Source organism: Bos indicus x Bos taurus, chromosome 9, assembly GCF_003369695.1.
Source record: "Bos indicus x Bos taurus breed Angus x Brahman F1 hybrid chromosome 9, Bos_hybrid_MaternalHap_v2.0, whole genome shotgun sequence".
Lineage (NCBI taxonomy): Eukaryota > Metazoa > Chordata > Mammalia > Artiodactyla > Bovidae > Bos > Bos indicus x Bos taurus.
This window is the reverse complement of record NC_040084.1, coordinates 54,369,168-54,513,346: the sequence shown is the minus strand read 5'-3', so window position 1 is coordinate 54,513,346 and position 144,179 is coordinate 54,369,168. Positions and strand designations below refer to the sequence as shown.

At 37.6% G+C, this 144,179-nt stretch overlaps 1 protein-coding gene across 1 annotated transcript; it reads left to right on the top strand.

The window, feature by feature from the left end:
• Window positions 1-50,607: 50,607 nt before the first annotated feature.
• On the top strand, window positions 50,608-131,916 carry MANEA (mannosidase endo-alpha). Its single transcript, XM_027551377.1, has 5 exons — window positions 50,608-50,764; window positions 59,132-59,710; window positions 96,799-96,908; window positions 125,695-125,771; window positions 126,619-131,916. The coding sequence occupies exons 2-5, from the start codon at window positions 59,170-59,172 to the stop codon at window positions 127,286-127,288; spliced, it is 1,398 nt and encodes a 465-aa protein (XP_027407178.1). The 5' UTR covers window positions 50,608-50,764; window positions 59,132-59,169; the 3' UTR covers window positions 127,289-131,916.
• Window positions 131,917-144,179: the final 12,263 nt, after the last annotated feature.

The following is a 144,179-nucleotide window of genomic DNA, read 5'->3' as shown; positions in this document are numbered from 1 at the left end:
TCAAACTCATGTCCATTGAGTCAGTGATGCTATCCAACCATCTCATTCTCTGTTGCCCCCTTCTCTTCCTGCCTTCAATCTTTTCCAGCATCAAGGTGGCCCTTCACATCAGGTGGCCCTTCACATCAGGTGGCCAAAGTACTGGAGCTTCAGCTTCAGCATCAATCTTTCCAATAAATATTCAGGGTTGATTTCCTTTAGGACTGATTGGTTTGATCTCCTTGCAGTCCAAGGGATGCTCAAGAGTCTTCTCCAACACCACAGTTCAAATAGACTATGATTCATATTATTAAATCATGAAATATATTTTAGAATGTACCACACTTTAAAGTTTATTTCATGATTTAAATATGTTAAGCATAGTCTATAGTTTTTTGAGACTCTGAGTGTTCAAATCCACTTAATAGACAGAGTAGGCAGAAAATATGCTGAACTAAGATAAGTATTTTGCTTAAGGGACAATTTGACTTCTCTAAATCTGTCACTGCATATCCTAAATTTTATGAAATTACTACATAAAATTCTGGATTTAATAGTAATTAAATCAATCAATCAACTCTTTGTCAAAAATAAGTCAGTCTTTATTAATAACTTGGCTCCCAAACTTAGCTGCACTTTACAACTTTCAAGATCAAATCAATCATAGGGCAAAACTAATATACGAATGTATATTTTCCAAAGATTTTATGATGTAACTCTCTTTTCTTAGACATATTCTGAATCTTTGCTAAAACATATATATAATTATTTGTGATCTGACCTAGAGTTTTAAAATTAACAGAGATGACTGCTTTGCTGATAGTAAAATGATTTTAGAGTCAGGAGAATATACAGCTAGCTGTCTTAATAATGAGAGTTCTCACCAAACAAAACTTTCAGTTCAGTTCAGTCCAGTTGCTCAGTTATGTCCAACTCTTTGTGACCCCATGGACTGCAGCATGCCAGGCCTCCCTGTCCATCACCAGCTCCCAGAGTTTACTCAAACTCATGTCCATTGAGTCAGTGATGCCATCCAACCATCTTATCCTCTGTCATCCCCTTCTCCTCCCACCTTTAATCTTTCCCAGAATCATGGTCTTTTCCAATGAGCCAGTTCTTCACATCAGGTGGCCAAAGTATTAGAGTTTCAGCTTCAGCATCAGTCCTTCCAATGAATAGTCAGGACTGATTTCCTTTAGGATTGACTGGTTTTATCTCCTTGCAAACCAAGGGACTCTCGAGAGTCTTCTCCAACACCACAGTTCAAAAGCATCAAGAAAACTTTGGGCTTCATAAATCTTAAGGAGTCATGATCAGTCTATTTCATGGATCTTCAAATGATGAAAAATTCAGCTTATTAAGATGAGCATTCTAGATCCACTCTATCCAGGACTCACCCTTTCTTTCTGTGTCTACATTCTTTTTTTTTTTTTTTTGAAAAGAAAAATATAATATTTATTATTTTTTCCAAGTTATAAAAGTTATAGATGCAAAATGGGACATTGAGATGTTACAGAAAAGTATAAAAAAAAATGAAAAGCTTTTCATTCCTAAGAAGTAATGGCTAATAAAGTACACTATATGTGTGTCTATATATACATTTTTCCTTTAATTGTATCTTAGTTCCATAAACATCAATATTAATGACATCCAGGTTTTTAGAAGAACAGCTCTGAGCAGGTTTCCATATATGAATCAGGATTGTGTGGTTGTTCTTTGCTTGACCTTGGTGACTACTCAGAATTTCATGCACACTCAGAAGAAATCCATTCTTTCAGCAAAATATACAACTACCTGTGATAGTTAATTTTATGCATCAACTGGGTTAAGTGATGCCCAGACAGCTGGTAAAATGTTATATCTGGGTATTTCTGTGAAGGTATTTCTGGAAGAGATCAGTATTTGAATAAGTAGACTAAGGAAGAAAGTTCAGTGTCACCAATGAGATTTGGCATCACCAATTTGTTGAGAGCCTCTGTTGAACAAAAAGAGAAGGATGGGTGAATTTTTTGTCTTTGATTGAATTGGGACAACCATTTTCTTATGCCCTCAGATGTCAATATTCATGGTTTCTGTGCTTTCAGACTCAGACTGAGACTTATACTGTTAGCTTTTTATTCTTAGATTTTCAAGTTGGACTGGGATACACCTCCAGTTTTCCTGGGCCTCCAGTTTGCAGATGGTAGATTATGGGTTTGCTCAGCCCATGTAATCTCAGCCTTCCATAACTGTATAAGCCAATCCCTCATAATAAATCTACATATACTCTAACTCTATCTCTCCTATTGATTCTGTTTCTCTGGGGAACTTTGATTAGTATAGCACCTAATAAATACAAGGCATGCTAGCAGTAAACATGACCAGTAGAGCATCATGAATCTTACATTCTAAGATGATGAAGTGAAGCAAGGTGGATAAATAAGTAATCCAACACATATACAACGGAATCAGGTAGTATAAGTGCTGTGAAGAAAACTCGAAATTATGTGTAATGAAAGAGTTTGTGTTTAGGTGAAGGTTGCTTCACTTCGGATGTCAAAGAAGACATTTCTGAATGAAATAAAAGTGTTAAGTTGGCTGACTTTGGGAGAATAGCATTCCAAACAAGAGGAGAAACATCAAAAGCCTTGAGGTAGCATTTTTCAAGAACAAGAACTGCAATCCAGGCAGAGGGTAGTCAGCTAGACAGAAAGAGTTTAGGGAATCGAGGGGGTTATAGGCTCTAAAATCCATATGTTGCAATCCTAACTCCTAGTACCACAAAATGTAATTGTTGTTGGCAGTAGAGTCTAGAGAAGATAAAGTTATTTAAAAGGAAGAAAACAATGAATTAAGGAAATGATGAATGAAAGAAGAAAGAAAAGAAGAAAGAAAAGCAGGGGAAGGAAGGTAAAGAAAGAATAAAAAGAAAGAAAAGGTATATAGGTTAAGGCCTTAAGATCATTCCTTTAATACATATTTTGTAAGTATATTTTTAAGACATTTCAGTTTAATTTTAAATAACTCTAAACTGGGAAATCATCTTCTACTCAGGGTTTGAAATTAATACTAGAGAAATATGAACAATCTTTCTTAAGAAATATTTTATTCAAACATTTTGAATTCCATTTTCATGGAAATAGATGTTTACAAATGCTTAATAGGCATAAAAAAGCAAATTATGATTTTATGTTACTTAATATGAGCTTTCATTAACACACAGATTTCTCAAAATTGCATAGAATTGGAAGTATTCAATTAAAGAAAATAAAATGACACCAAACAAGAAATTAAAACAGAAACTGATTTTATTCTGATACATTGACAGCAATAGGACAGAAAGCACAGAACAGGTTTGGATAGCCAGTTTTGCCTTGAAATAAAGGACTTGGAGAGTTTTTGAGTTCTGAGGTGGGCTCGTAGGAGTATTGGAGAACAAAGGTTGTTAGATGGGAATTAATGAACAGGATATGTTGAGTACATTGAGTTATTCTTTTTATTGATTTTTAAAAATTTTATTTTAATTGAAAGAGAATTGCTTTACAATGTTGTGCTGGTTTCTGCCATACAACAATGCAAATTATCCATAATTATACATATATACCCCTTCTGTCTTGAACCTCCCTCTGTTTCCCCAATTCCACCCCTCTAGGTCATCCCAGAGCACCAGGCTCAGCTCCCTGTTTTATATAGCAACTTCCCACCAGCTATCTACTTTACACGTGATAGTGTATATATGTTGATGCTGCTTTCTCAATTCATCCCACTCTCCCCTTCCCTCACTGTGTCCACGAGTCCATTCTCTACACCTGCATCTCCATTCCTTCCCTGCAGATAGGTTTATCAATACCATTTTCCTAGATTTCATACATATGCATTAATATACGATTCTGCTTTTCTCTGTCTTACTTCACTCTGTATAACAGGCTCCAGGTTCATCTATCTCATGAAAACTGACTCAAATTTTTCTGGTTCTTTTAATGGCTGAGTAATATTCCGTAGCATATGTCTATATATACCATGACTTTTCTATGCATTCCTCTGTTGATGGGCATTTAGGTTGATTCCATGTCCTGGCTATTGTAAATAGTGATGCAATGAACATTGGACTCATGTGTCTTTTAGAATTGTGTATTTAGAATTTTTTCCTCAGGGTATTATACCCAGTAGTGGGATTGCTGGATCATACGACTTATTTCTTTTTTTTGTTTTTTAGGAATTTCTATACTGTTAATGGCTGTATCAGTTTACAGTCCCACCAACAGTATAGGTAGGTTCCCTTTGCTCCACATCCTCTCCAGCATTTATTACTTTGAGATTTTTTATGATGGTCATTCTGATGGTGTGAGGTGATGCTTCATTGTATTTTTATTTACATTTCTCTAATAATTAGTGATGGTGAGCATCTTTTCATGTGTTTTTTGGTACATCTGTATGTCTTCTTTAGAGAAATGTCTGTTTGAGTCTTCTGCCCATTTTTTAATTGGGCTGTTTGTTTTTCTGAATTGAGCTGTATGAGCTGCTTTTATATTTTTGGAGACTAATCCTTTGTCAGTTGTTTCTGTCCACAATTACTTTCTCCCATTCTGAGGGTTGTCTTTCAATCTTGTTGTTTCTTTTGCTGTGCAAAAGGTGTTAAGTTAATTAGGTCCCATTTGTTTATTTTTGTTTTTATTTCCATTACTCTAGCAGGTGAGTCAGAGTGGATCTTGCTGTGATTTATGTCAAAGAATTTATTACCTATGTTTTACTTTAAGAGCTTTATAGTTTCTTGCCTTACATTTAAGTCTTTAATCAATTTTGAGTTCATTTTTGTGTATAGTGTTTGGAAATATTCGAATTTCATTCTCTTACATGTAGCTGTCCATGTAACATCTTTTAAAAGATACCGTTTTTTCTCCACTGTATATTCTTGCCTCTTTTGTCAAAATAAGGCACCCATAGGTACATGGGTGTACCTTTCTATCTTGTCCCATTGGTCTGTATTTCTGTTTGTGTGCCAGTACCATATTGTCTAGGCAACTGTAGCTTTGTAGCGTGGTCTGAAGTCAGGAAGGTTGATTCCTTCAGCCCCATTTTTCTCTCTTAAGATTGCTTTGGCTAGTCAGGATCTTTTGTGTTTCCATACAGATTGTGAAATTTGTACAGAAGAATTTTTTGTTCTAATTCTATGAAAAATACCATTGTTGATAGGGATTCCACTGAATCTATAGATTGCTTTTGGTATTGTAGTCATTTTCACAATATTCAATCTTCCAATCCAAAAATATGGTATATGTCTATATCTGTTTGTGTCATCTTTGATTTCTTTCATCAGTGTCTTATAGTTTTCTGCATACATGTCTTTTGTCTCTTTAGGTAGGTTAATTCCTAGGTATTTTATTCTTTTTGTTGCAATGGTGAATGGAATTGTTTCTTTAATTTCTCTTTCTGATTTTTCATTGTTAATATATAGGAATGCAAGGGATTTCTGTGTATTAATTTTATATCCTGCAATTTCACTATATTCATTGATTAGCTTTATGAATTATTGTTAAGTTTGCAAATATTTAGTGGTTGGGGGCTGATTAGGCTATTTGTGCTTGCTAATTAGTGTTCATGGATGTCAGGCTCCTCCCTTCTTATAGAGACTGGGAGATAGGGGTTCTGTCTTCCCTGATGATTACATTTCAAAGGAATGGCTCCTAGGTCCTTGAGAAAGAAGTCTCTGTGTTATAAAACAGGCAAGAGTCTGGGAGAAGATTTAATATACATTTCTAAAAGGGGAGAAAGTTTACAATTCCAAGTTTTCTAAAGTCACTATTCTAAGGGAAAGGAAGTCAAGGACATGCATTCAGTTAGAAACCTATCTAAATCTAAATGAAACTGAGGGGAACATTGCAGCTGTCTTGGTCAACTATAATGTGGGTTAGATTAAGTGTCCTAATTAAATTTATTGTTTAAAAATAATTCTATATGTAATACTCTATAGCTGTGTAATTTTAGGTAATGATATGCAATTTTTCTCAAAATTAAGTATATCAGAAAACTTTTTACACTTTTCAATTCTTATATTTAGAAGGGAGTATTTTCACAAAAGGGTCTTCAGGTAAGAGATTCATGACTTTGAAGATCAGGCTACTTGTGACCCAAATCTGACATTTAAGAGCTGTGTGACCTTATGTGAATGACTTAGTTCTTTCTTGTAAAATGGAGATAAAAATAGCCATTTTCCATAGCCTTTAACTAGATCTGACAAGATACTACTGAAAAATACGTAACTGACTAGCACACAGAAGACTGCCACCACATTCAAGTCACCTCCACTTAGTGTCTATGGAACTGCTTGAAAGAAAGACTAGAATAGAAAATATAACAGTTTTTTACAAGGGTAAAAGAGCTGTGTTGTCCCCTATCTCTTTTTCCCTCCAAACACATGTAATTATATGCTGTACAATTGAATGTTTAGAGCAAGGGCCTGAAGTCATCAGTTTGGGAATTCCACAGTGACTTTTGTGACCTTAATTGAACCTCTAGGCCAAAGTTTTTCCATTTGTCAATTAGACATAATATTGGAAAATATCTCTCCTTCACAAGGGTGCTTTTAGCATTACTGAAAAAAAGAATCTTTTCAAAGCACACAAAATGAAAGTACTCTATTGCTATTAAATAGGTGCTGAATTGTTTATCATTCAGTGTCAGTTATAAAAGTCTATAGCTTTAGGAAGCAAAGACTCTCTTGAGAATCTTAGCCAAAAAAAACCCAAAACTGTTTAAATGGCAGTTGAATTACTTGTAAAATTGGTTGGGGGGGGGGGGGAGATCATTGAGAAAAGTCAGTATTCCTATGGAGAAAGAAAGAGCTATTACACCTTGCTGTTGATGTTGTTCTTCAGTTGCTAAGTCATGTCCCACTCTTAGTGACCCCATGAACTGTAACCCACCAGGCTTCTTTGTCCATAAGCTTTCCCAGGCAAGAAGACTGGACTGGGTTGCCATTTCCTTCTCCAAGGGAACCTGTTGACCCAGGGATTGAACCTGCCTCTCCTACACTGTAGGCAAATTCTTTACAACTAAGACACCTGGGAAGCCCGTTATATTATTCCTTAGTAGAATATATATAACACTGGAAGCAAATGTAGATAGTCTCATTTCTTGACCATATCTATATGAGGCAAGCACTACACAGGGACATAGCCAAGACATTTCCTTTTTTGTGCAATACACTGTCAAAATGTATATCTTAAAAAGCATCTAATTTTGTATTTGGAAAGTCAGAGTCTTTAACCACATTAAGAAACTAATACTTACTAATTAATTTGTGGCATATATATTTAATACATTGATAACTTATGCAACCTATAAATGTTTTAAAATATACAAGAGATCAACTGAATATTGAACAAAACCTCTCCCACACTTACAAGATTTGCTTGGTAAGCTATAAAATTTCAGCTTAAGAAAAGATGAACTTTTTGTCTAGGATACACATTTTGTTATGAAAATTCATGTTTTAAATAAGATCAGTACTTACTGAAAAGAGAATGCAGTTTATCATCTTTCTAGCAGGTTATCCTTGAAATACTAAATGCATTAATTATAAATGATTCTTAAAAATTCTTCATGGTGTCATAAGTTTTAAAAAGCTAGCCACTTTCACTTAAAAGTAATGACAGATCTTAATGAGTAATAACTGTTTAAATAGAGAAAAGAGTACAAAAGGAACTGAACTCAGCTTCTCTTTGTGTGGAAATGACTGGGTATCCTACAGGAAGAATGGAGAAATAGGGAAGAGGTTGAACATAAACACAGTAGAGCTACATAAGTGAAAAATTAAGAATAGATCAGCCCATGTGAAACTACCTGGGTTTGCTAACTGACATTTATTGAAAGTTAGGCTCCTAACTTTCCACAGAAACTGGGACATAGGGGCCATATTTTCAGATGTTGGCTGAAACAGTTAAATTATGTTGCTAGCCTTGACTTGTCTCAGGCAGGCACTTTAAGAAAAATTAAGGTCATCCTGGGGATGCAGCCTTGAGCTTTTAGATGTGGTTCTACCTCTTGATCACAGGGCCTATAGTCTAAAGGAAAGTAAAAGCGGTAAAGAAAGAGTTAAACTATTATACCTGCTATGATGAAAGTCTGTATAATGTGAATTGCAAACATCAATAGAAGTCAACTCTACCTGGGCAATGAATATTAAAAAAAGAGATAGTGTTAGAGGTGAACCTTGATGATGAAGTAGATATTCTTCATGTAGACAGTGACAGGAAAAGTAATGTGTATGAGGGAATCAGAATGAGAAAAACTGCATATATATTAAATTCTCCAGCATATCTGAGAAATGAATGTGGAAGAATAGATTCCATGAGTGGGATGGAGACTCAGAAGGAGGGAGACAGTTTTTAAGTTAAGCAAATAGAATTAAATGATGAAGAAAAAAACTATGTCACTGTATCACAGTACCCACACTGTACTCCAATGCACCCCAGCATAGCACAGAAAACTCCTAGGAGTGCTATGGGACACTTTAAATTTCAGGAGGAAACACTGAAATATCTGCGCCATACCATAGAGATTACCACTATTAAGTTGTCAGAATTAACTATTTAATAAATTTTCCTGTTGGATATTTATTTCACCTGAAGGGTGCTTTGAAGAAAATAACTACAATGTGACAGGTTACAAGAGCCAAGAAAGTTTAGGCACTAGCCACACCCTTATGGCAAAAAGTGAAGTGGAACTAAAACGCCTGTTGATGAAAGTGAAAGAGGAGAGTGAAAAAGTTGGCTTGAAGCTCAACATTCAGAAAACTAAGATCATGGCATCTGGTCCCATCACTTCATGGCAAATAGATGGGGAAACAGTGGAAACAGTGTCAGACTTTATTTTGGGGGGCTCCAAAATCACTACAGATGGTGATTGCAGCCATGAAATTAAAAGACGCTTACTCCTAGGAAGGAAAGTTATGACCAACCTAGATAGCATATTTGAAAGCAGAGATATTACTTTGCCAACAAAGGTCCATCTAGTCAAGGCTATGGTTTTTCCAGTAGTCATGTATGGATGTGACAGTTGGACTAGGAAGAAAGCTGAGCGCCGAAGAATCGATGCTTTTGAACTGTGGTGTTGGAGAAGACTCTTGAGAGTCCCTTGAACTGCAAGGAGATCCAACAAGTCCATTCTGAAGGAGATCAGCCCTGGGATTTCTTTGGAAGGAATGATGCTAAAGCTGAAACTCCAGTATTTTGGCCACCTCATGCGGAGTTGACTCATTGGAAAAGACTCTGATGCTGGGAGGGATTGGGGGCAGGAGGAGAAGGGGACGACAGAGGATGAGATGGCTGGATGGCATCACCGACTTGATGGACGTGAGTCTGAGTGAACCCCAGAAGATGGTGATGGACAGGGAGGCCTGGCGTGCTGCAATTCATGGGGTCACAAAGAGTTGGACATGACTTAGCGACTGAACTGAACTGTCTTTTCGTTTTATTTTATAAGAAACAGAAAAAGCCAGAAGAGTTTGAAGAAGGGGGACCAAATGGACAAACGGGCTTTGGAAATATTGTTCTGATAACACTGGCAAGCAAACACTAGAGGATTGCCATTTTGGAGATGTAGAAACAATTTTAATATTATTCTAAGTAGACAAGAAAGAGACAGTGAGATGTCCAGTGAATGAAGATCTATAAAGAAGTGACTGCTATTACTTAGGCAAGTGGCTCTTAGCTTCCTTGTTCCTTTCAACTGCTAGTAGTCTTTGGCAACATTTTTTTCTTTCTTTCTTTCTTTTTTTTTTGGCTGCACTGGGTCTTCATTGCTTTGTGCGTGGGCTCTCCCTAGTCGCAGCGAGCAGAGGCTACTCTTCATTGCGTTGCAGGAGCCTCTCTTGTGATGCATTTTGCTGCTTCTCTTGTTGCGGAGCATAGGCTCTAGGCACACAGAATTCAGTAGTTGTGGCACATGGGCTTAGTTGCTCCACATATGGAATCTTCCTGAACCAAGGATGAAACCTGTGTCCCCTGCATTGGCAGGCAGACTCCTATTCAATGCTCCACAAAGGAAGTCCAGCAACACTCTTGTAATTATTATATTAACTATTGCTTAGCTGTTCTTTTAGTAGCATTTCCTCTTTATGTTTCTTTTTAGATTTGTACTTCATTGTCTTATAGATATTTGAATAAAGTCATTTATAGTATTAGACAAAGCATTAGTCTGACACAGAGCAACATTCTTGTTTGCGTGTCCCAGTAAATACGATATATTTAAAATGCTCGGTTGACAGCATACTACACATTTAACTTACTTTGCAAGGAAAGCTAATATTCTACTAATTAAGAACCAGTGACCTTGACTGATCAGCCTAATGGAAGCCAGTACCAGAAGTATTTCCTTAGTACATATGATTCATAAAATGTTTTCATTTCTAAGCACAATTCCTAGTTTCCCATGCACTGAATCTTCACTTCCTGATGAAAACATTGTTTTATAAGATCATTTTATGCCCTTAGTAACCTGAAGCCTATATTAAGAGAGAGTTCAAAATATGTTACGGCTACTATTTATTGGGTGCTTTCCATGATTCAGGCACATTTTAACATTTAATGTGCATTATTTTACTTAATTCCTACACCGATTCTGTGATGAAAGTGCCTCATTCTAATCCCGAATTTACACATGAGGAAACTGAAACACATCCGAGTGTGCAGGTCACACAGGTATGAAGGTGGATCTAAGATACACACTTAGGCTTTGTGACTCCACAGTCTGTAGATTTAACAACTACACTATAACTCTTTCATGTGAGAACATTAATTAAAGTTTGTGTTTGATTATTTTTAAAGAATATTTAGCTGTAGGCTCACGGAATAATTGAGGGGAAGGTACAATTTTACCACATACCCCTGCCTTCGCCTATGCATATATTCCTTCATTATCAACATCCCCCACAAAAGTGGTACATTTGTTATAATTGATGACCCCACACTGACCTGTTCTAATTATCCAAAGTTCATAGTTTACCTGAGAGTTCGCTCTTGGTGTTGAACATTCTATAAGTTTAGACAAACATGATGTGTATTCCCCATTAGTATCATATATATTTTCACAACTCTGAAAATTTTCTGTCATCCTTCCCTCCCCCTAGGCCCTGGCTTATTTCCATGATTTTGCCTTTTTCAGACTGTCATATAGTTGGAGTCATGCAGTATGTAGTTTTCTCAAATGGGCTTTCTTTCACTTAATAATATATGTTTAAGGTTTACCCATGTCTTTTCTTGACTGATAACACAGTTTTTTTTTTTAGTTCTGAATGATGCTTTATTGTCTGGGTATATCATGATTCATTTATTCATTCACCTATTGAATAGGGCTTCCCTGGTGGCTCAAACAGTAAAGAATCTGCCTGCAATGCAGGAGACCAGGGTTTGATCCCTGGGTTGGGAAGATACCCTGGAGAAGGAAATGGCAACTCACTTCAGTATTCTTGCCTGAGAACCCCTGCACAGAGGAGGCTGGTGGGTTACAGTCCACATGATCACAAAGAGCTGGACACCACTGAGCGACTAACACTTTCACTTTCACATTGAAGGATATCTTGGTTGCCTCTAAATTTTGGCAATTACTAATAAAGTGGCTATAAAAATCCTTCCTTTTTTTGTGGTCATACGTTTTCAACCCCTTTGGCTAAATACCAAGGAGCAGGATTGATGGGTGGTATGGTTTGAATATGTTCAGTTCAGTTCAGTTCAGTCACTCAGTCGTGTCCGACTCTTTGCGACCCCATGAATCGCAGCACACCAGGCCTCCCTGTCCATCACCAACTCCTGGAGTTCACTCAGACTCACGTCCATCAAGTCGGTGATGCCATTCGGCCATCTCATCCTCTGGTGTCCCCTTCTCCTCCTGCCCCCAATCCCTCTCAGCATCAGAGTCTTTTCCAATGAGTCAACTCTTCACATGAGGTGGCCAAAGTACTGGAGTTTCAGCTTTAGCATCAGTCCTTCCAAAGAAATCCCAGGGCTGATCTCTTTTAGAATGGACTGGTTGGATCTCCTTGCAGTTCAAGGGACTCTCAGGAGTCTTCTCTAACACCACAGTTCAAAAGCATCAATTCTTCGGTGCTCAGCCTTCTTCACAGTCCAACTCTCACATCCATACATGACCACTGGAAAAACCATAGCCTTGACTAGACAAACCTTTGTTGGCAAAGTAATGTCTCTGCTTTTGAATATGCTATCTAGGTTGGTCATAACTTTCCTTCCAAGGAGTAAGCGTCTTTTAATTTCATGGCTGCAATCACCATCTGCAGTGATTTTGGAGCCCCCCAAAATAAAGTCTGACACTGTTTCCACTGTTTCCCCATCTATTTTCCATGAATATGTTCAGTTTCATTAAAAAAAAAAAAAAAAAAACTATCTTTCAAATTGGTTGTACCACTTTGAAATCCCAACAATGTGTGGGAATTCTTGTTGCTCCACGTCCTCAGCAAAATTTAGTGTCATCAGCGTTCTGGACTTTGACCACCATTCTAATCGATGTGTAGTGGTATCTCATTATTTTAATTTATATTTCTCTGATGATATGACATGGATCATCTTTTCATATGCATGTTAGCCATCTGTATATCTTCTTTGATGAGGTGTCTGTTAAGGTCCTTGGGCCTTTGGTTTTTTTGTTGTTGTTGAGAGTTATATTTTATATGGTAGGAATTTTTAGAACTTCAAGCCCAGGAGATAGTATCTCGAATGACCCCTGATCTCTGAGCCCACTTTTTAAATATTGCCATTTGTTTTTTCATTCTTGAGTTTTAGAGATCGTTGCATATTTTGGACCTTCATGAAACTAAACATATTCAAACCATACAACCCATCAATTCTGCTCCTTGGTATTTACCTAAAGGGGTTGAAAGTGTATAACCACAAAAAAAGGAAGGATTTTATAGCCACTTTATTAGTAATTGCCAAAATTTGGAAGCAATCAAGATGTCCTTCAAAGGACCTTTGGTCCTTTATCGGATGTCTGTGGCATATGTTTTCTCCTCATCTGGTGACTTACCTTTCTCATTCCCTTGAGTAATTATGTATTTTAACATCAAGTTATATATACCAATTTACAAAGCTCTTTGACCTAGGTTTATTAGATAAAATATTGTTGATCTTGTTTTTAGAGAAAATATTATTGTGACTATGGAAAGATACATTAATAAAAACAGCTGGACGAGTGCAGTTAGAGGGAGATTGCCTTAGACAGGTGGCCTCATTTGTTGTAATACTTTGGTGTCACTTGCCTAGTCCTTAGGTTAATGGATTAAAAAAAAAAAAAAAACTTGACTATCTCAGTTCTTTCATATATATAAGGTCCTCTGGTGTTGGAATATTACTAAAGCACTCTTGCCTGGAGAATCCCGTGGATGGAGGAGCCTGGTAGGCTGCAATCCATGGGGTCACGCAGAGTCGGACACGACTGAGTGACTGCTCTTTCACTTTTCACTTTCATGCATTAGAGAAGGAAATGGCAACCCACTCCAGGGTTCTTGCCTGGAGAATCCCAGGGACGGTGGAGCCTGGTGGGCTGCCATATATGGGGTCACACAGAGTTGCACACGACTAAAGCAACTTACCAGCAGCAGCAGCATGAAACACTTATGTTAACTTGGAATATTACTATTAATACATAGACACAGATATACTAGCCAGGTCACCAGAATTCTAAAGATGTCTGGATGGCATCACCAACTCAATGGACATGAGTTTGAGTAAACTCTGGGAGCTGGCAATGGACAGGGGAGGTCTGGTGTGCTACAGTCCATGGGGTCACAGAGTTGGACACGACTGAGCAACTGAACTGAGCTGAACCTGGGTTCTTCCTTTATTGCATCAGGGTGCTCAGGACAAAGATTTGAAAAATAAAAAATAATTAGAAGATTACATGATGACCATATAATAAGATTAGAGAGAAAAAGAGTGTCCTGGGATGTAATTCATTCATGTCATGATATGGCCTGAATAGGGCTTACCTCGTAGCTCAGTTGGTAAAGAATTCATCTGCAATGCAGGAGACCCTGGTTAGATTCCTGGGTCAGGAAATCCCCGGGGGAAGGGATAGACTACCCACTCCAGTCTTCTTGGGCTGCCCTAGTGCCTCAGATGGTAAAGAATCTGCCTGCAATGTGAGAGACCTGGGTTCAATCCCTTGGTTGGGAAGATCCCCTGGAGGAGGGCATGGCAACCCACTCCAGTATTCTTGCCTGGAGAATCCCCATGGCCAGAGGAGCCTGGTGGGCTACAGTCCATGGGGTCGCAAAGAGTCAGACATGACTGAGCGACTAAGCACAGCAGAGCACATGGACTGGATATTTGTCACTGTTTTTATAACAAAGATGTCCTCAAGACTGAGATGAGTAGGGGTGGGGTGAGGTTCATAGAGCAAGTGGGTAATTGCAAAGGGAGAAATATGGCAAATATTCAGGGATAAGAGAAAATTATTTCTCAAAAATACAAGTATTTTGAAATATCTATCTATGGGTAGTAAGTATACACAGATTAGGAATGAGAATTATAAGAAAGGATGAAGCAGGATTATATAATGAATGGACATCTCACTAAAGATTCTGGATGTTTTCCTGAAAATATCAATAGGTTTCATGTTTATTTAGCTTTATGACAGGATACAGGCCAGGAAAACACAGGGCTGTAATGTCTTCAGCTTATCTTCTTCTCTCTCAGCAATGACATGTGCATAGGTATTTTTGTTTATCTCACCACAAGGATTTTTGGGTCCAACTAATGAGAGCCAACGTATATAGGGGTCACCTTGTCACATAGAAGCTACAAGCTATATCTTCTATCAATTCTTTATACCGTTTCATTCTTCAATCCCAAACCTGCTCATCAGCATGTAGTTCTCCCACCCCAGAGCTGACTTCACAAAACAAACAGAAATACCATTTCTCATTTTTCTCAGCTGCACTCCTTCCAAGGAAAGAGTGCTGTGGAAAACTGAGATTGTTCTCTGAGAGGCTGCCTCAGATCAGCTGACATTAATTTCTTTCTCTCAGCTTCAACCCTATGACCTCAAATCAATATTTTCACAAAATATATTCCTTAAGTGTTCTGTGATATTTTTTCTGACTGACACATCTAATGTTTTACATGCAGAAAAAAGCAAGCTAGCACAGCTATAACCATCAAGATTTGTGCTATCCAATAAAGTGCAGGTAACATTTCCCTAAAATATGTTAATTTGAGCAATGTGCTTCCTAAATCTTTAGACACTTTAATCAGTTGCATGTTGCCCTCTCATTCACTAGTACTCGCATCTTTCAAAAATTATTAGAGACATTTATATGTGTGTTTTATTTCTCTAAAGCCAAACTTACCATTTTGTCAGGACAGTTTCCTAAGGGGTAATGTCAATTGGGGGTTTTAAATTGGTTTCCCAAAATATCTTTTCATCCTGGGGGTCATCATTAGTATCCATTTCATTTTCTTTAATTTCCATATGTAAGCCTATAAAATACTTTATTATGCCATATAGCAGTAGATGAGACACTAAAGCAATGCTTAGCACACAAACCACTTGTTAATATTACACCAAATGGCAGTCGATAAGATAGTACAATAATACTTAGCACACTAAACATTTGTTTGTATTGCAGTGTAACTTCCCAATCCTTCCCAGCAGAATCATCTCTTGCCCATAGACTATATATTTTCAGTGACAGGGATGGTCACTAGAGCACTCAATAAATTCAGGATTCCTTCTGGCCTGGAGGCCCAGTCATTCTCATCTGTGAAGGAACAGGTTTTTATTGACACTGGTTCCCACATATTAATGTAGAGTACAATTCATTTACCCTGTAAAGAGAACACAGTGTTGTTCTTTTATCTGCTCCATATCCACTAACTGTACAGCATGAAATGCTTCCTCCTTTCAAATTCATGGCACACATGCAATAAGGAAATGATAAAGAGTGTGCATTCCCGCAGTACCCTACTATAATTTAGGTGGCCCTTAGCATTTCAATAGCTGGTGTGGGTTCTAAAACACCCCAGCATTGCTCTTTAAACACAATAGCCATCAAACACAGTAGAGAGCCCTTCTGGGTGAAAATACAGCCCCTTCCCAGAGTTGTTGCTGGGCAGAATGTCCCAAGTGGCTTTTTCTTCCCTCCAGGTAGCAACAGAGCCTCATTAGGTCCTTCTTTCCCCATTCCTGGAAGTAGATGGTAGGTCCGCAGAGATAAAAGATAACAGGTCAGTCTCTACCACTGGGCAATAAAGCTACATTTAAGGTGAGTCTTAGCTTATTCACTTTAGGCAAAGTGACCATCTAATCTAGGATTGCCTTAGGAATAAATACAATTAAATTGAAAGGAATACAGTATCTTAAGGAGTAATGCTCCATTCAACTGGAAGAGTAAATGCAATCCTGGTCTACACCACTAGATCATGGCCATGTCTGACTCTGTGTGACCCTGTGGACTGTAGCCCGCCAGGCTCCTCTATCCATGGGATTCTCCAGGCAAGAATACTGGAGTGGATTGCCATGCCCTCCTCCAGGGGATCTTCCTGACCCAGGGATAGAGCCTATGTCTCTTACATCTCCTACATTAGCATGCAAGTTCGTTACCACTAACACCACTTGGGAAGCCCAAACCACTAGATCAGATAACTCAAAAGAAAGGAAAATTTTGTGAGGTGTGAAAGATAAAGATTAGTGCTACAGCTTCATTTCCCACCCATTTACTCCTATCACGTAGAAACCGTCACGTAGAAACCTTCCCTAAAGGGTTTTCATATTCCAATGAAGCACATACTCACTGAGCCAGACTTTCTTATCCTTCCAAACATTTGCACACACTGTCATTCAAATCCAAATGTTTTAATTGCCAATTCTAATTTTCAATTAAGCCACTCCTGTGTAACTGATAGGAATCCATGTCCATTATACATTGTGATTTTTGTCCCGTTTTGATAAACAGGCTATGGTGAATGTATTCCCTATGAAATATGAACATAGGACCCCAAACACTTGTCTATTCCAGAAAAGACCCAATGAAATACCCTAAGAGCCATGAGCAGTGTTCTGTGTAATTTGTCATTGATGCCCTTGATCCCGTGGAATTCTCCCAGTGCCATTTTTAGACTTTTTTTTTTCCTCTTGATAGCATTGAGGACAGTCTGTCACCATACTAGTGACACTGAATGACACTGATATATGCCATTGTTTCATCCACTATGGCACTGCTTGAGCACTACTGTGCCAGGTCATCTCATATACCCAAATATTTTCCCCCAGGGGCAGACCAGGGCACCTGCCTTGGCTTTCCAGTGCCACAAACAGGTTCTCTTGGTGCACATCCACAAATGCAGTTCTTCCTAGGTGCTTCTGTAGGGTTATCCACAAATACACCCTTTCACACCAAGCTTCTCTTATGTATGTATTCATCAAGGAACCATTTACCTGCACATTTATGCGATACAGCCCTGGGCTCTGTATGCATCTCTATAGTCAAATATTTCCCTGAGGCCAAGAACCCAGTTTTTCCTGCTGTGTCACATATGCTACTCTCAATTCAGCCCACTGTGTATACTTACCCTGTATCTAGGACTTTAACAAATGACTCTCAGGTAGCAGTGGCCTTCTATACCAAGTTCCACCATTCAGTAGAACTCCCACCAATGAATTCAGCAGGTGTTATGCCTCAGTAGGTTTCAGACCCTATGACACTAAGAGTGGGTAAAATCTTCAGAAGCTCCACTGTAGAGGCAGAGATGCTACCTACTCTTAGATATTATGGCTCCCTTAGAGCTAATCTCTCTAACATGTTCCTAAATGCACTATTTGTATTTTATCAGGAAACTTGTGCAGCTCCTTCCTGTTGAGATCTCTTTGTAATACAATCCATGACTTTAGAGGTAACTCAAACCTCAGTGGGAGAAGGCAATGGGACCTCACTCCAGTACTGTTGCCCGGAAAATCCCATGGATGGAGGAGCCTGGTAGGCTGCAGTCCATGGGGTCCCTAAGAGTCGGACACGACTGAGCGACTTCACTTTCACTTTCCACTTTCATGCATTGGAGAAGGAAATGGCAACCCACTCCAGTGTTCTTGCCTGGAGAATCCCATGGATGGAGAAGCCTGGTAGGCTGCAGTCCATGGGGTCGCACAGAGTTGGACACGACTGAAACGACTTAGTAGTAGTAGTAGTAGCAAACTTCAGTATCATCTGATGCTGCTCAGGTATGAGGGCCGTTTCTACAAGACCAAATGGTGTGCTAATACCTGACTCTCACATGAGCTCTTTTTAGACACAATATCAGGGAGTATATTGGTCTGGAAATCTAGCAATCACCTTCAAGTAGCATTCTAAGGCTTTTGCCAGGGACACATCCATGTGAGTTTTAGTAGTGGCCTTATCTAAAATTCCTGGCTGTTATGTCAAGATTATAAGTCCAAGATGGGCAACTTGGGCTACCCTCTGCTCTGGACCACATTCAAGCCCATTTCTTTCACTAGTCTCTTTGTAGATCAGGGCCAACAGGATTCCCAAATATGCCATATGTGTCCTCCAGAATTCAAACAGCCCTTTGAGGCTTTGTGTCTATCTCTTACTAATAAAGACCCAGAAAGGATAGCAATTTGCTCTTCACTGTTTGTGAAATGCCTCTGGTAGTCCTAGCCCAGATCATTTCTAAAAAAATGGCTGACAGAGCTGGGCCCTGAGGCTTAGCCAAATTATTCAGGGATCCTCAGCTAGTCTCATCTCGACTATAGTTTTTAAATTACCCCTCCTCCTGTCTCAACTGCCTTTCTGAGAAGTAAAGTATATTATCAACTTCATGAATCAATAGATAGGGCAGTAACTGAATCCTGCAGAAAGTGAGTTACCTTAAAGGAAGATGGTAAAGTATATGTAACGCAATCTCTGTAGTGTGGATACACACAGTGATTCATATACTGGGGAGATTCTGAGTCTATGACCAAATGCCATCAACACTGGCCTGCTTAACTTCCTGATAATTTTTACCCTCTCTGGAACATAGAAACTTTAGGCAGAGTTGTTTTATTTCTGGGTTTTCTTACAGGCCAGACAAGACAAAGATGGACACTAGATCCCAAGACTTCTTTAATCAGGACCAAGACTTCCTGTTGCCTTCCTAGAAGGTGGTACAGTTTAGTCTTTGCTAAAAAAAAAATGTTTAGGGGAATTATAAGGACTGCCATTAAGCTGATCCAAACCTGACAATGGGCAGGTGTCTCCAACATTCAGCTACAGACCAGTAAGGGCAAGACCTTTGTTCATGTATCATATCCTTTCCATTTATAGATTCAAGCAAAGGGAATGGCACTACTGGGTAGCTCTTCCTTTATCACGTTTCTTTCAGGAGTCTTACTCGGACCATGGCGCCTCCTATCAAAACATCTCCATCTCTCCTTAGCTTCCTTTTTTGACCTCTTAGTGTTGTCCTCTTGCTCCCTGGAGATGTATAGTACATTATATACTTACTGTACTTATTACACTTATTTCAAAAAGTTTTTACCAACTCTAGGATATTCTGCTTTAACGAAAGCACATGGCTTTGGAATTTCCACTGGGATAGGGCAAAATGTCCTAGCCTTCATGTTAATCCTCTATGATTTCTACTGCCTTAGTCACAGGGTACATTTAGCAGCCTGAATCAACAACTTTTGTTATTGTTCCCTAACAGCATCACTGGACTTAAATTCATCCAGGATGGGTTAAAGGGAGCATATCTCAAGGAATTTACTAAGGAAAGCAGCTGCCCTGATATGGAGCAGATTTTCCTCTTTACACCTATTGTTAGTGAGCTAGTAAATCTTTTGAAAGAACACCTTAAATTTCTTCTTTTTTTATCCCTTGTCCTAACTGCCACCTAATAATAAGTATATCTAATTTACCCTTTCCTTAATTCTTTAGCTGCCTCTCTCCCAACCTGTCCCGCTTTGCCTCTCTTTGACTTTTGTTTACCAGTAATCCAAGAGAGAAATCTATGTAATGCAGCTACCCTGGCATCAAATTCTCAGCAGAATCCCTTCTGTTTCTTGCATCACTATATTTTGACTCAAGGATCCAAAAGCCAAACCTATTTCTAACACCATTCTCTAGCACCACAGTTGTAGTTGTGGGTATGAGTTGGCAAGCAGACTTAAGAGGCACAGAGAGGATTTAACATAGTACTGTATGCTTGAAAGTGAAAGTGAAGTCTCTCAGTCGTGTCCGACTCTTTGCGACCCCATGGACTGTAGCCTATCAGGTTCCTCCGTCCATGGGATTTTCCAGGCAAGAGTGCTGGAGTGGATTGCCATTTCCTTCTCCAGGGGACCATCCCAATCCAGGAATCGAACTTGGGTCTCCTGCATTGCAGGCAGAAGCTTTACCATCTGAGCCACCAGGGAAGCCCTGGTGGCTTCCCTGTATGCTTACTTGGCATTATACAAGGGCATAATGCAGAACATGCAGTAAGTTCAGCATCTCTATCTCATTTTCATCTCATTTAAGCAGCTACTCAGGTATACAAAAGAAGAGGTTTCATTTGCAGCCTCAGCCACATGGACAGGATGGCTGCCACAGATGAGAGCCAAGGTACATGTGGAGGGTGTGTAAGGGTACATCCTTGATACATAGAGGTTTCTCAGCCTCTATTCCCACCAAGTTTTAGATCACAGTCATCACATAGGCTTTTTGTTAACTCAGGTCTCCTCCATTGCCCCCCGCAACCCGAGGCAGATGTGTATAACCCAGACAACAAATGAGGCAGACAAAATATTCCTCATTTATCTTAACTCTACTGTTTCCAAGGAAACAGTAACTATGAGAATTGAAGATTTTTCTGAAAGAGGCTTGATATTCAGAACTGATGGTAACCCTTTATTCACAATAGCTCTCTCTCTGCCGCCGCTGCTGCTAAGTCACTTCAGTCGTGTCCGACCCTGTGTGACCCCATAGACAGCAGCCCACCAGGCTCCTCTGTCCCTTGGATTCTCCAGGCAAGAACACTGGAGTGGGTTGCCATTTCCTTCTCCAAAGCATGAGAGTGAAGAGTGAAAGTAAAGTTGCTCAGTCGTGTCCAACTCCTGGCAACCCCATGGACTGCAGCCCACCAGGCTCCTCCGTCCATGGGATTCTCCAGGCAGGAGTACTGGAGTGGGCTGCCATTACTCTCTCTCTCTACATATATACAAAGTTGTTGTTTAGGCAAGAAATCTGGGCTAGAAACATGAATCTAAAAGCTGTCTGTATATACATGCCCACAAATGCTTGGAAATGGATGAATTAACCCCTGAGGAATAAGTAGCTTGACCAGAGTTGTCAGCTTTCTATGAAACTCATAGAGTTTCTATGAAACTCATTTAGAGTCATTAGGATGAGTGGGTGAGCTTTTATATTCTTAGTTCAGTAGTTCTTAGCCAGAAAAAAAAAATTCATCCCCTCCTGGCCCCCCACGTCTGGACACTGAGCAGTGTCTGGACATTTTTTGATCACTGTGACTGAAGATGAGTACCACTGGTGACTAATGGGTAAAGAACAGGTATGCTGCTAAACATCCTGCAATGCATAGAAAAGAACTCCACGATAAAGAATTGTCCTGTCCAAAATGTCAATAATACATGTGTATTAGTTGCTCAGTCATGTCCTACTCTTTGTGACCCCATGGACTATAAGCCCACCAGGCTCCACTGTCCATGGGATTCTCCAAGCAAGAGTACTGAAGTTTGTAGCCATTTCCCTCTTGAGGGGCTCTTCCCAATCTATGAATAGAACCCAGGTCTCCTGCATTGCAGGTGGATTCTTTACCATCTGAGCCACCAGGGAAGCTGAAGGTTAAAAAACCCTGTGCTAGCGACTTCACTTTCACTTTTCACTTTCATGCATCGGGGAAGGAAATGGCAACCCACTCCAGTGTTCTTGCCTGGAGAATCCCAGGGACGGGGGAGCCTGGTGGATTGCCTTCTATGGGGTCACACAAAGTCAGACACAACTGAAGCGACTTGGCAGTGGCAGCAGCAGCAGCAGAGCACAGATTAGTCATTAGATGTAGGTCAGCCTAGAGAAAGTGATACAGGTGAGAATACTCTTTAGCTTCGAGGTGTCTGCTGGCAGCATTTCCATCAGCTGGGTAAGTCATTTGTTTCTGAGTAGAAATGCAGTAGTGCATCATGGCATCTGCCATGTCTGTGGAAGCCTGCTTTTGACCAACTGTTGGGATCAGCAGTGTATTGATCATGCCTCTTTATTTTCTGTGAGTTCCAATGCTTTGATGTCTTGGAGTCTTGCTGACTCTGGAGAGATTACCCTTTGCATGTGCAAGCCAGTTCTTAGGGATGTTAAGTGATTAGCTCAGGAGCACACTTTTGTATGCAAACCAACCAATCTCTCGGAGCTCTCACACTTCACCCCCTCCTCTCTCTCTCAGGGCCATTACCTCCCTTCCCTAATCATTCCAGATTGAGATACTATCTTCTTTCCCTACTCATCCCAGAGCTAGAGACAGTTTGAGACAGCCCCAAAGCCTCTGACATTATTCAAACTAGCCAATCCTAAACCTGCTTTCCCGGCCATGCCTATCCTTCACACGGATATGGAAATAAAGGCTCTTGCCCAGGTTTTTTTTTCCTGTAACCTCTGCTTTCAGACCATCCCTGTGCTTCCTGACATGGCCCTGTATATTATGCTATGTGCCTCCTCTTGGGAACTGAGAGTAATAAGCTATCTTTTTCATGGTAATCATCTCCTTTTCTTTTTGCCTAACCATAACTAAATAATGAAACCTGGATTTTAAAACAAGTAGGTGACTTGTTTAATATACTAAATTATTAAATAATACATTAAATAATTAAAATATATTAGGAATGATTGATATATTTTTATTCAGTTTTTTGGTTTATTTTCTTCCTTTTCTTATTTTTTTGTATTTAAAGCATTTTTAAAATAACAGTTTGGCTGCAGAATGAGTATTAATTTTTTCTACTATGAAGTGAAAGTATTGTGGACTGTAGCCGGCCAGGCTCCTCTGTCCATGAGGATTCTTCAGGCAAGAATACTGGAGTGGGTTGCCATTCTCTTCTCCAGGGGATCTTCCTGACCGAGGGATTGAACCTGGGTCTCCTTCACTGCAAGCAGATTCTTTACTGTCTGAGTCACCGGGGAGTTGTAACTGAGTATTAGTTATTAGTACATCCCATCTTTATGGACATAGAGCTTCTATCAAATATTTAGTAACATATTCTCATTGATAATGCCTTGTAAACAATCAATAATCCCCATCCTATGATTTTGAGCCAAAGAGTTTATGGACGTAGAGCTTCTATCAAATATTTAGTAACATATTTTCATTGATATTATCTTGTAAACAATCAATAATCCCCCTTGATCCATGTAAATGAGCCATGCATTGTTTATTTCCAAATAATTTTCAGCATTTGGTATTAATGACTATTTTTGTATCACGATCTAATATCATAACATTCACAATTTCAGCTTTTCTGTAATTTAACTGTTTTGTGGCCTGTTATTTATCCAGTAAATGATCCATTAGTTTTATTTGTTGGAGGTTTTTTAATCAGAGTTGCAGTTTTAGTATCTGTGTTTGCTTTGTTCATATTTTCTATGACTTCTTAGTTCAGTCTTAGAAGATTGACCCTTTCTAAGAATTTTCCCCTTTCTTCTATGTTGTCCATTTTATTGGCATATAATTGTTTGTAATAGCCTCTTATCATCCTTCCTATTTCTGTGGTGTCAGTTGTAACTTCTCTGATCCATTAGCTTGGGAAGGAAATATACATACCACCTATTTAGAACATACTTGGTCTGTCATTTAAATAGATTATAAATGAAAGTATTATGTAGCCTTTATATTTTTACCATGTTTTCTACATGGTTCTTTAAAACTTGGAAGATGTATCTCCAAAGCTGCATTATAATTTTCCAATTTTTCCTTGTAAAGCTTTATTGCACAGTTTTTAGTTCAAACATTTTGTTGTTATTTCTCATATAAAGGTTTATGCCTCTAATATCTTCATGGTGAATGTATCATTTTCCAATATAAAATGACAGTCAATTTCTTCTGATTCTGTGATGATTTATTTGCCTTAAAATCTAGTATAGCTGATTTTAATATTATCCACTTTCTTTTGTTTGCCTTTATACAATATATCTTTGGCAGGTTTTTTCCTTATCTTTTTTTTTATCATTTGGACAGGTCTTGGTGTTGACTTCTGACAAAATGTGGTCCACTGGAGAAAGGAATGGCAAACTACTTCAGTATTCTTGCCTTGAGAACCCCATGAACAGTATGCAAAGGCAGAAAGACAGGACACTGAAAGATGAACACCCCAGGTAGGCAGGTGCCCAATATGCTACTGGAGATAAGTAGAGAATAACTCCAGAAAGAATGAAGAGATGGAAACAAAGCAAAAACAACGACTGGTGATGGAAGCAAGGTCTGATGCTATAAAGAGCAATATTGCATAGGAACCTGGAATGTTAGGTCCATCAATCAAGGCAAATTGGAAGTGGTCAAACAGGAAATGGCAAGAGTGAATGTCAAAATTTTAGGAATCAGCAAACTAAAATGGACTGGAATGGGTGAATTTAACTCAGATGACCATTATATCTACTACTGTGGGCAAGAATCCCTTAGAAGAAATGGATTAGCCATTATAGTCAACAAAAGAGTCTGAGATGCAGTACTTGGATGCAATCTCAAAAATGACAGAATGATCTCTGTTTGTTTCCAAGGCAAACCATTCAATATCACAGTAATCCAAGTCTATGCCCTGACCAGTAATGCCGAAGAAGTTGAAGTCGAATGGTTCTATGAAGACATACAAGACCTTCTTGGGGACTGGAATGCAAAAGTGAGAAGTCAAGAAACACCTGGAGTGACAGACAAATTTGGCCTTGGAGTACAGAATGAAGCACGTCAAAGGCTAATGGGGTTTTGCTAAGAGAAAGAACTGGTCATAGCAAACACCCTCTTCCAACAATGCAAGAGAAGACTCTACATATGGACATCACCAGATGGTCAACACTGAAACCAGTCAGCAAAAACAAGACCAGGAGCTGATTGGTTCAGATCATGAACCCCTTATTGCCAAATTCAGACTTAAATTGAAGACAGTAGGGAAAACCACTAGACCATTCAGGTATGACCTAAATCAAATCCCTTATGATTATACAGTGGAAGTGAGAAATAGATTTAAGGGTCTATATCTGATAGACAGAGTGCCTGATGAACTATGGATGGGGGTTCATGACATTGTACAGGAGACAGGGATCAAGACCATCCCATGGAAAAGAGATGCAAAAAAGCAAAATGGCTGTCTCAGGAGGACTTACAAATAGCTGTGAAAAGAAGAGAAGTGAAAAGCAAAGGTGAAAAGAAAAGATATACACATCTGAATGCAGAGTTCCAAAGAATAGCAAGGAGAGATAAGAAAGCCTTCTTCAGTGATCAATGCAAAAAATAGAGGAAAACAACAGAATGGGAAAGACTAGGGATCTCTTCAAAAAAATTAGAGATACCAAGGGAACATTTCATGCAAAGATGGGCTCGATAATGGACAGAAATGGTATGGACCTAACAGAAGCAGAAGATATTAAGAAGAGGTGGCAAGAATACACAGAAGAATTATACAAAAAAGATCTTCATGATTCAGATAATTATGATGGCGTGATCACTCACCTAGAGCCAGACATCCTGGAATGTGAAATCAAGTAGGCCTTAGGAAGCATTACTACGAACAAAGCTAGTGGAGGTGATGGAATTCCAGTTGAGCTATTTCAAATCCTGAAAGATGATGCTGTGAAAGTGCTGCACTCAATATGCCAGCAAGTTTGGAAAACTCAGCAGTGGCCACAGGGCTGGAAAAGGTCAGTTTTCATTTCAATCCCAAAGAAAGGCAATGCCAAAGAATGCTCAAACTACCGCACAATTGCACTCATCTCACACGCTAGTAAAGTAATGCTCAAAATTCTCCAAGCCAGGCTTCAGCAGTATGTGAACTGTGAACTTCCAGATTTTCAGGCTGGTTTTAGAAAAGGCAGAGGAACCAGAGATCAAATTGCCATCTGCTAGATCATGGAAAAAAGCAAGAGAGTGCCAGAAAAACATCTACTTCTGCTTTATTGACTATGCCAAAGCCTTTTATTGTGTGGATCACAATAAACTGTGGAAAATTATGAAAGAGATGGGAATACCAGACCACCTGACCTACCTCTTGAGAAACGTATATGCAGGTCAGGAAGCAACAGTTAGAACTGGACATGGAACAACAGACTGGTTCCAAATAGGAAAAGGAGTACGTCAAGGCTGTATATTGTCACCCTGCTTATTTAACTTATATGCAGAGTACATCATGAGAAACGCTGGGCTGGAAGAAGCACAAGCTGGAATCAAAATTGCTGGGAGAAATATCAATAACCTCAGATATGCAGATGACACCACCCTTATGGCAGAAAGTGAAGAGGAACACAAAAGCCTCTTGATGAAAGTGAAAGAGGAGAGTGGAAAAGTTGGCTTAAAGCTCAACATTCAGAAAACTAAGATCATGGCATCTGGTCCCATCACTTCATGGCAAATAGATGGGAAAACAGTTGAAACAGTGTCAACCTTTATTTTTTGGGCTTCAAAATCACTGCAGATGGTGATTGCAGCCATGAAATTAAAAGACACTTACTCCTTGGAAGGAAAGTTATGAGCAACCTAGATAGCATATTCAAAAGCAGAGACATTACTTTGCCAACAAAGGTCCGTCTAGTCAAGGCTATGGTTTTTCCAGTGGTCATGTATGGATGTGAGAGTTGGACTGTGAAGAAAAGTTAATGCCAATGAATTGATGCTTTTGAACTGTGGTGTTGGAGAAGACTCTTGAGAGTCCCTTGGACTGCAAGGAGATCCAACCAGTCCATTCTAAAGATCAGTCCTGGGTTTTCATTGGAAGGACTGATGCTAAAGCTGAAACTCCAATACTTTGGCCACCTCATGTGAAGAGTTGACTCATTGGAAAAGACCCTGGTGCTGGGAGGGACAGGGGACAGGAGAAGGGGACAACAGAGGATGAGATGGTTGGATGGCATCACCGACTCAATGGACATGAGTTTGAGTAAACTCCGGGAGTTGGTGATGGACAGGGAGGCCTGGTATGCTGCGATTCATGGGGTCACAAAGTCGGACACAACTGAGTGACTGAACTGAATTGAACTGAGTGGTTTTGTATATTCTAGAAAGCAGCTCTTTCCTTCATGTTACAGGAAAAGTAGTTTAGTGTTGTGGCTGGTGCAGACATTGGGCACTGAGACCCAGAAGCTAAGGCTAATGACATTTAGGCTTACACATTAGTTATCTGTTGCGATAGTTGATTATATGTGTCAACCTGCCTGGATCGGGAGATGCCGATTTATTTCTGGGTGTGTTTGGGAGGTTGTTTCCAGATGTGATTTGCATCTGAATCTGTGAACTCAGTAGAGTAGATAAACCTCCCCATAGGTGGCATCATCCAATATACAGAAGACCCGAATAGGACATAAAAGAGTAGTGAGGAATTTGCCCCTTCTTTTCTACCTCAGTGCTTGAGCTGGCGCATCTCATTTCATCTTCTCTTACTCTTGGAGTGGGACTTACATCACCGACTTCCCTTGAGTCTTGGGTCTTCACATTTAGACTGAATTACACCACTTATTTTTCTGGATCCCGGCCTTGTAAGATGGCTGATTGTGAGTTTTCTTGACCTTTATAATCTCATGAGACATTTCCCTACAATCAGTCTATGTATCTATGTCTATCTAACCTATTGGTTCTGTTTCTCTGGAGACTGCTTCCTTCCAAAGGCAAAGTATCACTCATTACTTATGCTTCCTTTTAAGTTCAAAGAAAAGTGTAATTTGTAAAGATAAAACTGGTTGTCTTGATTTGGGGGTTATGAATATATTAATATTTTTATGGATATCATACTTGGAATTTGGGAAGACTTCATCAAGCATTGCTAACAGAATTGATTCTGATGCTTATGCTCATTACTTTAAATGCACAGCACAAATCTTTACAACATTTTGGGTTTCTGTAGCATTTACTCCAATAATTTGCATAACACTATCATCACCCAGTGATTTAAAATGAAACATTTTTTTTACCTATAGGTCCCTATCAGCTTGTTTCCCATTTCCCTACAACTGGTGTCTCCCAACCCCCACCCACAACACTGCAGTTTTCAGAACAAGCCTATTCTAATGACTTCTAGCCAAAGCTTCTGACAGTAACCTTCGTCACCTGTGCCGCTTGTCATGCTATAGTTTTGAAAAATTTGCCTTTGTTTCATTCTCACATATGAGTTACAGCAACTGGGCACTGTGTTTTCCCCTGAGGCCTCAAATCCCTCTCTTGGTTACTTACCCAGTATTTTAAATCCTCTGGGTTTACTTATCCCCTGAAACAATGGGAGGGGCTGTAATCTTGCCCTGCTCAAGGTCTGCTGCCTGGTCTGAGGAGGACATTCAGCTGCTGCCTGTCTGCCTCTCTGCCTTCTGGGTGGAATTTCTAAACCTGGTCCTCTCAGTAGGCTTCCTCTGACACCACAGCTTTAAAGTTGCCATCTATTATGATTTCTTTTCAACATTATAATCTATTTCCCAAAATGCACTCTTCCTGACTCTTGGAAACAAGCTCTGTTTCAAAATTTTCATTATACCTGGGTCAAGGTCAGGATTTCTCTAGGATTATCCAAACTCTATTTCCTGGGCCATACTGGTCATATTAAAAAATGAGAATGTGCCACATAAACAACACATTCTTATCTTTGAGATACACTTGATGTTTCCTTCCCTCTCCTTCCAGCCAAGTCCATAGCTAGTCCATCCCTAAATACATTTCTAATTCCATTAGAAGACCCAGGATGAAGTCACCATTATATTTACCTAAAATAAAATAGCCTCTAAGGTGCTCCCCAAGTTAACTATTATCTCTTCCCCCATCTCTTCTGCATAGAGAGCAAAGAGGATACAATCACCCCGTTTCAAAGCCTTCAGGGTCCTCCTCATTGTTTTCACTTAAGCCTTCTGAGCCTTTTCTTTGACTAATACCTTCAGCTTCAACTTCTTTTCCAGTTACTCTTTCTCTCTCATTCATTAAGTTCCAGCCATACTGGACTGCCTTCTGGATTGTGAAAGTGTAATTTATAGCTCTGTGTGTTCAGAACCCTTTCACCTTCACTCTTGTGGACAAATAGTAGTAAATCTATCCTTTAGGCACCAGTATCTCTTCATATAGGACCGAACTTTCTGTTGGATTACTGTTATATTCTCTGAGAGCACCCTGTACATTTTGTTAGTAGCATTTCTAGCTTTTAGAAAAGTTCTTAGTTTCCACGCTTGTCTGATATTTGTTTCTGCCATTATCCTCTAAACTTCATGGTGCTATTTGGTTCATCAGTTCCAGACTAGCCCTAGCAGTATCCTGTACCAGTAGAGACTCAAAATATTTGGTCAATGAATGAAGAAAAATAGATGAATGTGAAATGTAAATGAAATGTTAGCAATTTACCAATAACATTAACTATTTCTTATTAATAAATTATATACTTAGTGATGGGGCTTCCCTGGTGACTCAGATGATAAAGAACCTGTCTGCAATGCAGCAGACCCGCATTTGATCCCTGAGTCAGGAAGACCCGCCTTGAGAAGGGAGTGGCAACCCCCTCCGGTATTCTTGCCTGGAGAATCTCACGGACAGAGGAGCCTCCAGGCTACAGTCCAAGGAGTCGAAAAGAGTCAGACAGGACTGAAGGACTAAGCATGAGCATGATGCTTGGTGACAATGCTAGGTATTGTGTTAAAATATTAGTCCACAAGGAAGTCTATCAGGATTTTCTTTGTATATAGGGGGAAAAAAAAAGAGAGAGGGGGCGAGTATTGGGGGTGGGATATAGTTTAGTGAAAGGAAACAGTTGATTTAATAAATAGTGGGCCTAGTTAAGTCAGTTCTGTAAACATAACCAAAGCTTCTTAAAATACTTAATTTTCATAAAAAATTTTATCTGTAGTTGGGAGAATGTAAACATTTTTATTCTTTATACATGATACTGAAATAGATATAAAAACATATTTTACCAAAATTCATATAGCAAGTAAGAAGATGAGTACATTTCTTAATTTTCATTCCTAAATTTTGTCTGCAAAACTGCTGATAAAGCAGGTTCCTTCACCATCCTCTCTCAACTTATTCTGAGACATCTAAATAAGTCTGAATAACTCTCCTGATATCTATCTTTCTAATGCAATTTCCAAAGAATCTGTGGAGTTATGCATCACAGGTATGAGATGTGTGATGTCAGCTGCTCTCAGAGAATCAGCTAGTGACCTGTGTTTAGCTCCCTGTGCTTTTCCCTTTCCCCTACTATAGATTCTTGTTTCTCATCCTATGAGTACTGGTTTTGAGACTTCTTGAAGGTGTTGGAAAGGTTTTGGCAAAGATGCAGATGTAAAGATGTAAAGATGATTACAAAGATGTAATTCCTGGGTTTTACCTCATAAATTTGAATTTGGTCATCCTGAACCAGGGCCTGAATATCTGAATGAACACTTTCACTAAAAGGTCACAGCTGGTCCTCCTTATGCAGATGGTCCATGCTGACTAAAAAACCATCAGCTACTTCTGTTGTTTTTCATCTAATCCTCTATTATCTGAAGTTAGCACAAGCATTCTTTGGCTTAAGGTCACCAAATTTTGTCACTGAAGCTAGTAGCTGCTGTACAGGGTCAGCCTTATTTAAAAGAAATATTGGTTTCTACAAATTAGCATTCATTAAATTAGTATTACTTTTGAGAACTCATATGAATTTTTCAATTAACTTTTTAAACAGCTTAAATTCTTTTATTCAACTATCAGCTTAATGAATACAGACACTATGGGTTCAATTTTGAATTTGTATATACATTTTTTATTCTACCACTTTGACAGTACAGGTTCAAATATTTTCAAAGAATGAAAGCATGATTTAATAAACTGTAAATGAATTTGGCAAGAAAAGTAAATGTCCATTAATTTTCTTTAACATTGTTTTAATAGCTCAAAACACAGTTTTATACAGATAAAAGTGGTATTCTGCTACAGTTTCATGGACATATTATGCTGGATTACCTGTAAGAATCCCCTTTCCTATCAAAAATGGTGATAGAAAAACGACTTTACGTCAAACACTTGACTAAAATATCTTTACTCATCAGACTTCTAAGAGTCAAACTGCAGGTGGTCCAGAATTTACTTTAGATGTCTCTATTTTTCTCCATTTTAAACTCCTTTCAAGCAAAGCAACTTAAAGGACTATCAGGAAGCAATTTGTTGGAGATTATGTCTTTAATCAACATAGAGAATTAATTCAATGACTGTAATATATCATCTGGATTCAGTTACACATCTAGTTTTCTTTCTAGATGAAATACCTAATTTTCCTGCAGTTCATTAAGTATGATATAATTTCTTCTCTTTTAAATTAAATTTGAATCTAAGTCAATTATTATTTTTCACATTAAATACTATTCTTTACTCCAGGTCAAGACATATAACCTTATATTCTATCTAAAAATCATGTCAGTACATGATCTCAGTACAATTTTTCATACTTCTAAAAATCCTTATAAATTCTACCTTTATGATTTGCAAAAACAAAATTTAATCTATATTTCTTTAATTTAATTATTTATGTCAAAACTAAGGCAGTGTGTATTTATTTACTTCAAGATGAGGAAATCAGTATAGGTTGAGCTTACCCTTCTAATTTTTAATTTATACATCACATGATTGAAACAATTTACTATAATATTTAAAACTTACTATAATTTTTAATTTTGCCTATTTTTTCTTTCAAAATGTTCTATGTCATTTTCCTTGTTTTATACCAAATTAGAATTATTTTTGCAATTATATATTTAAATGTTTAGTGATGCCAGGCACAATTAAATGCCCTAAATCATATTAATTTAAAATAAAATGCTTTTTCTTGATTTTAATAGAACTGTGAGCTCATTAATGTCCCTGGTGGCTTAGACGGTAAAGCCTCTGCCTGCAATGTGGGAGACCCGGTCTCGATCCCTGAGTTGGGAAGATTCTCTGGAGAAGGAAATGGCAACCCACTCCAGCACTCTTGCCTGGAAAATCTCGTGTACGGAGGAGACGTAGGCTACAGTCCATGGGGTCGCAAAGAGTCTGACACGACTGAGCGACTGAGCGATGAGCTCATTGTTAAAAAAATAAAAGATGTAGCAACAAATTTAAAATTTTCTGTAATCCAGAGAAAAATATCTTTTTGGTTTTCTTTTCTGACTTAATATCATATATGTAAAAAATATTCTATAGCTACCCGTAGCATTTCACTCTGTTATTGTATAGCCTGTTTTTCACTTAGCAAAGACTCATGGTTATCTTTCCATATTATTCTGTATCTTTATGTATGATATGGATGTGTTTATATGTATATGCTGCTGCTAAGTCGCTTCAGTCGTGTCCGACTCTGTGCGACCCCATAGACGGCAGCCCACCAGGCTTCCTGTCCCTGGGATTCTCCAGGCAAGAACACTGGAGTGGGTTGCCATTTCCTTCTCCAATGCATGAAAGTGAAAAGTCAAAGTGATGTCGCTCAGTCGTGTCCGACTCTAGCGACCTCATGGACTGCAGCCTACCAGGCTCCTCCGTCCATGGGATTTTCTAGGCAAAAGCACTAGAGTGGGGGTGCCATTGCCTTCTCCATTACATATATATACAATATATCTAATATTTCAATTAAAATATAACATGCAATTATGTAAATATATCTTTCCATATATAATCAATAATGTTATGGACATTTAGATTTGCTGATGGTTTTTGCTATTATAAACAGTACTATGATAAATATCCTTATTTTTACATATGGGTCCAGTTAACTTCTGTAGGTCTAATTCTGGAGGAAAAATTGGACCAAGGTATTATTTTAAAGAGTGGCATATACTTTAGAATGTTCACAAATGTTTGAAAAAAATGTAGGCGAATGCTGCTTTATCTATACTATGGATATAATAGTCTATAAAGTTATTTTATCTTTTTCAATCTGAAAACAATTTTTGAACTCTTGAGTTTGAATTGTATTTTGTTGACTGTATGTGAAGATTAATTGAAACTGGGTACATAATGTGCAGAACCTGATGCAAAATGAAAGTGCAAGGACTTTGTTGAAAAAAATATTAAGAATTTCAAGCCTGTGACAGAAAAATATCATATCAAGCATGAGGCCTTTATAAGCTTGGGACACACTGTGACATTGCAAGTTTCAGACTCATGAGTCCGGTTCTGGCCTGGGCTTTTTAAATGTATGTTAGCCCTTTCAGTTAGATTTCTGTTTCTGACTGCTATTTGACCATGGTTTTTACCAAGTTTTTAAAATTCTAGTGTATATTTTCAGTTCAGTTCAGTCAGTCAGTGGTGTCCCACTCTTTGCAACCCCATGGAGTGCAGCATGCAGGCTTGCCTGTCCATTACCAACTCCTGGAGCTTGCTGAAACTCGTGTCCGTGGAATTAGTGATGCCATCCAACCACTTCATCCTCTGTTGTCACCTTCTCCACCTGCTTTCAATCATTCCCCATATCAGAGTATTTTCCAACAAGTCAGTTCTTTGCCTCAGGTGGCCAAAGTGTTGGAGTTTCAGCATGAGTCCTTCCAATGAATATTCAGGACTGACTTCCTTTAGGAATGACTAATTTGATCTCCTTGAAGTCCAAGGGACTCTCAAGAGTCTTCTCTAACACCACGTTCAAAAGCATCAATTTGCTCAGCTTTATTTATGATCCAATTCTCACATCCATACATGACTACTGGAAAAACCATAGCTTTGATAGACGGGCCTTTGTTGGCAAAGTGATGTCTCTGCTTTTTATGACCTAGGTTGGTCATAGCTTTTTTTCGAGGAGCAAGGGTCTTTAATTTTATGGCTGCAGTCACTATCTGCAGTGATTTTGGAGCCCAAAAAGATAAAGTCTGTCATTGTTTCCATTTTCCCCCCATCTATTTGCCATGCAGTGATGGGACCAGATGCTATGATCTTAGTTTTTTGAATGTTCAGTTTTAAGCCAACTTGTTCACTCTCTCATTTCATTTTTATCAAGAGGCTCTTTAGTTCTTCACTTTCTGCCATAAGGGTGGTGTCATCTGCATATCTGAGGTTATTGATATTTCTCCTGGCAATCTTGATTCCAGTTTGTACTTCATCCAGCCCATAATTTCACATGATGTACTATACATATAAATTAAATAAGCAGGGTGACAATATATAGCCTTGACGTACTCCGTTACCAATTTGGAACCAGTCTGTTGTCCCATGTCTGGTTCTAACTGTTGTTTATTGACCTACATACAGATTTCTCAGGAGGTAGATAAGGTGGTCTTGTATTCCCATTTCTTGAAGAATTTTCCACAGTTTGTTGTGATCCACACAGTCAAAGGCTTTGACATAGTCAATAAAGCAGAAGTAGATGTTTTTCTGGAACTCTCTTGGTTTTTCAATGATACAAAGGATGTTAGCAATTTGGTATCTGGTTCCTCTGCCTTTTCTAAATCCAGCTTGAACATCTGGAAGTTCATGGTTCAGGTACTGCTGAAGCCTGGCTTGGAGAATTTTGAGCATTGCTTTGCTAGCATGTGAGATGAGTGCAATTGTGCAATAGTTTGAGCATTCTTTGGCATTGCCTTTCTCTGGGATTGGAATGAAAACTGACCTTTTCTAGTCCTGTGGCCACTGCTGAGTTTTCCAAATTTGCTGGCATACTGAGTGTGGGACTTTCACAGCATCATCTTTTAGGACTTGAAATAGCTCAACTGGAATTCCATCACCTCCACTAGCTTTGTTCATAGTGATGCTTCCTAAGGCCCACTTGACTTCACATTCCAGGATGTCTGGCTCTAGGGGAGTGATCACACCATCATGGTTATCTGAGTTATGAAGATCTTTTTTGTATAGTTCTTCTGTGTATTCTTGCCAGCTCTTATTACTATCTCCTGCTTCTGTTAGATCCATACCATTTCTGTCCTTTATTGAGCCCATCTTTGCATGAAATGTTCCCTTGGTATCTCTAATTTTCTTAAGAGGTCTCTAATCTTTCCCATTCTGTTGGTTTCCTCTATTTCTTTGTATTGATCACTGAAGAAGGCTTTCTTATTTCTCCTTGCTATTCTTTGTAACTCTGCATTCACTTGGGTATATCTTTTCTTTTCTCCTTTGCCTCTTGCTTCTCTTCCTTTCTCAACTATTTGCAAGGCCTCCTCAGAAAACCATTTTGCCTTTTGCATTTCTTTTTCTTGGGGATGGTCTTGATCACTGCCTCCTGTACAATGTCACGACCCTCTGCATACAGTTCTTCAGGCACTCTGTGCATTAGATCGAATCCCTTAAATCTATTTGTCCTTTCTACTATATAATCCTAAGGGATTTCATTTAGGTCATACCTGAATGGTCTAGTGGCTTTCCCTTATTTCTTCAATTTAAGTTTGAATTTGACAGTAAGAAGTTCATTACCTGAGCCACAGTCAGCTCCTGTTCTTGTTTTTGCTGACTGTAGAGAGCTTCTCCATAGTTGGCTGCAAGGAATATATTCAACCTGATTTCGGTATTGAGCATCTGGTGATGTCCATGTGTAAAGTCTTTTCTTGTGTTGTTGGAAGAGGGTGTTTGCTATGACCAGTGTATCTTTTCAGTTATTTGTAAAAAATTTAGAGTCTCATGCCTAAATTATGGAAGCATTATCTAATTTTTCTTATATGTATATGATTTTTTCTTTATACTTAAATTGCATGTAAATATTTAATCTTGTTATATGTCTTTTTTTACTTCAGGTCAGAATTTAACTGTATTTTCTTTTCACCAAACTAGTTATTCAGTAGACCTGATATCATTTATCTTGCAATCTATATTTTCCCCAATGATTAGAAATGCTACATTTTTTTCACATGCCAATAAAAATATAGGAACAAATTTCTAGATTTTCTATTCAGTTCCACTGATCTAACTTGTTTTTCCCCCAAGCCACGCTATTTTAATTACTGTAGCTCTATGATTCCTTTTATTCCTCTACTTTCAATAATATTCATTTATTTTCTTGTTAATTTTCTAACCTGTATTTTTTGTTTCATCAAGTTGGTAATGGAATCTTTCAGATTTTGATTGCAAAAGCAGTGAATATGTTGATCCAACTGCATAAATGAATGCCTTTTTATTGTTTATTTTTAATTGGAGTATAATTACTTTACAATGTTGTGTTACTTTCTGCTGTACAGCATTGTGAATCAGCTATATGTGTACATATACTCCCTGCCTCATGAACCTCCCTCCTACCCCTCATCCCAGCCTTAGGTCATCATGGAGCACTGAGCTGAGCTCCCTGTGCTTCCACTAGCTGTCTTCTTTACACATCAGTGTCTTCAAACATTAACGTTTCACACATGAAAACAAGATGTAAACCTCCATATTTGTGTTTATTCATGTATTTCATTAACATATTTTTTTTTCTTATGGGCCCCACATATTTTTAAGTCTATTCTTTTAGATTTGATCTTTTCGAAGGAAAAAAAAAAAAAAACATGCAGGATATTTTGCATGTTAATCATGTTCGTGGTCATCATGTCCTTTCTTCTAGAGGTCTGTTTTTCACCTTTTTGCATTCTGTGCCAAAGGGAGAGTCCACCATGGACTGTATCAGGTTCTTGTATCTGGCTGCCAGTTGAATTCATAAGAAAAGGATAGCTTCAAGTACTTGTCAGAATGTCATTTACAATTTGCAGATGAGTGACTTTTCTGCTAGAAGAATTTGGTTGAATTCTCAAGTTTTCTCTTCAGTGGGCCCCATTTGATCATTCACTTAGAACTTCAGTTTAACAGATTGGCAGGGTGTAAGATTTTATTACCTATTCACCTACTCATTTGTTTAGCTGCCTAAAGAGAGAATCGAGAACTATACTCTCAGACCACCAAAGTCTAGGGAATTTTATTTTTTAAATTACTTCATCCAGTACAGTATCAACTACCTATTACAAAAGTGTTTAATATAGATTACTCTTTCATTTTGTTGTGAACTTGCCACACTGGTAAAAATTTTAAAGAGACTGAAAAGAAACAAACAAACAAAAACCTCCCTGCTGGCTTTCTCTTTGTTGCATGCATGTATGTTTTGCCTGCACTTGTACCTCTTTATCTATAGGCCTTCATTTATGGACTCTGGTCTAAGCAATTTGGATGTACCTTTGTATTCGGACTTTACACATCCCTTTTCTATTGAAACTCCTTGCTATTAGTCAGACAGATTAGAGAAGTATGACAAACTGTCCCTTAGGGTACTTTCCTGTGTTAAGGAACTGTTTTGAGTTCCTTAACACAGGAACTTAAGTTCTTGAGTTCTTAACTGTGTTGAGTCAGTAGTCTGGTTATTGACCTGTGGTAGGGAGTAAGGCATGAATTATAGCACACATCTTCAGCCCAAATCCTTGAAACCTAGAGTACAGAGACTTTTATAGGATTTGAAATTAGTATTTTGATTATCATTTTGTCTTTTTTTTTTTACTTCAAGTCCATTTAAATTTTTGACAGTGTAAGACAGACACTTTTATATTTATCTCATTTGACTAATTGATAGGGCATACTATTTTAATTAATTCCCTAATGTCAAACTATTATTCCACTGTGAAAATGAATCTAAATGTGTTGTGGTGTATTATTTTTTAATGTACTAGTGGGTTCTGTTTCATTTTTAGCTCTCATCTTTTTTTCTATATTTCCTATATATAATTTCATCCAGTTTCCCATCTCTACTTTATGGATAAATCCCAGATCTTAGGCTTCCCAGGTGTCTCAGTGGTAAAGACTCTGCCTGCCAATGAAGGAGATTCAAGAGATTCCAGTTCAATCCCTCCAATGTTCCCTCTGTCCTTTTGAATAAAGTACAAATTCTTTAACACGACTTAAAGAGCCCTTATGGATTTGGCTCCTGATTCCTTTTCCGGTGTGAAAACTCACTATTTCATATCCCTAAGAAGCATCCAGATATAATGAAGATCCCCTGGAGAAGGAAATGGCAACCCATTCCAGTATTCTTGCCTAGGAAATCACATGGACAGAGGAGCCTGGTGAGCTATAGTCCACGGGGTCACAAAGAACCCAACATGACTGAGCACGCGTGACACACATGTGCACACACGCACCCACCCATCCACCCACATATACCCAGATCTACTTACTTTTGCTTTTCCCATAGGCTCTGGTTCCACCATTCATATGAGTGTTTACTCCTGCTTTGGATATTATGATGATGCTTTTAAGTCAAAGCAACATGTTCAAAACTCCATATTTTTCCATATCTATTGCCTTTCCATATATATCTCTCTGTATGCTCATTCATCTGTTCATTTATACCCTTATTCATTATTGTATTTATTGAATACTTCCTTTGTATCAAGTCTTGTTGCTGGATATATATTAGTGAAGATAGCTGACAAGTTCAGTCCTCTGAGGAGATTTTCACAGAATCAAGAGACATGAACGCAGCATACAAGTTAGCAGTATGGGATGGCATGAGAACTACCAAGTTATGATGATATTGGGATAGAATGAAAGAACAAAGGGAGCACCTAATCCTGACTTGGGTGTCAGCAAAAGCTTCTTAAAGGAAGTAATATCTAAGTTAAGTGCTAAAGCTCGAGTAATATTTTATCCATGTAAAAGAGAGAAGGTAAGGAAGACAGTGAGTATAACAGTAAAAAAAAAAAAAAAAAAAAAAAATCATGGCACACAAGCATGTCTAGAAAATAGAAAGAAAGAAAGTGAAATCACTCAGTCGTATCTGACTCTTTGTGACCCCATGGACTGTAGCCTACCAGGCTCCTCTGTCCATGGAATTTTCCATGCAAGAGTACTGGAGTGGATTGCCATTTCCTTCTCCAGGGGATCTTCATTATATCTGGATGCTTCTTAGGGGTATGAAATAGTGAGTTTTCACACTGGAAAAGGAATCAGGAGCCAAATCCATAAGTGCTCTTTAAGTCATGTTAAAGAATTTGTACTTTATTCAAAAGGACAGAGGATACATTGGAGGATTAAAAAAGGATAATTTGATCAAATTTGAAGTTACAAATATCATTTTGACTGCACTGTGAAGGTTACATTCACACTGAAAGGCCAAAGACAGGGGAAATAACAATTAGAATGAAATGAGAGATGATGAAATCTTTGATTGAAGCAATGACATTAGAAATGTAGAAAAGCTAAGGATATTAAAATATATTTTGAAGGTCATGGTGATTTCATTAATTGGGGCTTTAGAGGGAGAAAATTCAATGATTTATATCTTGAGTAATAGGATGTATAAGGATATCTGTGTGTGTGTGTTTTCTTCTGACCAACTGGATGTCCTACAATTCAGTTAAATTCTGATACTGACTACCCTGGAGGTAGCAGCAGACTCCACAGACCTAAAGGCTCAGTCCTCAAGTTTTCCATCACTTCAGATGCCAGTTGCAAGTACTGAGTTACCATGTTATCTTCACTTCTGTCTCACTAAGCTAGAGAGTTGGCGTTTCCACAGTATGCACATCCTCCATTTTCTAGTCTCAATAATTTCCTAGAATAACTCATGAGGATCAGGAACACACCGTACTCACTATTACTGCTTTATTATAGAGGATAAAACTCAGGATTAGCCAATGAAAGAAATGCATAAGGCAAGGCATATGGGAAGGGACACATAGTTTCCGTGCCCTCTCCAGGTGTACCACCCTCTTAACACCTTGGCATGTTCACCAGCCCAGTAACTCTCTGAACTCTGTGGTTGAGGGGGTTTTATGGAGGTTTCATCAGTTACCTCATTAGAATAAAAGTTGTTTCTATAACCCTTATCAGTCAGGAAATTTCAAGGATTTTAGGAGCTGGGTGTCAGGAATGGGGAACAAAGACCAAATATTTATTTTTGTTATACTACAGCCTTCTACTGAGAAATGGAACAGAAGAACAGCAGGTTTAGAAAGGAAAAATTTGAGTTCAATCTTAAACATGTTGCACTTGAGTTTCTTTAAGTATAAGCATAAATAATCAGTAGAAAGTGAATGGGTCTGGAGTTTAAGAGAAAAATTTAAACTGGAAACTTTGCCTTAGTGAGCCTTAGGGCATGAAAGGTTATTCAAAGCATGAAACTAAATGAAGATTGCCAACAGTGAGTACACCACATGAAAAGAGAGAGGCTCCAGATTCTTCAACCAAGAAATGGAAGCCTGCAAAGAAGATGGGGAAGGTAAGTCATCAAAAAAATAACAGGAAGAATCAGGACTAAGCTAATATATTTTGAGTGTGTATGTTCACTGAGCATTGAGTGCAGTAAGCACTTTGCATGGATTGGTTTATGTAAAACCACAGAGTGTAGAGTCAAGGAAGTCAAAGGAAGAAATTGTTCAATATAGATGAAACCAACTATAGAGCTGATTACAACCAAGACCTTAATTATGGTAGAGACTGATGTGTGTTTATTGTATTTAGTGCAAGGAAGCCTCTGGAAAACTTGAGAAAAGCAATTTCTGAAAAGTATTACAAGCAATAACCATCCGAAGGAAATGTTTCTTATGACTACTGCTAGTTCAGTTCAGTTCACTTAGTGGTGTCCAACTATTTGAGACCCCATGAGCTGCAGCATGCCAGGCTTCCCTGTCCATCACCAACTCCCGGAGCTTGCTTAAACTCATGTCCATCTAGTTGGTAGTCGGTGATGCCATCCGACCATCTCATCCTCTGTTGTCCCCTTCTCCTCCTGCCTTCAGTCTTTCCCAGCATCAGGGTCTTTTCTAATGAATACTGCTAAAACTGAAAAGTGAAAGTGAAGTCGCTTAGTCGTGTCTGACTCTTTGCGACCCCATGGACTGTAGCCTATCAGGCTTCTCCGTTCATGGGATTTTCCAGGCAAGAGTACTGGAGTGGGTTGCCATTTCCTTCTCCAGGGGATCTAACCCAGGGATCAAACCCAGACCTCCCACATTGTAGGCAGACACTTTACCCTCTGAGCCACCAGGGAAGTCTACTATCCTACGTATCCAGAATTGAAAACTTGTCTTCATTTTGGATCTATTTCTTTCATTTGTTTTCTGATGTTAATTCTAATTGCACAATGATTGTTGCTTCTCTCAGGCTTGTCCTTGTCGTTGATACTAAGAGGGCCACTGTTGTTCAATCCTGGTCTCAAAGTCCTGCACCTCAAATTCGGCTCCTGTTTTCGTAAAATCATACCATAGTTGTTATTTAAAGCCTAGTTCAAATTCTGCGTATTTGACCAATAATTTCATACTCAAGCAATCAACTTTTCTCTAAACTCTTATAAGGCTTCATAGGTACCCTTTTTGTGATTTTCACAGCTTTCAGCCTTGAGTATGACCACCCACATACATGTCTTCTCTCCATTTCTATGTGTTAACTTCATTAGAACAGAAGTCATACTTATTTTTAAATTGTACATAGTTCCTTAAACAGAACATTTAAGTACTTATTTTGTTTCTGTATAATTTTGAACTTTTGGACCTTGGGCAACTCCTAAGTCTTCTGAATATTATTTCTTCCAAAAAGGGATGATAATATTATATGTTTTGCCTATTAATATTGTAGAATGCTTGTGAGAATTTACAAAATGAACGCTTTGAAAAATGCTTTAAAATGGTAGCATATACCCCATTAAGATATAAACAGTTTATTATTTACACTGTTACTATCACTGTGGCATAATAGTGTTATTAGAATTATTATTATAGTGATACCAATATGATTATTCTATGCTAAAAATGGCTGGTCTATTTAGTTATGTAACAATTCAGCCAATTAGTAGTTTAAAGATTAATTTCCTCAATTCATAGCATAAAGCACCTGTGGGAAAGTATCTGCCAATTGATTTTCATGAATAATTCAAGAAACATATATTTTATTCAGAGACCATTTCTTTCCCTGGATGTTTATATTAGGAGATAACTCTGGTGATTTTGATTAAGTATCTTGAGCATCATTCATCACTTTGCTATTCTTTTACTTTTTAAGTTCAAAATTAATGTGTGCTTATTGTAAAAATGCAAGCCATTCTTAAGAGTACACATAAAAACTAAAACTCCAATTCCCAGAAATAACTACTGTTAAAAAGTGCTGCTGCTAATAAGTCGCTTCAGTCGTGTCTGACGCTGTGCGACCCCATAGACGGCAGCCCACCAGGCTCCCCCATCCCTGGGATTCTCCAGACAAGAGCACTGGAGTGCGTTGCCATTTCCTTTTCCAATGCATGAAAGTGAAAAGTGAAAGTGAAGTCGCTCAGTCATATCCCACTCTTATTGACCCCATGGACTACAGCCCACCAGGCTCCTCCGTCCATGGGATTTTCCAGGCAAGAGTTCTGGAGTGGGGTGCCATTGCCTTCTCCGTAAAAAGTGCTTGGTATGTGTATTTCCAGAAAATTGGTCTATATGCACACATATTTATTTTTTATTATCATCAATATTGTTCTCTATTTTTCTCTTTCCTCATCCCTGTGGTTCTGTGTATATATTTGTGTGACATGACTTAGTGACTAAACAACAATGTACATACACACAAAGGTATACATATGTATGTGTTAGTCACTCAGTCGTGCCCAACTCTTCGATCTCATGGACGGTAGCCTGCCAGGTTCCTCTGTCCATGAGATTTTCCAGGCAAGGATACTGGAGTTTGCCATGTCCTTCTCCAGGGGATCTTCCTGACCCAGGGATCTAACCCAGGTCTTCTGCACTGCAGGGAGATTCTTTACCAACTGAGCTACACACACACACACACACACACACACACACATATGTATATTAAGTGTAATATAAATATTGTGGTTGGAGAAGACTCTTGAGAGTCCCTTGGACTGCAAGGAGATCTAACCAGTCCATCCTAAAGGAGATCAGTCCTGGGTGTTCATTGGAAGGACTGACGTTGAAGCTGAAACTCCAATACTTCGGCCACCTGATGAGAAGAGCTGACTCATTGGAATAGACCCTGATGCTGGGAAAGATTGAGGGCAGGAGGAGAAGGGGACGACAGAGGATGAGATGGTTGGATGGCATCACTGACTCGATGGACATGAGTTTAAGTGAATTCTGGGAGTTGGTGATGGACAGGCAGGCCTGGCGTGCTGCAATTCATGGGGTCACAAAGAGTCAGACACGACTGAGTGACTGAACTGAACTGAACTGAGTGGTTTTGTATATTCTAGAAAGCAGCTCTTTCCTGTGGGTAATGAGGTTGCAAAGAGTTGGACACGACTGAGCGACTGAACCTAACTGAACTGATTCATTCTTTGATTCTCACATGTATTCTAATGTGATACGTTAGAGGGCCACCTATGATTTTGTGAGAACACACTTGACGTAGTAGACTTTCTTGGCCTTCCCTGGTGGCTCAATAGTAAAGAATCTGCCTGCAATGCAAGAGACTTGCAGGAGATGTGGATTTGATTCCTGGGTTGGGAAGATCCCCCTGGAGAAGGAAATGGCAACCCACTCCAGTATTTCTGTTGGGATTATCCCATGGACAGAGGAACAAGGCAGGCTACAGTCCATGGGTTACAAAGAGTTGGAGACAACTGAGCAACAAACCAACCAACCAATCAATTCATCTTCCAAAAAGCACTTACTATATGTTGGATGTAGGAGACACTGCTGTGAGTCAGACATCTCTGCACCTGCAGAGATGGAGCTTAATACAGTGGGAGGTAGACAAGATGTATTATACAAGGCACCGACCTACTTTTTAATTGAGCTCTCTAACAGAAAAATGTTTTATCAGAGAGTAAATGCATGTTGTTTCCTTTTCTCTTTTAACAACAGAAATTGCCAGGTACTTCTTAGAATAAGCAGGCACAGAAAAATCACCTCGCAGCAGATACTGTTGAGAAGAATTATTTGCGGACTCTCATGTATAAATAGAGAATGAATGGGCTCATCTATCTTATGAAATGGCAAGCCTTCCCAGCCCCGCCAACCCCACCTTTCAGTGACTTTATAAACCGCTCCTGTTTTATGTAAGGAGAGGGTGGTGTTATGGAAGAAGACAAGTTGGGTCAATTTGGTTAAGGAACCTAAGGCATTCTAAAAAGGAAGAAACCCAAACATGAATGCCTTAGGAAATGACTCTATAAAACCTAGATTTCATGGTGTAACATTGGGAGTTTGGCTGATTAGGATATAAAGCTAACACACTATCACAATATGTGAAACTTCTTCCCCTCAAAACACCAAGAGGTTCTGGATCAACCTATAGAGTAGTTTCACTCAGGAAGTGCTCCATCTCCAGGCTGGCCCAGCTTTCAACTAAAGGCATGTATCTGTCTCAGCTCCCACCATTCCTGTGAAAGGAACAGGGTCTCCCTCAGAAGAGCTGGTCCATACCCAGCATTGGTGCATTCACATCTAGCATCGCCTGATACCCAGGGGTGAACAATCTGCCACCTCTATATGGGAAGTTACGACACTGGAACTCTCTTCTATCTCCATCAGTCAGGGCTACCAGGACCCAGGATAGTGCTTGAATCAGAGAATGAAAAGTGCTCTTGTCAAGGGATTTAACGTGTTTAGTTAGTGTCTTAATTTGCTCAGGGATGCTATAACCAAATACTGTAGACAAGATGGCATATAAATATAATTTATTTCTCATAGTTCTGGAGGTAGCTGGATATCCAAGATTAGGATGCCAGTGTGGTCAGGTGATGATTCTCTTCTGGGTTGTAAAATTCTCATTTTATCCTCCCATGGCAGAAAGGGGCAAGGGATCTCTCTGAAGCCTCTTTAATAAGGGCTCTAATCCCATTCATGAGGGCTCTGCTCTCATGACCTTATAACTTCCCAAAGGCCCCACCTTCTAATACCATGACGTGGGGAAGCTAAGGAGATACACACATATAACCTAGGCTTAGCTAAGCAGATTATTCCCGTCCAAAATTTAAATCTTGAAGAAATGAGAGAAATAATACAGGCAGAATTGAGAAATTATTCACTGTGGTATCAACGACTTTGAGGGTTCAGTACATCCTGAAATTATCAGTGCCTTAATCTGTACTGTGGTATGAGGCTGTGCTCCCAACGCCCAGCCCCTCTGGGTTCCTGTCCATTGCCATTGCCTAAGTACTGATACTAGCCTTTACCTTCATGCAGTACTGTATAGCTTTTCATATAAAGTCTATCTGTGTTTAGCTGAAAGATTCAGCTTCTATTCTCTGCAAAAAGTAACTGTGACTAATGGCAGTGGCATGCATGCATGCTCAGTTGTATCTGACTCTTTGCAACCCCATGGACTGTAGACCACCAGGCCCCTCTGTCCATGGAATTTCCCAGGTAGTAATACTGGAGTGGGTTGCCATTTCCTACTCCAGAGGATCTTCCTGTCCCAGGGGTTGAACTTGGGTCTCTTGCATCTCCTGCACTGACTGAAGGATTCTTTAACACTGAGCCACCAGAGAAGTCCAGTGGGAATGGAGAGGATGTGAAAATGAACCAAAAAGACATCTCAAGTAAATGGCAATAAAATGGCATGATTTAATCTAGGAGATTCTAATAAAACTTCCAAGACTGGAGGGGAAAAACAGACTTGAAATATAACTGGTCTTCTCTATCCACAGGTTCCACATTTAAAAAAATTAAAATTACTGACAGTTCCAGAAAACAAAACTTGAATATGCCACACTCTGGCAACTATTCACAGAGCACTTAAATTGTATTCACAACTATTTACATAGCTTTTACATTGAGTTAGGTATTATAAACAAACTAGGTGTAATTTAAAGTATAGGGGAGGCTGTTCCTGGGTTATATGCAAATATACCATTTTATATAAGGTTCTTGAGCTTATACTAAGATTTTGGTTTGGGGGGGTGGTTCTGGAACTAATCAATCCTCTGCAGATACTGAAGAACAACAACTGTCTTCAGGAGACAGATAATAAGGACAGTTTGGGGACTAGACAAATAGTACATATCGGGAAGTAGGGTTAAATAATAATGACGTGTGTGTGTGTGTGTGTGTGTGTGTGTATGCACGTGTGCGCTCCATCGTGTCTGACTCTTTCTTGGCCATGGACTATAGCCTGCCAGGCTCCTCTGTCCATGGGATTTCCCAGGCAAGAATACTGGAGTAGGTTGCCATTTCCTACTCCAGGGGATCTTCCCAATCCCATGTCTTGAACCCATGTCTCTTGCTTGGTAGGTGGATTCTTTACAACTAGCACCACCTGGGGAGCCCAATAATGACTAAGTGATCTCCTAATTGTTCACTCTTTTATCACTCCCAAAAATTGTTTGTTGAATTCTTGTTATATGGCAACAATTCTGTTGGCTCTGGACACTTAAAGATAAAATGGCAAAATCTATGTAGTCAAGGAGACACTAGTCTTTTCCAGAGGAGTAGTGAATTTCAAGGCACAAATTTCTTTCATTAAAAATTTTTTTTTTTCTATTCGATTTTTTTTTTCAGTTTTATTTATTTTTTTACTTTACAATATTTTATTGGTTTTACCATACATTGACATAAATCGCCATGGGTGTACATGTGTTCCCCATCCTGAACCCCGCTCCCACCTTCCTCCCCATCCCATCCCTCTGGGTCATCGCAGTGCACCAGCCCCAAGCACCCTGTCTCATGCATTAAACCTGGACTGGCGATTTGTTTCACATATGATCATTTACATGTTTCAGTACCATTCTCCCATATCATCCCACCCTTGCCCTCTCCCTCAGAGTCCAAAACACTGTTCTATACATCTGTGTCTCTTTTGCTGTCTCACATATAGGGTTATCGTTACCATCTTTCTAAATTCCATATATATGTGTTAGTATACTGTATTGGTGTTTTCTTTCTGGCTTACTTCACTCTGTATAATAGGCTCCAGTTTCATCTACCTCATTAGAACTGATTCAAATGTATTCTTTTTAATGGTTGAGTAATATTCCATTGTGTATATGTACCACAGCTTTCTTATCTATTCATCTGCTGATGGACATCTAGTTTGCTTCCATGTCCTGGCTATTATAAACAGTGCTGCAATGAACATTGGGGTACACGTGTCTCTTTCAATTCTGGTTTCCTTGGTGTGTATGCCCAGCAGTGGGATTGCTGGGTCATATGGAAGTTCTAGTTGTATTTTTTTAAGGAATCTCCACACTGTTCTCCATAGTGGCTGTACTAGTTTGCATTCCCATCAACAGTGTAAGAGGGTTCCCTTTTCTCCATACCCTCTCCAGCATTTATTGCTTGTAGACTTTCGGATCGCAGCCGTTCTGACTGGAGTGACTGTTTGGCTGTGCTAGGTCTTCATTGCTGTGTGCAGTCTTTCTCTGGTTGCGGCAAGTGGGGACTAATCTCTAGTTGCAGTGCGTAGGCTTCTCCCTGTGGTGGCTTCTCTTGTTGTAGAGCATGGGCTCTAGGGCACATGGGCTTCAGTAGTTGTGGCACATGGGATTAGTGGCCCCACAGCATGTGGGATCTTCCCAGACCAGGGATTGAACCTGCATCCTCTACATTGGCAGGCAGATTCTTAACCACTGAACCACCAGGGAAGTCTTCCTTTCAATTTTTAATTTGACCATTTTGATCTCTCTCTCTCTCTCGGGCAAATTATTGTAATCCATTTATTACTTTTAAAAATTGACAGAAATAGAAATTAAGTAAAATTTCCTATATCAAATAATACTAGAAGAATGAAAGTAAAAGAGTGTGGATCTTAAGGGCTACATTCTCTATTTTATGAATACATACCTATTTGCTAGTTATGGTTAATCATAAATTTAATAGTTTATGTAAAATAATACAGTACAAAAAATAAGGAAGTGAGATTCCACATATGACAGTAGAAAGGCTGGTGCCATCAACGCTGCCCTGCTACTTACCTCTTGACCCAGCTGCCCCGAGGCACGTATCAACTTCTTCCTGAGATACCCAGGCTTGGATTAAAATTCTATTGCTACAATTCTAATAGCCCTTTTGAAACTGTAATTGAATAGAATAGGGAGTTTAAAGCATGAAGTGGTATAAACTCACTAGCCAATCAGAAAAGGAAGAAGACAAAATGTATCTCTCATGACCAAAATGATACTGATGTCTCACCATTTTCCAATTCCCCCACTACTTCAAGAGAAAATAAAGGCATGCACTATATTATAAAACAAAATTACATGATGCAGAGCTGGGAAATAACAGTAGTACATGGAAGATTCACAGGGGTTTACTTACAAAGAGTACTGATAAGGAGACTGTGCAAACCTCGTCCTCCCTCATAGATGGATGTTACTAATGGATGGTTTCCCAATCTATCCACAAGCCACAGTGGCATACACTGTGGTCTTCTGCCAGCATAACTGTTGGAGCCCCAGTTTCCTGAGATTTTTTATATAGTGGTGTCCTTTGGTGAAGTGAAATTAATCAGTTACGGAAGAGCTTCTCATCTAGGGTGCCATCAATGTGTGTGCCAAAATATCAGTCTCCTTAACTCTAGGATTTACCCTGTAGAGTCTGGGATATTCAGAGCCACAGATCCATCATGTTCACCGCAAGAAGGCCGTTTGCCTCAAAGCTTTGTGAAAATATTCTTTTTATCTGTTTGGCAAAATGTGAACAAGGATGGGAAACACCAGGCAGAACCAATACTCACTAGTCTCTCTAGGAACTCTGGGAGTCTGGTGGCACAATCCAGTCATTATATACATAGACCTCAGTAGGCCTCGGCCAATTCCATTCCAATTAAATTCAAGCAGAATTTTTGGGTCTTGGGTGATTCATCTTAATCTTTATATGAAAAAGCAAAGAGCCAAGAATAGCCAAGGTAATTTTAGAGAAGAATCATATGGAAGCGGGACTTGGAAAATGTTTGTATAGGGTGCATGGGAGTTCATTATTTTATCTGTATTTTTCTGTGTTTGTCTAAAATATTTCACAATTAACTTAAATTTAGAAGAAAATAAAAGACTGTAGCTATAGACTCTGATTGTTAAGACTCTTGTAAACAAGAAAGTAGAGAGCACAAAATATAACCTAAAAAGTTGTTCAATTCAGCTAGCAGTACCATAAAATATATAGCATTGTCATCAAAAGACACCATAAAAAATTAAAAGACAACCTGCAAACTAAGAAACACTATTTGTAACACATACATCTGACAAAAAAGGAGTAATTAAAATTTAAAAACATAGAAAGATTATCTGCAAATTAATTTTAAAAAACAAGTCAACCAAAAAATGAGCCAAAATAGAGAACAGGCATTTCACAGAAACCCAAATAGCCACTAAACATATAAAGATGCACAACCATATTAGCAAGACAGAATATACAAATTAAAAGATCAATCAGATGCTACCACCATCTGAATATAACAATCAGTGTAGGTTGATTACAATAGTAATCAACAATAGTGTGGGTGTTACAAATAATGATGTGACAGTCCAGTTCATGTGAAATGGATTTATGTGTAGATGAACCTCAAAAACTGAATGTGCAGTGAAAAAAAGAGGGAAAAATAAGTGTAAACTTATTAGATCAATATACAATACCAGGATAGCTATATTTTTAGGGAATTACATACATAAATATTTTCAAAAAGAGCAAGTAAATGAGTAATATAAAATTCAGAGTAATAATTATTTCTGGCTGGGATGGAAAAAGTTTTAAAGAGGCCTCTTAGAAGTCTTCAAAAATGCTGGCACTTTTCTGGATCTTCCGGTCTGTAGTGAGTACCTGGGTATTCTTTTTTATTATTATCCTTTAAAATGTGCACATATGGGATACATTCACATATATATATATATATATTTCACAATTAACATTTGTTTAGAAAATCCAGTGAGATTTAAAGAAGAACTCTTACAAAATGTTCGTATCAGCAACTTCTAGACTGTCAGTGAGGGTTTCCTTGCTACTAGGTAACCAAACAAAAGAGAGAATTCTCTTGGTTTCTGATGTAAGGTGAAAACCTTCAGCTGTAACCGCTATTTCAAAAGTTCTTTTTCTTCACAGCTGCCTCATTGTTCTCAATTATTTCTAAAAGTATTCCAATACGTGATTTTACGCAATCTGTTTGCAAATAATAAGTGTCATTTCTGTCTTTTAGCTTCCAAGTAAAGTTTCATATATATAGAGAGAGAGATCTATATCTATTTTTTGGAGGGCAAGATGTTCTCTAATTTACAATGTTTGAAAACTGCCAATGTAATCCAGTTAAAAGGAACTTTTGGATACCTCTGCTTCCCTTGAGGCTCAGCTGGTAAAGAATCCGCCTGCAACCCAGGGTTCAATCCCTGGGTTGGGAAGATCCCCTGGAGAAAGGAAAAGCTACCCACCCCAGTATTCTGGCCTGGAGAATTCACAAAGAGACGGACACCACTGAACGGCTTTCACTTTCACTTTCAAAGCTTTCCAGCAGAACCTTAGAACACCAGTTTCTAAGGAATGGGTTTCTCTAGTTGGGGAAAGGGGGCGGGGGGAGTCCAGCTTTAACTCAACTCTGAAAAATCTCTCCCTGCATGCATCTACACCCCTTTCCATCCCTTACACTCCAGAGGGACCTGTGCCGGAAAACCAGAGCCCCGCCCACTCAGCGAGCCCCACCCCACTCTGGCCCCGCCCCTAGGGTCTTCCAGTACACTGTGCGCGCGCCCTTCGGGAGGCGGGGCTGCTCAGGCTCACTGCCGGGCAGCAGCGGGCTACCTCTGCTCTCAGCTTCAGCGTCTCCGCTGGCTGATCCTCTTCTGGTGTCTGGATTCCCGGACCCTGGTGAGTAGCTGGAGATTTCTGGGCCCAGCTGGCTCAGTCGTGGCCGGCACTGGGGCCACCCTCAGCGCCTGCGCTCTTACCCGCCAGCCAATCTGCTCGCCTGCAGATGGCCTTTGACCCTGCGCCCCAACGCCCTGCGCCGGCCGCGGCGGGCTGCGTCTCGCTGCGAGCCTCAGGAACTCGGGAACCCCACTCCGTTGCTCTTATACCTAATTTTGCTAGGGTTAGTTTTGTTGTCTTCTATTCTACTTTATCCCGAGCCTGTCGGCCTCGTCTCCGCCACTGTTTTGCAGCGGAACCTCTTGTCGCCTCGGTATTTTTCCCTCCCCAGGAAGTTGGGAATTTTAGGAGTAAATGAAAAGCCTTTCAGCGCCTTATCCTTTTGTCCCCAAACTCGGCCTAGGGGCAAGTGGGAAGGTCGAGGCCTACCTGGCTTGGGCTGCAGGAAAGTGGCAGGCTCCGGTCTCCGGACGCCGAGGCGTAGGGAGAGGAGAGCGAGGGTGGAGAGGCCAACGCATAGATGCGATTTCCATTCACCTGTTCCACGTTTGGGACTGTCATATTAGCCTGTTACCGTTTGCTAAATCGAAGGATGCAACTCTGCTGGAATAGTATCTTTTCCTGTTTTCCAGAGGAACCAATGAAAATTTAGGCAGTTAGGATTGTTGGTTTCTGTTTCAACAGTTAGAGACCCTGCAGATATGAGTTAAGGAAAAATGTGGCAGTACTTTAAAAAAATAAAACAAGGGAAGATAATGTTAATTATATGACTTCAGAAAAAGGCACGTAAGCCTGGAATGAGTTGGTTATGTTAAAGTATTAAAACAGGAGCTTCCTGGGTGTCTCAGTGGTAAAGAATCCACCTGCAGTGCAAGAGATCCTGGTTTGATCCCTGGGTTGGGAAGATCCCGTGGAGAAGGGAATGGCAACTCACTCTAGGATTCTTGCTTGGGAAATCCCATGGACAGAGGAGTGGGCTACATACAATTCATGGAGTCGCAAAGAGTCAGACATGTTTAGCAACTAAACAACAACAACCAAATTTAGACAATAGTTGAAAGAAAAATACAAAATAAAATCTAGATATTGGTAATATTAAGTCACACGATTGCACATCATTTTCATGACAGTATGTTGCTCCATTCATATTGAACTATATGTAAACCTTAAAAAAATAGTGTTGTGTAGGGAATCTTGCAGATTTCTAGGTTCTATGCATAAAACATTACCAGAGCTGTTGCTGTCAGTCACACGATGAGTATTGAGTATGTAAGAAAATAAACTTTCTTCAGATTTAATTTGGACTACAGTTTATGAGTAGGAAATAACAGATAATCGACTTTAAGCAAAAACATAATCACATGTCAGCAGGTTTCATCTGTCACAAAATTTATGGTGGTGTATTCTCTAAGCTTGCTTTGTCTAAAATGTAGGAAGGTGTGATAACAGGAGGAGCTTGAGTTCTAGAACTGTATTTCTCTGCTCTTTGCTCACTGCTTAACCACAGGTTACTTGGCCATTTGTTAGCCCTGTTGCTGCTGCTGCTAAGTCGCTTCAGTCGTGTCCGACTCTATGCGACCCCATAGACGGCAGCCCACCAGGCTCTGCCATCCCTGGGATTCTCCAGGCAAGAACACTGGAGTGGGTTGCCATATCCTTCTCCAATGCATGAAAGTGAAAAGTGAAAGTGAAGTTGCTCAGTCGTGTCCGACTCCTAGTGACCCTATGGACTGCAGCCTACCAGGCTCCTCCGTCCATGGGATTTTTCAGGCAAGAGTCCTGGAGTGGGGTGCCATCGCCTTCTCCGATTTGTTAGCCCAGGTACTGGGAAAAAGTTGGCAACTGCTCTATTGGCAATTTAGTTCAGTTCAGTTGCTCATTCGTGTCTGACTCTTTGCGACCCCATGGACTGCAGCACGCCAGGCTTCACTGTACATCACCATCCCCTGAGCTTGCTCAAGCTCATGTCCATCGAGTCGGTGATACCATTCAACAATCTCATCCTCTGTCGTCCCCTTCTCCTCCTGTCTTCAATCTGTCCCAGCATCAGGGTTTTTTCCAATGAGTCCGTTCTTTGCATCAGGTCGCCAAAGTATTGGAGCTTCAGCATCAGTCCTTCCAATTAATATTCAGGGCTGATTTCCTTTAGAATTGACTGCTTTGATCTCCTTGCAGTCTAAGGAACTCTCAAGAGTCTTCTCCAACACCACAGTCAAAAACTAGAATTAGTTATATTTCTCTTCAATGGTTTCTTAGAAAATAATGTTAGGAAAACAGCTAGAAAAATAAAGCAATCAGAAGTCTGTATAACATAATAATAAAAATTAAAAAATGAGGTTTTTGGGGGCTTTCTGCATAGCAGGATGGGAGGTAATCCTTTTTGAAATCATAGTATCATACTGATTCTGGATCTCTTATATCTCGCTAGACCTACAAGTTAAAGTCATCATTTCAAAGATTGAATGACCTCCAAATCACAAAAAGCAAAAGTAGAAGCCGTAGAGTTTCAAAAGAACAAATGTATTACTTCTGTGTGTTATTTTATCATGTGCCCTTTGAAGACACTGGATTTTTCTCTTATCCAATACCCTGAGTATTGAGTAGGTTACTCCTTTGGAAATCTATACATCTGTAATTAACTTGGAACTTTTTTCCTCTGAGGTGACTTCTGGAACTTTTTTGTGTTGAAACCAATTAAGTAGTCCCACCACAGTTTTTCTACTAAAGATCATTAGACCCTGTTAGGCATCTCAAGTTTCATTGTTTTGCTAATTTGGACACAATAATTTTTAAAAAATGGATTTTAAAAATTATTGGATCTATCTATTTAGCTATGATTCTTCCTATATAATATGTTCAGTATGGACTGGGCATGTCAACTATGTGTATAGTCTGCAGAACCTGTTTGTACACATACTGCCTCAATAGATACCAATGTCAAAAACAAAAGGGCCAGAAATTAAATTTTTAAAGTTGAACATTTAATGGTCATTGACTAAATATAAGATATATTGGGTTCTACTATAGTGTAAAGATAAGGACTCCATTTTTGGATCTTATGGAACAATCTAGTAGGATGTATAATGCATTAAATAGCATGGTGCAATAGATAAATGCCAATTTAAAAAGTAGATAATAGTGTCATAATAGACTATATGAGAAAGTGAGTATTTTTCAGTTTGGAATCATTGGGAGAAGTATCAAGAAGAGGCAACAGTTTAGCTTTGTCTTGATGGATTAGTGTAGCAGTCCAGAAATTAGCCATATGGAGAGTAGGTATTTAGAGAGAGTAAACTGTGTGTTAACTGATTGCTTGCCAGACACCTATCTTTAATAACAAAGCCAGAAATGATTCCAAGGATTTTTTAATATTAACTTATTTCATCCTCATAAAAATCCTTTGAGTGAGGTAATAACTCATTGTAAAGATGAGACAGGAAGGGAAATTTTCAAGTCACTTATATAGGTGAAATGGCTAAAAAAAGCCCAGCTAGAATTTGAACTGCAGAGTCCAAATTTTAAGCACAGGAGGCCTGTCTTTATTTAGGTAGATTAGACTTATTGGAAATAATATGAAAGGAAAAGAGAAATAGATTTATAGGTAAAGGAGGGAGCCTATTAAAATACCTATTCCATATAAATATTTCTTCCTTATGAAATATTATGTTCTAACTTTAGAAGACAACATAAGAAAATAGCAGTAAGTAAATGATTACCCACAGGTAGTCATTATGCTTGTTTAAGTGTACTTCTTTCCTCTCTGTCTCCTTAATATAGTTGAGCTCCTATTAAATCCATATTTTTTTTTCCTACTTAATGACTTGTCAGTAATTCTCAGTTTCTTTAAGTAAAGGGAAGGATTTGTTTTTGTCTTGTCAACTTTGAAATTTTAGGACAACAAATCATAGAGGCAGGTCAGACTGTCACATTCCATACAAAGGAATGTTAAATCCCTGGAGTCCTGCAGTTTGCTGGTGATAGCTGTTTTCCTTTCTTACCTGTTCTTAAATGATTTTAGACTTAAAAGTTTCAAAAAATAAACAACTTGAAAATCTCTGTATATTTTTCCTGTAGATTCACCAAATGGTAATATTTTGCTGTAAACATTTGCTTTATTGTGACACAGACACACACACTCATATATTACATTGTATATAATTTTACATACACATTATATGTAATATGTGTACATATGCATATATGTATACATACATGTGTATGCTGCTACTGCTACTGCTAAGTCACTTCAGTCGTGTCCAACTCTGTGCCACCCTATAGACGGCAGCCCACCAGGCTCCTCCTTCCCTGGGATTCTCCAGGCAAGAACACTGGAGTGGGTTGTCATTTCCTTCGCCAATGCATAAAAGTGAAAAGTGAAAGTGAAGTCGCTCAGTCGTGTCCGACCCTCAGCGACCCCATGGACTGCAGCCTTCCAGGCTCCTCTGTCCATGGTATTTTCCAAACAAGAGCACTGGAGTCGGGTGCCATTGCCTTCTCCTATATGTGTATGAGAGTATCTTAATATATTGTCTGCCGTTTCTTCATGATTAGATCCAGATTAATGTTGACAGAAATACTGCAGCAATGATTGTATGTTTTTCTTAGGGCATTCACTCTATAGACTCATGTTAATCTATTTATTCAAATCAGCTGGTAAAGTTAATTTTGATCACTTGTGTGAAGTGATGTCTGCTAGGTTCTGCATCTGCACTGTTAAGTGGCTGTATATATCTCCCTTTGTAGTTAATTTGGTATATTTTTTGGGGGAGGGATACTCTGCCAATATGTAGATATCCTGTTTCTCATAAACCCTATTTCTTTGAACCCCTCATTAATATCCGTTAATGATTCTTGCTTAATACAGTAGTAGCCAAGTGGTGATAGTCTGATTCCATTATTCCATCTAAATTTATGAATTGGTATTTGATTATGTCTTTTTTATTCCATTTATTTTCACATTTTAAAAATATCAGTATAGATTCATAAAGTCTTATTTTATGTCTGTAATTTATTATTCTTATTCATAATTTTGATGTTGAAAGCATCCCAGATTTAGTCAGTAGTTGCCTCTTTACTGTGTCCTATGAACATATCTCTACGTTTTTTGAATAATTCCTGATTTTCAGGCCATACTGGTTTTCATTTCAGGCTGATTTTCCTTTACAAGTTGTTCCAAGCTCATCTTGTACTTTCTTAGCCACATTCTTGAAATCAACCTGGTTCTATTAAGTAGAGAAGGGTATATAAAATTCAAAATCTTGGCATCAGATGGGTTTATTGCTGCAAGGATTTCTTCGGTTCTAAACTCTCAGTGGACAGAACTAGGAAATAATGTGCATGTATTTGTATGTGTACACACCCATTTACCCACCCCTACACATGAATTTGTTTATCTTTTAAAAGCCATGCATCCATATTGATACTGCCAATTGCAGTCTGACAACACAAGTTTCATTTTAGCCTCCTACTTTCTGTGTTTGTAACACTTTTTTCTTTTTTTTTTTTTGTCAGTAAACAACCTGAGCCCCATTTTCTGGCTTATATTGCTTATTTTTACAATGCACATTAAATATTTTAAGAATTGCTAACCTTCATCATAGCATAAAAAAATTTACTTATTAACTGGAATTTAACCTTTAATATATTTTGTTTGTTTTGAGTATGTGAAATGTAACATAACTTAAAATGACAAACCTATATAAAAAGTTATACTCAGTTACTTTCATTATCCACACTTCTACCCTGTTTTAATCACCCCATATTTTTCAGTTTCTTTTTACCCTCTATAGATAATCAACCTTATTAGATTCTTGTTTTTCTGTTTCTTTTGCTCACTTGGGAAAATCTATTTTTTCTTATTGTCATTTTGCTTTTTTCACTTAGCAGTATAGCCACAGAATCACTTTCTTTCATCTCAGAGCTCTTCCTCATTTTTTCTGAATACTCAGTATTTTACAAACAATGCTGCATATTAACTTATGTACTTACTTATTGGTTGTGGATTTTCAAGGTAAATTCTGTGAAGTAGGATTCTTGAATCAAAGGAAAATGGATGTGTAATTTTGTTATATACTGCCAAATTCCAAAAAAGGTTGTACAGATTTCATTCACTATCAACACATAAGAGTGATTATTTTCTCAGTGTTCTTGCCAACAGGATGTAGTTTCATGCTTTTTATTTTTTGCCAACCTCATAGATAAGAAATGTTACATTTGTGTGGTTTTAATTTACATTTTTCTAATATTGAATGATACAGAAGATCTTTCAAATATTTTCATTAAGATTGTCAGTTGTCTGTTCACTTTATTTTGTAGTGTTTTTTGATATATATATTTAAAAATTTATGTAGTTAATTGTTTTTTATTTATTGCATCTGAATTTTGAGTCTTTTATTACACTAAAGATATAAGCGAATTCAGGTGGGATTATATGAATATTTGAATGATTCTGAACCCTACAACTTACATTATTCTTTGAGAGATTAAGGTGGGAAATAGGGGCATTATTTAAAACCTCTGCTTCAAAGTAGCATCAGAGAAGCTGGGAATATAAGGCAAAAATGGCAGCTGAGAAAATGAACAGAGCTTTCGGTAGTTTCATGGCTCTTTGGGGACCAAAATTGGAATTCAGGGCCCTTCTAAAGCCCATCCTAGAGGAAGAATCTTGGTAAATGCTTGTGACTCTGATTTCAGAACCTGTAAGTATAATGGAGTAAAGATGAATCAGAAATACACCAAATATTTGCAAGGGCTTAAACGCAGTTTTGGAGAAGGCAATGGCACCCCACTCCAGTACTCTTGCCTGAAAAATCCCATGGACGGAGGAGCCTGGTAGGCTGCAGTCCATGGGGTCGCTAAGAGTTGGACACGACTGAGTGACTTCACTTTCACTTTTCACTTTCATGCGTTGAAGGAGGACATGGCAACCCACTCCCGTGTTCTTGCCTGGAAAATCCCATGGACAGAGGAGCCTGGTGGGCTGCCGTCTATGGGGTCACATGGAGTCGGACATGACTGAATCGACTTAGCAGCAGCAGCAGCAGCAGCAAACCCAGTTTTGAAGATTTCCATCTGTGATTGCTGTTGTTCAGTCACTAAGTTGTGTCCAACTTTTTGTGACCCCATGAACTATAGCACACTAGGCTTCCCTGTTCTTCACTATCTCCCTCAGTTTGCTCAAACTCATGTCTCTTTGAGTTAGTGGTGCCATCCAACCGTCTCATCCTCTGTTGCCCCCTTCTCTTGACCTCAGTCTTTGCCAGCATCGTAGTCTTTTCGAATGAGTTAGCTGTTTGCATCACGTGTCCAAAGTATTGGAGCTTCAGTTTCAGCACCAGCCCTTCCAATGTGATTATACTAAGATAATCTTCCTCTACCCTAAAAGTCTTCAAGAAATAAAAATAAGCTTTCTTTGAAGGAAGATGTCATGTAGAGCCTCACATTATCTCTGAAACTTTTCATATTCTATGTATAGCATTTAGTAAAAATAATAATTTAGCCTATAAAAAAATAGTTACTGTCTGGATATTAAGAGGAAAAACCAAACAGGCAGTAGAAACAGAATCCTAAGATTCAAATTCAGGTTATTAGAGGTAGACTTTAAATAAATGGTATTACAAAATTCAAGGAATAGGAAATTTTAGCAGAAAACTGCTATCTTTGAGAAGAATTAAATGAAAATTTTAAGACTAAATTTATAACTGAAATTAGTTGCCACTGAAGAGTCAGGAAATTGAAGATAGTTCAGAAGAAGATATTCAGACTGAACCATAGAGAGACAAAAGGAGGAACATTTTAAAAATATTTAAGGAACACATGGGACATAAAATTCTGATGTGTGTAATTTATTCCATAATGCGAGATGAGAGACAAGATCAAAATTGAGTATAACACTTGAGTTGGTGAAATGGGGTGGGGAAAAAAAGGTGATTATAATTGAGGCAGTCAAATAATAAGTTTGTTGAATGACTAGGCTTTTTATATATTCCTAAATACTTCTTTTTATATCTGAAGTTTTTATTTTATATTTAGAAAATTTTAGTCTCTGAGTGGAATGTTTCTTTTCTATATCAGTATATGTAAAATCTGTCTAAAGGATGAAGAATATATTTACTTTTTAAAAAACATGCTTAAAATCTTTATCTGACAAAAATGTAATTGTGATATTTCCAAATAAATACTGTTATTCAGTCTAATTATGTATAGATTCTTTCTATAGCTATTAATATTTGATTATATAATTAACATCATAATACTCTTTAAAATTTTTCAGTGTAACAAACTTTATGAATTTTAGTTTTCCTTTTGAATATATTGGAAAATATTATTAATACCACTTACTAATAGTTGTTTTTCAATACATTACAGCTAAACATTTACCATTTTGGAGTTTAAAGGATGACATCATGGCAAAATTTCGAAGAAGGACTTGCTTCATTTTGTCACTTTTTATTCTATTTATTTTCTCTCTGATGATGGGTTTAAAAATGCTGAGACCAAATAAAGCAGCTTTTGGAGATCCTTTTGGACTTGACCTTCTTCCAGAAATCCGGCAACAAACTCATTTGACGAAAGTTTTTGATTCCCAAAAGAGTGACAAAATCAGCAGTGAAACAAACATCAAGAACTTAAAATCTGAGGAAATCACTGTGAAAGCTTCCGTAGCCTCTGAACCTCATCCAGAAGAACCGCCACCTCTGAATTATTACTTACATGTATTTTATTACAGTTGGTATGGAAATCCACAATTTGATGGTAAATATATACATTGGAACCATCCAGTTCTCTCACACTGGGACCCTCAGATAACCAAGAAATATCCCAAAGGGAAGCACAACCCCCCTGATGACATTGGCTCCAGGTTTTATCCTGAGTTGGGAAGTTACAGCTCTCGGGATCCTTCTGTCATTGAAACTCACATGAAACAAATGTACTCAGCTTCAATTGGTAAGTATTTTAGATATGTATGTGCATATATAAGTAAATTTTTGTAGAACATTAATTACTAATTGACCTTACCTGCTGGCTCAGTGGCAAACATTTTGCCTGCAATGCAGGAGACAGGGGTTTGATCCCTGGGTTGGAAAGATACCCTGAGAAGGAAATGGCAACCCACACCAGTATTCTTGCTAGGAAAATCCCATGGACAGAGGAGCCTGGCGGACTATAGTCCATGGGGTCAGAAATTATTAATTAGTCTCGCGTTATAAGTTTATAATTTTAAACTTACAAACTCTAGATTAAACTGTTGTTATAACATGTTAACACTAAAATTTCTGGGTGTATTATTTTTATTGATTTCTAATTTAATACTCTGTGAATTTTATTAAATTATGATTGACATAAGATACAATGAATTCTCTCACTTTATGTTATACATTTGTGTAGATATCGTCCCAATTATGAAGTAAAATATTCTATAGCCCCCAAATTTTTGTCTGCTATTCAGCTCTCCCTACATTCAAGGAAACTATGTATCATATAGAGTAGTTGTTGTAAATGTTTTACTATTAAATAAAAATAGAATCATTAATTATTTGTGTGTATCCATGTCCAAGGTAAGAGAAACCCAAGTAAGATGGTAGGTGTTGCAAGAGGGCATCAGAGGGCAGACACACTGAAACCATACTCAAAGAAAACTAGTCAATCTAATCACACTAGGACCACAGCCTTGTCTAACTCATTGAAACTAAGCCATGCCTGTGGGGCCACCCAAAACGGGCGGGTCACGGTGGAGAGGTCTGACAGAATGTGGTCCACTGGAGAAGGGAATGGCAAACCACTTCAGTATTCTTGCCTTGAGAACCCCATGAAAAGGCAAAATGATAGGATACTGAAAGAGGAACTACCCAAGTCAGTAGGTACCCAGTATGCTACTGGAGATCAGTGGAGAAATAACTCCAGAAAGAATGAAGGGATGGAGCCAAAGCAAAAACAATACCCAGTTGTGGACGTGACTGGTGATAGAAGCAAGGTCCGATGCTGTAAAGAGCAATATTGCATAGGAACCTGGAATGTCAGGTCCATGAATCAAGGCAAATTGGAAGTGGTCAAACAAGAGATGGCAAGAATGAACATTGACATTATAGGAATCAGCAAACTAAAATGGACTGGAATGGGTGAATTTTACTCAGATGACCATTATATCTACTACTGCAGGCAGGAATCCCTCAGAAGAAATGGAGTAGCCATCATGGTCAACAAAAGAGTTTGAAATGCAGTACTTGGATGCAATCTCAAAAACGACAGAATGATCTCTGTTCGTTTCCAAGGCAAAACATTCAATATCACAGTAATCCAAGTCTATGCCCCAACCAATAACGCTGAAGAAGCTGAAATTGAAGAGTTCTATGAAGACCTACAAGACCTTTTAGAACTAACACCGAAAAAAGATGTCCTTTTCATTATAGGAGACTGGAATGCAAAAGTAGGAAGTCAAGAAACACCTGGAGTACCAGGCAACTTTGGCCTTGGAATACGGAATGAAGCAGGGCAAAGACTAATAGAGTTTTGCCAATAGAATGCACTGGTCATAGCAAACACCCTCTTCCAACAACACAAGAGAAGACTCTACACATGGACATCACCAGATGGTCAACACCAAAATCAGATTGATTATATTCTTTGCAGCCAAAGATGGAGAAGCTCTATACAGTCAACAAAAACAAGACCAGGAGCTGACTGTGGCTCAGATCATGAACTCCTAATTGCCAAATTCAGACTGAAATTGAAGAAAGTAGGGAAAACCACTAGACCATTCAGGTATGGGCTAAATCAAATCCCTTATGATTACACAGTGGAAGTGAGAAATAGATTTAAGGGACTAGATCTGATAGATAGAGTGCCTGATGAACTATGGACGGGGGTTCGTGACATTGTACAGGAGACAGGGATCAAGAACATCCCCATTGAAAGAAATGCAAAAAAGCAAAATGGCTGTCTGAGGAGGCCTTACAAATAGCTGTGAAAAGAAGAGAAGCGAAAAGCAAAGGAGAAAAGAAAAGATATAAGCATCTGAATGCAGAGATCCAAAGAATAGCAAGAAGAGATTAGAAAGCCTTCCTCAGCAATCAATGCAAAGAAATAGAGGAAAACAACAGAATGGGAAAGACTAGAGATCTCTTCAAGAAAATTAGAGATACCAAGAGAACATTTCATGCAAAGATGGGCTTGATAAAGGACAGAAATGGTATTGACCTAACCATAAGCAGAAGATACTAAGAAGATATGTACATAGAAGATACACAGAAGAACTGTACATAAAAGATCTTCATGACCAAGAATCACGATGGTCACTGACCTATAGCCAGACATCCTGGAATGTGAAGTCAAGTGGGCCTTAGGAAGCATCACTACGAACAAAGCTAGTAGAGGTGATGGAATTCCAGTTGAGCTATTTCAAATGCTGAAAGATGATGCTGTGAAAGTGCAGCACTCAATATGCCAGCAAATTTGGAAAACTCAGCAGTGGCCACAGGACTGGAAAAGGTCAGTTTTCATTCCAATCCCAAAGAAAGGCAATGCCAAAGAATGCTCAAACTGCCGCACAATTGCACTCATCTCACACGCTAGTAAAGTAATGCTCAAAATTCTCCAAGCCTGGCTTCAGCAATATGTGAACCGTGAACTTCCTGATGTTCTAGCTGGTTTTAGAAAAGGCAGAGGAACCAGAGGTCAAATTGCCAACATCTGCTGGATCATCGAAAAAGCAAGAGAGTTCCAGAAAAACATCTATTTCTGCTTTATTGACTATGCCCAAGCCTTTGACTGTGTGGATCACAATAAACTGTGGAAAATTCTTCAAGAGATGGGAATACCAGACCACCTGATCTGCCTCTTGAGAAATTTGTATGCAGGTCAGGAAGCAACAGTTAGAACTGGACATGGAACAATAGACTGGTTCCAAATAGGAAAAGGAGTACGTCAAGGCTGTATATTGTCACCCTGCTTATTTAACTTATATGCAGAGTAGTACATCATGAGAAATGCTGGACTGGAAGAAGCACAAGCTGGAATCAAGATTGCTGAGAGAAATATCAGTAATCTCAGATATGCAGATGACACCACCCTTATGGCAGAAAGTGAAGAGGAACTAAAAAGCCTCTTGATGAAGGTCAAAGAGGAGAGTGAAAAAGTTGGCTTAAAACTCAACATTCAGAAAACTAAGATCATGGCATCTGGTCCCATCACTTCATGGCAAATACATGGGGAAACAGTGGAAACAGTGTCAGACTTTATTTTTGGGGCTCCAAAATCACTGCAGATGGCGACTGCAGCCATGAAATTAAAAGACGCTTACTTCTAGGAAGAAAAGTTATGACCAACCTAGATAGCATATTGAAAAGCAGAGACATTACTTTGCCAACAAAGATGCGTCTATTCAGGGCTATGGTTTTTCCTGTGGTCATGTATGATTGTGAGAGTTGGACTGTGAAGAAAGCTGAGCACCAAAGAATTGATGTTTTTGAACTGTGGTGTTGGAGAAGACTCTTGGGAGTCCCTTGGACTGCAAGGAGATCCAACCAGTCCATTCTAAAGGAGATCAGCCCTGGGATTTCTTTGGAAGGAATGATGCTAAGGCTGAAACTCCAGTACTTTGGCCACCTCATGTGAAGAGTTGATTCATTGGAAAAGACTCTGATGCTGGGAGGGATTGGGGGCAGGAGGAGAAGGGGACAACAGAGGATGAGATGGCTGGATGGCCTGGTTTTTGTTACTGTTGCTGCTGCTGCTGGTGCTAAGTCACCTCAGTTGTGTCCGACTCTGTCCAACTCTGTGCAACCCCATAGATAGCAGCCCACCAGGCTCTGCTGTCCCTGGAATTCTCCAGGCAAGAACACTGGAGTGGGTTGCCATTTCCTTCTCCAGTGCATGAAAGTGAAAAATGAAAGTGAAGTCGCTCAGTTGTGTCCGACTCTTCGCGACGCCATGGACTGCAGCCTACCAGGCTCCTCCATCCATGAGATTTCCAGGCAGGAGTCTTTTTGTTACTGAGTTATATGAATTTTTGTAAATGATGGCTATTAACCCCTTATTTATTATATGATATGCAAAATAATATCTCCTATTCAGTATGTATCTTTTAATTGTGTTATTGTTGCTTTTGCTCTGTAGAAGCTTTTAAGATTGATATAGTCCTACTTTAAGATTTTTTTCTTTTGTTATTTGTGCTTTTGGTGTCATATGCAAAATATCAGTGCGAAGACCAGTGTCAAAGATCTTCTTCCCTGTGTTTACTTCAGGGAGTTTTATATCAGGTCTGTCTTATATTTTAAGTCTTTGATCTCTTTCAAGGTGCTTTTTGTGAGTAGTATAGGATAGACCCAACTTTCTTTTCTGTGTATGGCTATCCAATTTTCCCAGCGCCAAAGGATGTTCTTGATCCTCTTGTCATGTATTAGCTCCTCAAGGTATAAAGCCAGATTGTTTCTTTCTAAGTTTCCCCATTTCTTAACATCTTCATTTTATGACTACAAATATCCCTTTCAGAATGGCTTTTGGAGCATCCCATAGCAAAGTGAAAGAGGAGAGTGAAAAAGTTGGCTTAAAACTCAACATTCAGAAAACTAAGATCATGGCATCTGGTCCCATCACTTCCTGGAAAATGGATAGCGAAACAGTGGAAACAGTGAGAGACTTTATTTGGGGGCTCCAAAATCACTGCAGATGGTGACTGCAGCCATGAAATTAAAAGATGCTTGCTTCTTGGAAGAAAAGTTATGACCAACCTAGGCAGTATATTAAAAAGCAGAGATATTATTTTGCCAACAAAAGTCCGTCTAGTCAAAGCTATGATTTTTCCAGTAGTCATGTGTGGATGTGAGAGTTGGACTATAAAGAAAGCTGAGCGCTGAAGAATTGATGCTTTTGAACTGTGCTGTTGGAGAAGACCCTTGGACTGCAAGGAGATCCAACTAGTCAATTCTAAAGGAAATTAGTCCTGAATATTCATTGGAAGGACTGATGCTGAAGCTGAAACTCCAATACTTTGGCCACCTGATGTGAAGAACTGACTCATTGGAAAAGACTCTGATGCTTGGAAAGATTGAAAGCATGAGGAGAAGGGGACGACAGAGGGTGAGATGGTTGGATACAATGGACATGAGTTTGAGGTGGTTCCAGGGGTTGGTGATGAACAGGGAGGGCTGGAGTGCATGGGATTACAAAGAGTTGGACATAACTGAGTAACTGAACTGATAGGTTTAGGAGAAAGGGATTTTATTTTCATTTGTTTTAAGGTAATCTTTGGTTCCTATTTTGATTTCTTCTTTTACCCATTGGTTGCTCAGGAGTTTCTTGTTTATTTTTCATGTATCTGTAGATTTTCCAACTCTTTTGATTGTTAGAAGTATAGCTGCCATGGCTTCCTTTTGGTTCCCACCTGAATGGAATGCCTTTTCATCCTTTCACTTCGAGTTTATGGGGATCCTTAAAGCTTTCTTGTTGGAACCATAGAGTTGGCTATTGTTTTTCATCCTTCCAGGCTCTCATGTGCCTTTTGATTGCTGAATTCAATCCACTTTTGTTTAGAGTAGTTATTAATACTTAAGGATTTACTCAGTTCACTCACTCAGTTGTGTCCGACTCTTTGCGACCCCATGGACTGCAGCATGTCAGGCTTCCCTGTCCATCACAAAATCCTAGAGCACGCTCAAACTCATGTCCATCAAGTCAGTGATGCCATCCTACCATCTCATCCTATGTTGTCCCCTCCTCCTCCTGCCTTCAGTCTTTTCCAGCATCAGGGTCTTTCCAATGAGTCAGTTATTTGCATCAAGTGGCCAAAGCATTGGAGCTTCAGCTTTAGCATTAGTCCTTCCAATGAGTATTCAGGACTGATTTCCTTTAGGATTGAATGGTTTGATCACCTTGCAGTCCAAGAGACTCTCAAAGAGTCTTCTCTGACGGCACAGTTTCTTCAACGCTCAGCTTTCTTTATGGTCCAACTCTCACATCCATACATGATTACTGGAAAAACATAGCTTTGACTTGATGGACTTTTGTCAGCGAATAATGTCTCTTCAGTATGCTGTCTAGATTGGTCATAGCTTTTCTTCCAAGGAGCAAGTGTCTTTTAATTTCATGGCTGCTGTCACCATCTGCAGTGAATTTGGAGCCCACGAAATAAAGTCTGTCACTGTTTCCATTGTTTCCTCCTCTATTTACTATTAAGTAATGGGATCTGATGCCATGATCTTAGTTTTTGAGTTTTTTTTTTTCAGCCTGAAATAAGTCTTCATTTATTGACTACTTACAGTACAGTGATTTCATCTTAGCTGGTATTCAAAGATGGTTATGTTTTAAGTGAGAGAAGGCATAATCTCTCTTTCAGATACCACCTCTCAGAAATCTGGGCTAATTCAACTTTAAGAACTAGAATTGCATCTCCTGGTAAGCACGTGACAGTTGTCACCCTGAGAAGGGGAACAAGGCAAAGAAACTATAAAGAACTTTGATTCTCGTACACAGGTGCACATAAGTTAGTTTATTAATGACTACAATTTGAAGCCAGCCGTTTTGATCCAGTATTTAAATAACAAGCTGTTTAATATTAAAGCAGAAGATACTGCCACAATGTGACAGAAATACAGCTTTACCCATAAACCTTTCACACAATTATACATTAAATGCTATTTTTATTTAAGCAAGGCACCCCTACTTGTTCTAAAATATGGGATGTGCTACCCCACTGAAAAAGCAAATGAGACAAGATGTTGAGTTTTAAGTCAGCTTTTTCACTCTCCTCTTTCATTTTCATCAAGAGGCTCTTTAGTTTCTTTTCACTTTCTGCCATATGGGTGGTGTCATCTGTGTATCTGAGATTATTGATATTTCTCCTGGCAATCATGATTTCAGCTTGTGCTTCATCCAGCCCGGCATTTTGCATGATGTACTCTGCATATAAGTTAAATAAGCAGGGTAGCAATGTACAGCCTTGACGTACTCCTTTCCCGATTTGGAACCAGTCTGTTGTTCCGTGTCCAATTCTAAATGTTGCTTCCTGACCTGCATACAGATAGCTCAGGAGGCAGCTAAGGTGGTCTGGTATTCCCATCTCTTTAAAAATTTTCCACAGTTTGTTGTGATCCACACAGTCAAAGGCTTTGATGTAGTCAATAAAGCAGAAGTAGATGTTTTTATGGAACTCTCTTGCTTTTTCAATGATCCAGTAGATGTTGTCAGTTTGATCTCTGGTTCCTCTGTCTTTTCTAAATACAGCTTGAACATCTGGAAGTTCTCAGTTCACATACTGTTGAAGCCTAGCTTGGAGAATTTAAAGCATTACTTTGCTAGCGTGTGAGATGGATACAATTGTGTGGTACTTTGAACATTCTTTGGCATTGCCTTCTTTGGGATTGGAATGAAAACTGACCTTTTCCAGTCCTGTGGCCACTGCTGCGTTTTCCAAATTTGCTGGCATATTGAGTGCAGCACTTTCACAGCATCATCTTTTAGGATTTGAAATAGCTCAACTCAGATTCCATCACCTCCACTAGCTTTGTTCGTCGTTTCTCCTGTGGCCCACTTGACTTCATATTTCAGGATGTCTGGCTCTAGGTGAGTGATCACACCGGTCATGGTTATCTGGGTCATTAAGATGTTTTTTTTTTGTATAGTTCTTGTGTGTATTCTTGCCACCTCTTAATGTCTTCTGCTTCTGTTAGGTCCATTCCATTTCTGTCGTTTATTGTGCCTATCTTTGCATGAAATGCTCTCTTGGTATCTCTAATTTTCTTGAAGATACCTCCAGTCTTTCCCATTCTGTTGTCCTCTATTTCTTTGCATTGATCACTGAGGAAGGCTTTCTTATCTCTCCTGCTATTCTTTGGAACTCTGCATTCAAATGGGTATAGCTTTCCTTTTCTCCTTTGCCTTTAGCTTCTCTTATTAATGGCATTAAATTAAAAGCATTTATTAATGCTACCTTATTGTGTGTTGGTTTTGTATTTCCATTATTATCTTTTCTGCCTGCATTTGTAAAGGTTATTTTTCCATGATGGTATGCTCTTTCTCCTCCTTTTTTGTCTTTTATTGATCTGCTCTTGATTTTTGTTTTATTTTTACCAAAGGGTTAGTTATAATATCTTACAGATAAAACAGTCCAGTTTAGGCTAATAGCAATTTCTTTTTAACTTGTAAAGGTTTTCCTTAGTGTGCAGAGGATGAGATGGTTAGATAGTATTACCAACTCAATGGACATGAATTTGAGCAAACTCCAGGAGATGGTGGAAGACAGAGGAACCTCACGTGCTGCATTCTGTGGGATCACAGAGAGACAAACACAGCTTTGGGACTGAGCACCAATAAAGTGTCTACCATTTTGCTCCTCCCTTTATATTACTGATGTCACAGTTTACCTCTTTTTGTTGTATCTTTATGAATAACTTATAGTATACTTTTCCTCCTCTTTCATTTAGACTTTGTACTCTTGTTGAGTGGTTAACACACCACCCTACTACACAGTTACAGTGTTCTAAATCTAACCACATGTTTCTCTTCTTTCCCAGTGTACTGTGCAGTTTTGTGTGCTTTCATGTGACTGATTAGCTTGTTTTCATTTTAGCTTGAACTCCTTTTAGCATTAAGTACAAGGCTGATGTAGTGGTGGTGAACTCCCTTAGATGTTGTTTGTCTGGAAGTCTTTACTTCTTTGTATCTGAAGGGTAACTTTGCTAGATAAACCATTCATGGTTGGGAACTTTTATCTTTCACCTCTTCAAATATGTCATTCCACTGTCCCCCTGGCCTGAAGAGTTTCTGCAGAGAAATTAGTCATTCAGTCGTGTTCGACTCTTTGAGACCCCATAGAATGTAGCCCACCAGGCTCCTCTGTCCAAGGAATTCTCCGGGAGCAGGTAGCCATTCCCTTCTCCAGAAGAATCTTTCTGACCCACAGATCAAACCCAAGTCTCCTGCATTTCAGGCAGATTCTTTACCATCTGAGCCACCAGGGAAGCACAACTTTGCTAGATAAACCCTTCTTTGCTGGGCATTTTTATCTTTGAACTCTTCAAACATGTCTTTCCACTGTCCCCTGGCCTGAAGGGTGTCTGCAGAGAAATCCTAATGGCAGTCCATTGTAGCTTCCATTGCTTTCTCTTTTTTTCCCCCCTGCCTGCCTTTAAAGTCTTAGAGGGTGTCTTTTTGCTTTGAGATAGCAGGATGATCTATTAGCTTTGTAAACTTACATGTCCAAGTCTTTCCTCAGATTTTGGAAATTTTCTCCTATCATTTCTTTAACTCCCTGCCCTCCCCCTTCTCTGTCTGGAATCCTGATTATCCTGATATTTGTCTTTTTGATGGATTTCCATTGATCACGTAGAGTTTCTTTGTTCTCTTTTAGTTTAAATTCCCTCTTTTCTTCTATTATTTTAAAATTCCTACCCTCTAAGTTACATTTTTTTTTCTTCCATATAGGCAGCCTTGTTGCACTGCATGCTTCAGGTCATTCATTGAATTTCATTTGGTTCTTTTTAACAATTTTAATAACTTCCTTCTCTTTAATAAAGAATCATTTGTTCATCTTTTTATTCTTGAATTCATTGATATGTCTTTCTAAGTTTTCTTGTAATTTGTTGAGTTCCTTTAGAACAACTAATTTGAATTATTTATTAGATTGTATATTTGGCATGTTCTAGCTTTCTTGTTGGAAAATATCAATACTATTTTCTTTTTGTGATGCTGTATTTCCTTGATTTTTTTTTGTTGTTCTTGTGGATATATGTTGATGCTGTCACATTTGAAGTAGTTGATACCTCCTTAACTCTGCTTGTGCCTTTCACATATGCCATTGTATCTTTATAATGTTGATATTTGAGTTCTTTTCCCCTGTAAAGCTGTATCTGCTCCAGTATATTTCTTACCCTTTGGGGAAAATTTTTAAGCATAAATGCCTACTCAGCTTTTAACATTTTCCCAGGCTGGCTTTTGGAAACCTCTTGTTATGCAGAAAGTGGCCACTGTAGATCAAGGTTTTTGTGGTTTCTCACTCATGCGTTGATTGTGGTGGTTTGTTTTCTTAGCGGACTTCCTGTTTGCCAGAATGCTTTTCTGGAGGCTTACACAGGAGCAAGCACAAGGAGCCCATGGCAAAGTGGGAGGAGGTGTGGGCTGTAGCGTTGAGGTACATTGAGGGGGGAGGTGTGTGCTGTAGCATTGCGGTGCATTGAGGGTGCCAGTAGGCCCGGTGAGCCACATCAGTGGGTGATTTCCAGTAGGCTCATGGGTAGACTTTCTGCCCAGTGGTGTCCCTTTCCTCCTCTTTGCCATCATCCCCTCTTTCCTGAGTTGTGAAGCTCCCACCTTAGTACTCCAGGTGAAGAGAAATGGATTTCTCCAGCCATATCCTGCCCAGCTGCTTTCTTTATCCCGTGAGGGAGGAGTTGCCTCCACTGGATAAATCAGCCTTGTTCAGTGTTTGCAGCACCAGGAAGTTTTTCATACTTCATACTATCTGACCAAATTCAGATCTTTTGGTGAAAGCTGGACTTATGCAAGTTTTCTTTCATGCCTAAGTGCCTGCCAGGGACAGCATTCTGTCAGTTTTTGCCTGATAGCAGCCAGTGGAAGTCTAGGCAGATTTACTGGCCTAGTAAAGAATCTGCCTGCAATGCAGGAGATTTGGGTTCAATCCCTGGGTTGGGAAGATGCCCTGGAGGAGGAAATAGCAACCCACTCCAGTATTCGTGCCTGGAAAATCCCATGAACAGAGGAGTCTAGTGGGCTTCAGTCCATGGAGTTGCAAAGAGTTGGACATGGCTGTGTGCCTGAGCACACACTGGTTTGGTAGCCCTGTTTGTCTGTTTCTTACTTGCCATATTATTGGAAGAGATTCCTCACAGGTCCCTTGGAGTAAGGTACTAGATCCCAAAATAACCACAAAAGTAATATAAGGATGTCTCATTCACTGACCATCTTAATGGCACCATGTTGCTGATGTCACTTCCTATTAGGCTTATCATTATTAGACAAAGAATAACTGGACTTGTTATAAAAATTGTGAACATAGAACACTATTTTGGTCCATGGACTTTTCCTGCTGACACTGGCATTTTTTGAATTGAAGAAGATAGTCAGTGAAGGCTATTTAAATTGTATATGAATGTGCTTGTTTAAAATTCATCTTTTTCCTTTGATATAAATGGCCTTGTTTTTCCTTTTATTGAAATTGCTGTGTGAAATAATTATACTTTTGTATCACCCAGTACAAGCTCGTTAATTATTTGTTTTACAATTAAAGTGTTATGTGTTTTAAATATTAGTGGTCTAACCTTTTTTTTTTTCCCGAGAATGATGAAATTAGAATGAAGTATTAATGCAATATTTAAACTCTAACCATTATAATCATGTATCAGATAGAAGTAGCCACTGATAGATATATACCCTTTTCAAGTCTTTAAAGTACCATAGGCAAGTACTTTCCATTTTTTAATTTTCTATTAAATGCTCAAAAAAACATAGAGGGGTATTCATGTACACATGATGTACCCCTAAGATGTACACATTCTAATCTCTGGAATCTTTGAATATGTTGTCTTACAAGTCAAAAGGAATTAAGGTTGCAGATGTATAATTAGTGTTGCTAATCAGTTGACCTTGAAATAGGACTAATATAATCACTGGAGTTCCTAAAAGTAGAAGAGGGAAAAGAGAGATAAGTGATCAAAATAAGAGATAAGTGATCTAAGCTGGAGATGAGTGATCTAAAAAGGACTTAGTTTGCAGGCCTGTCTTTGAAAATGGGGTTAGAAAAGTCAACAGCCAAACAATGTGGTGTCTTCTGTTAGCTAACGACAGCAAGGAAACAGCTCTTTCTTGAAACCTCTAGAAAGGAATGTAGTTCACTGAACCCTCTTGATGTTAGCCTACTAGACCCATGTCAAATTCTGACCTATAAAACTGTAAGGTTATAAATTTTCATTGTTTTAAGCCATTAAATTTGTGTTAATTCATTACGGCAGTAATAGAAAACTAATACACTTCAGCAAAACATAATTTACTCTATATCTTTAAAACTATCTTCCCTTTCAATCCGTTTAACACTGTTTATATATTAAGTTTTCTACCATGTCCCAGCCTTGTGCTGGATTCAAGATGAGTAAGTCACATCTCCTGGGTTTCCTTTTGTTTTCTTTATTGGTACTTGAAAAGCGCTAGATGGAAACAAAGCTGAAAATGATCAGTTTTTATAAGGCAACACTTTGTATTTCTGCAACTCCTGCCTTTAAAATTTGTACATAAAAGTAGAAGAAACAGAACTTATAGTAAGACAGTTCAGTTCTGTCACACAGGCATATCCAACTCTTTGTGACCCCATGGACTGCAGCAGGCCTGGCTTCACCAGCTCCCACAGCATGCTCAAACTCATGTCCATTGAGTCAGTGGTGCCATCCAACCATTTCATCTCTTGTTGTCCTTGTCTCCTTCTGCCTTCAATCTTTCCCAGCATCAGGGTCTTTTCCAATGAGTCAGTTCTTTGCATCAGCTGGCCAAAGTATTGGAGTTTCAGCTTCAGCATCAGTCCTTCCAATGAATATTCAGGACTGATCTCCTTTAGGATTGACTGGTTTTATCTCCTTGCAATCCAAGAGACTCTCAAGAGTCTTCTCCAATACCACAGTTCAAAAGCATCAATTCTTCCATGCTCAGCTTTCTCTATAGTCCAACTCTCACATCCATACATGACTACTGGAAAAACCGTAGCTTTGACTATATGGACCTTTGTCAGCAAAGTAATGTCTCTGCTTTTTAATATGCTATCTAGGTTGGTCATAGTTTCTTAAGCTTCTTTTAATTTCATGACTGCAGTCACCATCTGCAGTGATTTTGGAGCCCAAGAAAATAAAGTCTCTCACTGTTTCCATTGTTCTCCATCTATTTGCCATGAAGTGATGGGACCAGATGCTATGATCTTCATTTTCTGAATGTTGAGTTTTGAGCCACTTTTTCACTATCCTCTTTCACTTTCATCAAGAGGCTCTTTAGTTCTTAGCTTTCTGCCATAAGGGTGATGTCATCTGCTTATCTGAGGTTACTGATTTCTCCTGGCAATCTTTTTTTTTTTTTTTAATTAATTTCTCCCAGCAATCTTGATTCCAGGTTGTGCTTCATTCAGCCCGGCATTTTGCATGGTGCATTCTGCATATAAGTTAAATAAGCAGGGTGACAATATACAACCTTGATGTACTCCTTTCCTGATTTGTAACCAGTGTGTTGTTCCATGTCCAGCTCTAATTGTTGCTTCATGACCTTCATACAGATAGCTCAGGGACAGGTTGGGTGGTCTGGTATTCCTATCTCTTTAAGAATTTTCCACAGTTTGTTGTGATCCAAACAGTCAAAGGCTTTGATGTAGTCAATAAAGCAGGAGTAGATGTTTTTCTGGAACTCTCTTGCTTTTTCAGTGATCCAGTAGATGTTGGCAATTTGTTCTCTGGTTCCTCTGTCTTTTCTAAATATAGTTTGAACATTTGGAAGTTCATGGTTCACGAATTGTTGAAGCCTGCTTGGAGAATTTTGAGCATTGCTTTGCTAGCCTGTGAGATGAGTGCAATTGTGCAGTAGCTTGAACATTGTTTGGCATTGCCTTTCTTTGGGATTGGAATGAAAATTGACCTTTTCCAGTCCTGTGGCCACTGCTGAGTTTTCCAAATTTGCTGGCATATTGAGTGCAGCACTTTCACACCATCATCTTTTAGGATTTGAAATATTTGAAATAGCTCAACTGAATTCCATCACCTCCACCAGCTTTGATCGTGGTGATGCTTCCCAAGGCCCACTTGATTTTGCATTCCAGGATGTCTGGCTCTAGGTGAGTTATCACACCATCATGGTTATCTGGGTCATGAAGATATTTTTTGTATAGTTCTTCTGTGTATTCTTGCCACCTCTTCTTATTATTATCTTCTGCTTCTGTTAGGTCCCTACCATTTCTGTCCTTAATTGTACCCATCTTTGCGTGAAATGTTCCCTTGGTATCTCTGATTCTTGAAGATCTAGTCTTTCCCATTCTGTTGTTTTTCTGTATTTCTTTGCACTGATCACTGAGGGAATGCTTTCCTATCTCTCCTTGCTATTCTTTGAAACTCTCCATTCAAATGGGTATATCTTTTCTTTGCTCTTTTGACTTTTGCTTCTGTTCTTTTCATAGCTATTTATAAGGCCTCCTCAGACAACCATTTTACCTTTTTACATTTCTTTTTGTTGGAGATGGTCTTGACACTGCCTCCTGTACAATGTCACGAGCCTCTGTCCATAGTTCTTCAGGCACTCTGTCTATCAGCTCTAATCCCTTGAATCTATTTGTCATTTGTACTGTATAGTCATAAGAGATTTGATTTAGGTCATACCTGAATGGTCTAGTGGTTTTCCCTACTTTCTTCAGTTTAAGTCTGAATTTGGCAATAAGGAGTTCATGATCTGAACCACAGTCAGCTCGTGGTCTTGTTTTTTCTCACTGTACAAGAGCTTCTCCATCTTCGGCTGCAAAGAATATAATCAATCTGATTTTGATATCGACCATCTGGTGCTGTTCATGTGTAGAGTTGTCTCTTGTGTTGTTGGAAGAGGGTGTTTGCTATGACCAGTGCATTCTCTTGGCAAAACTCTATTAGCCTTTGCCTTGCTTCATTTTGTATTACAAGGCCAAATTTGCCTTTTACTCCAGGTATCTCTTGACTTCCTACTTTTGCATTCCAGTCCCCTATAATGAAAAGGACATCTTTTTTGGGTGTTAGTTCTAGAAACTCTTATAGGTCTTCATAGAACCGTTCAACCTTAGCTTCTTCAGCATTAGTGGTTGGTGCATAGACTGAATTACTGTGATATTGAATGGTTGCCTTGGAAATGAACAGATATCATTGTATTGTTTTTGATATTGCAACTGAGTAATGCATTTAGGACTCTTTTGTTGACTATGAGGGCTGCTCCATCTCTTCTAAGAAATTCTTGCCCACATTAGTAGATATAATGGTTATCTGAATTAAATTCACCCATTCCAGTCTGTTTTAGTTCACTGATTCCTAAGATGTTGATATTCACTCTTGTCATCTCCTGTTTGACCACTTCCAGTTTACCTTGGTTCATGGGCCTAACATTCCAGGTTCCTATGTAATAATGTTCTTTACTGCATTGGACTTTACTTCCATCACCAGTCACATCCACAACTAGGCATTGTTTTCCCTTTGGTTCCACCTCTTCATTCTTTGTGGAGTTATTTCTCCACTCTTGTCAAGTAGCATACTGGGCACCTACTGACCTGGGGAGTTCATCTTTCAGTGTCTTATCTTTTGCCATTTCATACTGTTCACGGGATTCTCAAGGCAAGAATCCTGAAGTGTTTTGCAGTTCCCTTGTCCAGTGGACCACATTTTGTCAGAACTCTCCACCATGACCTGTTTGTCTTGTATGGCCCTACACAGAACATAGTTTCATTGAATTAGACGAGGCTGTGGTCCTTGTGATCAGTTTGATTAGTTTTCTGTGATTGTGGTTTTCCTTCTGTCTGCCCTCTGAAGGATAAGGAGAAGAGGCTTATGGAAGTTTCCTGAAGAGACTGACTGTGAGGGAAACTGGGTCTTGTTCTGATGGGCGGGGACAAGTTCAGTAAATCTTTAATACAATTTTCTGTTGGCTGTGTTCCGTCCCTGTTGTTTGACCTGAGACCAAACTGTGGTGGAGGTAGTGAAGATAACGGTGACCTCCTTCCAAAGGTCTCGTGCACTCACTGCTGCACTCAGTGTTCTGACCCTGAAGCATGCCACTGCTGACCCACACCTCCACTGGAGACTCCTGGACACTCATAGGCAGGTCTGCATTAGTCTCTTGTGGGGTCACTGCTCCTTTCTCCTGGGTCCTGTTGTACATGAAGTTTCGTTTGAGCCCTCCAAGCATCTCTGGTAGGTATGGGGTTTGATTCTAAATGCAGTTTTGCCCCTCCTACCATCTTGCTGGGACCTCTCCTTTAGTAAGACAAATTAGATTTCTGAAGTTTGAATGAACCCATTAGGATCTAACATAATGTCATAAAATTTCCTTTTAGAATAACTCTGTTTGTATTAAGTTTAAAGTTCATATTTAAATGTAGGTTGATGATAGTTTCATATTGCTATAGATACCTGAGTTTAATTCTATTGATAGCTTCTTCTTGGGAGTGTGCCAGAATTTTCCTTGTTTTTTCCAATTGCCTTGCCATTTTTTTCTTGAAAGCATATTATCTTTTGTAGGTTCAGAGTTGTTGTTCGGTTGCTTACTCATGTCTGACTCTGCAACACCAGGGACTGAAGCACGCCAGGCATCCATTTCCTTCGCCACCTGCTGGCGCTTGCTCTAACTCATGTCCATTGAGTCAGTGATGCCATCCTGCCATCTCGTCCTCTGTCGTCCCCTTCTTCCAGTCTATTCCAGCAACGGTGTCTTTTCTAATGAGTCAGCTCTTCCCATCAAGTGGCCAAAGTATTGGAGCTTCAGCATCAATCCTTCCAAGTGAATATTCACGGTTGATTTCCTTTAGGATTGACTGGTTTGATTTTCTTTCAGTCCAAGGGATTCGCAAGAGTCTTCTCCAACACCACAGTTCAAAAGCATGAAATCTTCAGCATTCAGCCTTCTTTATGGTCCAATTCTCACATCCATGGCATGAGTACTGGGAAAACCATAGCTTTGACTATATGGACTTTTGTCACAAAGTAATGATGCTGCCTTTTAATACACTGTCTAGGTTTGTCATGGGCTTCCCTAGTGGCTCAGATGGTAAAGAATCTGCCTACCAGTGTAAGAGACCCAGGTTCGATCCCTGGGTTGGGAAGATCCCTGGAGAAGGGAATGGCAACTCACTCCAGTATTCTTGCCTGGAGAATCCCATGGGCAAAGGAGCCTGGCAGGCTATAGCCCATGGAGTAGCACAGAGTCAGACACGACTGAGCAACTAACACTTAGGTTTGTCATAGCTTTCCATCCAAGGAACAAACATTTTTTAATATCGTGGCTGCAGTCACCATCTGTCATGATTTTGAAGCAAAAGAAAATAAAGTCTGTCACTGTTTCCATTGTTTTCCCATCTGTTTACCATGAAGTGATATGACTGTTTGCCATGATCTTAGTTTTTTTGAATGTTGACTTTTAAGCCAGCTTTTTCACTATCCTCTTTCACCATCATAAAGAGGCTCTTTAGTTCCTCTTCACTTTCTGCCACAAGGGTAGTGTCATCTGCATATCTGAGGTTATTGATATTTCTCCCTGCAATCTTTTTTCCAGCTTGTGCTTTCCAGCCTGACATCTTGCATGATGCACTCTGCATAGAAGTTAAATAAGCAGGGTGACTGTATACAGCCTTGACGTACTCCTTTCCCAATTGGAACCATTCTGTTGTTCCATGTCTGGTTCTAACTGTTGCTTCTTAACCTGCATACTGCTTTCTCAGAGGGCAGGTAAGGTGGTCTGGTATTCCCATTTCTTTAAGAATTTTCCACAGTTTGTTGTGATCCATACAGTCAAAGGCTTTAGTGTAGTCAGTAAAGCAGAAGTAGATATTTTTCTGGAACACTCTTTTTCTATGATCCAGTGGATGTTGGCAATTTGATTTCTGGTTCCTCTCCCTTTTCTAAATCCACCTTGAACATCTGGAAGTTCTCGTTTAATGTACTGTTGAAGCTTGGCTTGGAGCATTTTAAGCATTACTTTGCTAGCGTGTCAAATGTGTGCAATTGTGTGATAGTTTGAAAATTCTTTGGCATTGCCTTTCTTTGGGATTGGAATGAAACCGACATTTTCCAGTCCTGTGGCCACTGCTGAGTTTCCATATTTTCTTGCATATTGAGTGTAGCCCTTTCACAGCATCATCTTTTAGGATTTGGAATAACTCAACTGGAATTCCATCACCCCCATTAGCATTGTTCGTTATGATGTTTCCTATGGCCCACTTGACTTCGTACTCCAGGATGTCTGGCTCTAGGTGAATGATCACACCCATTGTGGTTATCTGCATCAGATGTTTTTTGTATAGTTCTGTGTATTCTTGCCACCTCTTCTTAATGTCTTCTGCTTCTATTTGGTCCCTACCATTTCTCTCTTTTATTGTGACTATCTTTGCATGAAATATTCCTTTGCTATCTCTAATTTTCTTGAAATATCTCTAGTCTTTCCCATTCTATTATTTTCATCTATTTCTCTGCGTTGATTACTGAGGAAGGCTTTCTTATCTCTCCTTGCTATTCTTTGAAAGTCTGCATTCTGATCGTATATCTCTCCTTTTCTCCTTTGCCTTTAGCTTCTCTGGTCAGCTATTTGTAAGGACTCCTCAAACAGCCATTTTGCCTTTTTGCATTTCTTTTTCTTGGGGATACTCCTGGTCACTGCCTCCTGTACAGTGTCATGAACCACCATCTGTAGTTCTTCAGACCCAGTATCAGCTCTTATCACTTGAATCTGTTTATCACTTCCACAGTATAATTGACAGGAATTTGATTTAGCCTATATCTAATGGCCTAGTGGTTTTCCCTACTTTCTTCAATTTAGTCTGAATTTGGCAATAAGGAATTCATGATCTGAGCCACAGTCAGCTCCTAGTTTTGATTTTGCTAACTGTATAGAGCTTCTCCACCTTCGACTGCAAAGAATGTTGTCAATCTGATTTCGTTATTTCGTTATTTCGTTATTTCTATCTGGTGATGTTCATGTGTAGAGTCTTCTCTTGTGTTGCTGGAAGAGGGTGTTTGCTATGACCCCTGTGTTCTCATAACAATACTCTATTAGCCTTTGCCCTGATTCATTTTGTACTCCAGGGCCAAACTTGCCTCTTAACTCCAGGTATCTCTTGACTTCTTACTTTAGCATTTCAGTCCCCCATGATGAAAAGAACATCTTTTTTGGTGTTTGCTGTGGAAGGTCTGTAGGTCTTCATAGAACATTTCAACTTCAGCTTATTCAGCATTAGTGGTTGGTTGAGTTACTCTGCTATTCAGTGGTTTGCCTTGGAAACGAACAGAGATTATTGTGTCATTTTTGAGATTGCACCCAAGTACTGCATTTTGGTCTCTTGTGTTGACTTTCATCTCTGGAAAATGGGCGTGGCTCTCTTTATGATAAGAATGTAGTATGGAAGTTTCTCACTTTATTTATTAAGAAAACGGTAGCATCTCAATTTATGTGTTCTTTCACTTTTATCAGATGTCCAATGCCTATACTTATTTGTTTGGGTTTATTTCAGGATTCTTTCCTAATCTATTAATTTATATGTCTGTTCCTTTCATCAATACCATCCTGTTTTGATTGCTTTCGCTTCCTGAAAGCAAGTGATATTATTCCTTTTTGTTCTCTGAAAGTTTCTTTTGCTATTTAATTTCTTTGCTTATCTATATCAACTATTCCATATCTTTAAAATATCCTGGTGGAATTTAGAGTGGGATTGCCTTGAATATAGATAAATTTGGGTAAAGTTGACATTTTTAAAATAATATAATACCACTATTGAACAATAACAAGTTGAATATTCTATTGCATAAGCATGGTGTATCTTTCCATTTATACAGGGCTTTATTTTTTTTTAACTTACTTTAGGTTTTTATTATTAACCACATACAGGTCCTGTACATATTTTTGTTTTAAGTATTTTGGGGAGGTTTGTTATTGTAAATAAACTATTTCTTAAATTTTTATTTTTTGCCCATCAGAAGTATATAGGAATACTATATATCTATATCTTATGTCTTGTGATTTTAATAAACTCAGCTTATTGATTCTAGGAGCATTTTTTATGGACAATCAAATGAAAATAAAGACATATTTATGTCTTCCTTTCTAATCTGCATACTTCTGTTTCTTTTTCTCTTCACACTGGTTTGGACTTCTGATGTTATGTGGATATAACTGGTAAGAGAAGAGGATATACCTGACTTGTTTTTGATCTTAGAGGAAAAGAAATCTTTCTTCTTTAAGTATTATATGAGCTGTAGAGTTTTTATAAATGTCATTTGTCAAGTCAAGGAAGTTCATGTGTATTACTAGTCGTGAGCGTTTTATCATGTTGAGTTTTATCAAATGCTTTTTTTCTGTATCCATTGATCTGTAATTTTTTTTAATTTTCAAATTCTTTTTATTATGGTAAAATACATATAATATAAAATTTACCATTGTAAGCATATTTAAATGTGAAATTCAGTGATATTAAATATTAATACATACATAATGTTGTAAATCATCACCCCCATGCATCTTCATAATAGAAACTTTACCCATTAAATAATAATTCCCTATTCTCCCCACCCCACATTTGGCAGCAATCATTATACTTTCTCTATTATTTTTGATACAAATAATTCATACAGTATTTAAATAATTCATAATGAATTTATCTGTCTGTGACTGGTTTATTTCAGTGGATTCATTCATCCATATGTTGTAACATATTGCAGAATTTCATTCTTTTTAAAGATTGAATGACATTGAATTATATGTAGATACACATTTTGCTTATATATGCATCTGTTTATGGATGGACACTTTAGTTGCTCTCACATTTCAGGTATGTGAATAATGCTACTATGAACATAAGTGTAAGGACATAAATATCTCTTTAATAACCTGCCTTCAGTTTTTTAGTTGTATACTCAGAAGTGAAATTACTAGACTAGGTACTAATTCTATTTTTAATTGTTTCAGGAACCCACCCTACTATGTTCCACAGCAACTCTACTTTTTTACATACCTACCAACAATGCACAAAGATTCCAATCTTACCACGTCCTTGCCAGCAATTGTTTTCTGTTTTGTTGTTGTTGTTGTTTTGTTATTTGTTAAAAGCTTGCCTTATGGGTGTGAGGTAGTATCCCATTATACTTTTGATTTGTTCTTCCCTAATGATTTAATATGTTCCCTAGTGATGTTGAATATCTGTTCATGTGCTCATTGGCCATTATGTATTTTCTTTGGAAAATTTTTTATTTAAGTCCTTTGCTCTTTTTTTCTTTTATGTCTGGTAGTTTATTTTTGTAACTATTGAGTTTTAAGAGTTTTCTCTATACCCTGGATGTTTTAATCCCTTGTCAGATATGTGATTTACACGTGTTTTCTCCCATTCTGTGAGCTGCATTTTTACTCATTTGATAGTATCTTTTGATGTACACATTTTTAAAAATTTCAGTAAGTCCTGTTTGTTTATATTTCTGATGCCTGTGTTTTTGCTGTCACATTCAAATTGTCATTACCAAATACAATGTCATAAAACTTTTACAATCTGTTTTCTACTAAGAGTTTTATTGTTTTAGGTCTTAAATTTAGATCTGTGGTCCATTTTGAGTTAATTTTTGTGTATGGTGTTAGGGTTCACCTTAGTTATTTTGCATGTGAAAGTCTAGTTTTCCCAACAGCTTTTATAAAAAGACTGTCCTTGCCCCATTGAATGATGTTGGCATTTTTGCCAAAAAATACTTGAATGTATATGCAAGGGTATATTTCTGGTCTTTATTCTATTCCATTAGTCTACATGTTTGTGTTTATCCCAGTACCACATGAGGATGATTAATATTGCTTTGTAATAAGTTTTGAAGTCAGGAAGTATAAATCCTCTAATTTTGCTCTTTTTCAAGATTATTTTGGCTTTTAGGATCACATGAAATTCCATATGAATTTCAAATGCATTTCCATATGAATTTCAAATGCATTTTTCTATTTATGTAAAAAGTCATTGAGAGTTTGGTAGGGATCACATTGAATCTATGCATCACTTTGAATAGGTGTGGCATTTTAGCAAAATTAATTCTTTAAGTCCATGAATATGGGATGTGCTTGCATTTTTTGTATTTTAATTTCTTCTGGCCATGTTTCATAGCTTTCATTGCACAGGTCTTTCACCTCCTTGGTTAAGTTACATCTGAAGTATTTTTTTCTTTTGCATGTTATGTTGGAATTGTTTTTGTAATTTAATTTTCAGATTGCTTGTATAGAAATGAAACTAATTCCTGTGTGTTAACTTTGTATTCTGCAATTTTGATTAATTCAGTTCAGTTCAGTCACTCAGTCCAACTCTTTGCAACCCCATGGACTGCAGCACGCCAGGCTTCCCTGTCATCACCAACTCCTGGAGTTCACTCAAACTCAACGTCCATCGAGTCCGTGATGCCACCCAGCTATCTCATCCTCTGTCGTCCCCTTCTCCTCCTGCCTTCAATCTTTCCCAGCATCAGAGTCTTTTCAAATGAGTCAGTTCTTTGCATCAGAGGGCAAAAGTTCTGGAGTTTCATCTTTAGCATCAGTTCTTCCAATGAATTTTCAGGACTGATTTCCTTTTTGATGGACTGGTTGGGTCTCGTTGCAGTCCAAGGGACTCTCAAGAGTCTTCTGCAACACCACAGTTCAAAAGCATCAATTTTTTGGCACTCAGCTTTCTTTATAGTCCAAATCTCACATCCATATGACTACCAGAAAAACCATATAGCTTTGACAAGACAGACCTTTGTTGGCAAAGTTTATGTCTAGCTTTTTAATATGCTCTCTAGGTTGATCATAACTTTTCTTCCAAGGAGCAAGCATCTTTTTAATTTAATGGCTACAATCACCATCTGCAGTGATTTGGGAGCCCCCAACAATAAAGTCTGACACTGTTTCCACTGTTTCCTCATCTATTTGCCATGAAGTGATGGGACCGGATGCCATGGTCTTAGTTTTCTGAATATTGCGTTTTAAGCCAACTTTTTCACTCTCTGTCACTTTCACAAGAGGCTCTTTAGTTCTTCTTTGTTTTCTGACATAAGTGTGGTGTCATCTGCATATAAGGTTATTAATATTTCTCCTGGCAATCTTGATTCCAGGTTGTGCTTCATCCAGGCCAGCGTTTTTCACGACATACTCTGCATATGAATTAAATAAACAGGGTGACAATATACAGCCTTGACGTACTCCTTTTTCCGATTTGAAACTAATCTGTTGTTCCATGTCCAGTTCTAACTGTTGCTTCTTGACCTGCGTACAGATTTCTCAGGAGGCAGGTCAGGTGGTCTGGTATTCCCATCTCTTTCAGAATTTTCCACTGTTTGTTGTGATCCACACAGTCAAAGGCTTTGGCATAGTCTACAAAGTAGAAGTAGATGTTTTTTTGTAACTCTCTTGCTTTTCCGATGATCCAGTGGATGTTGGCAATTTGATCTCTGGTTCCTCTGCTTTTTCTAAATACAGCTTGAACATCTGGAAGTTCATGGTCCACATACTATTGAAGCCTGGCATGGAGAATTTTGAGCATTGCTTTGCAAGCATTTGAGATGAGTGCAATTGTGTGGTTTTTGAGCATTCTTTGCCATTGACTTTCTTTGGGATTGGAATGAAAACTGACCTTTTCCAGTCCTGTGGCCACTGCTGAGTTTTCCAAATTTGCAGACATACTGAGTGCAGCACTTTCAGAGCATCATCTTTTAGGATTGGAAATAGCTCAACTGGAATTCCATCACCTCCAGTAGCTTTGATTGTAGCAATGCTTCCTAAGGCCCACTTGACTTTGCATTCCAGGATGGAATGTGGCTCTAGGTGAGTGATCATAACATCATGGTTATCTGGGTCATGAAGATATTTTGTGTATATTTCTTCTGTGTACTCTTGCCTCTGCCTCTTAATAGCTTCTGCTTCTGTTAGGTCCACACCTTTTCTGTCCTTTATTGTGCCCATCTTTGCATGAAATGTTCCCTTGGTATTTCTAATTTTATTGAACTGATCTAGTCTTTCCCATTCTATTGTTTTCCTCTATTTTTTTGTGTTGATCACTGAGAAAGGCTTTCTTATTTCTCCTTGCTATTCTTTGAAACTCTGCATTCAAATGAGTGTATCTTTTCTTTGCTCCTTTGACTTTCACTTCTCTTCTTTTCATAGCTATTTGTAAGGCCTCCTCAGACAACCATTTTGCCTTTTAGCATTTCTTTTTCATGGAGATGGTCTTGATCACTGCCTCCTGTACAATGTCACAAACGTCCATCCATAGTACTTCAGGCACTGTCTGTCAGCTCTAATCCCTTGAATCTATTTGTCACTTGTACTGTATAGTCATAAGGGATTTGATTTGGGTCATACCTGAATGGTCTAGTGGTTTTCCCTACCTTCCTCAATTTAGTCTGAATTTGGCAATAAGGAGTTCATGATCTGAGCCACAGTCAGCTTGTGGTCTTGTTTTTTCTCACTGTACAAGAGCTTCTCCATCTTTGACTGCAAAGAGTAAATCAATATGATTTCAGTATTTACCATCTAGTGATGTTCATGTGTAGAGTCTTCTCTTGTGTTTTTGGACGAGGGTGTTTGCTATTACCCGTGCGTTCTCTTGGCATAACTCTATTAGCCTTTGTCCTGCTTCATTCTGTATTCAAGGTCAAGTTTGCCTGTTACTCCAGGTATTTTTTGACTTCCTGCTTTTGCATTCCAGTCCCCTATAATGAAAAGGACATCTTTTTTGGATATTAGTTCTAGAAGGTCTTATAGGTCTTCATAGACCTGTTCAACTTGTGCTTTTTCATTGGTACTGGTCGGGGCATAGACATGGATTACTGTGATATTGAATGGTTTGCCTTGGAAACGAACAGAGATCATTCTGTCGTTTTTGAGATTGAATCCAAGTACTGCATTTCAGACTCTTTTGTTGACTATGTTGGCTACTCCCTTTCTTCTAAGGGATTCTTGCTCACAGTAGTAGATATAATGGTCGTCTGGGTTAAATTCACCCATCCCAGTCCATTTTAGTTTGCTGATTCCTAAAATGTCAATGTTCACTCTTGCCATCTCCTTTTGACCACTTCCAGGTTACCTTGATTCATGGGCCTAACCTTCCAGGTTCCTATGCAGTATTGCTCTTTACAGCATCAGACTTTACTTCCACCACCAGTTACATCCACAACTAGGTGTTGTTTTTGCTTTGGCTCCATCTCTTCATTCTTCCTGGGGCTATTTCTCTACTGATTTCCAGGAGCACATTGGGCACCTACTGACCTGGGGAGTTCATCTTTCAGTGATTCGCTTATTCTAATATTTGTTTTGTGTAGTGGAATCTTTAGAGTTTTCTACATATAAGATCATATCATCTGTAAACAGAGATAATTTTGCTTTCTTTCCAATATGAATGCCTTTTACTTCTTTCTGTTTCCTAATTGCTGTCTAGAACTTCTAGTATTGTGTGACATTGAAGTGGTGAAGGTAGACCTCCTTGCCTTGTTCTTAATCTTTGAGGAAAAGCTTTTAGTCTTTTGGTATTGAGTATGCTGTTCAATGTGGCTATTTCATATAAAATTTCTCTTATGGTAGCTTTGTTTTATTTTTTCTATGCCTAGCATTTGAGCGTTTTCATGAAAAAGTGTTGAATTTTGCCGGTTGCTTTTTTTGCATCATTTGAGATGACCGTTTATTTTTCCCTTCATTCTGTTAAGGCAGCATATTGCATTGATCAGTTTCCATGTGTTGCATCATCCTAGCACTCCAGGGATAAACCATACCTAGTCATGTTGTGTAATCCTTTTAGTGTGCTGCCAAATTCAACTCGCTAACATTCTATTGAAGAGTTGCATCAATGCTCATAAGGGATAGTAGTTTATAGTTTTCTTGTGTTTTGGTCTTGCTTTGCTATTAAGGTAATACAGATATCATAGAATGAGATCAAAAATGTTTTCTCCTCTTTGGCTTTTGGAACAGTTTGACAATGATTGTTTCATTTCTTCTTTAAATATTTAGTAGAATTCACCCATGTGAAGCCATCTCGTTTAGGGCTTTTTCTTCCTTTGTCAGGAGATGTTTGTTTGTTGATTCAATTTCCTAAATAGTGATGTCTATTCAAATTGTTTATTTCTTCATAATTCAGTCTGGGTAGGTTTTGAGCTTCTAGGAATTTGCCCATTTTATCTAGGCTATCAAATTTGCTGGTATAAAATTGTTCCTGGTACTTTATAAAAATCATTTTGCTCCTGTATAATCAGTAGTAATACTCTCACTGTTGTCTTTGATTTTAGTAATTTCCACCGTCTCTCTTTTCCTCTTAGTTCATCCAGCTAAGGTTTGTTAATTTTATGACCTCTTCTGAAAACCAAAGTTTGGTTTCATTGATTTTCTCCATTATTTTTCTATTTTCTGTTTCATCTATATCTTATCTAAGCTTTTATTATCTTCTTCCTCTTCTAGCTTTTGAATTATTTTGTTCTTTTTCTAGTTCCTTAAGTTTGTAAAGTTAACTTGTTTGAGATTTTCATTGTTTTATAGATGTAAGCATTTACAGCTATTAGTTTACCCTTTAGTATCACTTTGGCCACATAAGTTTTGTTATATCATATTTTTGTTTTATTCATCTCTTAAGTGTTTTCCAGTTTCCCCTTTAATTTTTTTTTCTTTAATCCTTTGGCAGTTTAATCTTTACTTTTAACATAGTTACTTATATGGATTAGTTTTTAAATGTTGAATCTCATTCTTTATTCCTAGAATAAACCCTATTTGGTGATGATTTGTTATCCTATTTGTATATTGCTAAATCCTATTTGCTCATCTTTTGTCGAGACCAGCTCGACAAGCAGGGTTTCTGAAAGTGCGAACTGGCGAGAGAATGAGAAACGAGACACAAGAATTCAGAGAAAAGCGAGGATCAGGGGACCAACGCTGCTCCGAGGTGAAGGTGCTGAAACTGAATCCAAGCCAGCTTGATTATACTTTCAGCCATGAATGAAAGGATAAGCGGGGAGTTAAACTATAACTCATGTGGCCTTCAGGGCCAAAGAACAAAATGATCATCAACCATTGAGTAATTAGGAAACAGTCATCAATAACAAATCAGTAACTAAGACTAATACTCTCATCTATAGATTTTCCACCAGATACGTAAAACATGTGACTCTGAGACGCCAGTTGAGAAACAGTCTGGGGTCGGTTTTCCGACCTCAGGATCATATCTTGTTTTCAAGATTATGAACTGTTCCCTCTGGACTTGTTCCAAGAGTCTCATGCCTTATAGCATCCAGTTTATCAGTAATTATAAATTTCTTTTGCGGTCCTTGCTGGAGCCTGCTTTTCTTTTATTCTTCCTGTCTCCTACAATCTTTTTAAAGGATTTTGCATCCTTTTTCATATGAAATATTGGAGACATTGGTCTGTGATTTTCCTTTTTTGATGTGTTTTGTCTTTTGTTGTTAGATTAGTTTATGACCTCATGAAATTAGTCAGGAAGTCTTCCTTCTTTCATATTCTGGAAGAGATTTCATAGAACTGGTTTTTTTTTCTTTCTTACCTTGATAGAATTCACCTGTGAAATCCTTTTGGGCTGGTAGGTTCATTATTTTTTTTTAACTACAAAATGAATTTCATTAATAGACATAGGACTGTTCATATTATTTATTCTACAGTGACTTTATATCCTTTTATTTTTTAAAGAACCAGTCTATTTCATTGAATTTTTTAGTTCTTGGACATGGAATTGTATGTATTATTTCTTTCTAATGCTTTTAGAGCCTCTTACACATCTACTTTTGATAATCCATTTCTGTTCTTCTTTTCTGGTCAGTGTTTGTAGAGTATGATTATTATTGTTGACTCATTCAGTGACCCAACTGTTGGTTTCATTGATTCCTTGGTAAAAGAATGTGTGTTCTGCTGCTGTTGAATGGACTATCTTATAAATGTCAGTTAGTTCACATTCTTGACGGTATTGTTCAGATCTTCTTATCCTTTTCTATTTTCTGTTTCTTTTATCAATTACTGATAAAGCAGTTTTCAAGTCTTCAGAAAAAAATTGTGGATTCATCTATTCCTCCTTTCAGATTTGTCAGATTTTGCTTCATATATTTTGAGGTCTTTTTTAAGTACATAATCATTTAGGACTGTTATATCATTGGGGATAATTGAGACCTATACTGTTATAAAATAATCCGTCTTTATGCTGGTAATATTCTTTGTTTTGAAGTCTACATTATTTCACATTATTATTACAACTGCTCCTCTCTTTGATTAACTTTTGTCTCCTGTATCTTTTATCATTCTTTAGCTTTTAACTTATCTTTGTCTTTATACTTAAAGTGACTTTCCTGGACACAGCATATGGTTCAGTTCTGTTCAGTCACTCAGTCATGTCTGATTCTTTGTAACCCCATAGACTGCAGCATGCCAGACTTCCCTGTACTTCACCAACTCCCAGAGCCTGCTCTAACTCATATTCATTAAGTTGGTGATGCCATCTAACCATCTCGACCTCTGTCATCCCCTTCTCCTCCTGCCTTCAATTTTTCCCCACAACAGGGTCTATTCTGATGAGTCAGCTCTTCATATCAGGTGGCCAAAGCATTAGAGCTTCAGCTTCAGCATCAGACCTTCCAATGAATATTCAGGACTGATTTCCTTTAGGACTGACTGGTTTGATCACTTTTCAGTCCAAAGGACTCTCAAGAGTCTTCTCCAACACCACAGTTCAAAAGCATCAATTCTTTGGCATTCAGCCTTCTTTATGGTCCAACTCTCACATCCATGCGTGAGTACTGGGAAAACCATAGCTTTGACTATATGATCTTTTGTCACAAAGTAATGACTCTGCCTTTTAATACGCTGTCTAGGTTGGTAATAGCTTTTCTTCCAAAGAGCAAGTGTCTTTTAATTTCATAGCTGCAGTCACCATCTGCAGTGATTTTGGAGCCCAAGAAAATAAAGTCTATTATTGTTTCCCCATTTATTTGCTATGAAGTGATGGGACCAGATGCCATGATCTTCACTTTCTGAAAGTTGAATTATAAGCCAGCTTTTTTACTCTCCTCTTTCATCTTCATCATGATGCTGTTTAGTTCTTCTTTGGTTTCTGCCATAAGGGTGGTGTCATCTGCATATCTGAGTTATTGCTATTTCTTCTGGCAATCATGATTCCAGGTTGTACTTTATCCACCTGGTATTTCTCATGATGTACTCTGCATATAAGTTAAATAAGCAGGGTGACAGTATACAGCCTTGACATACTCCTTTCCCAATTTTGAACCAGTCTTTTGTTCTATGTCTGATTCTCACTCTTGCTTCTTGACCTGCATACAGATTTCTCAGAAAGCAAGGAAGGTGGTCTGGTATTCCCATCTCTCTAAGAATTTTTCACAGTTTGTTGTGATCCATACAGTCAAAGGCTTTATTGTAATCAATGAAGCAGAAGTAGATGTTTTTCTGGAATTCTCTTGCTTTTTCTATGATCCAGCGGATATTGGGAATTTATTCTGTTTCCTCTGCCGTTTCTAAATCTAGTTCTCAGTTCACATACTATTGAAGCCTCTCTTGGAGAATTTTGAGCATTACTTTGCTAGCATGTAAGATGAATGCAATTGTACAATAGTTTGAAATAACTCAGCTGTAATTCCATCACCTCCACTAACTTTGTTTGTGGTGTTGCTTCCTAAGGCCCACTTGACTTCGCACTCCAGGCTATGTGGCTCTAGGTGAGTGATCACACCATCATGATTATCTGTGTCATGAAGATCTTTTTTGTATAGTTCTTCTGTGTATTCTTGCCACCTCATCTTACTATCTTCTGCTTCTGTTAGGTCCATACCATTTCTGTCCTTTATTTTGCCCATCTTTGCATGAAGTATTCCCTTGGTATCTCTAATTTTCTTGAAGAGATCTCTAGTCTTTCACACTCTATTGTTTTCTTCTTTTTCTTTGCACTGATCACTGACAAAGGCTTTCTTATCTCTCCTTGTAATTCTTTGAAACTCTGCATTTAGGTGGATATATCTTTCCTTTTCTCCTTTGCCTTTCACTTCTTTTCTCATAATATGGTTTATTTATGTTGTTGGACTGATTGAAATCTACTGTCTTCTCAGTCTTTATATTTCTTCCATTTTTTATTTCTCTTATTCTGTATTCCTTTGGGTTAACTAAACTTTTTATGATTACATTTAGTGCTTGCTATTTGCTTTGTTGTTGTTACTCAGTCACTAAAGCATGTCGATTCTTTGCAACCACGTGAACTAGAGCACGCCATCTTCCCTGTCCTTCGCTATCTGCCAGAGCTTGCTCAAACTCATGTCCATTGAGTTGACAATGGCATCCAAGCATTTCATCTTTTGTCTCCCCCTTTTCCTCTTGCCCTCAATCTTTCCCAGCATCAGAATCTTTCCCAGTTCGACAGCTCTTTGCATCAGGTAGCCAAAGTATTGGAGCTTCAGCATCAGTTCTTCCAATGAATATTCAGCGTAGATTTCATTTAGGATTGACTGCTTGATTTCTTTGTGTCCGAGGGACTCTCAAGAGTCTTATCCAGCACCATATTGAAAGCATTAATTCTTCGGTGCTCAACCTTCTTTATGGTCCAACTCTCGCATCTGTACATTACTACTGGAAAAAAAAATTATCTTTGACCATACGGACCTTTGTTGTCAAAGTGATGTCTCTGCTTTTTTTTAATATGTTCTCTAGGTTTGTCATAGGTTTTCTTCCAAGGAGGAGGAACCTTTTAATTTCGTGGCTGCCGTCACCATCCACAATGATTTTGCAGCCCAAGAAGACAAAAATCTATTAATTTCCCCATCTATTTGCCATGAAGTGATGGGACTGGAGGATGCAGTGATCTTTGTGTTTTGAATGTTGAGTTTTACGCCAGCTTTTTCACTCTTTTTTTACCCCTCATCAGGAGGCCCTTTGGTTCCTCTTCACTTTCTGCCATTAGAGTGGTATCATTTGCATATCTGAGGTTATTGGTATTTCTCCTCTCAATCTTGATTCCAACTTTACAGTCATCCAGCCCAGCATTTCACATGATATTAGTTGAATAAGCAGGGTGACAGTATTCAGCCTTGATGTATTTCTCTCCCAATTTTAAACCAGTCCATTGTTCCATGTCCAGTTCTTACTGTTGCTTCTTGTCCTGAATACAGGTTTCTCAGGAGGCTGGTAAAATGCTCTGGTATTCCTCTCTCTTTTTAAGAATTTTCCACAGTTTGTTCTGATCCACACAGTTAAAGTGTTTAATGTAGTCAATGAACCTGAAGTAGATTTTTTAATTGCTTGCTTATTCTATGATCCAGCAAGTGTTGACCATTTGATCTCTGGTTCCTCTGCCTTTTCTAAATCCACCTTTTATATCTGGACATTCTTGGTTCATGTACTGTTGAAGCCTAGCTTGAAGAATTTTGAGTAGTACCTTGCTAGCATGTGAAATGAGGGCAGTCGTTTGGTAGTTTGAACATTCTTTGGCATTAGAATTGGGATTAGAATGAAAAATGACCTTTTCCAGTCCTGTGACCACTGCTGAGTCTTCCATATTTGCTGGCATATTGAATAGAGCATTTCAACAGCATTCTCTTTTAGGATTTGAAATAGTTGAGCTTTAATTCCGTCACCTCCACTAGCTATGGTCCTAGTAGTATATTCTAAGGCCCACATGATTCATATTCCAGGATCTGACTTTATATGAGTGATTACACCATCGTGGTTATCCAGGTCATTAAGAGCTTTTTTGTAGAGTTCTGTGTATTCTTGCCACTTCATCTTAGTCTCTTCTGCTTCTGTTAGGTCCTTGCCATTTCTGTCATTTATCAGTCCTGTGTTTGCATGAAATGTTCTCTTGGTATCTCTGATTTTCTTGAAGAAGCCTCTAGTCTTTCCCATTCTACTGTTTCCTCTATTTCTTTGCATTGTTCACTTAAGAAGGCTTTCTTATCTCTACTTGCTATTCTCTGGAACCCTGCATTCATTTGTGTATATATGTACCTTTCTTCTTTGCCTTTCGCTTCTCTTCTTTTCTCAGCTCTTTGTAAGGCCTCCTCAGACAACCATTCTGCCTTTTTGCCTTTCTTTTTCTTGGGGATGGTTTTGGTCACTGCTTCCTGTACAATGTTATGAACCTCTGTCCACAGTTCTTCAGGCACTCTGTCTCTCAGATCTAATCCCTTGAATCTGTTTGTCACTTATCCTGTATAATCATAAGGGATTTGATTTAGATCATATCTGAATAGCCTAGTGGTTTTCTGTACTTTCTTCAATTTAAGTCTGAGTTTTTCAATTTGTAGCTCATAATCTGAGCTACAGTCAGCTCCAGGTCTTTTTTTTCTGACTGTATAGAGCTTCTCTGTCTTTGGCTGCAAAGATTATAATCAGTCTGATTTCATTGTTGTCCACGTGTAGAATCATTCTGTTGTTGGAAGAGGGTGTTTGCCATGACCAGTGTGTTCTCTTAGCAAAACTCTTGTTAGCTTTTGCCCTCCTTCATTTTGTACTCCAAATCCAACTTACCTGTTATTCTAAGCATCTCTTGATTTCCTACATTTGCATTCCAGTCCCTAATATGAAAAGGACATCTTTTTTGGTGTTAATTCTAGACAGTCTTGTAGGTCTTCTTAGAACCATGTGACTTCAACTTCTTCAGCATCAGTGGTTGTGGCATAGACTTGGATTACTGTGATGTTGAATGGTTTGCCTTGGAAATGAACTGAGATCTTTTTGTTGTTTTTGAGATTACACCCAAGTACTGCATTTCGGACTCTCTTGTTGACTCTGAGGACTACTCTATTCTTCTAAGGGTTTCTTGCTCACAATAATAAATATAATGGTCATCTGAATTAAATTCACCCATTCACGTCCATTTTAGTTCACTGATTACTAAGATGTCAGTGTTCACTCTTTCCATCTCCTGCTTAACAACATCCAATTTACTTTGATTCATGTACCTAACAATCTGGGTTCCTATGCAATATTGTTATTAACAGCATCGGACTCTACTTTCACCACCAGACTCATCCACAGCTTAGCGTCTTTTCCACTTCAACCCAGCCTCTTCATTCTTCTGGAGCTATTTCTCTGCTCTTCTGAAGTAGCATATTGGACACCTACGGACTTGGGGGGCTTATCTTCTGTTGTCATATCTTTTTGCCTTTTCACACTATTCACAGAATTCTCAAGGCAAGAATACTGAAGTGGTTTGTCTGTCATTCCCTTCTCCAGTCTCAAATCGTAAGGTTAAAAATATGTATATTAGAGCTTTGAAATTTATCCCAGAGGTATTGGATGCATTTGTTTTGTATTTTTTGCCCCAATCATTTTTTTGATAATTTCTTGTGACTTGCCTAATTACATGACCCTTTCCTCAGAGGCTCTGACGTTCATGAATCTTTTGAAGGCATTTTTTATTATTACCTTTAGTGATTTTTTTGCTTGTTTTTTTTTTTTCCCCCAGCATTTCTATTTAGTTGTTTTAATTTTCATCTCTCTGCTAGTATTTCCCACCTGACCTTACATGTTGACTATTTTCCTATTAGATCTTTTAACATTAAATCATAATAATAATTTTAAATTCCTTGTTTAATGATATCAACATCTATTTCAGATCTGAGCCAGTCTTTCTCTATTGAATGCTTTGTGTATTATTTTTCTTGTTTTTTATAATGTCTTATTTTTTTTTGAAATTGTCATCCTGTGTAGTAGTGTTTATGTATGGAAATGGCATTTCCATTTTGCCTTTCTTTCTATGAAATCTTTAATTTGAAAGAATGTTTGAGATGTTTGAAAGAATGTTTGAGATGTTTGAAAGAAGCACTGTTTTCCCCATATATAAGAGAAACTATCACAAGCTCTGTTGAGGTAAACAAAAACAAATTTACTTACCATTTTACTGTCTTAGATATTTTATTTAATAATTCTTTTTATAAATTTTTTAAATTACTTTTTGGAAGAAGTCCCACTCTGCATAATGCATTCTTTCATGTATGATTTTTAAAACAGACTTTTAGGTTATGAACTAAATTTATTCCCATTTACAAATGTGAAGACTTAAGTAGGCTAACTTACCTAAAGATAAACATCTATCAGATGACAAAATTGGACTGAATTTTCTGGGTCTGTCTGTTTCCTACCTGTATTCTTAAGTATTACCCTGTTTAGAATCACTTAGCTTAACAAAAATATTATTGTTGGGTTTCACTTATATTGAAGGTCTTGTGATAAGTGATGTGGAGGGAGGACGTGATCATTATATGAAGTGATCTGCATTTAATATACTAATGTTCCAAGAATGGACCTTAAAGAGTATCCTTTTTCACTTAGCAATTGGAATGGTAGAAATATGCTCTAATAGATTTTATGTATAAATGCTACTTGGTCGACATATTTTAGAGAAACCTTTCAGGTTACTCTGAAGGATTCATTAACATTTTAAATGGACCAGTTCCCCTCCCGAAGTAGGACCATCATTGGCTTGGTTCCCAGGCCATTACTTATTCAAAGCTCATGAGTAACACAGCCCAAAATACACTGTACAAAGATAAATTGGATTATGGAGCACAATATGGGGATATAATTCAACATGTAGAAGTGATAATTGATACAGTAAAACAGCTGAAACACAATGATAGGATAAGGAAGAACAAGGAACATTTTCCCTAAGCCTTAGAGTATATCTTCAGCAAGGATAAAGAGGAAGAAAAATCACTGGACAAGAACCAGTTGGTAAGTTGTTTGTAGAATCAGTGTATTAGCAATGCTGTACAATAGAAATTTCTGTGATAATGAAAATATGCTATATCTGTGTTTGCCAATACAGTAGGAAATACTAGCTACTTTACATTCTCTGTGGGGTTAGAGGACTTCCCATGCATTGTCCACCTGGGATTTCATCTACTGACTTTGAGGGCTGGTTTACTTCTACCAGTTATGCTTAGGGCAGACTGACTTCCTTGCTCAGTTACCTCTCGGACTTCACATTTTCACTTCATTCTAGACAGGTAGGTAGTTCTTTACTGTCTTCAGCTCTTTGACTTTTGGAAGTTTTTTGTTCCCATTTTTATTTAATAATTTGTTTTTTTTTTTGGAATTTTGGTCTGAGTATCCTAATCTACTATTAGAAACAGGAATCTTGTTTTGCTTTTAATTTCATGGAAACATGCCATGTTCATAATTTTCTGAACTCTGTGGCATAAACTTTCTTTTGTATGTTTCTACTTTATATACTTTTCTCATGTTCTTTCTCCATTTTTTTTCCCCAGGGTTTTTCGATAGGTCCCATGTTGAGAAAATTTGTATTGTTGCTTTTCATTGGTGATACTTTGCAATCAATTTATATGAAGTTTACAATCACATTGCAAGAAATTGATGTACTTTTTATAAAGCTGGGAACGTTGGCAGCTTAAATGTTTGATCAGTTGTCTCCAGAGTTTCCTCATCACTTTTTTTTTTTTTTTTTTTTAATGACTGCTTTCATGGCTAACTAAAAGCTCCCTTGGAGCCCCATGTATTATAATTTTTTTTCTGCCTCAGTGTTCTTGTTGCTGTTTTTATATTTTTCATAAAATAAAATTGTATAGGGGACAGATACCTTTTTTTCTGTTAACTTAACCTCCGAGTTCTGTTTTGTTTCTGTAGGTGGAACTGCTCTGTTTGTATTGGTTTTCTTGTATTTGCTTTGTTTGGTTGGTTGGTAAGTTGTATCCACCTCTTTTTGTGACCCTATGAACTATAGCCTGCCAGGCTCCTTGTCCACAGGATTTCCCAGGCAAGAATACTGGAGTGGGTTACCATTTACTTCACCAGGGGATATTCCTGACTGAGGGATTGAACCCATGCCTCATGCATTGGCAGGCAGATTCTTTATCAGTGAGCCACTGGGGAAGCCCTTCTGTTTTTACATGACATAGGTAACACAAGGTTTAAGTCTTAAATTTAGTTCTCTGCCGGTTTCTAACTTTGCCTTTATTGTTTTCTATTTTCATTTCCACATGCTTGTCTTTTGATAACATTGTATTTTTCTTCTTGTCATAAAGAGTCTGTTAAATGATTTAGAGGTGGCTCAAACTAAAGAATCTACCCACAGTGTGGGAGACCTGAGTTCGATCCCTGAACATCCCTTGAAAAAGGGATGGCTACGCACTCCAGTATTTTTGCTGGAAAATTCCACGGACAGAGGAGCCTGGTGGGCTACACTCCATGTGGTGGCAAAGACTCAGACGTGACTGAGCTACTAACACTTTCACTTTCACCATACTTTTAGTGGCCTCTTGCTTTAAATGAGGCTTTGAATTAGTTGATTTCAAAGATTTCTTCCTCTAGTTAGTAATTTCTTTGCAAGCTTATTGTTTTTAAAACTTTCCTTTTGTAGTTTATTAGTTCAAAAGCAAGTAGGTATTATAGGGATAAACTGTAATTTTAAAATCACTGAGTCTTTTGTTAAGTGATACTGATCCACACAAAAATTTGCACTTATATGTTTATAGCAGGTTTATTGTTATAATTGCCAAAACTTTTAAGAAACATAGATGTCTTCAACAGGTAAATGGATAAACTACAGCATATTGATAGACTGAAATGTTACTTAGCAATAAAAAGAATGAGCTGTCAAGTCATAAAAAGATATGAATGAAACTTCAGTGCACATTTCACAGTATAAGAAGCCCGTCTGAAAATATTACTTTATGATTCTATCTATATAACATTCTGAAAAAGACAAAATATATAGAGACAGTAAAGAGATCAGTTATTTTCTGGGGGATTGAAAAGAAGAAAGAGGAGTTATTAAGTGGAGTGCAATGGGTTTTGAAGGCAGTAAAACTATCCTTGTGTGATACTGTAATAAATAGTGGGTTCATGACACTATACATTTGTCATAAGCCATAGAACTGTGCAATACAAAGAGGGAACCCTAATGTAAACCCTGTGGACTTTAGTTAAAAATGATATATCTACATTGGTTCATCACGGTCGTAACAAATTTACCACACTGATGTAAGATATTAATATTAATGGAAAAACTGTATGGCGTGGGAGGATGGTGAGTAGGAGAGGAGAATGCAGAAACTCTTATTTTCTGTACAGCTTTTCAGTAAATCTAAAACTTATTTTAAAAACTAAAATCTGTTAATTAAAAGATACTAATGCCTGAGAAAAAGGTTAAAGTATTGAGTATACCAAGTAATCGAATAACTAAAAGTGATATCTAAGTAAAGTAACAAAATAACATTATTTGAATATGTTTCTTTTTATTGTTAATACTGCCCTTGTCTGCCTTTTTTTTTTCTTTTAACAATACCTGTAGTCTTTTCTGTTCCTATGTTTATTTTTATTTTCTTTTTGGTCGTTTCTATTAGGTGTACTAGCCCTATCTTGGTACCCACCTGATTTGAATGATGAGAATGGAGAACCTACTGATAACTTGGTGCCAACTATTTTGGATAAAGCTCATAAATATAATCTGAAGGTATTTAATTTATTTTATTGAGATATAATATTAGATTAGTTCAAGGTGTTCAGCATAATGATTTGATATATGTATATATTGTGAAATAATTGTCACAATTAGTCTAGTTAACTTTTATCCCCACACATAGTGCTGTTTTTTTTTTTGTCTGTTTGCTATGATGAGGATTTTTAAGTTGTATTCTTTTAGCAAGTTTTAAATATACCATGCAGTATTATTAACTATAGTTATGAAGCTGTACTTTACATCCTGGAAGCTTACTTGTTTTATAACTGGAAGTTTATGCCTTTTAACTATCTTCACACACTTTACCCACCCCCTGTCTCAAGCAGTCACAAACCTGTTCTCTGTATCTATGAGTTGGTTGTTTTATGTTTTGTGTGCACGTGTGTGTGTGTGTGTGTGTGTGTGATTGCTGTTTTGTTTTTGATTCTGTATATAAGCGAGATCGTATGGTTTTTGTCTTTCTCTGACAGACTTATTTCACTTAGCATAACACCCTCAGGGTTAATTCATGTTGTCACTAGTGGCAACATTTCCTGGTTTGTTTGTTTGTTTGTTTTTGACTGAATAATATAATATTTGTGTGTGTGTGTGTGTATACACACACCATTTTTTGTTATTCATCATTATGGATGCTTCCAGCATAAGCACTTCCATTTCCTGGGTATTATAAATAATGATGCAGATGTATTTTCAAGTTAGTGCTTTTGCTTCCTTTGGATAAGTACCCAGAAGGAGAATTGCAGGATAGCATATTTCTATTTTTAATTATTTCAAGAAGCTCCATACTATTTTCATAGTGGCTTCATCAATTTATATTCCCACCAAAGTGAACAAGTGTTCCCTTTTCTTCTCATGGTCACTAACAGTTCTTATTTCTTAATTTTTGATAATAGCTATTCGTACAGGTATAAGGCACTATCTCAGTGTGGTTTTGATTGGCATTTCCCTGATGATTAGTGACGTTGAGCACCTTTTCAAGTACCTGTTGGCTCTCTGTATATGTTTCTAGGGAGAATGTCTATTCAGAAGTGATGCACGTTTTTCAAAGCGTTTGTTTGTTTTTTGCTAATGTGTTAATAGGACTCATTTATATATTTTGGATATTAACATTTTTTCAGATACACAGTTTGCAGGTATGTTCTCCCATTTGTTATATTACCTTTTCATTTGTTAGTGGCTTCCTTTGCTGTACAGAAGCTCTGTAGTTTGATGTAGTGTCATTTGTTTATTTTCACTTTTGTTGTTTTTGGTTTTGGTGTCAAATCCAAAAAAGTCACAGCCAACACTAGTTTCAGGGAGCTTACCACCTTTGTTTTCTTCTAAAAATTTTATGTTTTCAGATGTTATGCTTAAGACTTTAGTCCATTTTTAGATATTTTTTGTGTATAGTGTAAGGTGGTTCTGTTTCATTCTTTTGCATGTGGCTGTTCAGTTTTTCCAATGCTATTTATTGAAGAGACTGTCCTTTCCCTATTGTATATTCTTAGCTCCTTTGTTGCAAATTAGTTGACCACAGGTGCCTGGATTTATTTCTGGGCTCTGCATTCTATTCCATTGATCTATGTATTTTTATGACAATACCAAACTATTCTGATTACTATAGTTCTGTAATATAGTTTGAAATGAAGTATGGTGCCTCCAACATCATTCCTTTTTCTCAAGATTGCTTTGGCTTTAGATGGCACCCCACCCCAGTACTCTTGCCTGGAAAATCCCATGGATGGAGGAGCCTGGTAGGCTGCAGTCCATGGGGTCGCTAGGAGTTGGACACGACTGAGCAACTTCACTTTCACTTTTCACATTCATGCATTGGAGGAGGAAATGGCAACCCACTCCAGTGTTCTTGCCTGGAGAATCCCAGGGACGGCGGGACCTGGTGGGCTGCCGTCTTTGGGGTCGCACAGAGTCAGACACGACTGAAGTGACTTAGCAGCAGCAGTAGCAGTAGGGTCTTTTGTGGTTGCATACAAATTTTAGAATTGTTTGTTCTATTTCTGTGAAAAATGCCTTTAGTATCTCATTGAATCTATAAATTGCTTTTGGTAATATGGATATTTTAATAATATTAACTCTTCCAATCCACGAGTGTGGGATATCTTAACATCTACTTGTGTTTTTTTAATGTCTGTCATTAACATATAGTTTTCAGGGTACAGATCATTCACCTCCTCTGTTAAGCTTATTTCTAGGTAGCTTATTCCTTCTGATGCAGTGATAAGTGGAATTGTTTCATGAATTTATCTTTCTTCATTCATTCTTAGTGAAATGTAAGAGATTTTTGTATATTGATTTTTATATCCTGCAAGTTTACTGAATTTGTTCGTTTAAAGTTTTTCAGTGAAGTCTTAAGAGTTTTCAGGATGTCACATGTTGTTGTCTGTAAATAGAGACAACGTATTGTTGTCTGTAAATAGAGACAACACAGTTTCTATTTTTCTCCTTCTTTTCTGAATTTGATGCCTTTCATTTGTTGTGTTGTTACATTATTGCTCTGGCTATGAATTCCAGTGCTGTATTGAATAAAAGTGGTGAGAGTAGGTATCCCCGAGTTGTTGCTGATCATGGAGAAAAAAACGTTCGGCTTTTCTCCCTTGAGTCTGATTTTAGCTGCAGTATTGTGATATGCGGCCATTATTTTGTTGAAGTACTTTTTCTCTATACTCACTTTGTTGAGAGTTTGTATCATGAATGGGTGTTGAATTTTGTTGAATGCTTTTTTTCTGCTTTTTTTGAGATGCTCATATGAATTATATGGTTAATTTTGTGAATGTGTATCACATTGATTTGAGGGTGTCAATTCATCCTTGCATCCTGGAAATAAATCCCACTTGATCACAATGTATGATCCTTTTGTTGTATGTTGAATTCAGCTTATTAATATTTGTTGAGAATTTTTGCATCTCTGTTCATCAGGGTTATTGGCTTTTAATTATCTTTTATTGTGGTGTCCTGACTGCTTTTAGTATCAGCATATTGCTTGTCCCATATAATGAGTTTGGAGGTATTCCCTTCTCTTCAAATTTTTGGAAGAATTTGATAGGATTAGTATTAATTCTTCTTTGAATATTTGGTAGAGTTCACCAGTTAAGCTGTCTGATGCTGGGTTTTGTTTGTTGGAGATTTTTGATTACTGATTATTTCCTTTTAAGTTACCTACCAGTCTGTTCAAATTTTTCTGTTTCTTAATGATTTAGTCTTGGAAGGTTGTATTTCTAGAAATATATCTATTTGTGATGTCTGTGGAGTATTAAAGTCCTCTGTTATTATTGTGTGGCTGTTTTACTCTTTAGGTCTGTTAATATTTGTATTTATATTTAGATGCTCCTATGTTAGGTGCTAACATATTTACAAATGTTCTATCCTCTTATTATATTGATCCCTTTATCACTATGTAATGACCTCTTTCTCCTCTGTCTCTTATTATAGTCTTTGTTTTATGTTCTACTTTATCTCTTATAAGTGTTGCCACTACAGCTTTCTCTTGGTTTCCAAGAGTGTGGGGTATATTTTTCCATCCCTTTGTTTTCAGTCTGTGTGTGTTTGTACACACATGTTTGTACATTTGTGAGAATATCGTGGGTAAGATAAAGATGACTTTTTATTATTGATAGGTATGGAGTTCTTGCCATTTTGTTAATAATTTTATAGCTCTTTTATAATTTCTTTTTTTTTTTTCTTTCTACTTTTCTTGCTACTCTTGTGATTTGATGATTTTCTGTCGTGGCATTCTTAAATTCTATATTCTTTATCTTTTGTGTCCCTACTCTAGGTTTTGCTCTATAGTTACCATAAGGCCTACATAAAACAATTTATATTTATAATAGTCTATTTTAAGTTGACAACAAATTAACTTTGGTAACAGTTTAAAGCTCTATGTTTTTACTTACTCATATTTTATATTTTTGAAGTCTTCATTTACATCATCTTACCTTGCTTATTCACTGACAATTACTGTGCTTATAATTATTTTTACTGTTTGTCTTTTAACCTTCATGCTAGCACTTTATAGAAGTGATTAATCTTGTTTACATTAGCTTTTTCTAATTTTACTATATTTTAATTTTTACCAGTGAGGTTTATATGTTTATATTTTTTCCTTGTTTCATCTTCAAAAGTCCCTTTAACATTTCTTGTAGGACTGGACTATTGGTCATTACTCTTACGTTTTATTTTTCTGGACAACTTTTTAAATCTCTTTCAACTCTGAGTGATAACTTTGTTATGCAGAGTATTCTTTTTTGGCTGTTTAATTTTTTTCAGAGCTTTAAAATACCATGCCCTTCTATATTTTTTCAACTAGAAAATATGCTAATAGTCTTATAGGGGTTCCCTTTTATATAAGAGGTTTTTCTCTTGCTTCTTCAAAGAGTCTGTCTGTCCTTTAACTTTTGACAATTTATTTGTATTATATATTAGTGTGGGTCTTCTTAAATTCATCTTGGTTGAAACTTTCAGGCCAGACTTTGGGCAGCAGCTTTTAAGTTATACATAGACACCTCTTTCCATGGACATCTGGGAGATGGACCTTTCACTCTGCTCTCTGTGTACGGAGTCCTGCATGATAGTTAAGAACCATTTCTTCCTTTGTGTCATCCAAATAGATCCATGAACTCAAGACCCACCAGCCACTAGAGCCAGGCATCAAGGGTTATTTCTTCTGGACAGCAACCACAGAAGTTGGTGCACCAAATATGGGCAGAAGCTCCTTTCTCAGAGGTTACCAGTGACCTGGGGCTGGGCACGGGGTCTTTGTGAAGTTGATGTCCAGTTCGTTCCCAAGATTGCAGCTGGCCCTAGACTTGTGTTTAATTTGACGCCCTCCCCTCAGGCCAAATCTATGAAAATAGGACAATAGTCCTCTTTCACAGAAAGACTGGATGCCTGTCTGTTACCTCTCTGCTTTGTCCACTGAGTTGTTGCTGCTTATGTTCTCTTTCTCCACTTGTTTCAGTCCTCCGGGGCTGACAAATGCTAACCACTGTGACAGCCAGAGCCAGATGATCAAGGTAGTACCTCCTTAGCTGCCGCAGCAAAAACCAAGCCACCAGACATGTGCACAAGTTTCTTTCTGGGAGATACTGGTGACCTGGAGTGAGATGGAAGAGGACACCAGCGTGGCTCTTGCCAGCCTTTTTGGTCTTTGGAGAGTATTCAGTAAGCTTCTAGGTATGCCCTAAATTAGATGCCTGCCACTTAAACTGAAGCTTTAATATAAGTGTCTAAGTCTCTTTTACAGAAAGACTAGGCAATTTTAATCGTCTGTCTTTTTGCTGGGCCTTGGGTGTTGGCATAGAGAATCCTCTTGAACTGTCTATGTAATTTTTCTGAGTTCGCTATAGCCTCGTGTGTATCATGGACACGAGCCTTGTTAACTATCAGAGTGAAATGTTTTAGGTGTTTGTTGCTCAGGTGCAGGTCTGAAAAGCTGGGGTACCAGATATAGAGTTCAAATTGTTTGCTCCTCAAAAAGAAGCTCAAGAGTTGTGTGTTTTCCTCCTATTTGTGGGTCTCCATACCAGGAGTGGAGTTTATAGTTAGATTGTGACTCAGCCTCTCCTACCCATTTCAGTATCAGTCTTTTTATTTTTTTCACTAGTATGTAGGAGTCACTCAGCTAGTTTTTGGATTTCTTTCAGAGAAAATTGTTCCTTGTATAGTTGTAGATTCGGTGTGTCCCTGGTAGGAGGTAAGTTATGAATCCCCCTACATTGCTATCAAGAACTAGAACTTCTAAAGGTATTTTATTATCAAATTATTGACAATTTGGTAATAAAATATTCATGGATTATTCTTTGGGATATGAGGAGAGTAATTGCAATTTTTGTAGTAGTCATTTTAATTAAAACTTGATGTGAAAATAATGGCTTAGAATCTTTTATAATAATATATTTTCTCATGAAAAATTTCTGAGTTCCAAACCTCATCTAGAGTATAATTTGCTAATGTTCCATTCTATTAAAATTTTTCTGTATATGTTCTATTTTCATTATGGCAGAAAAGAGAGAATTGCAGTGTTCTTTTATAAAGCTAATGAAATGACAACCCACTCCCAATATTCTTGCCTAGAGAATCCGATGGACAGAGGAGCCTGGCAGGCTACAGTCAATGGGGTCACAAGAGTTGGACACGACTGAGTGACTAAACCATCTAGTGAGATTTACATATCTAAGTGTCTTGGATGTCAAAGATTTACTAAAAATAAATTTTGTTAACCATATGAGTTTAAATATTTCTAAGATAGAAAACAAACTACTGTCTAAAAATCTGTCAAAATTGGATTTTAATTTAAACCTTGTATACACATACATACATGTATGTACACACACACACAGACACACTCATACACTCATGTACCTAAAAAATGCAGGTGAAAGTCTGAAGGCAGTTATAAGATCAAGTATATTCTACCCATATAGTAAGATGTGTTACAACTGTGGGAAAATTTCATTTATTTCAGAAATTAATGAATCATGGAAGCAAATAGAAGTAATAATTAAAAGGATTTTGAATAGCACTACAAAGGAAATTTTTACAATGAATAGCAAGAGAATAGAAATTATTTTTAAAATCCAAGGATGCTTTTCAAAAATTGGTTGTGTAGTAGTTAGCAACATTAATCTTAATAAATTCACAAAAAAACATAACCATACAGGCTGCATTCTCTGTCCATATTCAGTTCAACTGAACATTAAAAGTAATGCCAAAATAAACATTTCATTAATCATTTAGTTGCTAAGTTGTGTTGGACTCTTTGATCCCATGGACTGTAGCCTGCCAGGCTCCTCTGTCTGTGGGATTTCCCAGGCAAGAATATACTGGAGTGGGTTGCCATTTCCTTCTCCAGGGGATCTTTCTGATGCAGGGATTGAACTGGGGTCTCTGCATTGCAGGCAGATTCTTTACTGTCTGAGCCACCAAGGAAGCCCTCAAACATTTTTTTCAACTTTTTAGTATAAAATTGTCTAAAATTTTAATTATAACATTATAACTGAAAATAACACTTCTTTTAAAGTAAAGATCAGAAGTGAAAATTTAGGATGATATAAAAATAGACAGCACTAAGATTATCAATACCAATGTGGGACATGGATGATGAAATAAATGAAAATTACAAGGAGGGATTAATAAGGATGACATAAGCCATTAATTAAATAAATACAAGACCTTCAAAATCGGTAGCCTTGATAAATTATTTTTCCGCTTTGGGGAAGAATAAAATAAACCACTAGCAAGATTAGAAAAAAAAGGAAAAATAGACAAAACATAATATCAAAACTTGAAAGGGAATACTAGACCTATAGAGATAGAAGTGCATTTAAGATTGTATATTGCCACATTTAAAATATGGGCTCCCCTGCTGGCTCAGATGGTAAAGAATCTGCCTGCAATGCAGGAGACCCAGGTTCGATCCCTGGGTTGGGAAGATCACCTGGAGAAGGAAACAGCAACCCATTCCAGTGTCCTTGCCTGGACAATTCCATGGACAAAGGAGCCTGGTGGGCTACGTCCCTGGGGTCTTAAGAGTCGGACACGACTAAGTGACCAACACTTCCATATTTAAAATATATAAAAAATGAATAGTATTCTTGGAAAACACAAAGTTTATTTTTTTGCAGAGAGAAGTTTAAAAAAATCTAAATTGACTTGTATCCTGGAAAACTTTTATTGAATGTACGTCTTCCTCAAATACCAGATCTTATCTAGCAGTTCTGTTCAACCTTTCAGAACCAGTTGATGCTTGTTGTAGTGAAATACTGTGGAAGGTTTTCTCATTATCTACTGCTTTATAACAAATTACCTCAAAACTCGGCAGTTTAAAATAACAAAGACTTTGTATCTCGCAGTTTTTAAAGATCAGAAATCCGGAAGTGGTTTAGCCTGGTGAGTCTGGTTCAGGATTTCTTAGAAGGTTGTAATCAAGCTGTTGGCTGGTAGTATAGTTATCTGAAGCTAGAGGATCTATTTCCAAGTTTTCTTATGTGGTAGTTGATATACCTTAGTTTCTTTTAGCTGTTGGAAATGAGACTCAGTCCTTTTTTTTTTTTTTTTTAATTAAAGTGTAGTTGATTTACAATTTTTCAGTATATGAGACATAGTTTGTGGACAGCCTCTCCACAAGACTCCCTATGTCTCCTTATGGTTGCTGGCTTCTCCCATAATGATGGCTTGAGAGAGTTCCATGTAGAAGGTGCAGTGTTTTGTGATCTAATTGAGGAAGTGATTGTCACGTATGCCCTATTTTATTGGTTTTTCTGCTGATAAACCTGTCCTCATACAGTGTGCAAGGCAAATGCACAGGTTTTGAAATATCAGGAGTTGGGGATCATCGGTGGCCATGTTGGAGACTGGTTACCAAGGAAGACTTGCAAATTTAATCTATAATGATAACACAATTCTGATTCCAAAAATAAACAAGGATAGCACAAGAAATTTATAGAGTGACCTCATTAATGAAAATATATGCAAAATTTCCAAAGAAAACTTAGAAGTGTTTATTAACAAGAATCTATGAGTGGATTCAGGAGTATGAAATCTTAATCCAAACCGCCTGCATTCAGTCCTAGTTCAACCACTTACTAGCTTTGCTTCAGTTTCCCCATTTCTCAATGGAAAAAGTAACAAAATCTATTAATACCTTACATAGGGTAATACATGGGAAACAGTTACTGGCACATGTTAAGTAAATCAAGTTTTATTGATTATTTAAAGGAGACATGATTATCTTGATATTAAACTTTTGAGGGAATTAAAACTCTTTACTGATAGAATTAATAACCAACATTCTTTAACTTGATAAAGGATATTCTTTAGTAACCTATATCAAACACCATATTTAATGGATAAACATTAATGCTCAGTAAACCACAATCAGTCAAGAATGCCCTCGATAGTCAATGTCACTTAATATTATAATAGAAAGTCTGAACAAAGTGGTTTAACCTAAGTATAAAAATGTTTTCTAAGTAAAATTTTCATTTTTGTACATGGAAAATATTTACAATACCTGTGAATATACTAGATTTAATGAGTCTAGTAAGGTAACTAGAACCAAAGAAATATGCAAGTCAATAGGATTCATATATTACAAGAGAAAATATGGGAAAAACTACATTGAGAATAACATTAGCAGTAGATGCACAAAGATTTGTTAGCATTTTATTGAAGGAAATGAAAGATTTACATAAATGGGAAAACATGAATTTTATGGAAAGATTCAAAAGTAACCATTCTCTCTAACATTTGTATTTCATTTTCAATATAATTTATAAATTAAATGCAATCCCAGATAAAAGTTTCAGTGAGATTTTAAATGAAGAATTTGGCAGGCTATTCCAAAGTTTATAAATGTTAGGAAAGTATTTATTAAACATTTAAAACTTGTCTTCCCAGATACTAAAGTGTGTTTTAAAATGACAGAAATTAAGAGTATGGCATTAGCATCAGTATACACACAGAGATCAGTGAAAATAATAGAGTCATTTTATATGAGAATCTAACGTAATTCAAGAATCATTGAGAGTGAGGTGTAAAAGGAATGTTTATTAATGATCTTAACTTCATGATACTGGTTTAGTGTTTTGAATTATCTACCCTGCTGTTTTGTGTCCTTGGGCATTAATTTACACGTCTAATAATTCTACTTCTCAAATTGTTCTTTGTTTAAGTTTATTCTTTTTCAATGCAGTGTGTTTGCAAATCTTACTGAAAACATGAATTGGAATATCTTTTAACCAGAGACTTATGTGCCCTGAGGTTGTTCTCACTCTTAAAAACTTCTTGCAGTTTATATAGCTAAATGGAACATAGGCTGATTTGTCCAATACAGTACAATACAATAATTGAGTAAGTTCTTTTAAGAGATAATATGGATCCCAGTTGAAATATTAATGTCCAAATTAAAATGTGGAAAATTAGTCTTAATATTCTTTTTGCAGCTTAAAGACTCGGTAGCTACTGGGGAATATAAGTGGAACTCTAGAGAAAGAGAAATAGCTAAATAGGCAAGAATTTTTTATTCCTGTCAATGAAGGCTCCTACTTTATAATCCTGAAGGTAAGGAAGCATCTCTTAAATTAGCTGACTGGCAAGAGCTGTCATATGCCATGTCCTCAGTTTCTTTCAGTGAGCTCTTATTGGTGCTTGAAATCTGTGAGTAAACGGACATCAGGTCTGAGTCTGGATGGTTAGTGGTGTAGTGTTAGTCGCTCAGTCGTGTCCAACTCTTTGCGATCCCGTGGACTGTAGTCTGCCAGGCTCCTCTGTCCATGGGATTCTTCAGGCAAGATTACTGGAGTGGATTGCCATTCCCTTCTCCAGAGGATCTTCCCAACCCAGGGACTAAACCTGGATCTCCAACATTGCAGGCAGATTCTTTACCATTTGAGCTACAGGGAAGTCCGTCGATTCTGGACAAACATGATTTATTTTCCATAAAACAGATCCAAAGGCCACTTTTTTTGTCCAGGCTCTACTGTTATCCTGGGAGATGGGAAGTAAGAAGCCGCCACAGTTCAAGAGAGCTGGCAATTTTAGTACTTTCAGGACATTCTTAAAGGTAAAGTGAAATGTTCTGATGCATGAAGATAGCTGGCAAGAGTACTGGAGTAGGGTGCCATCGCCTTCTCTGAGATAGCTGACTAGTTCTATTTAAAGCCTCTGTGCAGAAGGAGAATGTGGCCAAGAGGTGTGGTCACCAGCATACTTAATTTCTCTGTGCTTCAGATTGTGTATGTCATGATCAGAAAAATGTGGAACCAGTCAGGGTAATAATTTGCAAAAATTTTAGAAACATTTCTTGGCCTTGTGTCTGGTGATGAACTCTATCCAGTACCAAAAAATAGACTAGGAATCACGAGACTGGAGTTCTTGTCCCAGCTGAGTACTCTGGAATCTTCAATTACTTACTTCATCTTTTTGGCTTATCTGCTTCATTTGTAGAATGACAGGATGAAGTGATAAGATGGTTTTATTTATTATACTTTTGTGTGATTTCTGTTGTGTTGACGTTCACCATCAACATTTTTTATAATTTGATGAAAATTTTGTTTGTAGTAAAATTTTGTTTCTGTAAAGAGTGAAAAGCTTTGCTTCCAAATAGGAGGGAAAGTTAATGTTTTATTAATGATAATAATTTACTAGAATAACTGAAACTTCTAAGGCAATATGATACAAATAGAAGAATTATAGTATTATGAGTTCTGTGCTGATAAACTTGGATCTAAATTCACATAACTGTTCACACCTGAAACCTTAAATGTAAAATAAATGGGTTCATTATTAACACTTTTTGCCTGCTAATCTTTAAGGAAATAATCTGCCCTTTCCCCCAATTTGATTAGTATAGATTTACTTCACCCTTTTCCCCCCAAAATGACCCTTCAATTTATCAATGATTTTACTTTTAAAATATTCTAATGATTATATCATCTACTTCATTCTTGATTAATGGGCTTCTCATTCTTTGCTTGAGTTTGTTTTACTCTATTTTTTGAGATGAAAATGTTTTTATTTTCATTCTTTGTTTGTTTAGGAATAGAGAGTTTTTAAGGAATTAGCCTCACAGTTAAGCTTTTGTCATAGCTCAGTAGTTTTGATTACATAATGCTTTAATATTCATCTCTAAATACATTGTGATTGCAATTTTGATTTATTAACTTCAACTGGAAGTCATTTAGTGAGTGCCTTTTAAGTCATAAGAAAAATGAAAATGTTTGACAATAATAAAAATGTTATTCTACATTATATTTTGCAAATGTACACTAATTTCTTTTGGAAGAGTAATTGAGTAAAAGTGAAAGTCGCTCAATACTGAAATGTAAATCATGATTTTTCAAAAAGATTTAGAGATCTGCTCTTTTATATACTTGCCTGCATATTCACTAGAACAAGTATTATAGCAGTTTTAACTGTCATTGAGTAGTCTGGTTTTGCAGAGACTATAAATTTCACAGCTGGGTATTTACCACTGTATCATTAATAACGCAGCAGTGAAATAATCTTTTGATGAAGCACAATAGATAGTTTTGATAGGTTTTCAACAACTATTCCTGTTTTCCTTCTTTTCTATGGGAAGAGCAAATATACCTCTCATCCCATTGATGTTGGGCTTGGCCTGATGGCTTGCTTTGACTAATGAGATGTTAAAAAAGTCATGTATACCATGTCTGAGCAGTAGTAGTATGTGTTTCCATGGTTGTGTTCCTCTTCCATGCGAGCAGCATGCCCCACATGCTCCTTCTGTCTGGGACCCAGAATGACAGACATGGAGCAAAACTGAACTTGATCCATAGTCTGGAACAAAACCAGCATAGCCAGCGCATAGACCTATGTGTAGTAAACAAATGTTTGTCTTTGAAGACACTCAGATTGTGGGTTGTTATTACTATAAAACATCATTACCTTAAACCTGACTGAATTAAATTATCCAACTAGGTAAAAGAAAATCAGAATTATAGGGGAAAGAACTAACTCAGCCACTGGTGATGTTCTCGCATTTAAATAAATTTATTTTAAAAGAGCAAGTTTTTTTTTAAATAAAATCATATTTTAAAAGAGCAAGTTTTTTCTACTTTATATAGAAATCATATTTCTTACACTATTGACTTATCACCATCCATTATTTATTTGACCTATTGCTTGAGAGTCATCATAATGTCTGCTACTCAGGTTTCTGCAGATTTTTGACCATGTGAAACTTAAAATTATGAGTATTACATCTATGGTTCTTTTCTAAAAGATTTTTCAGTTTCATTTGGAAAACATTTTACTGTTTATGACCTTGTTTTTTTTTTTTTTTTTTTTACCTTATTGCTCTTTATATAATAAAGTGAATTTATGGTGAAAACTTGATGAATGTTACCTAAATGGGGTATGTAAATGGCATACCTAGAAATTAATTTGATGGTTGTCTGTTTCATGGAAATCATTCAGGGTCTGCTATGTGGCAGGTGCTGTTGGAGATTCTGGTAGTACTAAGAAAGGTATTCTCCTTGTACTTGAGACCTTGCAATCTCTTGGTGGTCAGAGACAAACACAAGTAATTGGAGGAGGAGTACGATGGCAGCACGTAAGAGTAGGAAGATCTGCCTCATTCTAACTGCATTGGGGGATGGAGGGTGTGCAGGAGTGAAGCAGGTTTAGAGGACTTTGAGAAGCAGAAAAGCATATCAGATTTTTGCTTTTTTTTTTTTTAATTTTACTGAGGTATAATTGACATAAAATTGTGTAAGTTTAAAATTGTAACATTTATTTCTATTGTAATATCACTGTCATTGATAGCTAATACCTCTCTATCATGACACACAATTATCATTTCTTCTCATGATAACAGTTAAGATCTAGTTTCTTAGCAAGTTTGCTGTAATACAGTTTTGTTGTTTATAATTATGGTTAGATTAGATCTCCATAACTTAATTATCTACTGGCTGCAAGTATATATTCTTAGTGAAAGTGAAAAGTGAAAGTTGCTCATTTGTCTCCGACTCTTTGTGACCCCATGTACTGTACAGTCCAGGTAATTCTCTAGGCCAGAATACTGGAGTGGGTAGCCTTTCGCTTCTCCAGGGGATCTTCCCAACCCAGGGATTGAACCCAGGTCTCCTGCATTGCAGGCAGATTCTTTATACCAGCTGAGCCACAAGGGAATCCCAAGAATACTAGAGTGGGTAGCCTATCCCTTCTCCAGCAGATCTTCCCAACCCAGGAATTGAACCAGGGTCTCCTGCATTGCAGGTGAATTCTTTACCAACTGAGCTATCAGGGAAGCCCAAATATATTCTTAAACACCATCTATTTCATTCCCCCACCTCCCAGCCTCTGGTAACCACCATTCCTCTCTGAGTTTTCAAGTTCATTTTATTTTGGATTCCACTATAAGAGATACATAAAATACTTGTCTTTCATTGTTGGGTCTGTCTCACATCATGATATTAATGTTCATCCACGTAAACAAATGACAGCATTTCCTTTTTTCTCATGACTGAATATATTTTCATGGTGTGTGTGTGCACACATTTTATTTATTCATTTTTTCATTGATAACTCTTAAATTTTCATTGGAGTATAGTTGATTTATACTGCTGTGTTAGTTTCAGGTGTACACATGTCCACTCTTTTTTTAGGTTCTTTTCCCATATAGGTCATTACACAGTATTAAATGAGAGTTCCCTGTGCTAAACAGTAGGTTCTTACCACCTTTCTGTTTTATATATAGTAGTTTGTGTATGCCAATCCTGCTGCTGCTGCTGCTGCTGCTAAGTCACTTCAGCCATGTCCGACTCTGTGCGACCCCATAGATGGCAGCCCACCAGGCTCCCCCGTCCCTGGGATTCTCCAGGCAAGGACACTGGAGTGGGTTGCCATTTCCTTCTCCAGTGCATGAAAGTGAAAAGTGAAAGTGAAGTCACTCAGTCGTGTCTGATTCTTAGTCTCCCAATTTATCCCTCCCCCTCATATACCATGTAACCATGTTAGCTTTCTACATCTGTGATTCTGTTTTGTAAATAAGTTCTCCTGTACTTTTTTTTCAGATTACACATATAAATGACATCATATATTTGTCTATTAGTATGTCTGACTTACTACACTCAGTGTGACAATCTCTTGGTCCATCCATGTTGCTGCAAATGGCATTATTTTGCTTTGTTTTGTTTTTTATGGTTGAGTAATATACCATTGTATATATTAATATGCACCACATCTTTATCCATTCCTCTGTTGATGGACATTTAGGTGGCTTGCATATCCTGACTATTGTTAGCAGAGCTGCAGTGAACATTGGGGTGCATGTGTCTTTTCAAATGATGATTTTCCTACAGTATATGTCTAAAAGTGGGATTACTGGGTCATATGGTAGCTCTGTTTTTAATTTTTTAGGGAACCTCCATACTGTGCTCTGTAGTGGCCGTACCAATTTACTTTCCCCTCAATAGTGTAGGAGGGTTCTTTTTCCCCTACACCCTCTCCAGAATTTATTTTGTATAGATTTTTTGATGATGGCCATTCTAAGCAATGTGATGTGATACTTCATTGTAGTTTTGGCTTGCATTTCTCTCAGTTAGCAATGTTGAACATCTTTTCATGTGTGTTTTGGCCATCTGTATGCCTTCTTGGAGATACATCTGTTTAAATCTTCTACCCATTATTTCAGTTGGGTTTTTTTATATTGAGTTGCATGAGCTGTTTGTGTATTTTGGAGATTAATCCCTTTTTGACTTTGTTCTTTTGTCTCAAGATTGGCTATTCAGGGTCTTTTGTGGTTCTATACAAGTCTGAGGATTATTTTTTCTATTTTTGTGAAAAATGACATTGTATTCTGATGCAATTTGTGTTGAATCTGTAATTAGTTTGGGGCAGTATTGACATTTTAACAGTATTAACTCTTCCAGTTCATGAACTCAGTCTCCTTAAATATTATGGTCATTTCCTGGTTCAGTCTTGGAATGATTCTAGGAAAGTGTACACTTCTTCTAGGTTATCTGATTTTTCTGGCTTATAATTATTCCTGGTAGTCTCTTTTCACATGTATTTCTGTACTGTCAGTTATAATTTATTCTCTTTCACTTCTGATTTTTTTTGTCTTTTGTTTTCTTAGTTGTGTTTGAGTGATGTAGTTTCATTCTTGTGTATTCTGTCCAGCCCTTTGAAAAGCACCCAGATTTTACATAAAAGAAACCCATTTGCTAATTTTAAAAGCATTGGTCTGAGAGGCAAAGGCCTGCTAGGATATTCTGTGGGGAAAGAGCCAGGAGGTCTCTGTTTTACCCTCTACGTACTAAAACCAGCAGGGCAGGTGCCATCCTTGCGCTCCACACCTACCTCACTCCAGGAAGTGGGCGGCATCACTGGGGTCTCCCTCTGTCATGACCCAGAGCACAGTATTTCTAACACTATTTTATAATACCGTTTATTGAAGACTGTCCTTTACCCATTGTATGTTTTTGGCTCCTTTGTTATAGATTACTTGACTGTATGTGCGTGGATTCTTGACCTTTTAATTATAATATGTCCTGGTGTGGTTTTCTTTGGGCTCATTGTATTTGGCATTCTTGGGCTTCTTTGACCTGGATGTATTTTCTTCCTTGGGTTAGGGGTTTTTTCAGTTACCCCCTCTCCCAATAAGTTTTCTGTGCCTTTCTCTATTTCCACTCTTTATAGGATAACATCAAGTAAGCATTCACATGGTAAGTGTCCCAGAAGTCCCTTAATTTGTCTTCCCTGTTTGTCATGCTTTGTGCTGCTCAGATTGGGTAAGAGCCTCTTGCCCTTTTTTTCTGCTTCTAGTCTGCTGTTGAACCTCTCTAGTGTGTTTATCAGTACAGCTATTATATTCTTCAGCGCTGTGACCTCTAATATTTTCTCTTTGTTGCATTTTCACTGTGTTCAACCTTTCTTCTCCCCTTGAATTTGGTTAGCATTTTTATTACCATTACTTTCAGCTCTTATCAGGTTACTTACTTATCTCGGGCTCTTTAAAGTTTGTTTTATTTTTCTGAGGTTTTATCTTAATGTTCTTTCATTTGGAGCATATTCCTCCAAATACAGTTCTTCATTTTGCTTGACTCTCTGTATTAGTTTCTGTGCATTTAATAACACACTCACCTTTCTCTGTCTTGAAGCACTGACCTTGTATATAAGATGAATCGTATCATTTAATACTTCCCTAACTGTCTCAAACCTTTGTGGTTGTTTAAGCAGCCTATTTTGTTTTTAATAGCTCCTAATAGTTGATGAAAGTGAAAGAGGAGAGCGAAAAAGTTGGCTTAAAGTTCAACATGCAGAAAACTAAGATCATGGCATCTGGTCCCATCACTTCATGGGAAATAGATGGGGAAACAGTGGAAACAGTGTCAGACTTTATTTTTTGGGGCTCTAAAATCACTGCAGATGGTGATTGCAGCCATGAAATTAAAAGACGCTTACTCCTTGGAAGAAAAGTTATGACCAACCTAGATAGCATATTAAAAAGTAGAGATATTACTTTGCCAACAAAGGTCTATGTAGTCAAGGCTATGATTTTTCCAGTGGTCATGTATGGATGTGAAAGTTGGACTGTGAAAAAAGCTGAGCACTGAAGAATTGATGCTTTTGAACTGGGGTGCTGGAGAAGACTCTTATGAGTCCCTTGGACTGCAAGGAGATCCAACCAGTCCATCCTAAAGGAGATTAGTCCTGGGTGTTCACTGGAAGGACTGATGCTGGGGCTGAAACTCCAATACTTTGGCCGCCTCATGCAAAGAGTTGACTCATTGGAAAAGACCCTTATGCTGGAAGGGATTGGGGGCAGGAGGAGAAGGAGACGACAGAGGATGAGATGGCTGGATGGCATCACCGATTCGATGCACGTGAGTTTGGGTGGACTCCGGGAGTTGGTGATGGACATGGAGGCCTGGTGTGCTGCGATTCATGGGGTCACAAAGAGTCACTGAGTGACTGAACCGAACTGAACTGAATAGTTAAAGGTATGCCAAGACCAGTATCCTTTAGGTGCTACCTGAAAGCCTTCTGTTGACTGTGGCTGATTGAAAGTCAGACCCTCAGGCAGCAGGTTTTAAAAAGTATGAATATATTCAATCTTATAGGACCACAATGTAAGCTCCCCTGGCCTCCAGATCCAGGTGATCAACAGGTGTTCCTTCATGGCACCTGCAAAATCTAGGTCACAGGGCATGTAGAAGCTCCTCTCTTGGAAATACTGTGCTCTGGAGCATGACAGAGGGAGACCCCAGTAATGCCACGCACTACCTGGAGTGAGGCGGGTGGAGCTCAAGGATGGCACCTGCTGGCTTTAGTAAGCAGAGGGTGGACAGAGACCTCCTGCCTCTTTCCACATAGAATATCCCAGCAGGCCTTTGCCTCTAAGACCATTGCTTTTAAAATTAGAAAATGGGTTTCTTTTACATAAAATCTGGGGACTTTTCAATAGGGATGCTTTTGCACTGGTCCCTGGACTGAATGAGACTGCACACAAGCCCTTTAAGAGCTACATCCCTTTGGATAGTCAAAGCCGATATCTTGGGGACTCATCTTTCATGTGCTGGTCTTAGAAATTGGTATGCCAGATGTGGGATACAAACTGTTTATTCCTCAGGGAGAAGCTCTGGGTTTTGAGTTCCCTCTGGATTGTATGTCACTACTGGGGATGGGGTTTATGACGAGATTCTGTCTCAGCCTTTCCTACCTGCTTTGGTTTGATTTCCCTCTCATTTACCACATGTGATGAGGTCACTCCAGCAGGTTCTTTCTAGAGGAAGCTGTAGATTTGGTTTGTCTGTGGAGGGAGGTAAGTCAGAATCTCCTTCATCACCCTCTTGAAGCAGAACCATTTTATTTTTCCTAACAGAACAGAGATCTAGTTATTTCAATAATATTATACAGTAAAACTGTAAAGAAACAAAAATATTTGATCACTGAAATTATCTGAATTTTGTAAACGAGAAAGTTAACAATAATCATAAGTACAATGAATTGTAAAGATATGTTGATATGAAGGAAAATAACCAGAAGAAACACAAAAAATAATTTTAAAATACAACATCCCAATTGTAACAGCACATGGAAACTTTTCCATAAACAACTTGGTCATTTTTCAGTCCTGTTTAAATTTACATTCTGAAATTGATATTCCACTATAGTTTCACCTGCATGTAGTGTCTTTTTCATCCCTCCACTTTGAGTCTCTGTGCATCCTTAAAGCTTAACTGAGTCTCTTGATAACACACCACACAGTTTGGTCGTATTTCTTTATCCATCCAGTCACTATGTACCTTTTGACTGGTGAATTCAATATATTTACATTCAGAGTAATTATTACATATAGTCTTATTGATTGCATTCTGGTTTTGTATTGTCATTATTTCTTTTTCTCTTATCTCTTTCTGCCTACATTTGTAAATTGGTTATTTTTCATGGTGATAAGCTCTTTTATCCTCCTCTTGTCGATATACTCTAAATTTTTGCTTTGTGGTTATCAAGGAAGGTTATATAAAACATCTCTTAGATATAACAGTGCATTTTAGGTTTATAGAAACTTATCTATAACCTTGTAAGTTATCCAATATTTTGCTCCTCCCTTTTGTATACTGATGTTACAATATACCTCTTTTCAGTTTAGTTGAGTAGCTCCATCATGTCCAACTCTTTGCGACCGCGTGAATTGCAGCACGCCAGGCCTCCCTGTCCATCACCAACTCCCGAAGTTTACTTAGACTCATGTCCATCGAGTCACTGATGCCATCCAGCCATCTCATCCTCTTTTGTCCCCTTCTCCTCCTGCCCCTAATCCCTCCCAGCATCAGAATCTTTTCCAATGAGTCAACTCTTCGCATGAGGTGGCCAAACTATTGGAATTTCAGCTTCAGCATCAGTCCTTCCAATGAACACCCAGGACTGATCTCCTTTAGGATGGACTGGTTGGATCTCCTTGCAGTCCAAGGGACTCTTAAGAGTCTTCTCCAACACCACAGTTCAAAAGCATCAATTCTTTGGCGCTCAGCTTTCTTCACAGTCCAACTCTCACATCCATACATGACCACTGGAAAAACCACAGCTTTGACTAGACGGACCTTTGTTGGCAAAATAATGTCTCTGCTTTTCAATATGCTATCTAGGTTGGTCATAACTTTCCTTCCAAGGAGTAAGTGTCTTTTAATTTCATGGCTGCAATCACCATCTGCAGTGATTTTGGAGCCCCAAAAAATAAAGTCTGACACTGTTTCCACTGTTTCCCCTGTTTCCCCATCTATTTCCCATGAAGTGATGGGACTGGATGCCATGATCTTTGTTTTCTGAATGTTGAGCCTTAAGCCAACTTTTTCACTTTCCTCTTTCACTTTCATCGGGAGGCTTTTTAGTTCCTCTTCACTTTCTGCCATAAGGATGGTGTCATCTGCATACCTGAGGTTATTCATATTTCTCCCGGCAGTCTTGATTCCAGCTTGTGCTTCTTCCAGCCCAGCGTTTCTCATGATGTACTCTGCATATAAGTTAAATAAGCAGGGTGACAATATACAGCCTTGACGTACTTCTTCTCCTATTTGGAACCAGTCTGTTGTGCCTTGTCCAGTTCTAACTGTTGCTTCCTGACCTGCATATAGGTTTCTCAAGAGGCAGGTCAGGTGGTCTGGTATTCCCATCTCTTTCAGAATTTTCCACAGTTTATTGTGATCCACACAGTCAAAGGCTTTGGCATAGTCAATAAAGCAGAAGTCGATGTTTTCCTGGAACTCTCTTGCTTTTTTGATGATCCAGCAGATGTTGGCAATTTGACCTATGGTTCTTCTGCCTTTTCTAAAACCAGCTTGAACATCTAGAAGTTCACAGTTCACATATTGCTGAAGCCTGGCTTGGAGAATTTTGAGCATTACTTTACTAGCATGTGAGATGAGTGCAATTGTGCAGTAGTTTGAGCATTCTTTGGCATTGCCTTTCTTTGGGATTGGAATGAAAACTGACCTTTTCCAGTCCTGTGGCCACTGCTGAGTTTTCCAAATTTGCTGGCATATTGAGTGCAGCACTTTCACAGCATCATCTTTCAGAATTTGGAATAGCTCAACTGGAATTCCATCACCTCTACTAGCTTTGTTCATAGTGATGCTTTCTAAGGCCCACTTGACTTCACATTCCAGGATTTCTAGCTCTAGGTCAGTGATCACACCATCGTGATTATCTGGGTCATGAAGATCTTTTTTGTACAGTTCTTCTGTGTATTCTTGCCACCTCTTCTTAATATCTTCTGCTTCTGTTAGGTCCATACCATTTCTGTCCTTTATCGAGTCCATCTTTGCATGAAATGTTGCCTCAGTATCTCTAATTTTCTTGAAGAGATCTCTAGTCATTTCCATTCTGTCTTTTTCCTCTATTTTTTGTAGTGATCACTGTGGAAGACTTTCTCTCTTCTTGCTATTCTTTAGAACTCTGCATTCAGATGCTTATATCTTTCCTTTTCTCCTTTGCTTTTTGCTTCCCTTCTTTTCACAGCTATTTGTAAGTCCTCCTGAGACCGCCATTTTGCTTTTTTGCATTTCTTTTCCATGGGGATGGCCTTGATCCCTGTTTCCTGTACAGTGTGACGAATCTCAATCCATAGTTCATCAGGCACTCTGCCTATCAGATCTAGTCCCTTAAATCTATTTCTCACTTCTACTGTATAGTCATATGGGATTTGATTTAAGTCATACTTTAATGGTCTAGTGGTTTTCCCTACTGTCTTTAATTTAAGTCTGATTTTGGCAATAAGGAGTTCATGATCTGAGCCACAGTCAGCTCCTGGTCTTGTTTTTGCTGACTGTATAGAGCTTTTCCATCTTTGGCTGCAAAGAATATAATCAGTCTGATTTCAGTGTTGACCATCTGGTGATGTCCATGTGTAGAGTCTTCTCTTGCATTGTTGGAAGAGGGTGTTTGCTATGACCAGTGCATTCTCTTGGCAAAACTCTATTAAGCCTTTGCTCTGCTTCATTCCATATTCCAAGGCCAAATTTGCCTGTTACTCCAGGTGTTTCTTGACTTCCTACTTTTTCATTCCAGTCCCCTATAATGAAAAGGACATCTGTTTTGGGTGTTAGTTCTAAAGGGTCTTGTAGGTCTTCATAGAACCGTTCAACTTCAGCTTTACTGGTTGGGGCATAGACTTGGATTACTGTGATATTGAATGGTTTGCCTTTGAACAGAGATCATTCTGTTGTTTTTGAGATTGCATCCAAGTACTGCATTTCGGACTCTTTTGTTGACCATGATGTCTACTCTACTTCTTCCAAGGGATTCCTGCCCGCAGTAGTAGATATAATGGTCATCTGAGTTAAACTCACCCATTTCAGTCCATTTTAGTTCGCTGATTCCTAGAATGTCGACATTCACTCTTGCCATCTCCTGTTTGACCACTTCCAATTTGCCTTGATTCGTGGACCTAACATTCCAGGTTCCTATGCAATATTGCTCTTTACAGCATCGGACCTTGCTTCTATGACCAGTCACGTCCACAGCTGGCTATAGTTTTTGCTTTGGCTCCATCCCATCATTCTTTCTGGAGTTATTTCTCCACTGATCTCCAGTAGCATATTGGGCACCTACCAACCTGGGAAGTTCCTTTCAGTATCCTATCATTTTGCATTTTCATACTGTTCATGGGGTTCTCCAGGCAAGAATACTGAAGTGGTTTGCCATTCCCCTCTCCAGTGGACCACATTGAACCAGGTCTCCCACATTGTAGGCAGACGCTTTACCATCTGAGCCACCAGAGAAGTTTTACCTCTTTTATTGTATATTTATTAACAACTTATAGTAGTTATTTTTCCTACTTTCATTTAACCTTTAGACTATAGTTGAGTGATTGTGTGGCATCTCAGTTAAGTCCAACTCTTAACCCCATGGACTGTAGGCTGCCAGAATACTCTGTTCATGGGATTTCCCAGGGAGGAATACTGGAATGGGTTGCCATTTCCTTCTCCAGGGATCTTCCCAACCCAGGAATTGAACTTGTATCTCTTGCATCTCCAGCATTGGCAGGCGGGTTCTTAACCACTGGAGCCACCTGGGAATCAGTTAACACATTATTGACTGGGGGATTTCTACAGAAACTAATGCCTATGGCCTTTAATACATTTCCAGACAATAATATGTTAACGCACCATCCTACTACAGAGTTACAATGTTTTAAGTCTAATTGTGTATTTCTCATCTTTACCAGAGTACTGTGTAATTTTTTGTTATTTTTTAGCTTGAAGAACTCCTTTCAGCATTTCTTGCAAGGCAGATTCAGTGGTGGTGAACTCCCTCAAATTTTGTTTATTCTGGAAGGGCCTTTACTTATCTTTTCTAGCTGAAGAATAACTTTGCTCGATAAAGTATTCTTGGTTGGCCATTTTTATCTTTCAGTTCTTCAAATATGTCATTCCACTGCCCTGAGGCCTAGAGTTTCTACAGATAAATCTTCTGATAGCCTAATGGCAGTGCACTGTAGGGTTCATGCTTTTTTTTTTTTTTACTGCTTATCTTTTAATATCTTGGAGACTGTCTTTTTGTGTGGAGATAATAATTGATGCTTTTGAACTGTGGTGTTGGAGAAGACTCTTGAGAGTCCCTTGGACTGCAAGGAGATCCAACCAGTCCATTCTGAAGGAGATCAGCCCTGGGATTTCTTTGGAAGGAATGATGCTAAAGCTGAAACTCCAGTACTTCGGCCACCTCATGTGAAGAGTTGACTCATTGGAAAAGACTCTGATGCTGGGAGGGATTGGGGGCAGGAGGAGAAGGGGACGACAGAGGATGAGATGGCTGGATGGCATCACTGACTCGATGGACGTGAGTCTGAGTGAACTCCGGGAGTTGGTGATGGACAGGGAGGCCTGGCGTGCTGCTATTCATGGGGTCGCAAAGAGTCAGACATGACTGAGCTGAATAGAATAATCTACTAGCTTTGTGGACTTGTATATCCAAGTCTTTCCTCAGATTTTTGAAGTTCTCATCTATTATTTCTTTAACTCCCTGACCCTGCCTTCTGTGTCTGGAATCCCATTTATCCTGACATTTTTCAGGATATATGGATGCATATCTGTAGATCATGTAGGCTTTCTTTGATCTTTTCTCTTTTTTCTCTTTCAGTTCTCTCTTCTCCTTTATGTGATTTCAAAATTTTCCTCCAAGTCAGTCATTCTATCTTCATGTTCTCTGCCCTGCTAAATATTCTCTGTACTGCATGCTATCTAGTTCTAGAATTTTTGTTTGATTCTTTTGAAAACTTCAGTCTCTCTAATAAAGAATTGTTTTATTCACATATTTTATTCATGATTTTATTGAATTGTCTTGAGTTTTCTTATAACCTGTTGATTAACATCTGTTTTCAACTCTATCAGATAGTTTGCAGTATTCTGTGCCTCTGAGTTTGACCACTAGAAATAGATAATTTTTCTGTGATGCAATGTTTCCTTGATACTTCTTATGTGTTTTAGATTTGCACTTTTGTTTTTGCATATGAATTAGTAGATACCTCCTTCACTCTTTTCTTGTTGCCTTCAGCAGATGGTATGTTATTGTAGTGTTGATATTAGAGTTTTTACTTTGTTTTCGTGAATTTGTATCTGCTCTAGTCTTCTTTGTTTCCTCTTTTGAGTGAATTTTTAAACACTTCTGCCCTCTCTTTTGCTTTTTAAAAAGTTTCTATACCTCCAGTTTGTAGATTCTGAGCACGCCCTCACTCTACTGGAGCTTTCTCTTGGCAGTGGCACTGGGAACCCATACATGGAGCCAACATAGAGTGGCAGTAAAGTGTGAGTTTAGCACTGGGTACATTGGGGGTGCCTGCAGATCCAATAGGGTAATCCCGGTGGTTCCTAGGTGGACTTCTGCTAAGAACAATCCCTTTCCCACCAAGTGAAGTTCTTATTTGCATCTTTCCTAATATCCTCCCTTCCCCTAGTTATAATTTTCATATCTTAGTACTCTAGGTACTGGTGGAGAGAATGGATTTTTTCAGCCACTTTCCAGTCCAGCTGGAAAGGCACTTAGCCAGGCACTTACTTACCAGCTTTCTTTTCCCCTCTCAGTGTTTCCTTGGGCAGAACTGGATGCTTAGAAAGTTTGTCTACTGCCACCAAACTAGCATTTATCTGTTTACTTATTTACTTACTTTTGGTCTCCAGTTATGTGCTGAAGTCTCTCTTTGGGAGGATTAGACTTCGGCAGGTTCTGTCTCATATGTGAGTACCTGCCTGGGTCTTCACTGACCCAGTTTTTGCCTGACAGGAACAAAAGTCTAGGCAGTTTGGCTGACTCCTCTGTTTCCCAGCTCAAATAGAAGTTTGTCTCTTATCATCTTCACAGTGGGTGAGACAACTCCTGGGTTCCTTGGCGTAAGACACTAGGTCCTAAAACACCACAGAGGCACTTTTGCTCATGCATGAATATCTCATATGTTGATTTAAAAGGGAATAAATAATATGAACATTTTATGCCATCACGTTTCTAATCCCACTCTCCAGGATCATCAGGTTTTAACTTAAGAGGTTCACTTTGGGTGCATGGTTAAAATTGGAAGCATGAAATGAGGAAGCATCTATATGACTCTTACTTCCCCTTCTAAAGATATTACAAAGATCTGATTTTTTATATATATATATATATATATGTTTTATATATATATATATATAGGATTCTGTCATATTTAAAGTGGTAGTATTAGTCTAATAGATTTTTTTCCAAACAGAATAGTGAAATGGTGATACATCACATTATTAATTAAACCTATAAAGAAATATAATGACCATTAATGAGTTAGAAATATGAAGGATAATATGAGTGTTATATATCAATAATAGCTTTTTGAATTACTATAAATGTATTGATCTGCATTTTATAGAAAGAAAGCCATTTATACTTTGCAACTTTACAAGCAGATTCATTTTAATGTAGGATATTTGTTTAAATATGGTATCCTTTATATATAAAATGAAACTTCCTTAGAAAGTGTTGCATCTAAAGGGAGATTATCCAAGGTTACATTATGTAAGAGTATGAAAATACAAATATCCTTGTCAATTTTCTTTCAATTGAAGTTAAAAAGCAAATATCAGAGCTACTGCAAAGTCTGCCCTAGCAGTACTTAGAGTATACTGCAGAAATGAATATATTTTGTTACTACTAAAACCTTTCTTTGTATAATATTACTGAAATTTTATTAAAAGTAGGAAATGAGTTACACTGAATGTTGTCTGTTGCTGCTGCTGTCACTTTAGTTGTGTCTGACTCTGTGTGACCCCATAGACGGCAGCCCACCAGGCTCCGCCGTCCCTGGGATTCTCCAGGCAAGAACATGGGAGTGGGTTGCCATTTCCTTCTCCAATGCATGAAAGTGAAAAGTGAAAGTGAAGTCACTTAGTTGTTTCTGACTCAGCGACCCCATGGACTGCAGCCTACCAAGCTCCTCCGTCCATGGGATTTTCTAGGCGTACTGGAGTGGGGTGCCATTGCCTTCTCCGGAATGTTGTCTGACTTTAAAATTAATTCTGTGAGAACTAGTAGCACTGATTAATGCAAAATACATTTCACTTTAATTAAGGTAATTGAAAACAAAGACATTTTATATTGCAGTAGCACATAAGTCTCTAATTCCATACATGCTTCATAGGAACCACTCTAAAATTAAAATATTATCAATAAGTTTATCAGATTCCCATAAAGATTTTTAATGGTCAGTAAAATTAGTAATAAATATGAAAATTCTCATAGTTGTTTTGCAAATCTTAAGTAGATAGTACACATGATCTTTCCTTTAAATGACAGTCTATTCCGCTAGTAATAAATGACCTACAGAATGGTTTTGGTAGCCAAAATTAGTTTTTATTGATTTATATATAACCTTTTTTTGGTTAGAAAAATTGAATTTTCTGTGCACAGTGCTTTAAAAGTATTTTTGGTTTCTGCTTTCTATCATCATGGTAGTGATGTATAAACCACATCAATAACGAGTATTTAATAATGAGTATTCTGAAAATTATTGTTCAGTATAGTATGTTTTTGATTTTTAAGTAATTTTGTTATAAATTATTTGAATAGTACATATTAAATGTGTATTATTTTGTAAAATGCTATTTTAATTGTATAGGAGAATCTGTCATTTAAAGACATTTGCTATTGATTGCATTTAAATGTTGGAGAAGGCAATGGCACCACACTCCAGTACGCTTGCCTGGAAAATCCCATGGATGGAGGAGCCTGGTAGGCTGCAGTCCATGGGGTCACTGAGGGTCAGACCCGACTGAGCGACTTCACTTGCACTTTTCACTTTCAAGCATTGGAGAAGGAAATGGCAACCCACTCCAGTGTTCTTGCCTGGAGAATCCCAGGGACAGGGGTGCCCGGTGGGCTGCTGTCTATGGGGTCGCACAGAGTCGGACACCACTGAAGCGACTTAGCAGCAGCAGCATTTAAATGTAAACTTAATGTTCATGCATGAAAAAAGAATCCAGGTTTTTCTAGATCATACTTTGTTTTGCCTTTTTTTAAAGAAAGATATATCTGAATATAGAATATATTCTTATTTATTCTTTAAAAGGAATAAGTATATAGGATGAACCACTGCACAGTAATCAAACATTTGCCCTTTGAATTCAGATTGCTTATATTGCCTCCAGCTGGCTAGGTGACAACTCATTGAACTGCCTTATCTTTGCTTCATATGGAGATACTAATAGTAACTACCTTATAGACTTGTGAGAATTAACTGAAGGTAAAAAGTATAAAATATTTAGAGCATTATTTAAAAGAGAAAGCACTTAGTAAACATTATTACTGTTTGTTAGAATTCTCTAGCAACCTCTGTGTTCAGTAAATATACATCTTACCTTGCCAAGAAAGACTTATACCCTGAAAACTGTAAAACATTAATAAAGGAAACTAAGGATAATTCAAAGAAAAATCTCTTCAGCAAGTGTTACTGGTAAAGTTATAAAGCTGCAAAATCAATGAAGTTAGAATACAGCCTCACACCATACACAAAAATAAACTCAAAATGGCTGAAAGACTTAAGACATGATACCATAAAACTCCTAGAAGAGAACATAGGGAAAACATTCTCTGATGTAAATTGTACCAGTATTTTCTTGGGCCAGTCTCTCAAGGCAATAGAAATGAAAACAAACAATGAGACCTAATCAGATTATAAGCTTTTGCATAGCAAAGGAAACCTAAAGAATGGAAGAACGTGTTTGCAAATGATGCAACCAACAAGGGTATAATTTCCAAAGTACATAAACAGCTCATACAATTCAGTAACAGAAAAACAAGCAACCCAATCCAAAAATGGGCAGAAGGCCTAAATTAGACATTTCTCCAAAGAAGAAATACAGATGGCAGTAGCCGAATGAAAAGATGCTCAACCTACTAATTATTAGAGAAATATAAATGAAAACTATAATGAGATGCCACCTCACACAAGTCAGAATGACCAACATCAAAAAGTCTATAAATAGCAAATGCTGGAGAAGGTGTGGAGAAAAGGAACCCTGCTACACGCTTGGTGGGAATGTAACTTGGTGCAGCCACTGTGGAAAACACTACAGAGGTTCCTCAGAAAACTGAATATAATTATATTATCTAGCAATTCCACTCCTGGGTTTATATCCAGACAAAACTATAATTCAAAAAGATACTTGCACCCCTGTGTTCATAGCAGCACTGTTCCCAATAGCCAAGACATGGAAGCAACCTAAATGTCTTATCAATAGATGAATGGATAAAGAAGATGTGGTACATATACACAATGGGATACCACTCAGCCATTAAAAAGGAATGAAATGATGCCATCTGCAGCAACCTGGATGGACCTAGAGATTAGCATACAACATGAAGTAAGAAAGAGACAAATACCACATGCTGTCACTTATATGTGGAATCTAAAACATGACACAAATGAGCCCATCTATGGAGCAGAATCACAGACATGGAGAGCAGACTGTTGGGTGCTGTAGGGTGGGGAGGAATGGAATGGAAAGTTGGGTTAGTATATGTAAGCTTTTATATAGAGAATGGATAAACAACAAGCTCATACTGCATAGCACAAAGAACTATATTCAATGTCCCATGATACACCATGGAAAAGAATATGAATATAAAAAAGAATGTATATGTGTATAACTGAGTCACTTTACTGTACAACAATAATTAACACATTGTTACTCAGCTATATAAGTCAGCTTCAATAAGGTTAAGGTAAGTCAGTTTATTAAGTCAGTTATTTCATTTTCATTGTTAATCATAATTTTTTCTCTATCAATATTTTTTGTTTTAGGTCACTTTTCATATTGAACCATATAAGAATCGAGATGATAAAACCATGTACCAAAATGTCAAGTACATTATAGACAAGTGAGTTTCTTCTCTCCTATAATTGCTGTTATAAGTGTATTTAAATTATATTTGAGAGATTTGAATGACATAGTATGACATTAATATCAATTTATTTTTGTAATGAATATTGCAAGCATTTTGAGGAACTTTTCTGAATTTTCTTATAATTTGATTTCTCTGTGAATAATTATAAGTTGCTGTTTTTACTCTTATGTGTATATTAGACTATGATGTTTGTCATCTAACATTTTACATTCTTACAAAATTGTTTGTAACATGTTTGTAAAAATAATTTATAAAATTATTCTGTAAATTTTATGAATATAAAGTTGTCTTTTTAAAAAAATGTTCAGAATATGAAATATGAATTGGTATTAGATATGGTAGATTCATATCTAATATTTTCATTTATGTTTCAGTATGTTTACAAGGAAAGAATTTATTAGTACAGTTTCATTTTGTTTAAGGGTTTACTGATAATAGTCTGTGACAGATGCCATACTCTTATAAAGAAACATGTCAGCAACAGCTGGGACATGTATCATTTAGAACACACACAGACACAAAAGCAGTATTTTCATGTAGAAAAATGGATTTTTTATTGTGTTAGTCATAATTTTTAAACCTCAATATAAGTAATTACTTTCTTGTTTGTTAATGTCTTAATGTATCCAGTATCTCATTTCCCAATGTGTAAAATTAAAAATGTGTTTTTAATGATTACACTTACGTAGCTAATTCCACAAAGAAGGTGAACAATACACTTAAACTGTACTGATTACCTTCATTTTCAGTACATAAATAACTGGCTATGGGAAATAAGGCATGAATTTTCATTTTATTTTCATATATGTTTATATTCTAGGTATGGAAATCATCCTGCCTTTTATAGGTACAAGACTAAGAACGGCAATGCTCTTCCAATGTTTTATGTCTATGATTCCTATATCACAGCATCTCAAAAATGGGCCAATCTTTTAACCAGCTCAGGGTCTCAGAGCATTCGCAACTCTCCTTATGATGCATTGTTTATTGCACTTCTAGTAGATAAAAAGCATAGATACAGAATTCTTCGAGGTGGTTTTGATGGAATTTACACATACTTTGCCACAAATGGCTTTACTTATGGCTCATCCTATGAAAACTGGGCTAAGATAAAATATTTTTGTGATCAGTTCGACCTAATGTTCATCCCAAGTGTGGGCCCAGGATACATAGATACCAGCATCCGACCATGGAACTCTCATAACACTCGTAACCGAATAAACGGGAAATATTATGAGACTGCTCTGAGTGCTGCACTCCAAGCCCACCCCAGTATAATTTCCATCACCTCTTTTAATGAGTGGCATGAAGGAACTCAGATTGAAAGTGCTGTTCCCAAAAGAACCAGTAATATCGTGTACCTGGATTACCGGCCTCATAAACCAAGTCTTTATCTAGAGCTAACTCGCAAGTGGTCTGAAAAATACAGAAAGGAAAGAGCAATTTATGCATTAGGTCACCAGGAACTTAGCACACAACCTGTTTCTTAATGGATTGACTTAAGTTTAATAATTACAGAAATTACCTAATTTCAATACATTCCTTTTGTTTTGGGTTATGGGAAGAAAACTGTCAAAATCAATATGTACTGTTACCATTATCTCTAATAAAAATAATTTGTACATTGTTAAGGATCGTAATATCATTGCCACCTTTCACAGTGTTACACTGAGAGAAAAGTTGTGCAAATAATATTCCTTATGGCATAAATTTGCTGAATCTGTGACTGGAATTGAAATCTTGCTTTGATAGCTGTTTCTATTTCACAATAGGCAATTGCTTGCATTTCAGAGAGTAGTTAGCACACAATCCTACTAGTATTCTGCGCCCAAAGAAATAGAACTGTGTATATATTTGATATGTCTGTTGAAGAACAAAGATGTAAAAGATAATACACATGGTTCATTTTTTAATGATCTAATCAGCTTTGTCCTATTAGCATTCAGACTCTGGAAAACGTTCCAATAATTCTTCAGAAGAAAATATGCCTTAAGCCTTACTGAGATGAAGGCCTGCTTTCTGTAACACAATATATATCATCATATGCAGATTTCTGGTTTCCTAGAGCTTGCTAGGTATTTTGCATGTCTGATGTTTCTACTTTGTAGTGATGAATTCCAGACTTCAGAAGGAAAATCTTTTCATAAAGGCTTTTCATAAAAGTTAAGAATTGCTTCTCAGTTATTGAAAAAACATAGCCAATTTACAATTATTCTGGAAATACAATGCCTAAAATACTATTTTTAGGGTATCTTGTCAATCTTGAACTTGTTTTATTATTCATGATTTTAAATTTAATTACAGATGAATTGTTAAGAAAAAGTTGATACTAACATTGGATTGCCACCTTTTAAGTTTTTAAGCTATTTTTACCAAAACTAATAGAGAAAATTTACTTAGCATTTCAGATTTTAAGGTTATGGAAATAAAATTTCATTCCTATGTTTGACTTTTTATTAGATGTAACATTTAATAATGGAAATGTTTTATTTAAAAGACTTTAAATTATTGTATATAATAATATCCCCATCTAAAAACATTATACCTTTATTTTACCTAACAGGATAAAGACTTGTGGTCTGTTGTCATAGTGTGACAAATTGATCATCTGTAAAAAATGAATTTCTTTAAAAACTACAGAATAAAAGACACTCTGTTATTTTAGTTAATATTTGTAACTAGAACTATAGAAAAAAACTAATATATAATGCTCTTACATGAATATTTTTTAGATATTTATTAAATGTCAGCAATATAGAATACATATAGTCAGAATATAAGGACATTCATTCAGAAACAAATAGTGGAATTTGTCATAAATGTCATTGTCTACTGAGTTATTTTTAAGCAGTGCTTTCAAAGCAAACTATTATGTCTTTGAAAAGAGGCATGATTAATGTTAAATTGATTTATAACTTGAGAATTTGCCATATCTCAGAATATTCAGACCATGGGAAATTAGTACAATGGTAATTAGTAAATTCACTTTCTAGAAGAGATTACAAGAATAATTCACTATTGTATTATAACCATATTCATAGGAACACTCATACTGATATAACCAGTGGATTTTTTTTTTGTTTTTATTATAGTCAGTTTGCCACTATATGTTTTATTAGGGATAAACTCTAAATATGTCATACCTAATAATTTTTATTACTTACTATATTTTATTAAAGTTTAATTAGATATCTACCACACAGGAATTTTTGTCTTTGCTTATGTTATATGCTTGAACCCATAATAGACAATTTTATGAAATAGTTCTGAGGTTAAGAGAAAGTATAAAAAACAAGGTCAGAAATCCTCAGCACGGACACCACCATTTGTCTCCTGCTCTCATTACAGATATAGATCATCTAGGATCACAGACTCACCTCTGAGCTTTGTTGTGGTTCCCAACACACACTACCCCAACCAGCCACTAACTGTCAGATTTCAAATTAAGATAAAATAGATTCTGTCTTCATTGCAGAAAGTTAATTCTCAAGGGAAGAATGTTTGGAATCAGCTCTAAAGATAGTTTACTAATTTATAATTCTTTGAATATGTTTATTTTCTTTTTTAAAAAAAGTTATTTGAAAGAATTATCTCTAATAATTTTGTTATTCTTAGGGAAGAATGCTTCAAAATCTTCCTCAGGTATTCGTTACCATTTAACTCATAACAAGTTTAGATTGTATAATCACAAAAATTATTTGCTTTTATTTAATTCAATAAACTAAAGGAACCGTTTAAAGGGAGAAGTAGTGTAATATATATAATGCATGGATTAAAATGAATTATTATTTTAAGGTTTAATCGGGCTAATTTTTTTGACTGTATAGAAACCAAATCTTTCTTTTACTACTCTCTTTTTAAGGACTGATATTATAAAAAACTACTGTTATTAATGTTGATCTCAGTTCTATATTAATTTTTTTGTTTTAAGAGTACAATTTAAAAATGACTATTTTGTTATATAAAATAGTTAACTTTCATCTTATAAGAGCATGCACAGAATAAATTTTATCTTAGATATAAAAAATTATTTATGAAATATTTACTTTCTGATTAACAGTTAAAAAGTAGTATTCAGTCTGCACTCTATACAGCATTTAAAAAGAACACATCTTTTAACTGTACATACTTTTAAAATCTGTGAATTTGTGTTATATACAGAAAAATAAGAAACCATTTCCCAAATTTAAAAATTTCCTATTTTTTATTCTTTGAGCATAATCGTATTGCTCTGACATCCTTTAGGAAATTGATCTTTCCTGAACCAGCTCAGTTGGTAAAAAGTCTGCCTGTAATGCAGGAGATACAGGTTTCATCCCTGGGTTGGGAGGATCCCCTGGAGAAGGAAATGGCAACCCGTTCCAATATTCTTGTCTGGAGAATTCCAGGGACAGAGGAGCCTGAGTGACTAACAATTTCAGTTTCACTTGAAAACATCAAAGTAACAAACCACTAGAGAACCTACTAAGTTCCTGTGCTGTGCTGTACTTAGTCACTCAGTCATGTTGGACTCTTTACAACCCTATGGACTGCAGCCCACCAGGCTCCTCTGTCCATAGGGATTCTCCAGGCAAGAATACTGGAGTGGGTTGCCATGCCCTCCTCCAAGGGAACTTCCCAACCCAGGTCTCCCACATTGCAGGTGGATTCTTTACTGATTGAGCCATAACCAAACCTTTTTTGAAACTGACCAGAGTTATGAAATTTAAACATAATGACTGCTTATAAACTCTACAGTGCTTACATGTGGAAGCAGTCCTTAAAAGTTTTTACCTAAATTTTGAATTAAGGGTGGACACTTATGTGCCCTAGTGTAGAAGCAATATTTTTTTTTACTACCAGCAAAATTTCAGTCATTTTTACAAATATTAATGTACTTTAAATTGTATACTGATTGTTGTATGTCCACATAAAGGCTAAATGTTACTGTATGTTTAATGTAAGATGACTATCCTGGAAAATTCAAGTACGACTTTGGCTTACTTAATTCCTCCTTAGTCAAATCAAAGAACTTAGTGGTAGTGCTGTTATATTCCAACTATCAGTGAAGGGAAGAACGGTTTTCAATGTGACTAGATTTTGCTGTTGTTATAATCACTATTTATGAATCAAAAGGCAGAATAATTTAAGACCTAATAGGCAAGTAGTTGCAGATCTAAAATTTATAAGCTCAAAACTTGTAGCACTTTTTATATTGTATGTTCTAAACTTCATTTAAGGTAGCTTACATATTGAATTTATATAACCATAAATGTAACCATGAAGTTAAAATGCCTTTTAGAGTCTTTCCCATTGAAATAATTATTTCACTATACAAACTAATGATGTACCACAGTAGCGATAATTCTATATACAGTTCATTTATAGTTTATGATTGTGTCATCATGCTTTTGTGTTTTTGACTTTTTAAAAGAATAGGTTAAAAATCTGAACAATCATAAACAACACAAAGTGGCAGTCTTCAGCTACTTAACAGCATTTAAACTAAATGTATTAATTAAGGGATTATGTCCATGGAGAAAAGTCTTTTTGAGTCAGTTTTACAGAAGCCATTTTGAAAACACTATATATCACCATGTTAATTTGATGATAGTATCTAAAGTGACCTTTATCCTGATCTTGAAAATATCAAATCCAAAAGAGAAAATACTTTAAAGGAAATTCAGTTGTAATACATGCAATACATTTTAGAAATTTATGTTCGAACAGAGTCACTTAAGAGTAGCTGCCATACTTCTTCAGTTTATACACACTAAATTTATATTTCTTAACCACCATTCTATAATAACGTTTTTTAATCACCCATATTATCCATATGACAGACTATTAAGCTATTAGTATTATGATAGAGCAGTCCAGTCTGACATCATGTAAAAGTCAACTGCAAATCTGATTACTAAATTCTTCCTTGAAAATTTGCTGTGTTGTTATATTTTTTTAAAGTACATTCTTGAAAACTATGTTCTTGGTTTTTCAGATATCATGTAAGAACAATATGTAGTGACAGTCATTATATGAACAGTAGTTGAACTCAAATTTTATTTTTCTTCATATGAGTATTATGTGTTTGTAGCTTAAGGCTTAATTTAATTTGCAAATAAAATATTCCATTAACATAGTATTTTGTCATTTCATTTTTTTACTTGAGTCATCCTCAACTAAAATTTATTTAATGTTTCCTCTTATAAGAATATGTACACACTGACTCTGCAGAAAGGATTTGACATATTTTTTCTAAGAAATAGTTACAAAATTAATATATAATCAATGATGAAATTTTAAAAGGAATGTATATATGATACTAGTGTATATGGTTGGCTACACATTTGGTAGTGAGAGAGCTTCTAAGCAGTGAATGCAAGATGTTATATGGCTCTTGTTGCCAGAAAAGAAGCATCCCCTCCCCTCTGAAGACAGACTTTGCCTTGTCAATACATTTTAAAATACATTTCTCAAACAGGCATTATACCTAGGACCAAAACTGCAGAAACCTACTGGAAACTACTAGGTAATGTAAGTAAATGCATGAGATTTATACCCCATGGAGTACCTGCAGCTGTGGACAATTGTAACCCAATAGGAGTAGATGCTAACAGCTCCTGTCTGTGTTGCCCCCTCTGTAGCTCTGCGTCCCTAAAATGAGGATGTATGTCTGTGTATTTTGGGATTTTTCTAATTATACCTGTTGGCAAATATTGCAAAATATTTTAAAAATATTTTCTGGTTGGACCAGTTCATTGGTCACTAATTTGTGACTTCTGATGTAAAGAAGGTAAAATTGTATCATGAAAAACGTCCTCAACATTTTATAACACTCAAGGGAATTCCATAAGACTAGTTATTGTGATGATTATTACACAATAGATTCCAAGTATATAACAGCAAAACACAAATCAGTGAAACTGAGTCCTTGTGGCTCTGATTATGTGTTAGCTTTCCCTAGGTCCTATCAAAAATTAAAGCATCAAAAAGTGAGTTAGGTACATATCTCTCAGCCAGTCATCTCTATTATTCCTCCTAGTTTGACTTCTGAATAGCTGATTTGAATTAGTATTCACTGAGAGAGACTTGGAATGCTTTTATTCTATTGCTATTTAGATATGGATCCATTGTTGATGCCTGGCAAGAAGGTAGGGAAAAAAAAAAAAAAAAATAGGTAATTGAGTGTAATTCTAGTCTCCACTTCTCAGGTGACTCAGCAGTAAAGAATCTCCCTGCTAAGGCCGGAGACACAGGTTGGATCCTTGGGTCAGGAAGATCCCCTGGAGGAGGGCATGGAAACCCACTCCAGTATTCTTGCCTGGAGAATCCCATGGATAAAGGGGCCTGGTGGGCCACAGTCCACAAGGTTGCAAAGAGTTGGACATGACCGAGCGACTACAGCACCACCAGCACCACCACCACTTGTGAAGCCTATTTTCTGTCCTTTTGCTGCCTGTCTGCCCCTGCCTACCTACCTGCCATTCAACTTTCTTTAGTCTCAAATCATCTGCCTTTCCTAACTGCTTTGTTTCCAAAAGGATATTAGTGATTTGCTGGAATATTTAACATGTAGCAATATATTCCCAAGAAGAGAGCAAGAATAAAAATATCGAACCCAGCATTAAATGAAAACTAAATAATGTAAATACACTGCTATACTGGTGGTCACAAATTTAAGCTTTCAAGTGGCCAGTAGGTAAAAGGACATGTAATTATCTACACATTGTGAAAATGTCTATAGTATAAGACAAATTAATTTCTCAAGAGAAAAGTATAGGTGCTTTGCTATTAGAGGAATTTCTCCTGAGGATTCTCATGAAGAGGATACTATTACTATATGATGTATTTATCAGCACCTTCCCTAAAATGCATGAAGATCAAGTTTCATAAGACTTTTTTACAAATATCTTTATAGTATGTGATTACAGTATCATGCCATGCACCATTTACTGATAGCAGTTATGTCTCCATCCATCTATATCCATCCCAAGGAGTGGATGGGCCTCAAACAGTGCTTCATGTAATTTATTTTTGAGTATCCATTAATTAAATATTTCTTCACTTTCTGTCAGAGAGTGTACTGGTGCTAGCTTTCTTTTATGATAAGTTTTTAAGTTATTAAACTTATAAGTTAAAACTTAAACATAAGTTTTTAACTTATAAAGCATTATATTTTAAGTGATGCAGTTTACATTTTCTTATTCCTTTTGTCTGATCAGCTATATCCATGACAGAATGGATATTTCTCATAATCAAAATGAGAGGAACTGAGTCAAATATACATTAGTTCCAGAAGGGAAAGTGAAATTATATAGCTCAGAATTTTATATAGAAAAAGATTTCCACTTGTTGAATCAGTAGTATATTAACCATGGCTCATCATTCTTTAACAAAAAATAAACCAAAATGTTTACTAAAATCTGATCTGCCCAGTTTCCATATCTTTATAATGAAAGGATTGGTTTAGATGATGGCTAAGATTGCTAATCAGCACTAAAATTATTCTTATGTTAATGTTATCAACAGCATCAAGAGAAAAAGAAAAAGTCTTCATTTCTATTATAATCAAGAAATAAAATTACCATGGGGGGAAGAATTCTATAAAATTATACCAACTTTAAAATTTTGTCTTCTCTATATTTTATTACTCTAATCTTTTCCTTTCAATTACCATTTTGAATATTAAATATGTTAGTACAAATAAAGTGCCTTAAACAGTCCTGAAACATGGTAATGTTCAACAAATGTTGGCCATTACTGTCATTTTTATACTCAAAATAGGAACAACCCAAATGTCTTTCAGTGGGTCAGAGGAAAAGTAAACTGGTATATTCATACAGTACTGCTTGGCAATAATAAATAACAATGCACTGATACATACAACCACATGGATGAATCTCAAATGCATTAAGTAGAAGAAGTCACCCTCCACGGATTATGTATTTTATGATTCTATTTATATGATATTCTGGAAAAGACAAATCTACCAACAGATTAAATTAGCGGTCACCAAGCTTTAGGAGTGGGAACTATTCTGTATCCTAACTGGATAGTGACTACCTGAGTCTCAACATCTGCCAAAACTACAGCTATACATCTCTACCAACATACACAAAAACAGATAAACTATCTGATATATTAAAATTTTAGAAAACCCAAAATGTGGTATTACTACACACTGACACAATGGCTAAAATTGAAATGACTGACAATGCTAAAGTTCTCATAATTTTCTGGTAGTAATAAAAAATATTTCACCTACTTTAATAACCATTTGGCAATTTCTTATTAAGTTAATCACATCTTTACCACATAACCAACAATTCCACTTCCACTAATAGTGGAATTTCTCAACTTACCTTCTCATTCTCTCAGTTTACCACACTGTCATTCATGCCATACCACCAGAAACCCGGGGTCATTCTTTGCCTTCTCACACACTCTTGTGCCTTAAGTCCCATCAAACATTAAGTACTACTTCCTTTTTTTCTGTGGATATCTCATAAGTGTTTATGCTATTCTCCATGTGTACTGTTTCTTGTCATACCCAGGACCTCATCATGTTTCACCTGACCTATTATATCCTCTCAACTAGTGTATAAAGCTGCAGTATCGTCTAATTCAAATCAACCTCCAAAGTCAAAGTCTAGGCCATTTTCTTGCTTCAAATTATTTAGTGATTCCCAATTTCCTGTCTACACAATAAAGCACAAACTTTTTCACAAGGTATACAAGATGTCCCATTACTGTTCCATGCCTAAAGAGTTTATCTTCTAGTTCTTTTTTTCCCTCAGAATTTCTGCTACAATAATATTATCTTTCAGAGGGATAGCCAAACAAAACTTGTTATGTTATAACTGCATGAAGAGTGGGGGCCTTTGTTTTTTGTTTTTTGTTTTTTAAGTGATAACTTTTCTATTGTTCCTCATTTAGTTTACTCCTACTGGAAGTTCAATTCAGTTCAGTTGCTCAGTCGTCCGACTCTTTGTGACCCCATGGACTGCAGCATGCCAGGCTTCCCTGTCCTTCACCAGCTCCCAGAGCTTACTAAAACTCATGTCTATTGAGTCAGAGATGCCATCCAACCATCTTATCCTCTGTAATACCCTCCTCCACCTGCCTTTAACCTTTCCCAGTTTCAGGGTCTTTTCCAAGGAGTCAGTTCTTTGCATCAGGTGGCCAAAGTATTGGAGTTTCAGCATCAGTCCTTCCAATGAATATTCAGGACTGATTTCCTTTAGGATGGACTGGTTGGATTTCCTTGTAGTAGAAGGGACTCTCAAGAGGCTTCACAACACCACATTTGAAAAGCATCAATTCTTCAGCACTCAGCTGTCTTTACAGTCCAACTCTCACATCCATACATGACTACTGGAAAAACTATAGCTTTGACTAGATGGACCTTTGTTGGCAAAATAATGTCTCTCCTTTTTAATATGCTGTCTAGGTTGGTCATAGCTTTTCTTCCAAGGAGCACGTGTCTTAATTTTATGGCTGAAGTCACCATCTGCAATGATTTGGGAGCCCAATATAGTAAAGTCTGTCACTGTTTCCATTGTTTCCCCATCTGTTTGCCATAAAGTGATGGGACTAGATGCCATAATCTTAGTTTTTTGAATGTTGAGTTTTAGCCAACTTTTTCACTCTCCTCTTTCATTTTCATAATCAGGCTCTTCAATTCTTCTTCTCTTTCTGCCATAAGGGTGGTGTCATCTGCATATCAGAGGTTATTGATATTTCTCCCAGCAATCTTGACTCCAGGTCATGCTTCATCCAGCCTAGCATTTTGCATGGTGTACTCTGCATATAAGTCAAATGAACAGTGTGATAATAAACAGCCTTGACATACTCCTTTCCCAATTTTGAACCAGTCTGTTGTTCCATGTCCAGTTCTAACTGTTGCTTCTAACCTGCATACAGATTTCTCAAGAGGCAGGTCAGGTGGTCTTGTATTCCCATCTCTTCAAGAATTTTCCACAGTTTCTTCTGATTCATATAGTCAAAGGCTTGGCATAGCCAATAAAGCAGAAGTAGATGTTTTTCTGGAACTCTCTTGCTTTCTCGAATATCCAATGGATGTTGGCAATTTGATCTCTAGTTCCTCTGCCTTTTCTAAATCCAGCTTGAATATCTAGAAATTAACAGTTCATGTACTGTTGAAGCCTGGCTTGGAGAATTTTGAGTATTACTTTGCTAGCATGTGAAATGAGTGCAATTGTGTGGAGGACTGAACATTCTTTGGCATTGCCTTTCTTTGGGATTGGAATGAAAACTGGCCTTTTCCAGTCCTGTGGCCACTGCTGAGTTTTCCAAACTTGCTGGCATATTGAGTGCAGCACTTTCACAGCATCATCTTTTAGGATTTGAAATAGCTCAACTGGAATTCCATCACCTACACTAGCTTTGTTCGCAGTGATGCTTCCTAAGGCCCACTTAGGTATTCCAGGATATCTGGCTCTAGGTGGGTAATCACACCATCGTGGTTATCTGAGTCATGAAGATCTTTTTTGTATAGTTCTTCTGTGTATTCTTGCCAGGTCTTCTTAATATCTTCTGCTTCTGTTAGGTCCATACCATTTCTGTCCTTTATTGTGCCCATCTTTGCATGAAATGTTCCCTTAGTATCTCTAATTTTCTTGAAAAGATCTCTAGTCTTTCAAATTATTGTATTGTTTCCCTCTTTTTCTTTGCATTGATCACTGAGGAAGGCTTTCTTATCTCTCCTTACTTTTCTTTGGAACTCTGCATTCAAATGGGTATATCTGTCCTTTCTCCTTTGCCTTTGCCTTAGCTTCTGTTCTTTTCTCAGCTATTTGTAAGGCCTCCTCAGACAACCATTTTGCCTTTTTGCATTTCTTTTTCTTGTGGATTATCTTGATCAGTGCCTCGTGTACAAGGTCACAAACCTCCGTCCATAGTTCTTCAGGCTCTCTGTCTGTCAGATCTAATCCCTTGAATCTATTTGTCACTTCTACCATATAATCATAAGGGATTTGATTTAGGTCATACCTGAATAGTGGTTTTCCCTACTTCCTTCAATTTAAGTCAGAGTTTGGCAGTAAGAAGTTCATGGTCTGAGCCACAGTCAGCTCCTGGTCTTGCTTTTGCTGACTGTATAGAGCTTCTCCATCATTGGCTGCAGAGAATATAATCAATCTCATTTTGGTATTGACCATCTGGTGATGCCCATGTGTAGAGTCTTCTGTTGTTTTGTTGGAAGAGGATGTGTGCTATGACCAGTGTGTTCTCTTAGCAAAATTCTATTAGCCTTTGCCATGCTCCATTTTGTACTCAAAGGCCAAATTTGCCTGTTACTCCAGGTATCTTGAATGGAGATATTGACTCTCTTGACTTCTACTGGAAAGAGGATGAGAATGGAAAAGAAAAGCAAAGGAAGAAAGGAAATAAATATTTCTAACAAATATCTAATGTGTATGAACAACTGTGTTAAGTTCTGTCCATGTTATTCCAGCAACACTGAAAGATATGACACTAAAAGATTAATTCCCCAGGTCGGTAGGTGCCCAATATGTAACTGGAGAAGGATGAAGAAATAACTCCAGAAGGAATGAAGCGACTGATTTAAAGTGGAAATAATGCCCAGTTGTGGATGTGTCTGGTGGTGAAAGTAAACTCCGAGGATATAAGGAGCAATATTGCATAGGAACCTAGAAAGTTAGGTCCATGAATCAAGGCAAAATGGAAGTGGTCAAAAAGGAGATGGCAAGAGTGAACATCGACATTCTAGGAATCAGTGAACTGAAATGGACCAGAATGGTCCATTTAATTCAGATGACCATTATATCTACTACTGTGGGCAAGAAATCCCTTAGAAGAAATGCAGTAGCCCTCATAGTCAACAAAAGAGTCCAAAATGAAGTACTTGGGTGCAATCTCAAAAATGACAGACTGATCTCTGTTCATTTTCAAGGGAAACCATTCAATATCACAGTAATCCTAGTGTATGTCTCAACCACTAATGCTTAAGAAGCTAAAGTTGACCAATTCAATGAAGACCTATAAGACCTTCTAGAACTAACACCCAGAAAAGAAGTCCTTTTCATTATAGGGGACTGGAATGCAAAAGTAGGAAGTCAAGAAATACCTGGAGTAACAGGCAAGTTTGGCTTTAGAGTACAAAATGAGGCAGGACAAAGGCTAACATAATTTTGCCAGGAGAAACTTGGCCATACCAAACACCTTCTTCCAACAGCACAAGAGTCTACTCTACACATGGAAATCACAAGATGGCCAATACAGAAATCAGACTGAATATATTCTTTGCAGCTGAAGATGGAGAAGCTCTATACAGTCAGCAAAAACAAGACCGGGAACTGACTGTGGCTCAGATAATAAACTCCTTATTGCCAAATTCAGATGTAAATTGAAGAAAGTAGGAAAAAACCCCACTAGAACATTGAGGTATGACCTAATCAAATCCCTTACAATTATACAAATTGTATAGTAGAAGTGACAAATAGATTCAAGGGGTTAGACCTGATAGAATGCCTGAAAACTGTGGACGGACGTTCATGACATTGTACAGGAGGCAGTGATCAAAACCATCCCTAAGAAAAAGAAATGCAAAAAGGCAAAATGATTGTGTGAGGAGGCCTTGCAAATAGCTGAGTAAAGAGAAGCGAGAGGCAAAGGAGAAAAGGACAGATATACCCATCTGAATGCAGAGTTCCAAAGCATAGAAAGGAGACATAAAAAAGCTTTCCTCAGTGAACAATGCAAAGAAATAGAGGGAAACAATAGAATGGGAAAGACTAGAGATCTCTTCAGGAAAATTAGAGATACCAAGGGAACATTGCATGCAAAGATGGGCAAAATAAAGGACAGAAAGAGTATGGACCTAACAGAAGCAGGAGATACTAAGAAGAGGTGGCAAAAGTACACAGAAGAACTATACAGAAAAGATCTTCATGACCCAGATAATCACAACGGAGTGATCACTCACCTAGAGCCAGACATCCTGGAATGTGAAGTCAAGTGGGCTTTTGGAATCATCACTACAAACAAAGCTAGTGGAGGTAGTCGAATTCCAGATGATCTATTTCAAATCCGTCATGATGATGCTGTGAAAGTGCTGCACTCAATATGCCAACAAATTTGGAAAACACAGCAGTAGCTACAGAACTGGAAAAGGTCAGTTTTCATTCCAATCGCAAATGAAGGACAATGCCAAAGAATGTTCAGACTACTACACAGTTGCACTCGTTTCACATGCTAGCAAAGTAATACTCAAACTTCTCCAAGCCAGGCTTCAACAGTATGTGAAATATGAACTTCCAGATGTTCAAGCTGGGTTTAGAAAAGGCAGAGGGAACCAGAGATCAAATTGCCAATGTCTGTTGGATCATTGAAAAAGCAAGAGAATTCCAGAAAAAACATTTGCTTCATTGACAATGCTAAAGCCTTTGAATGTGTGGATCAGAACAAACTGTGGAAAATTCTTTAAGAGATGGGAATACCAGACTACCTTACCTGCCTCCTGAGAAATCTGTATGCAGGTCACAAAGCAGCCATTAGAAAGGGACATGGAACAACAGACTGGTTCAAAATTGGGAAAGGAGTGCACCAAGGCTGTATATTGTCACCTTTATTTAACTTATATGCAGAGTACATCATGCGAAATTCCAGGCTGGATGAAGCACAAGCTGGAAGCAAGATTACTGTGAGAAATATTAATAACCTCTGATATGCCGATAACACTACCCTTATGGCAGAAAGGGAAGAGGAACTAAAGGGCCTTGTGATGAAGGTGAAAGAGAAGAATGAAAAAGCTGGCTTACAACAACATTAAAAAACTAAGATCATGGCAGCCGGTCCTATCACTTCATGGCAGATAGATGGGGAGAAAATGGGAATGGTGACAGACTCTATTTTCCTGGATTCCAAAATCACTGTGGACAATGACTGCAGCTATGAAATTAAAAGATGCTTGCTCCTTGGAAGAAAAGCTATGAAAAAAATTGAAGAGCATATTAAAAAGCAGAGAGATAACTTTGCCAACAAAGATGTGTATAGTCAAAGCTATGGTTTTTCCTGTAGTCATGTATGGATGTGAGAGTTCGACCATAAGAAAGTCTGAGCACCAAAGAATTAATGCTTTTGAATTGTGGTGTTGGAGAAGACCCTTTAGAGTCCCTTGGACTACAAGGAGATCAAACCAGTCAATCCTAAAAGAAATGAATCCTAATATTCATTGGAAGGACTGATGCTGAAGCTCCAATACTTTGACCACCTGCTGTGAAGAGCCGACTCTTTAGGAAAGACCCTGCTGCTGGGAATGATTAAAGGCAGGAGGAGAAGGGGCTGAGAGGACAAGATGGTTGGATGGCATCACTGAATCAGTGGACATGAGTTGGAGGAAACTCCAGGAGATGGGGAAGGACAGGAAAGCCTTGTTTGCTGCAAGGAGTTGGACACGACTGAGTGACTAAACAACAACAGCAACAATTCATCCAACATTCTTAGTTGGCTTTCATTTCATAATTAAGAAAATATATGTACCGAAGTTGCCAATGTTGCACAGTTGAGTAGAGACAGAGCTGAACAAACTCTGTCATTCAGTTTTAGTGGTATTATTTCCCTACACCCAACCTTTTTCTGACATGCACCAGGCTAGGCACTCAGAGTACACTTCTAGTCTTAACTTCTACTACTTTGTTTGGAAAGAAGTTTCATACATGTGTATCTCTTACCATAAGCACCTTGAGGGTAGAAAATATCTTTGGTTTCAATTCTTTTAAGAATATATAATACAGAAAACAGAACATAATAAAATAGAAGTTAAAAAAATACAGTCATTGATTCAACACTAAGTTTAATGAAATGCAGCATTCCCTGGAGCTTTTAAAACTGGCCTTAATTAGTGAGTATCTTTTCCACCATTATAGTCCCGGTGCTTGACATAGAGTAGGTGTGAATTAGATGTCTGTTGAACTGAAGAAAGATTCATATGAAGCTCTGCATATACAAAACATGGTATTCACACACGGTTTGTGTTGAACATTACCTATTGTTTTTCTGTTCCTCTTGGGCTTCTTGTAAGAAGATTGTAAATTCATCCCATATTTGATTGTTGTAACCAAATAATATTGGCATATGTAATTTCATTTTATTCATTAACTAAGATATTAAAAATAAAACTGTAGCTCTATTTCATATGTTATTATTTTTAATGAGCTTTTTATACAAAGTCAATTTTAGGGAAGTTCTATAAAGCAAACAGAAGCAATACACAAAAACTCCACCCCTTCCATAAAAGTAAGGCTATTGTATTGATTTAACATATTAGTGGGAGAAATTCTAGAAGTGTCCTAGTTAAATAGACTTTTAATCTGTCATTTACTTTAACAGTATAATGCTTGAGAGAGTCATAGTATCTGGTTATTTGCATAATCCCTGTGTTCCTTCCACCAAACATTTTGCTAAATTTAACACAGCTATTAAAACAGCATGGAACACAAAATTTTTTAAAGTAAATGTTGACATGCATATCAATCAGTATTAAGATTTAGAAGACCATGAGTTGACTATTAACCTCATTTCCCCATTAATCATAATTCCTCCTAGATCACTAAATCTTAGGGACAGTAAAATTAATTCTTACTATTTGTGACAAAGCCCCGCAAATATCTTTTGGAATATTTAGTAGCTGGCTACAGTATGAGGATTAGGTTGGATAAGTAGTTACACTAGAAAACTACATGCTGGAGAAGCCCTGCACATCTTGAATAGATTGTTTAGAGTCAGAGTACACACATTCTTAGATACATTTCATCCTCTTTTCCATTTCCTCAAACCTCCACTACTTTCTCCTCCATCCAAACAATGTGTGATCTTGCTTCTTGCTTACCTAAGAAAGTAGAAGCTATTGAAGATGATTCCAGTGAGCCATGCCCTTATAGAATCACCTTCCCTTGCATATGGGTAAGATGTATAATTTACCTCTAAAAGAAGAAGGCAACGTTAATGGGTTATCATTCCTATAATTATTAAATGGCCAAGGTGAAGAGCTTTTGAGGATGATAATTTGAGATTGCTAATAGTTGACTTTAAGTTAATTGAAAAGTAGATAATCCTTGGTGGACCTACCTAATCACTTGAAACCTTTAAAAGAAAGTCCAGAGGTTAAAGACAGAAGACAGAGATATTCTCTTGCTGGCCTAAAGAAGCAAACCACCATGAGTCTAGAGCTTCAAGGAAATTAAATTCCCCAAAGACCACAGGAGTGGGGAAGAGGGCTCTGAACTTTACATGAGTCTTCAGTGCCAGTTGACACCTAAATTACAGTAGGTGAGACCCTAGGCAGAGAAGCAGGTTAAGCTATGCCAGGTATCCTAACTCATGGGAACTGAGATAATAAAATATATGTTGTCTCAAACTGCTAAATTTGTGATAATTTGTTACAGAGCAATAGAAAACTAATACCTGATGAAAGGAAAATAAGGCCAATATTCCAATACCACAGTCTTACTTGTATCATCTGTGCTCAGAAACTCTGTCAACCCTGCTTTTAACTATGAGTAATCTTCTAAAATTTGCTCTTGTTTGCTCAGACATTCCTCTGGCAATCGTCCCCTTTCACTTCTACATCATTAAGTCTACCCTCTCCAGTGAATCGTTCCCATCACCAAACAGGATCTGTTTTCTTCCAACTTCCAAAAGCATGCTCCCTCTGTATTATTCTTTCCAAATATATAACCCCAGTCTAGTCATGAGAAACCATAACAGACTTCACTCTAATTGAGGGGCATTCTGAAAAATAACCAGAACTCCACAAAACTGTCAAGATCATGAAACAAAGGAAGGCTGAGAAACTGTCATAGACCAGGGAAGACTAAGACAACATAGATATGAAATGAAAATGGTATCTAGGATGGATCCTGGAACAGTAAAAGACATTAAGGAAACAACTGCTGAAATCTGAATGAAGTCAGAAGCAACCTACTTTAGTTCCCGGCTTTGATACATATACCATGGTGATTCCTCACCTTCTTGACATCTTTGCTCAAATATTATCTTCCCAATGAAGCCTCTTTTGACTGTTCTATTTTGCTTTAGATTACACCCCACTATTTCCATTTAACATACACAGAGTGCTTACTTTTATATGATGAGGAATGAAATTAATGTGATATGTCCATGTCCAAGGAGTTCACAAACTTAAAAGGAAAGAATCATTTCTTCACAAGTTATCAGTTGTCTCTGATTGCCTAGTGTCCCTGAACCCCACTGATAAAAATTCTGTCCTTTATATTTGAAGAACCACTCTGTATATTCCTCATAGGATTATTAATCTCTATATTTTGGAGTTGGACATATGATATCAACTGGCAAATGAGTTTCCTCCCTTTGCTAAGTGATAGCTCCAGGGCTAGGCATGTG

Coding starts and splice junctions, on each gene's coding strand:
- MANEA (XM_027551377.1), top strand. CDS start 59,170: ATGGCAAAATTTCGAAGAAGGACTTGCTTCATTTTGTCACTTTTTATT. Junction 59,711..96,798: donor AATGTACTCAGCTTCAATTG/GTAAGTATTTTA, acceptor CGTTTCTATTAG/GTGTACTAGCCCTATCTTGG. Junction 96,909..125,694: donor CTCATAAATATAATCTGAAG/GTATTTAATTTA, acceptor TTTTTGTTTTAG/GTCACTTTTCATATTGAACC.